The sequence below is a fragment of the Mirounga leonina genome, unplaced genomic scaffold (genome assembly GCF_011800145.1).
Source record: "Mirounga leonina isolate KUSES-001 unplaced genomic scaffold, KU_Mleo_1.0 Mir_101664, whole genome shotgun sequence".
Lineage (NCBI taxonomy): Eukaryota > Metazoa > Chordata > Mammalia > Carnivora > Phocidae > Mirounga > Mirounga leonina.
Window position 1 is genome coordinate 2835586 of NW_023270175.1, and position 144179 is coordinate 2979764.

The 144179-nt window shown below is 41.4% G+C and overlaps 2 protein-coding genes across 4 annotated transcripts; both read right to left on the minus strand.

The window, feature by feature from the left end:
* Window positions 1-2255: 2255 nt before the first annotated feature.
* Window positions 2256-2761, minus strand: KCNE5 (potassium voltage-gated channel subfamily E regulatory subunit 5). Its single transcript, XM_035006001.1, has one exon. The coding sequence runs from the start codon at window positions 2667-2669 to the stop codon at window positions 2256-2258; it is 414 nt and encodes a 137-aa protein (XP_034861892.1). The 5' UTR covers window positions 2670-2761.
* Window positions 2762-20730: 17969 nt separating this feature from the next.
* On the minus strand, window positions 20731-103375 carry ACSL4 (acyl-CoA synthetase long chain family member 4). 3 transcript variants are annotated; one of them, XM_035007088.1, is made up of 16 exons: window positions 103212-103375; window positions 71589-71639; window positions 58715-58954; window positions 58290-58467; window positions 56808-56917; window positions 56554-56692; window positions 51527-51677; window positions 51249-51372; window positions 48416-48487; window positions 43179-43318; window positions 42096-42268; window positions 39999-40073; window positions 37175-37366; window positions 35839-35953; window positions 31816-31973; window positions 20731-23324 (listed from the first exon to the last, which is right to left on the minus strand). In XM_035007088.1, the coding sequence occupies exons 3-16, from the start codon at window positions 58940-58942 to the stop codon at window positions 23167-23169; spliced, it is 2013 nt and encodes a 670-aa protein (XP_034862979.1). In that variant the 5' UTR covers window positions 58943-58954; window positions 71589-71639; window positions 103212-103375; the 3' UTR covers window positions 20731-23166. The 3 variants fall into 3 exon arrangements, with proteins under 3 accessions (XP_034862979.1, XP_034862969.1, XP_034862989.1); XM_035007078.1 differs by having other exon boundaries at window positions 58715-59246; window positions 103212-103343; XM_035007098.1 differs by having other exon boundaries at window positions 58715-58951; window positions 103212-103341.
* Between the last annotated feature and the right edge of the window lie 40804 nt (window positions 103376-144179).

Sequence of the window (144179 nt, forward strand, 5' to 3'; positions counted from 1 at the left end):
TTGTTGTACTTGACATACAGGGCTGGGGACTGTTCCCGCCCACATGCCCCTGGCATGGCTGGGTATCTGTGCCCTCCCCCCGCATCCCATTCAGGCCTCCCCACCTGGCCCTGAGGCACCCCCTCTCTTCCTGTCATTGTCTTGGACCGCTGCCCAATCCCTGACCCCCACCTGCACGGCCTTAAGGCTGAAACTAAGACTGGAGATCAGCCAATGGGGCAAGGCCAGTCGAACTTCAAGGAGTGGGTCCTGGGAATGAAAGTAAGTTCATTTAACTTATTAACAGCTCCAGTAAAATAACAGATGGGCTACAAGGTCAAAACGAACACCTTGGATGAGGTTTACGTGTTATCAGCTCATGGAAGTGCCCCATAATGTTTGCCTTGCTGTCACAGAAGTCAGCTGTATTTAAGCAAGTTGGCTTAATGCTAAGAGGTGATTTTTCTGTGTGTTTGATGAAACCCAAACAGCCCCCATCAGATCTAAGCTTTTGAGCCCGAAGCAAGCAAGTTCTGATGACCTTCTTGAGACAAGGGAGAATAAATGAAAAACCATGCACCTGTAGCTTTACCCATCACTGGTTAAGATTGCTCAGTTAAAGCATCGTCCCTCCAACTTGTGATTTACGCTATTTGATGGCTTTTCTCTTTTAGTAAATCTAAAGACTTTTACAAAGGTGGGTTTGAGACTTACAAAGGTGGCTTCTAAAAATTAACTTTGATAATAGCTGACAGTGATGGGTATGAGAGGTTTTTGTTTTGTTTTGTTCTGGTTTTTTACTATATAAATGCTGGCTGGCATTTATTCTTGTTTTATTATTATTATGTTATGTTAATCACCATACATCACATCATTAGTTTTTGATGTAGTGTTCCATGATTCATTGTTTGCATATAACACCCAGTGCTCCATGCAGTACGCGTGCCCTCTTTAATACCCATCACCGGGCTAACCCATCCCCCCATCCCCCTTCATGAGGTATGAGAGGTTTTTTTAAGGTGTATCCGGAAAAACTGCTTCAGTGGGAAATCCTCACTCAGCATCGTGATATTTCAAGGTGCTTCAGAATTAAAGGGGGAAAAAAAAGTAATAAAGTCGTTCCAACTTTTGAAACCCTTGGGAAAACGACCCATTTAGCCATATCACCCTTTTCTTCCCCCACAATCACCTCTACTGTGTTGGAATTGAACATACCGATATAAATACCGCAACAACCCAACCCTCAAGTCTAAACATCATTTCCCAGAGCAACAAGGATTCCTTTTCTACATAGTACTGGGTCTCAAGGCTGGCATCTCTGAGAGAAGAGTCTTAGGCTATTGCTTAAACAACCTTTATTACCTGCCTCTGACATTCCCCCAGGTTACAGAGGAGGGCAACATCTGAGCCTCGTGTTCCCTACACCTTACATGAAGCAGACAGCGCTGTAAGAACTGAATCCACACGCAGGGAGGGGCGACGTTTGGAGGTACTGAGATTACACCCAGCAATGGTTACCCACACCAGAAGACGGCAAAGCTGCTGAAAATCGGGCAAGTTACCTTTGGGATGACAACTGGATGCAAGAAAGCCATACAGTTGGGGTCATGGGTCTTCCCCTGCCCTTGGAGCTTCCCTCCCCCTTCGGCCCCCGGTTCAGTCCGTTCTAGCCCACAGACGGGTCCCAGTGTCCTGCTAGCTCCTTGCTGCAAGGGGGAGGGAGGGAGGGGGGGAGGGGAAAGATGTCGGAGGTCTCTTGATTTTCTTTGTCTCGGCCCCTAAGGCAACAGGAAGCTGGAGCTGCGGCGGCCGCCTGGCAGTGACAGCAAGCCCGCGGGCTCTGCACAGCGAGCAGTCCCTGGCCCGTTAGACGGCCCAGAGTTCGGATAGACTTCGCTGCTTCACTTCAGTGCCAAGTGCTGGACGTGGTGGATTCAGTTCCCAGGGGGCTGGAGGGTGGTGTCAGGGCTGTTTGAAGACAAGAGAGCAGAGGCAGTTTAGTGCCGTTGGGTGTGCGGGGTGGGGGACGGAGGCGCGGGGTGGGGGTCGGGGGGAGTGGAGAGGAGTGGAGAGGAGTGGAGAGGAGGGAGAAGCCGGCCAGGGGTGGGTAGGGTGGTGCTTCCTCCAGGGCCTGCCAGACAAGGTCGGCGGGCCCCTCCTTGTCTGGGCCTCAGGCGAGGCGGCGCCTGGAAGGGAAGGAAAGGAGCAGGCGGGCGCCGCGCCCAGGGACGCGGGAGCTGCGGAGGGCGCGCGCGGGGGCCAGCGGGGCGGCGGGTCTAGACCCCCTCGGTGCCCTGGGCAGGGGCGGGCGGCGGCCCGGGGGCGGGCTGGCGGCGGCCGTGGGCCGGCGAGCCGGCGGCAGTCTCGGCGTCGGCGGCGGCCCACTCGTGCGCCGCGCAGGCCTGGGCCGGCTCGTCCTTGGCCTCGACGAGCTTGCGGGAGCGGGTGTAGGCCAGGATGAGGCCTCCGGCCAGGCAGGCGTAGAAGATCATGATGAGCAGGATGTAGAGGTAGGCGTCGTCGCCCTTGGCGCTGGTCGCCTCGCGGCCCACGAACGGGTCGGGCACGGCCCCCACGCCCATGCTCGGGCCGGGGCCGGCGCCCAGGCCGCTGGCGTTGCCCCGGTGGTGCAGCTCGAGCAGCAGGCGGCTGAGGAGGGTGCGCAGCCGCTGGCTCTCGCTGCAGTTCATGGCTGTCGGGGAGTGGCACGGCGGCTCCAGGACGCTGCTGACCTTTCCCCCGGGCCGAGGGGAAGCGGGCGAGCGGCGGCGGCGGCGGCGGCGGCGGCACCCGGCTCCCGGGCGGGCAGTGGCTGGGGGCGCGGGCCGCGCGGGCCTCCTTATCCCCGCACCCCCGCCCTCCTCCCCTTCCCCACCACGCCCCCTCGGGCCCGAGGCCGCCTCTTGCCAGGCTCCGGCGGCTGTCTCGGCGCTCTGGGGAAAGGGGACAGCTGGTGGGGGGAGGAGAAGGGGACAAGGGAGGGGGGCGAGGCCCGCGGAGGGGCGGGGGCGCGGAATGCGCGAGGCCCCAGGCAGCGGAGGCTGGCAGGGCAGCTCGCTGGGGCCAAGCCTGGACCCGGGGCTGCGGAAGAGAATTCCTTCCAAGTTCTGGCCACCTGCCCTGCAGGCCCGGCTTTGGCCCCGACACAGCATCTGGGCCCCCAAGGCAAGCCCTGCCCCCCGGGATTCCGTCAGCGCTGCCTGACCATAACGGGGGCAGCCGAGGCCGCTCGTCCACGTCCGATGGCAACTGCTCGCATAGCCAGGGACCCTGGCCTATCTTTGCAGCCCTTTTGCCTTCCCCCGCGCCGAGGAGGAGAGCATCGCATTCAGGAGATGCTCAGGACAAATTGGGTGCCTGAAGCAGAGTACGACTCCCTGGTCTCCCAGAAGGGTGGCTGACAATACCCCGGCCTCCTTGCAAGTACGCCTGCCCTGTCCGCCTATCCCATTTTTTAGAGAGGCCTACACATCTTAGCACGTGACTATACCTTCCACGATGTGACCCTGTTTCCCGCCGGCAAGCCATCTTCCCAGAAATGAAGCCAAGCTCTTCCATTAAAAGGAACACGGACACTTAAAAAGGCCCTTGGACGACAGTCTCTAGATGTCTCAGGATCTGAAAAGTGCGTCTTCTAGAGAATACGCGCACCTGCCACCTCCACATCCGGTTAGGCCCTCCGGCACAGAGCCCCGAGCCCCTCCAGGGCTTGGTAACAGGTCTAGGCCCTGCCGGCTTGTTGGGGGGCAGCCATTTTTTCCCCCAGAGGGTATCTTCTTTTAAGGGAAAACAAGGCACTGAGACAAAGATCAAACCACAGCATGTTAAACCACAAACAACCTGGGCCTCACCAAGGAAACGCGCTCAAAGGATTGATTTGTAGACAGTGAGTAGAAAAAAGAAACAGGAGGTCGTGCTGATCAGGTGTGGTTGCCGAGTGAGAATAGAAGGAATGAAAAAAAGGCTATGCCTTTATGGCCGCCTTGAGAATCAAGCTGCCTGTTCGAGACCCTTTGTTCCAGAGGCCATTCAGGCTGCAGGTGCCATGGGTTAATAAAGGAGGGGTTTTGGGTGCCTCTGCCCCAGGCGCCCTTCAGGGAATGCAGCCTTCTGCGTGTTGGGGTGAGGTTGGCACCCCAGGGCTCTATATCCAGGGTCCCAAAGAGAGCCTTAACAGCTTCTACACAGATCTCAGAGGCATTCCACCTGGCCCTGACCACTGACTCCTCCCCAACCACCTTACCTCAACGTCCTCACCTCAGAGGGGCTCAGAAAGAACTGTTAAAGTGACTTGGCATGAATGCCAGGGGACACAGCTAGAAAATTCTCAAAACAGTATCAACCTAGGGACAGGACTGAAAGGCTAAAACACTTCTGTTATCTGTTACATCATGCCCAGAAATCTCTAGGGTTTGGGGGTGTGGGGGCGAGGAAGAAGCCCCTTCGCTGTCGCATAAAAGTCATCATTTAAACTTCTGTTGTGCTTTCGACAGCTTTATGAACTAAAAGGATTATTCCCATTTTCAGAAGAGGAAACAAGTTCAAGTAGTTAAGTAGCGGGACTAGAATGATAAAGTTTGAGCTTGTTCTTCTCAGTCCTAACACATTACTCTTGTCACATGGACGGTATCCACGAGCTGCCTCCATTTCTCCACCTCTCCCTTCCCTGGAACCTTCTAGAATCCAGCACATTTTGCCAAACTGCTCTCTTAAGTTCACCAGCGACCTCCCGACCAAATTCAAGGGTCTCTGCTCAGTTTGCATCTCCGACCTCGGGGATGAATTTGATACCATCAACCACCCACTCCTTCCTGTAACTGTCCTACCCTTGGCCCTCATGGCATTGCATTCTCAAGTTTCTCTTCTTATCTCTCTGACCCATCATCCTCTGTCTCCTTTGCTGGCTCCTCTTCTTTCCTCCTCCCGTTAACTGTTGGAATCCCTGAAGACTCAGTCCTCAGCTTTTCTCTCTTAACATCCATTTCCTTGGAAAGTGTCTCCTTACATGGTTTCATGGACCACCTGGTGTACATTTAGCCAAATTTGATTCTCTAGCTCTGGTTCTTTCTCAGATCCACCCGCTCCTTCTTTTCTGGTGTTGCTGCCACAAGCTTAATCCAAGCTCTCATTAGCTCAGGTCAAATATGCAAACTGCAGAGTCTCCTGGCAGATCGCCCTGCCTATAACCCAATCCACCCTGCTCTGGCTAGAATACAGATCTTCCTTGACTTAACAATGGGGTTATGTCCCGATAAACCCATCGTAAGTTGAAAATATATTAAATCGAAAATGGACTTACTACACCTAACCTGCAACCCAGCTTAGCCTAGCCTATTTTAGACGTGCTCAAAACTCCTCCGTTAGCCTCCAGTTGGGCAGAATCATGTAAGACAAAGCCTATTTGATAATGAAGTGTCGAATGTCCCATGTAACTTATTGAATACTGTACTGAAAACCGAATGGCTGTGAGTGTACCAGTTATTTATGAGAGCAAATCAGAGCACATACAGCCAGCCCGGGAAAAGATCCAAATTCAAAACAATTTGAAGTACAGTTTCTAAGAATGTGCATCGCTTTTGCACTATCACCATGTCAAAGAATTGCTAGTCAAGCCACCCTAAGTCGGAGACTTAGTCTGTCACTCTCTTCCAACACCACTTCCGCCAATTCACCCCTATGTTCAGAAACCCAGAGTCACTGCCTGTTGCTTCTTTAATGAAGACCCGTTTTCTTGGGTGGACCCGAGGTCCTCACCATCAGTGGACACCATCTCCTCCCCTTGAATTTGAAAAACAACTTTTTCCTGGAGTTCTTCTCCAATATACTGTGCCTTTCACCTTCCTCAAAATGCGCTGATTGGAGGAAGCCTTGCTTGATAGCCCTGTTTGTGCTCTCAGAGTCTTTACAATGCAACCGTCCTGGTGGTGCCTTACCTCTGACTCCAGCACTCAATACAGAAAATTGGGGAAATGGGGAAATGCCAAGAAAAAACATTGCCAATAGCATGCACGCCCGCTGCATGCAGGCGCTCGTACTCACCCCCTCCCCCCACATCATTGTTTTGCAACCTATCTCTTCACTTGACATCTTGTGAATTTTTCCTATGTCAATTACATTTTAATAACATCATTTTATGGGGCGCCTGGGTGGCTCAGTGGGTTAAGCATCTGCCTTCGGCTCGGGTCATGATCCCAGGGTCTGAGATCGAGCCCCACGACGGGTCTTGGTCAAATAAATAAATAAAATCTTCAAAAAAAATCATTTTATTGTCTGCACAGTATTTTAGACTATAGATCTACCATTATATATTTAAGTTAGCTCTTGTAAGATTTCTGGTTATTTGCAGGGTTTTGCTATTCAAAATAATATTTCAATGAATACATACAAAGCTAATTCTAATTCCATTAAATGAAATAATTGCCACAGAGAGAGCACATCACTCCTTTACAGAAGACCGGCATGGGGGGCGGGAGATGTGGAGAAGGGGGTGGAATCAGGAATGGAGACTAGTCATAAAATTTAAAAAGGCCCAACCCTCAGCAAAAAACAACAGGTGTGTGTGGGGGGATTCTGGCTTTCTTTTCACTCAAGGGGCTGCTGGGCATCCCTTCAAATCCCAGTCCCAGGCCAGCCCTGAATGGCTGAGATGCCAACCCCGTTTCCCCACCACACTTAATGAAACTGCAAATCCATCAGACAAGGATCGGGTCTCATTCCTCCCCACCCTTCCACCACCCCTCCAAACCTGCCCCCATACCTGCCAAATAATCATCTGTTTATCCATCGTCATCTAGAACTCACTTATTTCCCGGATGGTAATCAAGTGTGTCAACAAAGGGAAGTAATTTATAAGCATGTATTTGGACTTTCAAAAGGTCTTGGAAAAGGTTCTGTTCCATGCCAAGTTTGTTTTAAAAGTACAATTAAGGCGCCATGGGCTCTAGGAAATGGAAGTTGGTTGAATTGAACCGGAGTTGGTTTTAGCTCATGGCCAAAGGACGGGCACAGATGGTAAGCACTGTTGGAGTCCAGAAGGCTGGCAGACCCACAATGGGCTCCGAGGAAGGGGAAGAAAGAAGGCTTCGTGAAGCACCAAGTACAGACTGAGAAAGAATCATTCATTCGTTCAGCCATTCGATAAATATTTATCGCATGTTCCGCTGGGCAGGGCGCTGTGCTAGGTCCTACAGACACGTGGGTGAACGAGTCACATTGGTGAACTGTCTGTGGCTTCATGACTCTCACAGCCACTTGGGGAGCTGCAAAAAAGCAGGGAGCGGAAGGATCTGGGGTGAAATGCGTAGTGGCCGTGAAGTCCTGCCAGAGCTCTGTTTTGGAGAGACTGCGGACCCTGGACCCACGCTTTAAAGCACTAGAGTCCAAAGCCTTGTTTGAAGAAGGAAGATCGCCGGTGGTCTGAACTCACTCTTGTGGCAACCCGCCCTACCCCCACCTGCTCCCCCAGGGCAGGTCCATTCTCAAAAGGGGGAAGAGAACAGATGAGAAATTTCCTGGGTCCAACTGGGGCTTCTCAGTTGTTCCATAGGAATATGTGTGGTCTTTGGTGGTGGCGGTGGGCGGGGGGTTGATAAAGGTCACAGTGTTTGTGGGTTGGAATGGGGCCTACTTTAGAGACTTTGGGGCATCTTGGTGGGCTTGTGCTGAGGTCACCCTCTATCCAAGCCCCAAACCGGAGCATCAGATGCGGTTCTCTGAGCCTCATGGATTGAATGCTTAACATGTGCTGGGCGGATTCCATACATTATATTCATTAACCTTACAGCAACCCTCTGAGGCCGGTAGGGGTGATGTCACAAATATTTAACAGCAATAGGGTTCGGACACTGACCACTCAGAATAGACTACCAATCAGAACAGACCAGTTTAGCCTCACAGAGCCACAATCTCATGGAACAAAGAAGTAAGAGAAGGGCACAGACTAAGCAGCTTCCTCTTTCCCAGAAGATGGGAAGGAGGAGGATCTCATCGCCTGGCGCCCTGGGTCATTCTGCACCTCCCTCCTCCCCATGGGCGCTTCCATCTGTTCCCTCTGCTCATTACAGGTACACGAAAAGCTCCTTTGCCTGCCAACCCCTCTAAAGCGATGATATCTGCTGCAGCTGCCCCCTTTCTCCCAGCGATTTTCCAAGGATGTCACTCATTGGCTTAAAATTCTTGAATGGGCCCCCATTGGATCGCCAAATTATCACCTTCAAGACTCTCTGCTCTGGTTTGAAAATGCCTTCCAATCATATTTGCAGCAGTAAGTACGCACATGTCTTCAATACCAGGCACTTTTCCTTGTGTAATTATTATTTTTTTACTGCCACACAATTGACTTACAACATTATGTCAGCTTCAGGTATACAATGCGTGGGTTTGATACATTTATATGTAGCAATATGATTCCTGCTATAGCGTGAGCTAGCACCTCAACCACATGACATACTTACCACTTCTTTCTTGTGGTGAGAACAATTAAGACATTTCCCCACCAGATGAAATTTCACTCTCCTTAGCATCCCCACAGGGTAGGATAACAGGGACATGTGGGCTTGTCAGATGGTCCCTGCAGTCCTTTTGAAGGCAGGCGCTACGTTCTTCCTCCTGGTATCCCTCGACTAGCGTGGCGCAATGCCTGGCATATCGTAGGTGCTCAGGAAATATTTACCTAGGTTTGAGATCTGCCTTCCTCCAATGAAGCCTTTTTACGTTCGAAAAAAAAAAAAAAAGTCGAGTGCCTGGGTGGCTCAGTCGGTTAAGCGTCTGTCTTCGGCTCGGGTTATGATCCTGGGGTCCTGGGATCGAGCCCCGCATCGGGCTCCCGCTCAGCGGGGAGCCTGCTTCTCCCTCTCCCTCTGCCTGCCGCTTCCCCTGCTTGTGCTCTCTCATTCTCTCTCAGTCAGGTAAATAAATGTTCACTCCATGCAGGATGCCAAACTTGGTGGTTATGTTTTTGTCCACCAAGAAAAACTTCACCGTGCAAAATTTCAAACGCACAACAAAGCTGGAAGAATTTTACGGTGGGAACCTTGTCACTTCCTAGCTAGATTCCACCACTAATGTTTTCCCACATGAGCTTTATCCATCTGTCACCTAGCCAGCTCTCCTTCTGTCTGTTTAGCCATTGTCTTTTTTCTTTTCGAAGTTGCATTCATCAGCGCACTTCACTCCTAAGCCCTTTCCACATGCCTAGCCTTATCTTGGATTCAGTATTTGCTTATGACTGTTTTCTTTTTGAGGTAAAATACGCATAAGATGACCTGCACAAACATTAACTGGACATTTGCTGAGTTTTGACAAATGTAACCACGTAACTTAGCCACCCGCTAAGATATAGAACCTTCTCACCACTCAAGAAAGCTTCCTCTTGTCCCTTCCCAGACGTTCCCTTCCCTTCACCCCCAGAGGCAGCCACTCTTCTGATTTTTCCCCCCATCATTGGTTAGTTTTGCCTGTTACAGAACTTCATATAAATGCAAACATATATATGAATTCTTTTGAATAAGACTTCTTCTACTCGGCCTGATGTTTTTGAGAATCATCCATGTCATTGCATACATCGGTGGCTTGCTCTTTCTGATTGCTGAGGAGTACTCCATTGTATGTGATCACAGTGCAGTTTATCCATTCAGTCAATAGAGCATGAGACTCTTGATCTTGGGGTTGTGAGTTCGAGCACCCATACTGGGTGTGGAGATTGCTTAGGAATGAAATCTTAAAAAAAAAAAAAATAAAAGGACAGCTGCTATGAATGTTTTCATACAAATCCTTTCGTGGATATATGTTTTCCTTTTTCTTGGGTAAATACCTAGGTAAATACTGCTGGGTCACAGGGAAGATAGTTTTAGAAGACACAGCCCAGCTGTTTCCCAAAGTGGTTGTATCTTTTCATACTCCCACCAACCATGTATGAGGATTCCAACGGTTTGTGGTTACTTTAGCCTTGCCTTGTACCCGTGAAATGCATTTACCCTTATACTTCTGAAAGGGTCTGGCCTATTTGTGGTTTATTACTTAAAGGCTTCCCACTGTTTTGCTGAGTACTAAATGTACAGCCAAGCTGTAGATAAAGTTGCTAAAATGTGAGACTCAGTTGTGCGTGAGGACAGCTTTCGCTGAAAGCTTATTGTGTACCAAGCACTGGGATAAGAACTTTACAGGCATTATCTCACTCAGTCCTTACAAGAACCCTGTGAGGTAGGTACAGTTCCATTCCCGTTCGACAGACAAAGAAACTGAGGCCCAGAGAGGTTACGTAACTTGCCCAAAGCCACATAGCATGCAGGTGGCCAGGCTGAAATTTGCACCCGGGTCGGTAATCTTCATTACGGTCATGCTCTAATGCGGCTGTATAACGTCCTTCGTACAGAGGCGAAGGGGAAAAACACCTTCTGTGTTGGAAGACTCATCCCACCCCCTTATTTTGCAGCGGAGGACACGGAGGTCCAGGCAGAGGGGACTTGCCTGAAGTCCCCCACCGGTTCATACAGAGCCATCGGAATCCAGCCCAGAGTCCTTTCCACTCCACTGCGCAGCCCCCTTCAATGCTTTGCGCAAGTCAGATTTTATTTCTAGCTTTTTAATGGCGACAAGAGTCTGCAAACCACTTTGAGGTCTTTCAAAGCAGTGCATGAATCTAAAAGGGTGGCGGAAGAGCAACCCCCCTTTGGGGGCCAAAACACAAGGTCATAAAGTCAATTGTCAAATTTGTGTCAATACATGCCTCGACATTATCTCAAAAATGTTTCTCCCACCCACTCAGTTTTCTCTGGAAAGGGAAAGAAAACAACGTGGATACTTGGGGTATTCTGCGGGAAAGGAAGTCTCCCCGGGGCACTTTTCTCTTGGACTCCCACAGCGCCATCTGGTGGAAGCCTGGGGTTTTCTTTGCGCTTGGTTTCAGAATGTTTTTCACCCGGAGCGTTTGATGCCGGTTTCTGGGCCTGGTGCTGCGTTAGCAGGTTAGGCGCGGGGGATCCAGAGGAGACCCTCCTTCTACGCCAGAGCTCACTTTCCAGGGGTCAAGGGCTACCTAGACCATTGCAACGCGGTGTGGTAAAGACCTTATAGAAGGTAAAGAATAGAGTATGGTAGTCGAGAGCAGCCGCTCCAACCTCAGACAAATCTGCATTTTAATTCTGGCTTGGCCACCTACTGGCTGTGTTACCAGGAGCCATCACTCAACCTCTCTGTGCTCGTTCGTTGCCTCTGCTGTAAAATGGAAATACTAATAAAAGTGCTCCCGGCAAACGTCCCTGAGGATATGACACTTGGGATGTTTTGAGTAGGAAATAGCCACTCGGACCCTTTCTACGTGTGCAAAGCCATGCCCGCAACATACGGGTAAGCGAAGCAACAGGGTTCACCTCCCCTCGCCCCTGCGTCATGAGGGATGGCAGAGCAGCCTTTGCTTCGGGGCTGGAGGTGGGGGGCGGGTGGTGTGTGCCAGGGATTTCAGGGAGGGCCTCAGAGCTGGAAGATGATCTGGGAACATTTAGTTTAGGAATCACTGGACTCGAGACCCAGACCAAATGAGAAATTGGTTCCCACAGTGAGTAGGCATAGCTTGACATAAAATTAGATGCTAATAGAAAAATCAAGACCAGTTGTGTCAACTACCATGTGTTTGTTTTAATTTTTGGCTTTGTTTTGGGGCCATAATGCTCGAGTGGCTCTTTATTCATCCAGCATTATGCTGAATAGCCGTGATGGGCTTGCTAACTTCCCACTGCCTCCTAACACCAACAGTCGCGACCCCTCAGCTGATTTTTCCAAATTGCGCCTGGCACACACCGTGACCGTATAGGACTCTATTTGCATTTTTCTTCCCTGCAAACTTTTAACCCTTCCGTGTTATCCAAATGTTACTCATCCTCCAAGGTCTAGACTCTCTCGTTCATTTATCTATTCATGAAATCTTTTTTTTTTAATTGAGACATAATTGACATATTAGTTTCAGGTATACAACGTAATGATTCAGTATTTGTATATATTGTGAAATGATCACACTAGGTCTAGTGAACACACATCACCATACGCAGTTACAGATTTTTTTTTCCTTGGGACGAGAACTCTTGAGATCTACACCCTTAGCAACTTTCGAATATGCATTGCAGTACTATTAACTATAGCCACCATGCTGGACGTGACATCCCCATGACTTATTTAGTTTATAGCTGGAAGTTTGTATGCTTCGACCGCCTTTACCCATTTCAGCCACCACCCAGCCCTCTCCAGGAACCACCAATCTGTTCTTTGAATCTATGAGCTTTTTTTTTTTTTTAGATTCTACATATAGGTGAAATCATACGATATTTGTCTTTCTCTCTCTGGACATTTCCCTTAACACAGTGCCCTCAAGATTCATCCATATTTTCACAGATGGCAACATTTCCTTCTTTTTATAGCTGAATAATATTCCTCTCTGTGTGTGTACTTCCTGTATTTTCTTTATTCATTCATCCATTGATGGATGCTTAGGTTGTTTCTATATCTTGGCTATCGTAAATAATGCTGCAATGAACACGGGGGTGCAGATCTCTTTTTGAGTTAGTGTCTTATTTCCTTCAGATAAATACCCAGAAGGGGAATTGCTGGATCATATGGTAGCTCTATTTTTTACCTTTTTGAGGAAACTCCATACTGTTTGCCACGGTGGCTGTACCCATTTATAGCGGTGTACAAGAGTCCCCTTCTCTCCATATCCTCGCCAACACTTTTGATACTAGCCATTCAGACAGGTGTGATGGCGATATCTCATCGTGGAGCTGACTTGCTTGAAAAATTTTTTCTGAGAACGCACTGCATGCCAGGACAGAGACAGGCCCTGGGGATAGAGCAGTGAATGAGACAGACACTGTCTACCTTCCCAGACCCGACAGTCTGCCTGGGACTATAAGCTCAGTGACGACAAAGCATCGTGGCCACGTGTTACCAATGCTTTCCAAGATGGGGGATATGTCTAGAAGCGTATTTCCAATAGTTTTCACCACATCACGCACACAGATAACATCTGTGATGCCTTGGGATGAATGAGTAAGAGAGCAACCTGCCAGGGAGCCCTGGCCTCCCCAAGGGCAGAGGGTATTAATATCTCAGCACACGTGGAATCTTGGGGTGATCTCTGGTCTAGGATCTCAAGGTATGAGATCGCTGTCGCTCTCACCCCACTTTGTCCTTGCAGGCCGATGGGCACAGAAGGGATTCTGCTACAGATGAATACAAACTCTTCGTTATTAACTAGAAGCTGGTAGGAGTCACTCGTGCCTCTTCAGCATTAGGCTCAGACTGGGGGCTCCGAGGAAGACTTCCCAGACGACTGAAGCCTAAAGGGATCTCTGCCTTCTCCAAATTCCTACGTACTTAGAGTCTTCGGCTCACAGTTCAGCTTCTAATGCAGCCCCATAGTCTGATATTGAGTGCTGACAACGTAAGACCTTTTGTTTCCCCTAGAGCACCTAGTCATACAAACAGGAGAGAGCTCAGGAGTACTTCCCAGATTTTTTTTTAAGATTTCATTTATTTATTTGAGAGAGAACGAGAGAGTGAGAGAGAGAAAACACGAGCGCGGTGAGGGGCAGAGGGAGAAGCAGGCCCCCCGCTGAGCAGGGAGCCCGATGCGGGGCTCGATCCCAGGACCCCGGGATCATGACCTGAGCCGAAGGCAGATGCTTAATGCCTGAGCCACCCAGGCGCCCCTCTGGAGTACTTCTTAAGTGTCATGTTTTAAGACAAATTTCACTGGCACTGAAGAGGGCCTGAAAACAGAAATGGCTTTACTCTCTAAGAAGAGTCCAGCGCCCAACCCACCTTTAAAAACTTTACAGAGACAAAGTTACAAAGTTGTCAGAGGATAAAGTCCTATAGCCTTCCTCCTGGAGACAGGATGCTGAATCCCCACAGCTCCAGGCCAGTTTGGAGTTTTTCTTCTCTGAGCAAAACCAAAGGCCAACCAAGATATCCCACAACCCTGGGAGATAGGGTCGAGAGAGCTCTTGTTTATATCATAAGCACAGGGGAAGAATTCACAAGCAAAGAGAGCCCAAGGGACCTCTTGCAGAGAAAGCAAAGGCTCTTGCTGAAATGAAACAGGAGACCCCATGTCCTTTCTCCTTCACTCGGACCCCCTGAGGGAGGTTAATGCTCTCGCCATCAGGATTCCTGATGGCTAATGAAATGCAGATCTGGATTAGAAACGATGTGACCCGAGGAAGGCTGAGGATCAAACTGAACAGAGCTTTGACTCATCTCAAGTCGTTCACACTTCCAACAGTCACTGGGCAGAAAGACTTCCCTGGACCTCCTTCTCTGGCCCTGTCCCTCACCCACTCTTGGGGAGCTAAGTTACTACTCGTTACTACTCTCCTGTGAGGATATGTGCAGTTCACCATCCCAAATTGAATGTGGGCGTTGGAGTGCCCTAAGGAATGTGGAAGTTACAACTAAGGTAGGGCTGTTGGCCATGAAGAGGAAAATATATTTGGACATGTCCGTAATAGGAATGTGTGTATATGTACATGTATATGTATATGTGTGTATATCCGATCCTGAGCTTCCTATAACTCCGTGGGCTGGCCAAGAGCCAGGCACAAGAAGAAATATCTGACTTTGAAAGACTTGTTTTCAGATTTCTGCTGCAAAAGTCACTCTGGGGAGATACAAGATACGGGAGTCTCTTGACCTTTTTTGCTTGACTGATTTCTTACAGCCCCAAGGCAAAAATATAAATTAGGTAAAGTTGATGTTTAGCACTTCCAAGTGGCCCCACCACTAGAGCCTATTTCTGATTCTTGATACCCTTAGAAATGCCTCCCGAGAAACATCCTGGTTTTAGACATCATTCTCTCAGAACCTCTCAGGCTTTCAAGCGTCAAAGGAAATAGTCGGCCAAAGCAAAAGAAAAATCAACCTCGTACAAATAAGAGAGGGTTATGGGAGCCAATAGGTAACCAGGAGTCTCCTTCCTTGGTAACCTAGGAAGACCATCCTCTCCTCTGTGAATTACTTTGAGGTTTAGTCCTAAAAAGAGGTGCTTTTGTAGGGCCTGGGTGGCTCGGTCAGTTAAGCATCTGCCTTCTGCTCAGGTCATGATCCCATAGTCCCAGGATCGAACCTCACATCGGGCTCCCTGCTGGACAGGGAGCCTGCTTCTCCCTCTGCCCCTCACCCTGCTCATGCTCACTTTCAATCTCTCTCTCCCTCAAATAAATAAATAAAATCTTTTTAAAAATTAAAAATAAAAATAAATAAAAAGAGGTGCTTTTTGTTTGTTTGGGTTTTTGTTGTCATTAGTGTTCATCTTCCCACGTGATTCTTGAAGTGCAGCCAGGGTGAAGAGCCACTTGAAGGGATGAGCTTGCCATACTAGGGAACATGGAAGTGAAAGAGAAGGGAAGAGTCCTGCTGGAGAAATAAGGTAAGACAGGTAAAGAGAGATCTTTTGGATCCAGGGACTTGAATACCAAGCTGACATTTGTGATTTGAGGAAGAATAGCATCAGCAAGGTGGTATTTTAGCAAGGTAAGTTTGGCGGGGTTTTTTTTTTTTTTTTTTTTTTTTTTTTAGATTTTATTTATTTATCAGGGAGAGAGCACAAGCAGGGAGAACAGCAGAGGAAGAGGGAGAAGCAGACACCCCGCTGAGCAGGGAGCCCGATGCGGAGCTCGATCCCAGGACCCTGGGATCACGACCTGAGCCAAAGGTAGACGCTTAACCGACTGAGCCACCCAGGCATCCCAGTTTGGCAGGTTTATATATGAGAAGGAGTAGACCGGCAGTGATGGAAGGAGCAGACTTGCCAAGAAACTGGTTAGGAGGTCGCGGTGTGTAGTTCTAGGGGAAAAGGACTGAGGGTCTGATCTAGGGTGGTAATAGCGGGAAGTGAATAAGAGATGAACTGTAGGTACGTGAAGATGCCATGTCTCTCACAAACTAAGCCCAGCTGAAACTAGGGGGGGCCAACATTGAAATACACTCATCTGCGTTTGAGTGTTTTAAGTTCACTGGAGTGGTCTTGTCCCCTTGCTTCACAGCCACCCAGGCCTGCTCGTTTCCAGTCGGGCCCACAAAGATGCTCCCCATTACCTGAGTCTCGGGCTCTCCTGCACCCTTACCTAAACATACTTGTTCCAAAGACTGATCCTTCTGAGGATTATAGCACATTCTGGACAGAATATGATGAACCTAATTGGTTCATCTTTTTCACCCCCAACGTACCCAAATATACCCATCCTTCAACCTCTTCACTATACTACCCATCTTACCTGCCCATGCCAGGCATGCTTGACCCTACTCAGGATGCTCCTAAGAAAAAGATATAGGACAGGGGCACCTGGGTGGCTCAGTTGGTTAAGCGTCTGCCTTCGGCTCAGGTCATGATCCCAGAGTCCTGGGATCGAGTCCTGCATCGGGCTCTCTTAGTGGAGAGTCTGCTCCTCCCTCTGCCTCTTCCCCCACTTGTTCTCTCTCTCTGTCAAATAAATAAATAAAATCTTTAAAAAAAAACAACAACAAACTTCTCTCTCCCGCTGCCCCTCCCCCACCTAAAATAAATAAATCTTTTAATAAAAAAGGGGAGGTAAAGAGGCTGGAGCCCAAATCAGGACTGGTTGAAAGCTGTTGTTATGGACTAACCGTCTGTGTCCTCCTTGCGAATTTTTTTTTAAAGATTGTATTTATTTATTTATATGAGAGAGAGAGTGAGAGAGAACATGAGCCGGGGTGGGGGGGAGGGGCAGAAGGAGAGGGAGAAGCTGACTCTCCCCGCTGAGCAGGGAGCCTGATGCGGGGCTCGATCCCAGGACCCCGGGATCATGACCTGAGCCGAAGGCAGACGCTTCACTGACTGAGCCTCCCAGGTGCCCCTGAGGCAGTTTTTAGGAACCCCCCCACCACCACTATGGATCCATTAACCACTTGGCTCACCCATACCTGCTGGGGTGATGACTGCCCCTCATGTCACCACAGCAGAACACTGAAGCAGAAAGAACAGGGGACACTGGGCACAGCACAGGGGTACTGTGTAGAAAACAGGGTAATGAAGCAACTGTATGCGTGATGAATGTAGAAACGACCACCCCCACCCCCACCCTCTTGTACGTGTTCCCCCAGAACACTCCATACAAGAAATTGGCAGAGACTTCTCGGAGTAAGACTGGCCCTAGAAGGAAACTCCACAGACACGGCTGTGGGGTTTGCCAAATGGCCCAGCCAAAATCACCTTATTGCAAAACTCTTTAAGTAAGCTCCGACCACACTCTTGGACCTTCCACTCAGCTTTCTAGTACTTTCTTCTTAAATGAGCAGGCAAGGATTACCAAACCTTTAAAGAATGGAGACAAAAGCAAGCAGGGGGAAAAAAAAAAAAAAAAAAAAAGCAAATTGAGGAAATTGGCTTTGCAGAGGAAAGAAAGCTTAAAAAGAAAAACTTACAAACTACTGCTCAACAACAGAAAGCTTCAAAAAAGGAACATATAGAAAACAAACAAACAAACAAAAAAACCCAGCTCTTCGAAATTGTAAACATGATGGCAGAAATAAAAAATTCAGGAGTTGAAATAGCCAGTAGAGGAAATCTCCCAGAAGATAGAATTTTTTAAAAGATGAAAAATGGGAACAAAAAGAATATTAAAGGATCAGCCCAAGTGATTCATCATTTGGATAATGGAAGTGAGAGAGAGAGAGAACAAAGAAGACAGAAAGAAATCAATTAAATAATTCAAGAAAATTTCCCAGAACAGATGAACATGGGTTTCTGGGTCAAAATGGCCTAGCACAATGGATGAAAACATACCCACCCCAAAGCATATCGTCGTGAGATTTCAGAGAAAAGAGAGATCCTTATGAGCTTCGGAGAGGAAAATCAAGTCTTATAGAAGGGACGGGAGAAATCAGAATGGCTTTGAACTGCCCAAGCTAACACTGGAAGCTTAATCATGTCAGTGGAATAATGCTTTCAGCATGGAGGGGAAATTTTCCATCTAGAATTCTACACCCAAGCAAATGATCAATTAAAGGTCTCACATGTGCCTCCCATATATCCCTTCTCAGTAAGCTGTGGTAGGATGCATTCCATCAGTAAGAGGGAATGATCCAAGTAGGAAAGAGACATGGGATACAGGAAACAGGAAGTGCAACACAGGATAAAGGGGAAAGGGATTCTCAGGATGAGAGTGAAGTTAGAGTCTAACATAATGGAGGGATAATCCTATGGTTAAGGAAGGTGAATGATCTAGCTTGAGATTGATCAGAAGGCTCTAGGAGATATTTCTTGCAGAGATGAAGAATTGTTTGAATTCTTACTATCTGCAAATCTTGAAAGGAGGTATGGAGTACTGGTGGAGGGTCTGGGGTTAAATACATACATAGAAAACTAAGCGGGGCACCTGGGTAGCTCAATTGGTTAAGCATCTGCCTTCGGCTCAGGTCACGATCTCAGGGTCCTGGGATCGAGCCCCACGTTGGGCTCTCTACTTAGTGGGCAGTCTGCTTCTCCTTCTCCCTCTGCCCCTCTCCTGCTCGTGCTCTCTCTCTCAGATAAATGAATAAACGCTTTAAAAGAACAACCTGTTTTTTCCAAACTGTGGCTTGCAAATTCCCTGGAGGCGTGCTAACAGGAGGATGAAATTAAAGATTCAGTTTTTCAGTCACACTAACCATCCTTCAAATTCTCAACAGCCACATGTTGGCTAGTGGCTACTGGAAGGGTAAGGAGACATCCAGGACATTTCCAAATTCACAGAAAGCTCTGTTGGATGGCACTCATTTGCGGGGCCGTGAAATCAATTGGGAGGGTCACAACCAGCATTTCAATAAATGAACTAGATATAGAAAGCCGGTGAGCATCTCAGAGTGGGTTTTTTTTCACATAAACAGGGTCACAGAATACTGTGTCCCATCCACGTCAGTGTATGGGCACAGCATCCTGAGTCACAGTAAAAAAAAAAAAAAAAAAAAAATTGAAAGCACTTCTTTAAATTATGTGGGCAAAACCCTGATTTTTTTTAAAGAGAGAGAACAAGAGAGTGGCAGACTCCTTATAGCCAGGAGAATCGTCACTTCTTGTGATGGCATCATCCACAGCCTCATATCCTTCTAGGAAACTTCGGGACCTAGGGCGGCATTAACAAACCACCTTCGGACGGTGCAGTCACAATGGAAAGCTAGATGTGCTCAACCCTGCAGGCAACATTACAGCGCACTCCCTATTCTGTTGTTCGCCTTGCCCTTTTTCAAAGGGTATCTTCTTTGAAGTTCAGTCTTTTTCTTTCTTTCTTTAATATAGGAAGAAGAAACTGAGGCTAGGAGGGTATCATGAGATTTGTCCAGGGTTACAAAGCTAGTGATAGAGTGAGCCAGGCCTCCTCACCTCTATACCCAGAACCCTCCACAGTCTTCAGGGACCAGCAAGCCTTAAAGCCTCAAAGCCCTCAGTATGCTAAGCAATACCTGAAACCACTTCGCTGATGACGATCGTCTGGCTCCACTAATGATGTCGTCGGCTAACACAGGCTTACCCTGACCCAAACACTTTACATGGACTAATGCGTTTTAATCCTCGTGACCATCCGGTGGGGTCGATCCTAAGATCAATCAACCCCATTCGTTCAGATGGAAAAATGCAGTGGACGGGTGTTCATGAACTTGCTCACAGTCGTACAGCGAGTGAGGGGCAGAGCCAGAAAATAGACTGAGGCAGTCCGGTTTTTAATATACACCTATTAATTACTATTTAATATACACCTATTAATTACTATTTAATATACACCCATACAGAACTCAGATAAATGGACTTCTCCCTGAATTTTCGGTAGCCTAAAGGTGACAGTTTCCATTTAGTAGCACCTCCTAATGATCCACACAACAGGACTGTGTTTTATTCCACAGTATAAGTGTCGCAAAGGAGTTCTACTCTATTAACTGTTATCAACTTAACAGCTTCGGGCTCAAATGCTCCAAACTAACGGATGGGATGTATATAGGCCAGGTTAACTGCTTAGTGCAATCCCATTAAACCTACAGATGAGTACTTTTAAAATATGTGTTTAAAAGTCTGGCTAAGGGGCGCCTGGGTGGCTCAGTCAAACATCTGCCTTTGGACTCAGGTCATGTGCCCAGGGTCCTGGGATTGAGCCCAGCATCCCTGCTCAGCGGGGAGTCTGCTTCTCCCTCTTCCCCTCCTGCTCCCCCTGGCTCGTGCTCTCACACGCGCTCTCTCAAATAAATAAAATCTTCAATAAATAAATAAATAAAATTCTGGCTACTTAGGGGTGACTGGCTGGCTCCATTGGAGGAGCGTGCAACTCTTGATCACAGGTTGTGAGTTTGAGCCCCATTTGTTGGGTGTAGCGCTTACTTAAATAACTAAACTTTAAAAATCACCTAATTTAAAATGAATAAAGAAATAAAGTCTGGCTAATAGTCTTCAAACCTGCAGGTTTTATGTTGGCGCATCAATTAGGCAAAAATTCAGCTTGATAACATGGGTGGATTTATTTCTTAAGATTTGAGTGCAAACTTAAAAACAAGAACAAACCAAGCTTTTCATTAGGAATAAACACAAAAATTGAAGTAACAATCCCACGATCATGCATTTTAACAGATAGTACAAAATATGAATACATTCTAATTTGTAACTACATTTGAAAATTAAAATATTCCTCTGGAGTTCCAAATAACACAAAATCATTAACCTGTTCTCATCTTGTCACCTCAGAGACATTTGTCATGTGCTATCAGGAAAACATAGGCAAGGATTATTATTAATCAGTCTTTATGCCCAAAAGAAACATTACACTCCGTAACTTCTGACTCTTTGAATCATTCACCTGTATCTCAGCTCTGAAAAGCTATACAATTATACCTCTGCTCTAGGGGGAAAAAAAAAAAAAAGCAATGCAAGTATCAAGGAGGCAAGATACTTTCATGTCAGTAAAGCAAAAGTCACAAGTGTTTGACTTAGAAATGTACAGAATTGTAGTAAATTTTTTAAGCACAACTTCATTTGATGGCTGACATGTCATAACAACAGTGAACAATTTAAACAGGTATAAAAATGTAGGATTAAAATCTTTAGGCTCAAATACTTAAAAAGTCACTATGAATATGGAAAGATCGGTTTACATAACCGTGTACTTTTTTTTTTCCAATGAAAAATCAGGGGGTAGTGGCATCTCCCTGGTCCCTTAACAATATTTGGATTTTCGCAAAGAATTAGCAGCACCCAACTTTGTTAATTCCATGTTTCTAAAGGACTTATACAACAGATTAGTTGGCAGTGTTCTAGCTTTCAGGAGATGGGAACGGGTGGGCATGCAAACATTGGAGTATGCATGCATTCACATATTTAAAATCACCATTCCAAATGGGAAAACAATTCACATATTGAAAAAAATCTAAGGAAATCGTCCTTGAAGGATCAACAGTGGGCCAGAACAGTAGAAGCTGAATAGTAGTCTACTCGATGACAGTGGTTTTTCACTCTTCAAAGGCAAGTTGGGAAGAATGAGAATACTCACATACACATAACTTCAGAGAGAACCTGCCTCGAATTTGACATTGCAGAACACTGAACAGAAATCTTTACAAAAACCTTCATTCTTGCTTATAACAACACCGGATTATTTTTTTCCTTTTTACCACCATATACATAACATTTAAATATTTTCATTATAAATATCTTAGAGCAAAAAGAATGTATTTTGTTGCAGTGGTGGCCCACATCTGTACAAAGCAATGTAAGCAACATATATATATGTGTATATATATATATAAAATGATTAAGAAAAAAGTGCAAAGAATAACAGTATTAAGAATTTTTGCTTTTTACAGTAACTATGGTTCAAGTGTGAAAACCTGTCAGATATAGAATCCCAGATTTTAATGAAAGATTCAAAAAGAAGCCCACATGCCAAATTACTGCACAAGTATATCAGTCCCTTACTGTCTTCCCTTCACCCAAATCGAGCATTTCCAGTTTCTAAACTCTTCCCACAATTAGGAAAATAGTGTTAACAGTGTGTTCTTTCCCCTTCAATTCCCCAAACTCATCCAAGTTTGGTCATCACTCAGATTCAAACGAGATATTGGGGAAGTCAGTCATAACCCGCTTTGCTCAAATTAAAGCTAAATGAAAGGCTTTCTGAAATAAACTACAGATCAAGAATCAAATCAGCAACAGCAAACAGACCTTCAGTTCCAAGTGTAATTTAATACGAGGACATTTTAAAATCAATCCCTGTTATCAAAGGTAAATTCAGAATTGAAATCCTTTCCCAGGCTCGGTGCTATGCAAGGGTCAGAATTCTAAACACTTAGGATGCTGTCCACCTTTTCAAACAGAGAAAATACTTCCTGTTAAAATTGGATTCACTTTCTATCGTCTTACTCTTGGTCTCAGCCTTTTCTTTTGAACAGACAGACAATTTTTGGCAGTCTTTAAAATGTACTTTACCCTTAATCATTCAAATAATTAGTTACTGATTTTAAGACTTCCAAGTTTCGGTGCTTGCAGTTCAATTTCCCTTTAAAAATATATTACTAAATATTTTTGGTGTGTTTAATGTTGTTGTATTCAGACTTCGGGCACTGTAATTATTCACAGTATTACAGTGATTCTATGTCTATCCTATGCCGACAATTATGAATCCTAAAATGGTTTCCAAGGTACTGCTATTTGGCTCTATTACATTACGATTGAATTTTGCCTTCCAGATAAATGGTTGGAAGAGAATTTTAAAGCCCTGCATAACTTCTGCTTTGAGTGATGTTAATACATATCTTTTTTGTCATGCTTGATATTTTAAGCTTCTTCTGAACTAGGAAGACAATAGACATTAGAAGATGCAAACTGTCGCAAACTACATTCTACTCCAACTCCAATTTATTTTCTTCCACATTAAATATTTTCCTTTAAGAAAACAAGCGTATCCTAGGCTACTTTTTAAAAATGGAATTTTTGCTCTAAAATGAATAACACAGCTAAAGGGAAACAACTTTTCAATTTCAGCGGCACGAGAACTAGGCAAAACTAAGTTAAAGTAGACTCGACGACGATTTTAATCACTTTTGGTTTTTTGTTTTTTTTTTAATTGCCGTGTCTTTAGAATGATAGATCCCTTACATTCTAACAGCTCAACAAGGCTTAAAACTCTAGAACTGAAAACCCCCCAGGCTGCCTCCTGCATCCTATTTGCCCCCATACATTCGCTCAATGTCTTTGAGGTAATGGTTCTTCAGCTCCTTCCTCTTCAGTTTGAAAGCATCAGTGACCAAACCGGTTTCAGGAGTCCATGGCTCTGGACTTAAGCGAACCTTGATTGGAATTTCAAATCGCTCCAATTTCACTGAAACGAGAAGGGGGGGAGGAAGGAGAGAGGGAGGGACAGGGGAGAGGGGAGCGGCTGATTAATTAAGGGTACCAGAACCTTACAATATCAATTTTGTTGTAGAGTTCTTGAAGTGTACATAAATCGTTTCAGCTGCACGTAACTTTAGCCCACACAGTTCTTTTTTGTTTTTGTTTTATTCTACCGTATGCGCAGACACCCTCCTCTTTCGAGTCCTCCTATTGGTCGTTTCTTCTGTCTGGGCTGGTCTTCCTTGTGGTAGCCTCATGGCTCACGTCCTTAGTCCATCCAGGTGTCTGCTCAAATGCCTCTCCTCGGAGAAGGCCTTCCAGACCCTTCGGAACAGGTCCCTGTGTCCTCTTTGCCTCTCTATCCTCCGGCATCACACTTTCTTCAAAATGCTTCTCACCACCCAGCAGGTCACATATCCCTCCATGCAAGCAGGGGTCTTTTTTTTTTTTTTTTTTTTTTTAAGATTTTGTTTGTTTATTTGTCAGAGAGAGAGAGAGCAAGAGAGAACACAAGCAGGGGAATGACAGAGGCAGAGGGAGAAGCAAGCTTCCCGCCGAGCAGGGAGCCCAATGCGGGGCTCGATCCCAGGACCCTGGGATCATGACCTGAGCCGAAGGCAGACGCTTAACCGACTGAGCCACCCAGGTGCCCCAAGCAGGGGTCTTTTGTTCTCTGCCATCAAGAGCCCTCAATAAATGCGTACATATATATTCATTCATTCCGCAGAAAACTACATCTCTAGACAACTATTCTTCAGGAGCTTTATTTGACACTCAAAGAAGAATCAAAAGGGGGATGGTGAATTTCACACCTCAACGGGATAAGGATCAGAGACAGCATGTACTGCATCTGAGTTTAACAACTCAGCATGTGCAGAGAGGTAAGAAAATAAGGCCACGGAATCAATCAATAGAGCACTCCGTAATTTTAAATTCAATTATATTCCCTCAAGCTACTTACTATTAATGCAAGCTCATCCTTAAAATCCTGAAGGACCCTTAACAGCAATGTCAGTCTACAGATGAGCTTTATTTTACATGCAATGAGGTGAAGGAGCACGCACCTGCGTGTGTGCAATCTACCGCTGAGCAGCCCAGGTGACTTTACAAACAACTGGGTTTCTGGGACAGGCACCAAAACCTCAAATTCATGGAAGTTTCTGACCTAATACTGGTCTGGAGGTTTAGGAAAGCTTGCTTCGATTACTGAATTTCTCATTAAAATGAGAGAAAAATAGAAAGCTAAGTGTGGAAAAATAATCTCTCAAATTATGTAGAATCAAATTCCTAAAAGTAGTCCCTGACCAGGCAGTAAAAAAACATGAAACTTGCTCAAATTCACCACGTCTACTCTGTTGACACATCACAGCTCAGTTATGGGGTCCGAGGGGTCCGAAATAAGGCCATCTGCTCCCCAAGGTCACATTTGGTTCTCGAGGAAACACTTATATTCTCAAGTATAGATTTGGCTCCAGAACCTTTTATTTCATATTACTTTCCTTATTTACATAGGCCCTATTCATAAAAGTCACTATATTTCATTTTTATTAACTAAATTCCTATTCAAAGGGGGGGAAACGGCTACACGAGAGGTTTCATTTTGGGAACTCCTAAATATTATCGAGTACCACAAGCTTGAGAGAACAACGGGCAATCGCCCCGTTTCTTACAAACAGCATACACTGCCAGCAAGTGAGAAGGAGCGGGGGCGGGGGGGGGGGGAGGAAGAAATAACAGTGTTTCACACACGGCATTTTATTGGAATTACGTACATTATGAAATATAGCCTGCAGGTGGCAGCAAATGTCAACATTTCAAGCCATTGGTACTTACCAAATCAACACAAAACTACTAATTTGTATTCTTCTCTTTTAAATGAGACTTTATTATTGTTTGAGAGAGAAAGAGAGACAGAGACAGCGTGCAACAACGAGTGGGCGGGGGGAGGGGAGGGGCAGAGAGAGAGATTGAAAGAGGGAGGGAGAGGGAGGGAGAGAATCTCAAGCAGGCTCCAGGCCTAGCATAGAGCCCAACCTGGGGCTGGATCCCACGACCCTGAGATCATGACCTGAGCCAAATTAAGAGTCTGACGCTTACCTGACTGAGCTACCCAGGCACCCCTATTACTTTGTGTTCTTATGATAGATACTACCTATACCTGAAACCATGCCCATAAGGGTTAATGAGGTTGAAACTAACAGGAAATTTCAAGCTTGTTTTTCAGAGACATGTTTCTCCCTAATCAGCTACTATTTCTTTCCAGACCCCACTAACAAATGCACTAGCCAACTCTGCAGAGGCATAAACTGAAGGTCACGGGTATGGTTCCAGCCTATGAGCAAGCAAGGCTCTGCATTCCTTCCCGGAGATGAGCCCAAGACCCCATCCAGTTTATACTGGTTCACGGAGCTTGCACCCAGCCCCTCACCTTGTCCTAAGATGACCTCCTGAAGGCAGGAGCCAAATTTGTCTCATTTTAATGTTAAGTCTCTATCCCAACAACACAGGATGCAGGTTACAAATGTTTGCTCAAAGTGCATGTTCGATTTAACAATCGTAAGTTTCCAGTGCCTGGGTGGCATAGTCCGTTAAGCTTCCGACTGTTGGTTTCTTTTCAGGTCATGATCTCAGGGTTGTGAAATCCAGCCCCACCTCCAGCTCCCTGCTCAGCATGGAGTCTGCTTAAGACTCCTCTCCCTCTATCCCTCCCGCCCACACACTTGCTCTCAAATAAATAATTTTTAAAAAAGAGAGAGTCGTAAGTTTCCCTGCCCTTTTCATCAATATGTATGTAATCCCAACCCCTATAAATGTAAAAAAAACAAAAACAAAAACAAAACAAAAAAACCTTGTCCTCTCCTGAACGAGTAGTAAAGGAACATGAAACTTGCTCAAATTAACCACTTCTACCTGCTGAAACATTACAGCTCCGTTATGGGGAGGCTTCTGGAACTATGAAATCACTATATTGTACCCTAGAAACTAACATAATGCTGTATGTTAACTATACCGGCATTAAAATAAAATTGAAAAAATAAAAATAAAAAACAACCTTTGTGAATGTTAGATGCTACTTCTAATTAACTGGTTTGTTTGTTTGTTTGAGTGTTGTTTCCCTATAAAACTCGGCTGGGTACTGAATTCTCCTGCTCTCCCCGGGTATCTGGCTATGAATCTTCGAACCAAGGCTTCCAACTTTCTCCCAGTCCCTGGACTTGAAATCATTTAAAATGAAAACCGCCCTTTTCCTAAAGCCCTACAAACTGACGCCAGGCTACTTGAAGTGAACTTCAGCAAAACTGCCACAGCAGCTGACCTTTAGACACTCCTCTTGCCTGTTGCTGTGTGGGCCGCTCAGATAGATCCCCAGAGAGATCGGAACCACAAGCCAGGAAAATCTGTCTGGGGACCACCACCTGCCCTCCCTCCAGCTAGAGGTGCTTCACGCCTGACATCTAGAATCTCACTGGCAGCACTCAAGACTTTGGGTTTATAATTTGCCCCAACCACTAACGGGGGGTTTTCTTTTGTTTCCATAGAAATGTCACTCGTTAATTCCTTGATTGCTTGCACAATATAGGCCTAAGCCTGAGACCCCCCTGCGCCACCGCCTCCGGAAACGGGACAGCGGTTTAACTGAACTTTCTCTCAAGACTAAGACTGGCGCCTGAGACACAGAGCACACTTCTTCCCTAAGGTCCAGAACAGAACAGCTGAACTCCAGCTACAAGGGAACAGTGCTGACCTGTGGGATGTTTTTCTAAGAAAAATCTTGGTCAAAAGTGAGATCTTCCCACTACTTCTAACCAGCCCTGGGGGAGCCATGTCTTGGCAGTTGGAAGATAAATCTACTGATTTAAAAATTTGGTCCCCCTTTCTCTAGTCACAATCCCAAGGAATCCACTCATTGCACTAACCCCCTTAAACCTTTTTATCAAACAAAAAGGGAATCAACACCAGATGGGAGTTAACATGCCTGTTTAGCAGGAGGATAGAATTTGATGTTTGTTGAGGAGAACATTTTTACCCTGGTGGGGAATCGGGGCTCATGAACACACGATGAAGAATCTTTCTATCACCTTACGCGTGTTCACCAACAAAGTTGCCCAACAAAAAGAAAACAGATTCATTAGCCAAGGTAGTATTTGATCATCACATTGCTCTGGACTATAATATCCTTGTAAAACAGGCTAGGATATGTGCCATTTCTAACCAACTTGCAGTGTTGATATAATCCTTCTAAGTAAAACTCATTTAGATAAAATCAGAGAGCATGCCACTTGGCTGCAGTGAATTTCCCCAGAGGTGTTTGGACAAATTGACTGGTTTATTGGACACTTCCTGGATCCCTGAAGGTATGAGGTCAATGCTACAGGGACTACTAAGATTTGGGTTATCTCTACATTATTTAGATATGTAATAATCAAATAGGCTTTCCAATACTGTTCTGAAACAATCAAAAAAGGAGCTAATATTTTGGTCGTGCCAAATGTCCATTAAAAGCCAAGTACCAGGGAATTTTCTAACAAAATACGAATTTGCTTCATTCCTCAAATCCAGACAGGGTGCCCTTTTCCAGCAGGAAGTAGCCAGAGTGGTCACTGTCCCAATTCCTTCAAGATCGAGGAATGACTATAAAGCAAGGGAAAGCGAAACCATGCCCATAAGGTCAATGAGGTTGAAACTAACAGGAAATTTCAAGCTTGTTTTTCAGAGACCTATTTCTCCCGAATCAGCTACTGTTTCTTTCCAGACCCCACTAACGAATCCACTAAGCCCCCTCTGCAGAGGCATAAACTGAAGGTCACAGGTATGGTTCCAGCCTATGAACAAGCAAGGCTCTACACTCCTTCCCTGAGATAAGGAGCCCAAGACCCCATCCAGTTTATACTGGTTCACGGAGCTGGCTCCTAGCCCCTCACCTTGTCCTAAGATGACCTCCTGAAGGCAGGAGCCAAATTTGTCTCATTTTAATGTTAAGTCTCTACCCCCAAGTGAAATGGGATTTGCTCAATGTGCAAGCTCCATCTGTCCTCATTAAGAGTCATACATTTCCCTGCCCTTTTCCTCAATATGTATGTATTCCTAACCACTATGATTATTTGAAAAAGCAAAAAACAAAGAAAAAACCCCGTCCTCTCCCCCTTTGGGGAGGTGGATTTGAGGCTTGCCCTCCTGTCTCCTTGTTTGGCTGCCTCCAAAATAAACCCTCTCTTTGCTGCATACTCCAGGTCTCAGGGATTGACTTTGTTGTGTGATAGCACCCGAAGTTGGGTCTGGTTACGTACCTCACACTTCTGTTTAAAATATGAAGAGGCCATCTATAAAAGATACATGATTTCAGGAAGATTTAGCTGAACACAATCAAGACTATTTTATACTTTTTGCATTCAGTCTCTGAAATTGTCATTAGAAGCAAAAGTTTGGCCAGATAAATATTTTGTGGCACAGGAAAACTAGGATTTATACATTGAAGCTCATGATTATTGTATATTATTGAAATCATTAATTGTTTGATTTCATGCCTCAGTCTCAGAAAGTTATGAGGTCCCAGTAGGTCCTAGAATTTTATTCCATTTTTCGCCTGATTGTGATCTAGGTTGACTTTCCACATTATTGCTTTTACATAGTGAAATGTACGATGACAAATTATTTAAGTTGCATTTTCCCCCATTAGTACATTCAGAGAGTGATGAAGAATAACAGCCTATTAGCTAAAATACTTTTTGAAATACTACATTAAAAAATTAGGATCTGTATCAAAGAAAATTCTGGTAGCCCAATGACAGTAATATAGAAAGTATGGTATATCAGTAATAGTATAACTGACAAAGCCATCTTAAAGAAAAAAACATTAAGCCCCTATTTTTATGGTAACAAAGTAACTTAATTTTGAATCTGATTATGTTAATAGGCCATCTGTTATTTAAAACTTTATAGTGTCCAGAGTTAACTCTAAGAATGTTCTTCTTGGGGGCACCTGGGTGGCTCGGTTGGTTAAGCATCTGCCTTCAGCTCAGGTCATGATCTCAGGGTTCCTGGTATGGAGCCCGGCATCAGGCTCCCTGCTCAGCAGGGAGTCTGCTTCTCCTTCTCCCTCTGCCCCTCCCCCTGCTTGTGCGTGCTCTCTCTCTCTCTTCCTCTCTCTTTCTCTCAAATAAATAACTAAAATCTTAAAAAAAGAACGTTCTTCTTGGGGAAAAATAGTTTTGTAACTTCAACCTGGTAGCTAATATTACAAACTAGTAAGTGGAACCTAAATAGTTAATTTAAAAGAATAAATTATAGTAGCCTAGTTAGGGAAACAGGGGTGCTTGTATATCTCTGATAAAAGCATAAACTAGTCTACAGTTTTTCTGGGGGACGAGGAAGTTATATGTATAAAATATACATTTTCTTTGACTCAGAAATTCCATTTCCAGGGATTCATATTAAAAAAATAATTAAGTAAATAATTGAGTATACATGATACGTGTTATATTTGTTTACAGTGTGTGTGGGGGGGAGAGGAACTCACCTTAAAAGTCCAACAAAGACTTAAGTGGATGCTCATATACTGGAATACTATTTACTGATTAAAAATGACAATGCAATTCTGTATCTACTGATTTAGATACATGTCACAGACGCTGACAGGTTAGGTATGTATACCAGAAACAATGTAACATCACCACCCAAAGATAACTACGAGAAAGTGATTTTTTTACTTCCTCCTTTATCATTTTCTGCACTAATATTTTACAATAAATATACATAACCTGATCAGGAAAATGATGCTTTCATTTTTTTAGGAGGGGAAGCAACAAGGTTAAAACTGGGTAAATAGCTTCCTATTAAACAGGAAGAGTTCACAGTTTCTCTCTGTTCCCTTGGAAAATAATTTAAAGTTTTAAATAATTTTTAAAATTAAAAACCACAAGGAAACAGCTGAAATGAGAGAAAGAGGACACTGGGTGAGAGTTCAACAAAATTTTGGAAGACCCAAAGCAAACAGACTAGTGGTAACTGATGGAGAGTTGAGGGAGCTAAAAGCTAACTGCCAAAAAAATATAAAAATAAAAAAATAATTAAAAAAATAAAGACATAACAGCTAACTGCCAACAGAGGACACCAGTGAGAGACAAATGGACCTCCTGAGCCAATGCCTCTGAAGACAGAGATGAGGGATACACTGAAAAAAGAGTGCTGGCCCTCAGCCTGTTTTCAGAGGACAGTTCTTCTCCCTCATCTTGCCTTCCCCAAGCAGGCCCGCAACAGGTTTGCTTTTTGGAAAGGCTGAACTAGAGAGACTCTGGACTCCAAGGACACTAGGTACGACGGAAGGAGGGAGTAGAGCTGAAAACAAAAGGATGCTGTGAGGGTAAGAGCCACCCACCCCACCCCTAACCCCTTTCCAATTTCCTCTTTTTGGGTCCCCAAATAGGCAGTCAGGCTACTATCCTCCAGGCAAGAGACTCAAGAAGTCTTTTTCGCAGAAATGGGATGATTTAAGATGCTAACTTTGAATAACCAGTCAGTGAAGCCCAGTAAGCTTTCCAAACAGTATTTTAGTGCCTCGTTCTCAAATATGAATGGACAGACAGGGATCCACAGGTACAGGACAGGATATGACCAAAGCAAGCAGGAAGTGGAACTTGGAGGAAATGAACAATAACACGAGAAGAATACGTCAGAAAAGGAATCCCTTGAACATCCTCGGGGAGTGACAACACACTGAGTGCATTCATGAAAGAGCAACAGGATGTTATTAAAAGAGCATGGAGAAAAGAGGAAAGAGCTCTTGAAAATTAAAATTCTGATATTGGAAGCTGGAAATTCAATAGACAAAGAGATGATAAAGTGGAGGGACCCTGCCAGAATGTAAAACAAAAAGGATGAGATAGAAAACAGAAGGGGAAAAAAAAGATACTAAAACTAGAGGATGAAAGCAGGAGGTCCAACAGCCATATAAAAGTCGTCCCAGATAAAGACACACAGAACTTGGGGGAGAAAAAAAAAGAGTGAGCAAGCAAACAAAAAAAGATAAATGGATATTTCCCATAACTGAAGGGCAGAGATCTATAGATTGAAAGGGCCCACACCAAGTTACTATATGCAATGAAAAACGGTAAGAGATGCACACCAGGGCACCTCATCATGAACTATCAGAACAAAGATGGACCATTCCAAACAGAGGCTGACCAGTTAGCTGGGACATTGTAACATGCAATAAAGAACTAGGTAAGTTATTCTACTATATGACATTTAAGAATCTTTCCAACATACAAATACGTATGTATATATTAAAATATATAATGTATATATATAACATGCATAATTTATATATATATATAATTTTTTTCAAGATGTAGGTTTTAAAAACCCTGTATTTTATTATGAAAACAAAATAATTAGATAGACATCTCAAAGGGCCTAATGCACAAGACATCATTAAATGACTTCTAGGGACTTCAACAGACAAGCAATTTCTTACTTACTGGCATTGGCAGCTTCTCTAATTTCTTTCAGTATTTCAGCTTCCATGGCAGGGTTATTGCAGATATCAACCCAAGATCCTTCCACTCCTTTCTGTTGTGCCAAAAGTGTCAACCTTTTCTGATTAGGAACCACAAAACTAATCACATAGGACTGATCACTAAAAAATTAGAAAATAACACAAAATGGAAATTAAAACATTGAGAACAATTGTTAAGTTATTGACTGGAACAGTACACATAATTCCAAATACATATTTCTCTTAAGTGTTACAGTTTCATTAAGACGTAATAAAACCCAGGGCTCCTAGGTGGCTCAGTCAGTTAAGCATCTGCCTTCAGCTCAGGTCATGATCCCAGGGTCCTAGGATCTGATGAGCCCCACGTTGGGCTCTCTGCTCAGCAAGAGCCTGCTTCTCCCTCTACCTGCCACTCCCCCTGCTTATACTCTCTCTCTGTCAAATAAATAAAATCTTTTAAAAAAAGAAGTAATAAAACCCATAGTACTGGCATAAAGACAGACATTTAACCAATGGACTAGAACAGAAAGCCCAGAAATAAACCCCTGCACATATGGTCAATTGATCTTCAATAAGGGTGCCATCATCACTCAATGGGGAAAGGACAGTCTCTTCAACAAATGGGTGTTCAGAGAATTGGATATCCATTTGCAAAGGAATGAAGTTGGACCCTTAGCCCATACTACACACAAAAAGTAACTCAAAATAGATCAAGGACCTAAATACGTAAGAGGTAAAATACGTCTACAAGAAAATACAGGGGAAAGGATTCATGACACTGGATTTGACAATGCTTTCTCAGATATGACACCAAAAGCAGAGGCAGCAAAAGAAAAAACTGATAAATGGGAGTACAACAAAAATTTAAAATTTCAGGATACCAAAGGACATAGTCAACAGTGTGAAAAGTCAATCTATGGAGCTGTAGAAAATATTGGTTAGATATCTGATAAGAAGTTAATATCCAGAATATATAAAGAACTCCTATAACTCAATAGCAAAAAATAAAACCCAATTAAAAAATGGCCAAAGACCTAAAACTTGTAAAACTCCTAAAAGAGTATGGGGTAAGCTCCTTGACATCAGTCTTGAAAATGTGTATTGTTGGATTTTGTACCAAAAACAAAGGCAACGAAAGCAAAAATAAATAAGTGGCACTATATCAAACTAAAAAGCTCTGCACAACAAAGGAAACCATTAACAAAATGAAAAGGCAACCTACAGGGGTGACTGGGTGGCTCAGTCAGTTGAGCATCTGACTCCTGATTTTGGCTCAGGTCATGATCTCAGGGTCACGGGATCGAGCCCCACATCGAGCCCCACACTGGGTTCCATGCTCAGTGGGGAGTCTGCTTGAGATTCTCTCTTTCCCTCCCCCCTCCCAAATCAATCAATCAATCTTAAAAAAAAAAAAAAGGAAAGGCAACCTACAGAATGGGAGAAAATATTTGAAAATCATTTATCTGGTAAGGGATTAATATTAAAAACTCATGAAGAAGTCCTACAACTCAAGAGACAAAAAATCCAATTAAAAAATGGGCAGAGAAAGAGAAAAAACATTTTTCCAAAGAAGACATACAAATGGCCAGCAGGCACATGAAAAGGTGCTCAACATCACTCATCATCAGAGAAATAAATGCAAATCAAAACCACAATAAGATATATCATCTCACACCTGTTAGAATGGTTATCATCAGACAAGAGATAACAAGTGTTGGCGAGGATGTGGAGAGAAGGAACATGGCACACTGTTGGCAGGAATGTAAATTGGTGCAACTGCTATAGAAAACAGTGTGGCTGTTCCTCAAAAAATTAAAAACAGAATTACTGTATGATCTAGCAATTCAATTGCTTGGACAAAGAAATATAAATCCAAAGGATATGAAAAGATATTGAAGGGATATCTGCCTTCCCATGTTCATTGCAGCATTAGTCACAAAAGCCAAGATAAAGAAACAACCTGTGCTCATCAATGGATGAATAAAGAACATGTGGTATGGAAATATCATTCAGCTATGAGAAAGAAACTTCTGCCATTTGTGACAACATGGATGAACCCTGAGGGCATTATACTAAGTGAAATAAACCAGACAGAGAAAGACAAATACTGCATGGTATCACTTACATGTGGAATCTTAAAAAAAAAGAAAAGTCAAACTCATAGAAACAGAATAGAAAAGTGGTTGCCAGGGGCTGGGGGAAATAGGAACAGGTTGGTAAAAGGGTACAAACTTTCAGCTAGAAGATAAATAGGGTTTGAGGGTCTAATGTAAAACATGATAACTACAGTGGGTAACACTATATTGTATAACTGAAAAGAGGAGAGAACAAATTTTTAATGAGCAAAGGACCTGACATTTCTCTAGGAGTCATACACAAATAGCCAACAAGCATATGAAAAAATGCTCCATATCACTAATCATTAGCGGGGAGATATCCCTTCGTACCCATTATGATGACTCCTATCAAAAAAATAGAAACAAATGTTGGTGAGAATGTGGAGAAATGTGAACGCTTGTGCAGCATTGGTAGGAATGTAAAAATGGTGGTGTTGCTGCCGTGGTAAACAGTATGGCAGTTCCTCAAAATATAAATATAGAACTACCATAAGACCTGGCAATCCCACGTCTGGATATATATCCAAAAGAACTGAAAGTAGGATCTTGAAGAGATATTTGTTTTTTTATTTTTTTTTTTATTATTTTAAATTTTTTTTTAAAGATTTTATTTATTTATTTGAGAGAGAGAGAATGAGAGACAGAGAGCATGAGAGGGAGGAGGGTCAGAGGGAGAAGCAGACTCCCCGCTGAGCAGGGAGCCTGATGCGGGACTTGATCACGGGACTCCAGGATCATGACCTGAGCCGAAGGCAGTCGCTTAACCAACTGAGCCACCCAGGCGCCCCTATTGAAGAGATATTTGTATAACCATGTTCATAGCAGTAGTATTCACAATAGTCAAGACATAGAAGCCACCAAAGTTGTCAATTGATGGATGAATAGATACACAAAATATGGTCTATATACCCAATGGAACATTTTTTTAAAGTCTTTATTCATTTGAGAAAGATGAAAGAGGGAAAGAAAGAGAGTGAGAGAGCATGAGCCGAGGGAGGGGCAGAGGAAGAGGGAGAAGCAGACTCCCTCCTGAGCAGGGAGCCCAACATGGGGCTCAATCCCAGGACCCTGAGATCATGACCTGAGCCAAAGGCAGACTCGTAACCGACTGAGCCACCCGGATGCCCCCATCCAGTGGAACATTACTCCGCCTGAAAAAGGAAGGGAAATTCTGACACCTGCTAGAAATATAGATGAACCCTGAGGACATTATGCTGAGTGAAGGAAGCCAGTCACAAAAAGACAAATACTGTATGATTCTACTTATATGAGGTATCTAGACTAGTCAAATTCACAGAAGCAGGAAGGAGAATGGTGGGGGCCAGGGAAAATGGGGAGTTGTTTAATAGCTAGAGAGTCTCGATTTTGCAAGAGAAAAAGTTCCGGAGACTGACTGCACAATGATGTGAATATACATAACACTAGTCAACTATACACTTAGAAATGGTTAAGATGCTAACTTTTATGTTCTGTGGGGTTTTTTTATAATTACATTTTTAAAGGGTGTGATAAAGCCCCTAAAAATAAACCCTATTAACACATAAAGGAAATGGTCCAATCTCTAAGGTTTTTGATTTAGAAAACTTGTACTAGCTGTGTGAACTTCTTAGGAAAATTAATTAACAACTTAGTTGTTAAGGATGTTAAATGAAGTAAGTTTTGTGGCACAGCTAAGTATTAAGCAAGGCGTAGTAGGTGTCGAAGAATTACTTAAAATGTCTCAATCATCTCGAATGATCTTCAAGCTGGTTAACTTTCAGAAACGTGTAACACTCCCCAGTGCTGATGAAATGTTGGTGTTTCCCTTATGATTACAGATGATCAAAATGATTTCCAGTTGTCCTTTTACTGTAAGTACAAGGAAGCACAAATGCAACTTTTAAAATTACCTTTTGGCAAACGCACAGATGTTGTCTATAAGTGGACAGTTCTTGAGTGCTGCTTCTACTTTCCCCAGAGATACATATTCTCCTGCTTGTAATTTCACCAGATCTTTCTTACGATCTATAAGATGAAGAATGAGGAATGTTAAGTCACCCACAGTCCACTTTCCTAGGGTATGCACAATTCTGATTTTCTTTCACTCTCACTGCCTTCATCTTGATTGACCAAGAGACTTCTTTGAAAATCTTCTTATATATAACGCTTGCCCATACACGTCAGTTAAAAAGAAGACACCATGCTGAAGAGGTACTGGCTAAAATGCTAGACCCCATACAGAATGCTTCGGTATCTTATTATAATCTTAACCACCATAATAAAGTGAATAGAAGGAACAGGATCTCAGAGCATTCGATTTGAGTGGCAGCTCTGCCCATTACAAGCCACGTGAGCCTGGGCATGTCGGCTGACCTCTCCAACCCTCAATTTCATCAGAGATACTGATACAAGCATGTAGCACAACGTCTGGCATAGGCAACGTGGTTAATAAATGTGAATTCCCCATTTTCCATATTTGACTTCATCTTGTTAAAATGACAGTGCTCCTGGCACTGGACGGCCTGGCTTGAGTAATCACCGGTTGCCTTACAACGTTCGTATGCATGCCGGCTTGCCTGCCTCTAGCCTGGGAACCCACTCTACATGCCCACAGAAACTACCTTTGATTCCAGTGCAAATAAGGATCAAGAAAAAAAGGCAGGGGAGGGAGGGGGTTGGTTCTAGACTGAGCCATGCTCACTGGGGGTTTCCCCAGCAGAGCTAACTTCTAGATGAAGAACCCCTTTTCCCAGGAAATCTCTAACTATATTCAGGGACAGATTTAATGGACCACAAGAGATATGGCTGAGGAAATTTTATGGCTTGAAAAGGACCTGACTGGGACCCTACAGACTGGTCCTTCCCAGCTAGTTAGGCAAATTTTCATTTTAGGTTCTGCCTGCTTAAAGTGAATAGCATAAGGGCTCTCTTGGAGTTAAAAGTCTCTTGCAGTAGGCTCACTGAGGGCAGTGTCAAACCAACTGACATTCTCAGAAGAATGGATTGCTGTTGAGCATTTATAATTTTCTATGGTTCGAGGATAGCTGGAGCCACTAGGGAAAGTAATGTGTCCGCACTGCTTCCTGAGTGGGGAGGTAGATGGTGAGGGATTCTATTCTGTGGTGCCCTATGATATTCTAGGCAGGGTATGTTACAGTAGATGGTCATATAGTACCATGTATAGCTGACCAAAAAAATACCTCTTTGAGCAATCTTTGTTTTCTCCCAAAAAGAGAATACACTGACCTATAATCTGTAAACATCCATCAGGATGAAATTCTCCAATGTCACCAGTGCAAAACCACCTTTGGCCATTTTCATCCACAGAATAATCCTCTGCCGTTTTCTCTTCATTTTTAAAATATCCCATGGAGATATTCTGTCCACCAATTACAATTTCGCCTCTGGGGTTTGGCTTGTCATGAATTGTATAACCACCTGGAAGTCATTAAATGAAATTAGTTACTGTTCTAACACAGAATGTACTTGTATTCATTCGTAAAACTCCTATACTAATATGTTTCTGTGGATCAAATGTTATGTCACTTTATGGGAGAATATTAGTTTACATTTATTCACATTGATGTGAGGATCATGAGTCACTGTAATTTCAGAAGTACCAAGGAAGGCTCAATGATAATCACCAACCACCAACTATGCCAAACTTTCCCAATGACCAAAAAATTCCACACTTAGAAATGGGCTTCATAGAGTTCTGTTAAGACTAAAGTACCCGCAAGAAGGGTAACATTTGAAGGTGTTATAAGTAAATTACTAATATGATGATATCCATGCATTTCAGATTTTTTTCTAAAGAGGTTTTATTTTTTATTTTTAAATTTCATTTAGATTTTTAATTATTATGTTAATCACCATACATTACATCATTAGTATTTGAAGTAGTGTTCCAGGATTCATTGTTTGCGTACAACACCCAGTGCTCCATGCAGAACGTGCCCTCTTTAATACCCATCACCAGGCTAACCCATCCTCCCACCCCCCTCCCCTCTAGAACCTTCAGTTTGTTTTTCAGAGTCCATCGTCTCTAAATTTTTGTTAGTAACATACAGTGCAGTATTGGTTTCAGGAGCAGAATTTTGTGATTCATCACTTACATACAACACCCAGTGCTCATCACAACAAGTGCCCTCTTTAATACCCATCACCCAACTAGCCCATCCCCCACCCACTTCCCTCCATCAACCCTGTTTGTTCTCTATCGTTAAGAGTCTCTTTTGGTTTGTTTCTCTCTCTCCTTTTTTTTTTAAAGATTTTATTTCTTTATTTTAGATGAAGAGAGAGCGAGAGAGACAGAGAGAGAGAGCACAAGTGTGGTGGGGGAGGAGGGAGAAGCAGGCTCCCCACTGAGCAGGGAGCCCTGCGTGGGGCTTGATCCCAGGACCCTGGGGTCATGACCTGAGCTGGAGGCAGACGCTTAACTGACTGAGCCACCCAGGCACCTCTCTCTCTCTTAAGGTTTTAATACAAGAGAGCAGGTAGGAAGTGCCTACCAAAGGCAACACCACTAAGTGAGAGGGAAAGGGAGGTTAGGAGAAACAGGAAGGAAACTTTATTTTCTTAACTTGGCCTATGACCAGTCATGACTTCAAAAGTTAGAACATGAAATAACTGACAATAACTCTGAAATATCTTACCACTACTCATTATCTATTTATTGTTGAAAAAATCTTACTTTAAGGGAAATAGACAAAAATCTGAATTCATAACCTGAGATGTTGATTGGATTTTATGTCCTAAAAGAATTAAAGCTGCTCTTAAAATTTTTAACCTAGTCAGTATTTGAATTGGACGAAACCCACTGTATGTAAAACATTAAGATCATTCCTATTTCAGAAAGCAAAGGTTCCTTCACAGCAAGGAAAACTCCAAATACGTTTGCAAAAATGGACCTACTCCCCCAAATGGACATTAAGGCACAAGACCAGAAAATCAGAGAAAAAAAATTAGAGGCAAAATTCGCCTTACCAAGTTGTAGTGATACACCTTGTTTCTCTGATTTCATTGCCTCATAAATAACCCATCTAATAAAAAAATAGTGATGCTGAGACTCAATACAGCCAGACCCATATTCCCTATATTCTCATCAGATTTCCATCCTAGAATTGGAACGGCATGATCATGGGAGGACTTATTCCCAAGATGCAAAACTCTTGGGAATGCAAATGGATTTTAAATGTGGTTTTTAAAAAGAAGTGGCCATTTGCTCACGGAGCACCGACAATAATGCACATCATAAGAAAGTCACAGGAGAGAAACAATTTTAGGGACTTCAAGTTTATGTGAGATAAAGCCCATTCATTTTCTTGGGTTTGAACAACCTAGGGGAATTGTCCTAGAAGGTAACTAACTGGTCCTTTAAATTTCCAGTCTATGGCTCCATCCCAAAGTGAATACTCCCTTTTAAAATTGTAAGCCTTTTAATTACTTTTGCTCTATCTGGCAAGGCGAAGCTGTTAATTATTTTGCAGTTAATGCACATATTTAGTATTTTTCACAATTTCATCAGGAAGACTGGTTTACTTTTGCCTTCAGCTGATTTATAAAAAGGATTATTGCCAATATCTGTAAAGTGCAAGCTTCCTTTTGTAGTCACATATAAAAATAAAATTACACAAATATGGAGAATTGAGTCTCAACTGTGAAAACATTTGCTGGAGTGTGTGTGTGTGTGTGTGATGACTCACTCTATCCCCTAAAAACCTGGGGTTTCATTTCCCAGCCCCAACCCTCCTCACTAGCAAAGTGGAGCTTCAGAAGATAGGATATGGCTCCTTCTCCAAACCCAGGGAATGGCCCACTAAGAATGTTTTTCCTCTTCACCATCAAGTATTCTCAAGTTCAGAATCACCATGCCTCGATTCTAGAGATTTTCTTTTCCTCTTTGGAACCTAAAGATGTTACTGAGGAGAAAGAAAGCACAGGGAACGAGCAACAGCAAAGATTCACTTGCTACCACAGACAACCTAACACTTCAAAGACTGGGTATCTTGAGGCTCAAGGTGGTTTTCAGCACATCTAGAACCAGTAGAGCTTGTCATCAAATTCTTACCTTCCTGCCAGTCTTTTAGCTTAATTTCACAGCAAATGAGAGGGGCGCCAACTCTGCCAGTAGTATAGTCAGTAACTACGAGGGAAAAAGCAACAAAGATATTAGCATACCACATTTCAGACCCACGTGAGACCAGGAATACTGGAGTCCGAGCCGGAGTCTCACAGATGACAAGAGAGAGGCCATGATGAGTGCAGTGCAAAGCGTGGTCAGGGTTTCGATATTTCAACTTCATTTCGACAGTGCAATCAATTCCAGTGTTGTCACATCATTTTTGCTTCTCACAGGCTATGTTTCAGATAATTAAGTACAAACACCTCTGGTAAAAGAGGAGAGCTGGCTCCGCCTTTATCTACCTTGGATTCCAGTAAGACAGATTTGGAGCGGAATTCTTTCTCTACCACTCACTGTGGCTGTGTGACTCGGACAAATTACTTAGCCCCGTGAAGCCTCCATTTCCTCATCTATTACATGGGGATAGTAAGAAAACCTCCTTCTTAACCGGAATATGTTGTCAGGATTAAATGAGATGATGCGTGGAAGGGGCTTAACACTTCCGGGCACAAACTAAGCTTTTGATAAACGTTAGCTGCCGTTACCAACCATGATGATGATGATGACGATGACGATATTCTCCTTTTGTAATAGGGAAGTACTGCTATGGAGAGCAGTACTTCCCGTAATCAAGTATTTATAGATAGCCAATAATGTACCTAGCGTTATATTAAACACTGAAAAGAGAAAACACATAAAGGATAAGGAGACTGTGCCCTCAGTGAGCTTACTAACAAACTACCTGGGCCAAACTGCATATGAAACAATTTAGAGCACATTTAAATACTCAGCTGCATGGTACCAGACGCGAGCACAACAGTACCTCAGAGACTAGAAAGATCAATATAAAATTGGGAAAGACTTAATTGAAGAGTTGGGCATGAAAAGGCAGCTGTGACCAGTTAGCCAAAAGGGCATTCCAAGAGAAGGGAACAGAAAATACAGAGAGGTGAGAGCAAGAAAGGCCATATGAGAAAGAGTGAGAAGACCGGCTTGTCTGGAGAGCAGAGCCAGGCACGTGGAGATGTGGGAAATCATGGAAAACAACGATGGGTACAATGGCACGAGATCGAAGATGTCTGGGGAGTTTGGTTCGCTGAGAATGAGGCGGTGCTTGAGGCAGAGGTGTCTACCACAAGTGCACAGGATCAACCCAAAGTGCTATCCTAGAGGCAGGCACAGCGGTGGAAAGGCTGTTCACCTCGGAGCAGTGTGAAGGAATAAAAGGCTGGATGTCAAAGGTGGCATGCAGGGGAGGGAGCAATCCAACGAGGAAGTGGGAAGACCCAATCAAAGTTCAAGATATTTACTTAGATGACTTCAAAGCAAATGCCCTGAATGACTTTAAGGATGGTAATACCACTGTCGCAAACAATTTGTGAGGTGCAGAGATGGTCTGGGATGCTGGCACCGATTTTGGACACAGTAAGTTAAAGTGAAAGTGGGATGATCCAAAAAAATCTTACTATACCCAGCGTTTCCCACCCCAGGATGATTCTGCCCCTCGGGGGATATTTGGTAATGTTTCCAGTCGTTCCACTGCCACAACTGGGAGGAGTGAATTACTCCTGGTATCCATCCATCCAGCTGCTAAACATCTTATAATGCACAGGAGAGCCCGAACAATAAAGAACTATCTGGTTCAAAATTTCAGTGGTGCCAAAGTTGATAAACACTGCCATAGGATGATGAAAATTAACAGAAGAGAAAACAAACAAGAAGTCAGAGCAGGAAGATACATTCAAGAGGGAGCATAAAAATGATACTTTATTCCAAGAGGGCAGTTCTCCGAGGAAGTAATCATTTAGGGAGAGGAGATTAAAGGCCCACGGTGACAGAATCCTGAGGACTGACAAAATGGCATAAATATTTACAAGGCTTAAAAATAAAGGGCACACAAGATAGTTCAATTAGAAGTTACTAAAACTATTCAGGTTTGCCCTGAATCTGATACTACTCACGAGGTATAAAAGTACCATGGTTCCTAAAGCTAATGCAAATGCAAACTAACATTGAATTATTTGCCACGTTACCAACACTTACCTTCTGTAACTGTCCCAGCACCGCATGATTCTGTGAGTCCATAACCCTGACCCACTGGGCAGCAGAAGCAGACATTCATGAATCGGTGTGTCTGCGGGGACAGTGGTGCTCCACCAGACAACATCATGCGGACACTGCCTCCCAGCAAAGCCTTCACCTTCTTAAACAATAACCTTGAAAAAATGGAAAGGGGGGGGATCATTTTAATACATGCATACATTATTCTTGGTGACATCCTACTTTATAAGCTCTGAGCAAGATCGCTCAACTTCGGCTGGACACCTAAGTTTGAGAACCATGGTGGTAATTAAAGAGAGGTTAACAAAGTGACGACTAATAGTGCTTTGAAAAAAATGCCAGATGGTAGCTACACTTGTGGTGAGCGCAGCATAACGTACAGAGGGGTCGAATCACTATGTGATACGCCTGAAACTAAGGGAACGTTATGTGTCCACTGTACTTTAATTTTTAAAAATGCCAGAAAAACTCTTAAAAATGCAAAAAGAAGAGTGCAGTGTCCGGAAATTGCTTTGACATACAGTAAATGAAAGAAAATGATGTCGTCAAAGGAAAATAAATTACAGCTCTCTTTAGAACATTTAGTTATTGACTTATCTCTCTCTTAATGAAAAATGCTTTCCCATCTCCACCTCCCCCAGCACCACATTTTAAATAGCTGTTATATTCATATGCTTATTATACTGTTTTATGAAGACAATAAATTAGAAACCTTCATGCAGAATAAAATCTTGAGTATCACTTTCAGTTGGACATGGCCCTTTTTAGACTCAAATGTCTTGATTTGAAAGTCTAGTTTTTCTTCACAAGACCAAATTTTATAATTGAATCTTAAATATTTACTCGATTATTAAAATTTGTTAAATTGCCACGATCGGAGCTCGGGGTCCTCTGTGTTGGCTGTGTAAGCAATGAGGGTTAGAAGTGAGTAAAAGAGAAACGCAACCTTATGATGATGGCAGCGATGCTCACACTAAATTAACTTGCCAGTTACTTATTCAGCTTCCAGATGTAAACACACAAGATCTAAAGGCTCACACTATAGAGTCTATGACATGTACTTACAGATTGCAAAGTGGTGCATCATATCCCTTTTTGATCTGTTCCAATTTGTAATCATACCCTATCTTGAACAGCGTTTTCTGAATATAATTCATCTCTTGGACTTTGCTCATAACATTCTTATAAATTCTATCCATGATTTCCTAAAAGGTAAGCAAAATAGTCAATAATCTGAAAAGAATTACACCAACACTGAGACAGTCTTTAGTTGAAGATACCTTGTTTACAACATCTTAGGTAAAAGTCTTCAGTATAATGGATATTTTTATTATAGAATTAATTTCACTGAATTTACTTGTTCGCGATTTCAAAAAGACTAGGGACAAGTATAGGGGTTTTTCAGTTCTATACACTAAGTTTACTTAAAATTTTTTTAACAATGCTAACTAGAGTGTAAATAATTCATTCACCTCCCACATAAAAACCTTTTTTAATTCTTTTCTTTCAAATATATTCACTTATTTTCAAATAGCACCAGAACACCCAACTATGTTGAAGCTAATCCTGGTGTTTTTGTCACTACTACCTTGTGACTCTTAGAGCATGGCAGAGAGATTTACAGAGCTTATTAAAAGAGTTTACTTACACAGTTTTCTAGAGTTTTATGTCCCTATAATTTAGGTATTTTGATTCCCTGTCAATAGAACCTAAGATAACAAAAAAGAATAGGATTCTTGCTCACAGCTCCTTGGAAAATTAAAAGTAGGACTAGCTTTGGGATACAGTGACTCCCAAAATAACATAAAAAACAAAACAGGGGCGCCTGGGTGGCTCAATCGTTAAGCGTCTGCCTTCGGCTCAGGTCATGATCCCAGGGTCCTGGGATCAAGCCTCGCATCGGGCTCCCTGCTCGGCGGGAAGCCTGCTTCTCCCTCCCCCACTCCCCCTGCTTGTGTTCCCTCTCTCGCTGTGTCTCTGTCAAATAAATAAAATCTTTAAAAAAAAAAACCAAAAAACAAAAAAACAGACAAGCAAAAAAGCCCAGACTATCACTAAATGTTTTCTTGAAATGACTTAGCACAAATTAATAAGAATTGTTGCATAAAGCACACCTATTTATAAATACCTGGTTTAAAATATTTAAAGTAGCAATTAGTATAAATTCAGTTGTGCTACAATGAATGACTTTAGGAATGGCTCTTTTGATATCAGAATAGAGCCATTCACAAATGAAGACAACAAAACCATCTCTTACATTATGCTACATGAAATAAGGCAGACGGCAAAAGACAAATACCATATGATCTCACTTATATGTGGAATCTAAAAGAGCCAAACTCAGCAACAGAGAGTAGACTGGTGGTTGCCAGAAGCTAGGGGTGGGGGAAATAGAGAGATGTTGGTCCAAGGGTACAACGTTATAGGCAGAAGATGAGTTAAAAGTCTTGGGGATGTAATGTATGGCACAGCATGGTGACTATAGCTAACAAGACTCTACTGTATATTCGAAAGTCGTTAAAAGAGTAGGTCTTCAATGTTCTCATCACACACACACACATATACACACACGGTAACTATGTGAGGTGATGGGTGTGTTAAGTAACATTATTACAGTAATCATTTCACAATATATACGTATATCAAATCATCACATTATACACCCTGAACTGACACAATGTTCCGTCAATTGTATCTCAACAAAGCTGGCGAGGGTGGGGGGTGCAGAGCACAGCACAGTATTCAAGCATGGTATAGCATTGTTCTGTCCATTTCCCCAGATGGAATCATTATTATAGAACTGAAATATCTGTGTAGATCTGTGATTGAGAAATTCCAAAAGTTCCCTTAAAGGACTTTAACATCCTGTAATCATCCCTCTTAAAAAAAGTGAATGGGATGTTGGGTGGGAAAAAAAAACATATGGGAGTGAGACAGATGTGTGAGAACTGCCTCCATTGCTCCTTCCAGGAGATACGAGTCATAGGCACAGAAAGACCTCAGTGAGGAAGGAACACAAACAATACAGTTGCAACAAGTTGGCAGGATTTACTATTAGCACATTAAGCCACCCTTTAGTTCAACCTAATAATTACATGATGTTCAACTGAGTCACTGCTTACAAGAAGAATTTATTCTAAATTCTCTCTGTGAATATGATTCTTTTTTTTAAAAAAAAGATTTTATTTATTTATTTGACAGAGAGAGACACAGCGAGAGAGAGAACACAAGCAGGGGAAGAGGGAGAGGGAGAAGCAGGCTTCCCGCGGAGCAGGGAGCCCGATGCGGGGCTCCATCTCAGGACCCCAGGATCATGACCTGAGCCGAAGGCAGACGCCCAACGACTGAGCCACCCAGGCGCCCCTGAATATACGACTCTAAATGGATCTTTTATTCTGACCCAGGAAAGAAACTAACTCAGATAACAGAATCTACCAATTCTCAGTAAAAAAGATTTTTCTTTTGCTATTTTTTCTCATTTAATAAGCACTTAAGTAAAAATCTAAAAATGTATTTAAAACACATAAAACAAAATCATATCCAATTATTAAGGACAGCTGCTATTTTCATCTGCTTGTAGTTTTTCAACCCTGATATAAATAATTTGTTTTAGCCATTATATCTGATGTACTAAAGTCTGATTAATATGGGATAATTGAGTAGGTTGTTAATTATAGAATCTAACTGAATCGGAATCCATTATAAACTATAATATCTATTATTAAATGATAATTAGTGCTACAAATATTAACATTGGCATAATAAATATAATTTGAGAAAATGTTAAGGAATTTTTAATTTTGAAATGTATTACTTTGCATCTTCTCTTATTGGATCTTCTAATAATAGATGAAATGAATTTTTAAAAGGAACTGATAGGGTTAAACAGAGAAAAACTGTAACTACATAGGGAAAATATATGTCATATCATGAAACTAACATTTATTTTACATCAATAATTTTTATTGAGTACCTACTACATATAAGTAATGTATTATCTGAACAAGAAATTTAACATCTATTGTATATATATATTATATAATTTAATAACTAACAGTAATGTTTAAAAATACACATGTACTATAATAATAGCATGTAATAATATACAAATGCCAAATATAAATATATAATATATGTATGTTTTCATAGGTGCATATATATTTTTTTTTAACTTTAAGGCCTATTTATAGAGGAGTAGGAAGAGCTAAGGGAACCAACAAAGTTGGGTAAAGCATCAAGGGACCAGCAACATGGGAGATTGTTTATTATCCCTAGACCTGAAGAAGTCACTGGAGAGAAGTAGGACTGGAACCCGGTAAGGACTATAGCCATGGGCAAGACCTGGTTACAGCCAGTGGGAAAGAAGAGACTGTCTAATGGGCGCCTGACAACTTCCCCAAACCACAGCCCAGCAGGGAAGGAGCAAAGTACGCAGACACCCTTCCCCATCCCCCCCACCCCTGCCTCCCTGCCCCGTGATCTCTCCTGAGTGCCAATAATTGGCTGAACCCAACCACAAATCGGAAGGCGAGCAAGCCCTGGTAATTCATCCACAGAAGCTAGCCTTCCAAGACACAAAGTAAAGAAGAATGGACAACGGCCTTTAGGCCTAAATTCAGACATTACTTCCTAGAGTCCTTGGCCCTTTTCCTTCCCTATGTTCTCTGATATGGTTTACTGGGGATTCCTGTACTTTGGGTAATAAAGCCAAAATACTGTTTCCCAAAATGAAACAATCTTAATTAGATAAGCATAGGAGTTAAGACTGACTCAGTTCACACTTAAACTTTAGCAAGTATGGGCTCTGTGACCTCAGGCAAGTTTTTTCCTTTATAAAACCTGAAAAACAGGACCCACCTAGCAGAGTCTTAGGGAGGATTAAGCGAGATAATCCATTTAAAGCACTTAGCACAGTGCCTGGAAACTATCATTAGCATCACTTTCTTACACTTTAATGAGAAGCTTCTTTCTGTTTGTAAACGTGAATTCTACAGCACCTCTAAATAAAAAGGCAAAGTCCACTCTGACCTATCCTAATTCTTTAGTTATTTGGTAATTTTGTAATTAGAAGCTTAAAAAACAAAGTAACTTCCATCTGTAATTCTTAGAAAATTTGGGCTGAACACTTCACGATCTAATCTCTGACTTTCCGTGTGCGAAAATAGTTCTGAGAAAGATATTGGGATAAGACTTAAAATCTGATCATAATACAAGCAAGTCATGATACACAGTCCCACTGGAGTTTCCGACCCTAAAAGTGCTAGAATATATTTGATTATGCAAGTTTGAAACATTGTATTAAATATTTCAGAATTTATTATTAAAAGGCCAAAAAGTGGGGCACTTGGGTGGCTCAGTCGGTTAAGCATCTGCCTTTGGCTCAGGTCATGATCCCAGGGTCCGGCATCAGGCTCCCTGCTCAGCGGGGGGGGGTCTGCTTCTCCCTCTCCCTCTGCTCTCCCCCCTTCGCGCCCCCCCCCCCCGTGCTTGTGCTCTCTCTCTCCTAATAAATAAAATCTTTAAAAAAAAAAAAAAAGGCCAAAAAACTGTAACGTCTTCCTTTTCGTAAAAGGCACTATTTTACATAGGATTTTAAATACCTAAAAGTCATCTTTTCTCTTTGGAAGCTCTCTCCAGTGCCAGTTTTCCTGGTCACCCACCATAAGGGTCGGGAGGCTCGGATTTGAGACTCAGTTCCATACCTTGGATATGCTGCTTCAGCTCTCTGGGATGGCCTACGTTCCCTCAGTTTTTGTTTTTGTTTTTGTTTTTTAATTTGTGATGAAACAAAAACGATCTGTAGGATAACCTTCTACCTTTGAAACATTATGACCGATTCTCACACAAGGTGATCTGAACTCAGGTCATTTTCAGCCCCTCATTTTCAAGTATCGGCAACACTAGCAGGGATACATTGCAGAAGCTTGCCATCCCATCCTTCCCAATACTTATCGAAACTTCTAATGAACACATCTGCCATAATTTCAACACAGTAAAATTAAAATTTAAAACAGTACACAAATCCCTAAGGGTATTACCGTTTAAAAAGTCAAGTGCGAGGGCGCCTGGGTGGCTCAATCGGTTAGGCATCTGCCTTCGGCTCAGGTCATGATCCTGGAGTCCCAGGATCGAGTCCCACATCGGGCTCCCTACTCAGCGGGGAGCCTGCTTCTCCCTCTGACCCTCCCCCGCTCATGCTCTCTCTCATTCTCGCTCTCAAATAAATAAAATCTTTAAAAAATAAAAATAAAAATAAAAAGTCCAAGTGCAAGCAGCAAAGGACATTTACATTCTGTACTCACCGGAACAGCTGCCATGAGTGTAGGCTTCAGTACAGTGCAGTCTCCTTTGCTTCCTTTTTTAATTTTGCTGGACTACAGCAAAGACAAAGTGAATAGGATCAGGAAAACCAACCTTAGCAAAAACTGCTGTAATTCAAATATCAAGGATGACAGACAGAAATTTACACATGGAATTTGATCTTCTACTGCTCTGGGAGTTATCGGTTAGAACCATCATAACCTACAAAAGTCTAAGGCGTAAATGTTTTAGTGCTTTAGTCCATGGATTAGTTCTTTGAGCACATTTCAGCCTTCTTTAGAGGAGAAATGCTGATTCAGAATGAAGGATAATGGGATATTTTGGTAAACGGAGCACTTACTTATGACATATCGACCACAGCACGAACCATCCATTAGGGGAAAAAAAGGAAAAACAGAAGCCCTCAACTAAGGTAGGTGGAGCACTAAAACAAAGTGTTATGTTAATAACTTTTAACTTTCTTTGATGAGCCAAATGGTAAAGCCACCTCTCAAAGTCACTGCTGTCAATTAACATCATACAAAAATATTCATTTGATAACATTTTCGTTGACAGGATACTGAAGACACTACCACTGACTATGTGGGGATATGCACATACATATGTCAATGTGTACGTACTACTTTCTTTCGTTTTCTTTTCTTTTACTTCTCACACACATAAATAACTGTTTGGGATTTCAAATGTCAAATCAGCATGCAGAAACAATGATAAAGGAGCCCACTGAAAAAGGGAAATGAAAATAAGAATCTTCTGGGGTGCCTGAGTGGCTCCGCTGGTTAAGCGTCCGACTCTTGATTTCAGTTCAGGTCATGATCTTAGGATTGTGAGATCGAGCCCCACGTCAGGCTCATGTGCTGGGTGTGGAGACTGCTTAAGATTCTGTCTTCTTCCCCCTCTGCTCCCCCCCTCTAAAAAAAATAGAACAAATTTAAAAATAAAAAGTGAAAATAAGAATCTGCTATAATGCAGTTCATTAGTCTGTAAGTTTAGATGTAGGCTGTGTTAGTTGTGTTGACACGGGTGGGAAGAAAACCAGCTCTTAAGGAAGAGTGTGATCTGCCAGGTAGCACAGCCTCGTCATACAGAAGGTTCTGCTGGTATAACTCAATTGCTTTTATCCTCCTTTTCTTTAAGATGGATAAAGGAAATAAAATAACTATTTGTTTTATGTATGTGCAAGTGTGTGCACATTTGCAAGTGGAAACCTACCCCCGCACATGCACACCACACACGGGAGGGCTGCTCTGTAGAGAGAAAGATGGGCTCTTACGTCCTTCGAGAAAGAGCTGCCCTCCATATGGTACTGACCACTTGTTCTAGAGAGCTGTTCCAGGGTAGCAGTAGCCACAAGGAGCCCTTCCTCACTTTCTTTATTACTCTCAGTAATGGTATCATTTCTCTTGTCTTATTACAAGAACCCTTGTTAGGACAACATCACAATTATCTGCTGGCTTCACATGCAGTGCCCCTAATCTTCCCCCTTTTTCGGGTTTCCAATGTGAGGGAGATTCCTGGGTTTTAGATTCCTGGTAAGATTTAGGCTCTTTCTGATAAAGTTCATTAAAAAGGTAGGTGGGGCATTCACTCCATCTGCCCCCTTCCCTACACAGAGGCAACTGTTTTCAGAAAGGCAGTGAAAACAAGGGTTGCTAGTCCTTGACTTCTGAACTTCTCAGGGGGGGATTACACTCAAAGCCTATTGAAATGTTTTTCACATTTTGAAAATATTTCTAAACATAAGAAAAACCCACTACAGTGCACTGAAATGTAATCATCACAGATTTTTTTTTCTTTTCTTTTTTTTTTTAAGTTTTTTTTTTAAATTTATTTGAGAGAGAGAGAATGAGAGAGAGAGAGAGCATGAGGGGGGGAGGGTCAGAGGGAGAAGCAGACTCCTCGCTGAGCAAGGAGCCTGATGCGGGACTCGATCCCGGGACTCCAGGATCATGACCCGAGCCGAAGGCAGTCGCTTAACCAACTGAGCCACCCAGGCGCCCTTTTTTTTTTTTTTAAACCATTACAAAGTTTTCTAAAAATTTTGTTTTACAATCCAAGCCCAGTCTTATTCACAGGCCTGTTTTAACTTGACTAGATCAAGTCTCATTTATTAGTAGGTACTGGATGTGTAATTTCAAATGGGCTTTAAGTACATGAGTTAGCTCTAACCATTGTTGGCCTTCCTACAGCAGGGAGAAGGGAGAACCCGGACTCAGGGCACAAAGCTGAGGCCTGCCTTTGGATAGGCAATAGAACTTGCCACGATGATGGAAATGTTTGGTACCTGTGCTGTCCCAACGGGGTAGCCACCAGTGACATGCAGCTACTGAGACCTTGAAATGTGGCTACAGCAACTGAGAAATGAAATTTTTCTCATCTAATTTTAATTATCTCTACTTCAGTATGTGGCTAGGGACTACTGCAGTCGACAGCACAGTGCTAGAGAAAACTCAGCGTAAAACCGGGCTCCAATCCTACCACCACATCTCCTCCCCCAAACCTACCGCTGTTGATGGATAATGCGTCCAAAAGGCTCAGAGCCTTTATATTCTCTATCCTAGCTATCCAGAATCAAAATCGAATAAAGACAAGATGAACTGTTAGTTTCGAAATTGTTTAAAAAGATGCAGATAAAGCAATGCTAAAAAATCCACAATATTCTTTTCCACAACTACATATTTGCTCAAGGAAACTCTTTTTGAAGTCAAGGAGAAAGCTTTCACAGAATTAAAATATCTCGAGTTTCAGCAAAATGTTGTCAGCCAAACAATGCAACTTAATATGATCACGCCAATATAGTGAAAAGCTTGTCACCTGGTCAGAGAGTGTCAGTGGAGAAGAATATCCAATCCTACAGCCATAGGTAAAGCAAGATATCTCTGCTGTCAATTCTAGTACGTGAGCCAAAGGCAAGTAGCCAATGTATGTGTCCTTTGGTCTAAAACAAAATGAGAGAAACACTTTAGCCATTCTTAAAAAGGTGCGGTAATTAGGAACATCAATAGCCTTGTCATTTTAATATAGATTGAGTTTAGAGAAGGCCAAACATGGGCTCTGATTTCTAAGGAGAAAGTGGAATAACTCTCTCTTACCCCAGTCCAGGAATTCTCTCACACTGGCCTGCCATCCCGGCTATCAAATTGCTATGGTGCATCATCACTCCCTTGGGTCGGCCAGTAGAACCACTGGTATACATGACAATAGCCATGTCCGAAGGGGTCGGTCTATTTGGAGGGATGCTCACTAAATGAACGAGAAAAGCACGGCGTTTTCTTCAGTTTAAAAGTTAAATTGCTAAACAAAGATGAAGATTTCTAGATTTTTGCATCGTGATAAACTGCGTAAAACAAATACTCTCTGATGATAATCAACACAAAAATGGTGATCAAATTCTGGTTACCTGCAGTGAGAATTTCAAACTCGATTTGGCCCATTTTCTGGATGCTCACCCTAATCCCTGTCTACGCCTGCCTTTCCAGTGTTGCGGAAAGCTATCCAGGGCTGTGGAGAATCAAAAGGATATAGAGTATTGGATGCAAACTCCTCAGGCCTCAGTCTTCTCATCGTTTTAAAATGAGACCGTTGGACCTGACTGTGGTTCTTAACAGCTGGTGGGCATGAGAATCACCTGTGAAACTTAAACAAAATACCATCTCTATCTCTGGTCCCTAGCTCGGAACATTCTGTGCCTGGGATGGAGCAAAGGCTCCACAGGTGTGTATGAACGTGATTGGAAACCGCTGGACTTGATCTTTTTAACTTTTTATAAAAATAATTTTATTTTACCATAACTGAACCATGGAAACTGAATTAGATAACCATTATACATTTAACAGGCTATTTTAAGATTAGATTCCAAGCAGCAAGTAAAATCCAAAGAACACCACCAAAATTACCCTTTCCACTGTTTTTATCATTGCTTCTTGAAATCTGTACAGGAAATCATTTTTTTCAAAGTACTGAATGTGCAGTTAGATAAAAATAATGGCGTAAGAGGTCCCTTCTCTCTGACTCACTTGCTCACTCACTCCTGTGGTCAGAACACTTGTCATGTGTCTGGCTTCGGGACCCTTTTGGGTCTTCCAGATTTAGTGCTTATTGCCCTATCTGGATTGGATCATACTTTGATTCTGTGGAATCAAAATTAGACAGGAATTTCCAGATACTGAGAGAGAGAGACCATGTGGAGGGGTTTATAAGCTCTCCATTCCCTATCAAAGGTAATATCTAGATAGTATCTAAACTTCACTTCTTCTAGCCCTCTGTCTGAAGGGGGTTAGGGTGTTTAATCATCTTAAAGTTCCTGAGCTCCAGAGCTATCTTTGCTTACTGAATGACTGGGAGAGGAAAATAGAGAGGTCTTCCTGACAGATTAGATTCAGCCATCTTGAGCAGGGGTCAGCAGACTCTTTTTGCAAAGGATCAGACAGTAAATATTTTAGGCTTTGAGGGCCATACAGTCACTGCCAAAACTACCCAGCCAAAGGCGTTTGTTAAACAATTGTGATGGTGTTCCAGTCCAACTGTATTTACAGAAACAGACAGCAGGCTGTAATTTACCAACCTCTGCGCTAGAGTCGTGCTTTTCAAACTATGTGTGGTGAGGACATTTTTTCCCCACCTAATAATTTATGGATGGACACTTTTGGAAAATACAATAAAAATGCATTCATGGAAAAATGAAATAAAAAAGACATAACACACAAGCTTAAAAAGTTTAGATTAAATAGACAACACATTACATTTCAATAAATACAATTAGAACAGTGGCACTCAAACTCATGACCCTGAGATCAAGAGTCACATGCTCTTCCAACTGAGCCAGCCAGGCACCCTGACAGTAGGTATCTTTAAGGAGCATTAGCATGACCCAATTTAAGTATAACTTTATCTTTGGTTATTTCAGTGGTAAATCACACTGCTTAAATTTTTTATTTTAACTGGTATGTTACAGGTTAAAGGAAGCAAATTAGAAAAACTGTAAATATTCTTACTTGGAAAGTATCTTCTAGCCTACCAATAAAGAGAATTGCTACTAACAACATTACTTTTTTGTCACTCCACAATACTAACAGTTGAGTGAAATCGAAACTCCCCATTTATTAAGTGCCTAGATGCACACTCTAAGCAAACGCTGTGTATATCAATATTTTAAAACTTTAATGTGGCATAAATTTGTTTCTTTCTGTTAATTTATCTACTCTGGACTAACAAGTGTTACATAGAAGAGATAATGTTTATCTAAACTGTTCCTATTTTTTTAAAAAAATAAAAAAAAAATAGGGGCGCCTGAGTGGCTCAGTCGTTAAGCATCTGCCTTCAGCTCAGGTCATGATCCCAGGGTCCTGGGATCGAGCCCCCCATCGGGCTCCCTGCTCCGCGGGAAGCCTGCTTCTCCCTTTCCCACTCTCCCCGCTTGTGTTCCCGCTCTCGCTAACTCTCTGTCAAATAAATAAATAAAATCTTTAAAAAAAATAAAATAAAATAGCTTTACCGAGGTATAATTGATACACAAAGAACTGCACATATTTAATATATACAATTCGGTAATTTGAACATATGCATACACCTGTGATACCATTGCCACAATCAGGATAACAGACCTCTCTCCATCATCTCCCTCAGTTTCCTTGTGTTCCGTTGCTGCTGCTGTTGTTGTTGACCTGATCTGTCAGTGACTTCTTCAACTCTACAATTCTAACATGCTAATTTTAAATAGCATACTGAGGCTTCTACTTTCAAGGTGGGGTACTGTGGTGACCTAGTAACCTCCTTCCCATTCCAGAATACACAGATATATTAACAGAATTAAATAAATGTTTCATAAGATGGGTGGATTATTAAAAATCAGTTTATATCCTTTATATATATACTGTATATAGTATATATACTATACTATATATAGTATCCTTTAGGTACTATATATCCTTTATGGTACTATAATGGTGCCACTACGATGGGGAGGTACTATAATGGTGATGTGACGATTATACATGTGTCCAAACCCACAGAATATACACCACCAAGAGTCAACCCTAATGTAAACTATGGGCTTTGGGTGATAATGAGATGTCAGAGTAGATTCATCAATTGAAACAAATGTACCACTCTGGTGGGGGATGTTAGTAAATGGAGAAGCCTATGCATTGTAGAGGCAGGGAGTGTATGGGAAACCTCCGTACCTTCCCCCCAATTTTGCTATGAACCTAAAACTGCTCTACAAAATAAACTTTATTTTTTTAAAAATCAGTTTACAAAAATGAATTGTATTTTTACATACCAGTTAAAATAAAAAATTTAAGCAGTGTGATTTACCACTGAAATAACCAAAGATAAAGTTATACTTAAATTGGGTCATGCTAATGCTCCTTAAAGATATCTACTGTCGGGGTGCCTGGCTGGCTCAGTTGGAAGAGCACGTGACTCTTGATCTCAGGGTCATGAGTTCGAGTCCCACACTGGGTGTAGAAGTGACCTAAATAAATACAACTTAAAAAAAGATATCTACTGCCAGTTTATAGAATGAAGCAAGTAAGAACTGCATTCTTTCTCTGATGATTAATGGAAGCAGCCAGCAGTAGATACGTTAAGCTCTTCTCAGTCCAAGGACAAAATGGGACGCTTCACTTCTTGTTATCGTAACTATCAACTAAGGTAAAGTATCACCAAAAAATACATGTGTCTCATTACTGTAAAGATAAATGGAACTAGGCGGGCTATGTGGTCTATCCGGTTATTGCTTACACAAAATTATGAGGACTAATACCCCCATAGTTTTATACCAAAATCCTTTGGTGAATCAACAGAATTGGCAACAGATCACTACTGATAAGGACTTCCCAGGTGACCTCAATCTTGCAGTGTCTGTCTGGTGTTGAGAGACAATTCTCCATGGGTCTCTTGAGTTTCTTTCTGCACATCTTGTGAACAGAGGCAGTGACCGGGTTCCAAACCATCTTTTCAAGGGTGTCTGCACAATAAACAACCTTGGAGGGTGGAGACAGCATCTACCTCCAGAGCGAAAGAGTAGATGTGCTTCCTGTCCAGTAGTACAATAAAAATAATCTGTCTCTCTCTCCAGGGCAAAGGGCAGTCATACTACCCTCTCTATGAGCTTTGGGCTCCCTCATCTCACGGCCGCTCTCCTGTAACACGACTCGCTGCAGGTACAGGTATCATCCCAACCCTCTTCCCACTGCCCTGTGGAAACCGGAGTGTGGGGAAGCAACACAGATGCGGACAGCCTGGCTACTGCTTTCGCCATGAATAAAAAAAAAAAACTGTCCTTCACCTCTGACCCAGGAGTCTCAGACCTCCAAGAAGTTGTGGCTGGCTCACTTGTTACGTAGAAGAGATAATGTTTATCTAAACTGTTCCTATGTTTTTTTGCAAGTGGCATGAAAGCTCAGCCTCTGTGCCATTCTCCACACTGGGTAAAGCGCTGTACAGTCAATCTCGCTCATTGCAAATGTGTTCAGTCCCTAATGGGCAAATACTCAGAAGCTGAACAGGGGTTCAAGCAACGTTTTCTCCTACCAAAATGAATCCTTTCCTCATCTAGTAGACTATCGTGATCTTCACATTAGACAGGAAGAAAGAAACTATTGAAACGGAGTCTTTAATTTCCTCAACCTTCTTTCCTGACATTTTGCCACAAGGCGCATCTACTGGTTTCAAATGAAATACCAAATACCACCTCAGTGGTAGAATAAATCCGAGCATGAGCTTGGCCAACAGCTTTTTGCATCCTCTGGGACATCGTTAAAATCACTAGCATTAAGCATTAAAAAAGGTTACTGAATGGAAGGCCTGGAGATCTTCTCTTCACCTGAGGTCCAGGTAGGAAAGTTACAACGGGTTACTTGAAAAAAAGTTCAGACTGCCGTAAGTCTGAACCATTGAATACATTAACTATTTAGTAAATTTTAAAACACTGGTTACCTTTGAGGAGAAAAGGAGAGAAAACTTCAATCATATATGGTCTTGATAGTTTAAACAATAAAAAAATTTTTTTTACATCAAAGAATTTTACGGTTTTCATTTGCATTACTTCTTTCCCTAACCTAGTGAAATAAACCTTAAATAGATGAATAAATTTTGTTTCCACTGCTTTACTTACTGTTTTCTGGCTTGGATCCCAATTCTTCTACTGATTGCATGCTGTGAATCTCAAATCCTTCGGGGTATTCTGCTTTATTGACAGTCTTATTGTCCACATAAATGATATGTTTAACACAATTGATATCTGACAATGCAGTCTGTTGAGCAGAAAAAATATCCAGCTCTTACATGTGGGCCTGTAATGAACTCTATTATTGGACATTTTCCTGTCAGAGGACACTACCATGAATTCAAAGAAAAATTCTTATTTACCTTAAGTTTACTTTCCAGAAGTTCAACACTAGTAATCAGGTAGGTAGCCTCAGATTCATTTAACCCATGAACTACAGCTTCTTTGCCAAGTGTGGCATATAAAGTCACAACTACATAATAAAAAATAAACACATATGTTAAATGATAAACATTTATGAGATATATTATTTAAGTCAGCCTTTTGTGATGGGTACACTCATGGATGCAAAGGCATTTTATAATGTCGTTTGATTTCATAGTCTCTGCTATTACCTTTAAATGTTGCCTGAAACTTCCCGGTAGTCCCAGATGTTCCTTACAAAGTCTCAGGATTCTAACATCCTATACCTGAAGAAACCCAGGAATACTGGAAGGGCACAACTGTTCAAAAATTGGTCAATCGAGATTCTCAAGGCCAATAAGCTTCTGGCTGAACTCCTAATTTAAGTCAGAGCTAGCCCACCTAGAACTACCCTGTGATACACTCTTTCATTGGTCATAGCACCAAGAATGAATAAGTCCTTGAGAATCTTCAGATTGAGGATCTCAAGATGGAATCATGTCCTCACTCCTTCTAGGGAGTTTTTGAGTGGGTCCAATGTCCAAGCTGATTGGTGACCTCCAAGCCTTAAATGGGTGGGCCAAGGAGATCTACTCTTTAGGAGCTACCAGACAAAGGAAACATAAGCTGAAACCAAGATCAGTTAGAATCAAGGGGCATTTGCTAAACTTCAATCAGATTGGAAATTCAGCTCTAGGTTGGTAACCAAACAGCAACATGGTTAAGAAGAGCAACTTTTCACAAGCTGTTGATTGTTGAAGCTGGGTGATGGGTACATAGGGGATCATTTCATATTCATTTGGTTTGTTTGAGATACAAATTCTTGATTACTATACTACACTTGTAGTGTTCTTAATTCAGTAAATAACTGAGTGCCTAGTATGTGGTAGGCATTGTTCTGGACTTTAAATTTTTAAAAACAATTTCATGCACAACGGCAAAAACAAATGCTTATGAATCAGGAATATACCCTATACCTTACTTTCTGGCCAACATATCTAATGTCAGTTCAAGTTGTTATGTGCTCATTTCGCATGTAAAATGGAAGAGGTCAAAGAAAAGGCCTCGAAGTGAAGCAATGAACTAGAATGATCCTAAGCAATGATCATTTTTTTTGTTTGTTTTAATCATTATTTTGTATGTCATGCCCTAAAAAACACCCCCAAGCCCCAAACCTTTTCATGTATAATTCACTTCCAACTGAAAAGTAAAACTCTAAATTCTATCCATTAAGCTGCCAATTCCCATACTGGCGCTTAGAAATTACTTTCTTTAACAAGAATGATCAGAGATCTTTTAACTACAGTATGTACTGTTTTACAGATAGAACTCATGCAGAAAAATGGCTAAGAACATCTACCATGAAAACAACAGCATCACAGGACAACTTCACATGTTACTAAAATCCCTTCTCTCCCCCTCCAAAAACGCAAGGCACTTACGAGGGAAATTGTACTTAAAGCAGGTCTGGGCCGCAATCATCCATTCGGCCCTGGTCTCGCAGAAAATGGCAACAGTATTCTTTGGTTTCAGTCCCAGTGCGGTGAGTCCACTACCAAAATTATTCACTCTGTGGTTCACTTCGAGATAGCTCATCCATTTATAATTCCCAAGAATTAACTGTTAAAGGGAGACATTCTCTAATATTAGTATCTTTATTCAAATAAGCAGTTAAAATACTATTCCAAGTATAGAACTCTAAAACTGCCTTTAAGTGAATATACAGAAGCTGTGAGCACCTTCTGAGAATTGGTTACACAGAATATTTAAGTGGAATGGCAATGTATTTAAAACGCATTTGATCTATGATCAAGTGATGCGTACCTTCCCCTTAAAAGAAAAATTAAAAGGCGCAAGAATGCTGTACCTTCTTAAAAACCTTTCCATTTGGCTGCATTTCGTTTTCTTCACTTAGGATTTCTCTGGTCCCAAGGCTGTCTTTCTTCCCAAACTTGGACACGGCATGATCAAATAACTTATCCAGAGTGTTGGCTCCAGGGATGTCTATGACAGCTAGCGAGTCGAAGTGCGTGACAGAGCGATATGGACTTCCGGGTTTGTCTGAAGTGGGCTTAGCTTTTATTCTCTTTGCCATGGCGTTTTTCTTCTTGGCGTTGGTAAGAAAATACCATGGAATAAATATAAGGGCACTGTATACTGTTATTAACAAGTGGACAGGCAGCAAAATAATGGTGAGCACGTTTAGCCTAAGTTTCATAGTGGCAAGGCTCCTACAGTGGTATGTATTTCTTGTTATTCTTTGGCTGTAGAAAGCCTTGTTTTGCTGAAGAAGGCAACAATGGAAGCAGCGGTTAAGAGTAGCAGTATAGCCAAGGCAGTTCAATTTTAATGATACAGATAGAAGTTAGTAATCTTTGGAAGCCGACAATAAAGTACACCTGGAGGTGAAGACAATGAGCCAGGCAGAGAGCAGGAAAAAAAAAAAAAAAAAAGAAAAAAAAAACAAGAGTATTAACAAGTTGATAGCAACACTGATTTAAATACTCAGGTCTTCAGTAGTTTATATAATTGATCTGATACAGAAAGTTGAAATAACTGGTCTGAAAGACTGGCATTTTCCATTTTTAAGCATTGCCATAAACTTCTGAATTTAATTTTGTCTAGGTGTTTAGGTATACTCTCCTCTGAACATCACTCCGCAAGTCAGTTGAGTGACACTACTTTAATGCTTACACGAATGTACGGATGTGATATTGAAGTTCGGTTGAACTTTGGGAATGCCAATAGTGAGGTTTCTCCTAAATATGTACATGTAAAACAGGTAGTTTTAAATAGGATTAGGTTTTATATCCAAAATGGGAGAAATCCACAAATGTAGGTTTATTTCTCAATGATCAACCCAGAAATACTATTTCTGAGGTAACACTGTTCATGATCTCCTATCCCGAAAACTGTTGAGCAATACAATTGTAAAGTCATTTCCTAAGTGTTCATTTTGCGCTCAAAATTGCACCCGGTGCCTGGGAATAGTAGTAGCAGGTCTCAACTAGTGTCATTCCTGTCCTGGCCCTTGCCCATTACCAGTTAACACTTATGAGGCAGTCAGCACACGAGTCAGATCCACTGTCTTTCAAACTTTTTTGGGGGCGGGGGCAGAGGGGCAGCTAAACCGCTTCTTCAAATAAAAACTCATGCAGACTTCCCACATATGCAACTGAAGTGGAACTGCTCTGGCTGAATCAGGGAGACTGGGGGTATCCAGAGCACCCCCCCAGATTTCCCGGAACCCCATTCCCAAAGTGCCCACCACCGAAGCGTTTCCAGGGAAAAGCCTCATGGAAAGAGCCAAGAGCTGTGGCGTGCAGTACAAGAAATAAATGCAACAGGCGTCCAGAGGGAATGTGAAATGGCCACCAGTAGGTAAGGGAGGCTCTGTGGACATGGGACTTAAACTGGACCCCGCAAAGGAGGAAAAGAATGGAGAGCATTCCGGGCAGAGACGCCACATGGAGAGACACAGAGATAGGGGTGAAAGGGCTTTGGGGGAGTAGGGAGTGCCCATAATAAGGACACTAGCCTGACTGGGGCACAGTGATTGCATGCTGGCTAAAGAAGCTACGGGAGTACAGGGTCTGACAGATCAAAGTGATTTTGAATTGATTAGGCACAAAACCGGGGGCCATGGCAGGTCAGGAAAATAGTGCTAATTGGAGAGGAACTGCAGCTACAGCCTCAGGGATAACACTAACTCAGGGAGCTGGCCTTCCCTCAGCTGATAAAGCTATTTTGGAGAGTGGCGGCATATTTCAACTATAAAAATTAAAATAATAGTGCACTTTGAGGAGACAGATTGAAGCCCATCCCTCTGCAACTTTTGTAGAAATAGACTATCGAACAGAGGACCATTGTCTGTTTTTACACCAATTACCATAAAGTGGTACCTTAATCCAGCCTTGGTTTTTGTTCATGTCCTTCAACTGAGTGGGGTAAAGTGAGCAAGAAACTACAAGTGGAAAGACCTGGGTTTCAGTCCCCATCTCGGTCACTAACTGGCTGGGTAAGCTTGAGCCAGACAACCGATGTGAGCTTAAGATCAGACTAGATCAGTAGCCCTTAACTTCTTGGAGGTGGTGAACCCCATTTAGAGGTTCCAAGGAGAACTATAAATCCAAGCTACACAAAATGGTATCTACAATTTTAGGGGGTTTGTGGGTTCCCGGAAATCCATCCACGAACCTCTAAGGGTGACACCAACCCCGAAGTAAGAACTGCTGGCCTAGATGATTTCCTGACATCCTTCCAACTTTAAATTTTGTGATTTACCCTACCGAGAAATTGCTTCCTCGGTCTCTCTGACAAGTCTGGACATTCATTTCTTCGAGATAAGGTATGTCAAGTGTCTATCATGGTGTCTGGTCCTCAGTATGCAAGAACCCCTCTAACAATCCTCTCTCCCATCATCCATTTCATGACAACCCAAATCCACAATAATCCTTCCTTTTTCTAACCTCCTACATCACTTGAAATGTCTACCACTCATTTTATCCTTGATTAAATTAACCAGTATTAGCAAACATCTAAGCACCTAAGTATATAGCAGAGACCAGTAGTTCTCAACCCTATCAAACCCAACACCTCTTTCTTAGAACAAATATCCTGTAATATTCTTTTATCAATCTCAAAGGGTAGTCACAGATGATAACCTACTTATGTGTATAATTAAAAAAAATAGTAATTCCCTACTGGTAATAGAAAGGAATACCAAAAGGAAATTAACTCAAGACAAAATTATATTTATTTCAATATATAAATTCTCAGAGACAATACCTGAAGGTCAAAAAAAAGTCTTGGCTTCAATTGAGAAACTGTCAGACTTGGGGCTGAAGATATATAAAGAAGACCGCTTTGGAAGGGTTTATAATCTAATTGGATTAACTGTACTATACATTTTTAGTCATTCATGTTATATACACTTAATCTTTTACACATATTTGCCTTAAGCCTTGGAGGTAGGGAAATGTCTTCTACCTAATCCTCATAATATAGACACACACACACACACACACACACACACTCCACACACAGTAGGCAAGCCTAGAAGAACATTCAGGTGAGGAGAGATCAGAGACATCATTTACTCCAGGCATTTTGAAATTCTTCCTGGTGGTGGCGAGGGGGGCATGGGACAACCATTTGAATAAAATCTTACACGAACATGGAAAACACAAATATATATATAGATAAAAGCCAAAAGCAGAGCTGCTTTGGTGGGAGAGGCTTGACAGCCCCTGACCAGACTTCTTGGAACCCCCAGTTCAGCTGAATGTTTGATCCACTGATGTCGGTGAATGAGTAGCCAAGCGCACCTTATAACCGACACCCGTCCCCAAGTCTGGTGCTCTTTCAAGCCCACTGGCCAGCTTCTGCCCAGGTTTGCCTGACATCTTAAAATCTTTCCTTGCCAAAGGTTTTCCAGGGTTACACTCACACCTATTGATAAATTTATTTCAAAAAAAAGATGAGAACACCTACCACGTGTAAGTTTTGAGCACTTGATACAAAGAGGAGTCAAGCACGCCCTCAGTCTTTTAAATGCATGTACATATGTGTTCATATGTAAGGTAGAGGGCAGGGAGATCAGTTCACAAATATGTAGAATAGATCCCATAAGAGGGGTGCCTGCTTGGCTCAGATGGAAGAGCATGTGACTCTTGGTCTCGGGGTCCTGAGTTCGAGCCCCATGTTGGGTGTAGAGATTACTAAAAAATAAATATATCCCATAAGAACAAAATGCTAAACATATTCAAAGGAGGGGGAAATTTGCATCCAGTTTGGGGAGAAAAAAAGAGATGGAGGAAGGAGGACGTAGAACCATGCAGAAAGGTTTCACAAAAAACACAGCAGTTGAGGTAGGCGTGAAGGATGGTATGTTTTCAAAAGACAAAACAACTGGAAAATGAGGACAGTGCTAACAGAGAGAACAAATGGATGAGCGAACAGATGGAGGCAGAACAGGGCAGGATGGATGTGAGAAACAGCAAGTAGCGTAGCAGATGCTTTAATGTTTTCCATGTGAAGTGTTGCTCCACTTTTGGGATCTAAGTCAATGGGAAAATTCAATTTTTTCAGAGCCAAATTTCCGAGCATGCAGCTCTACTCTAAGAGACGCATGTGTACGATGATTAAGCAACTCAAGATTCAACACCTGCCTGTTGTGTTAAGGGGGAAATGAACTGTTCTCTACGGAAGAGAAAGTCTGATTTCCTGGGTGGTAAACGGGTTAAACTACGGTAGGAGATCCAGGTCTAACCTCACATGTGCGGTTAAGCAGGACTCTGACCAAGTCCAGTGACCTCCCACTTAAGAGCTCTGGGTCAGCAGCATCGTGTACAGAACAGGAATGCTGCTTGCATTATCTACTTCGTGGCACTGTTGGCAGAATCGTTCCTCACAGCCAGCTTGCAATCCACGGACAATAATCATCAGTCCCTGGAATAAACTGTCTCACCCCGTTTCACTTTGCTGTACTTATTCGGCGAAACTACAACCTGGTTAAATCCAATTCTCCACTGAAGTGGACACCTGTACCCAGGCGGCTGAACTTGGCTGGAGAAAAGCTGGACTGTGCTGAACCCCCCCTCCCCCCGATACCCACGCCGGCTCGCTCCAGCAGGCCCTCAATGCTGCGCAGAAACCACACAGCGCCGGACGGCTCCGCTCACTGGCTTGCCCTCCTGGGTTTCCTGCCTGCTCCTCGCTCTTCCGGCCAGCCCACCGATGCCTGCCCCTCCTCTGGCCTCCTTCTCGGCTGCTGGGCTGGCTTACCGTTCCGCTGAGACAACTGTAACAGTCTGGAGAGAACTTGCGCACACTCCCACCACGGCACCTACCCGCCTTCGTGCGTCTGCGGCCACGTGCTCTTTTCTTTCCCGTGACTCCGCCCTCGGACCAGTGCCGCGCGCGGCCAGGGCTGAGCCCTGCACCGGGGCTCCGAGGCCCTGTCTCCGCCTGGGCCCGGTCTCTCCCTGGCGGGGCCGCTCTACTGACTCTTCCCCCTCACGCCCCATTAACGTGCCCTGCTCCACTGAATCGTGCCCATTAGCATCATAACAGGCTAGTCTTTCTCTCACCTTAAAAACCATTGCCTCTCGAATGTTCTCTGGCCACAGCCCCATTTCTTGGCATCGGGACTTGAGGGTCGCCTATGCACTTTCTCTCCCAGTTCTCTCCCCCTATTTTCCTCTTGAACCTACTACTCAGGCTTTTACCCCCTACCACTCCACAAATTGCTCTGGTCGAGGGCCCCAACGACCTCCATGACCTCACACCCCCAGGTCAGTTAATGCTCCCTCATCTCCCTTGACTCATCAGCAGCCTTTGACCTGGATGACCCCTCTGCTCCTGATTGAAACTTCTTCACTTGGCTTCCAGGAGACCACATTTCTCCCGGTTTTCTTTGGACTTCCCGAGCTGTTCCTTCTGTCTTCTTTGCTGCTGCTTCTTTATCTCCCTGACCTCTAACTGCGACAGTCCTCAGTCACCGAACCTCCCCTGGGCTTTCTCTACACTCACTCCCATGGTGACCTCAGTTAGTCCCACAGCTTTAGATGGCATATATACGCTGATGACTCCCAGATTTCTACCCCCTGCCTGGAGGTCCTCCTTAAACACCAGATTTGTAGACCCAACTTTTTCCTCAACAGGTCCATTTCGGTCAAGTACCTCAGACTTAATATGGTCAAAGCTGAGCCACTGATCATCCTCCCACAGACCTATCCCATCCAGTCTTGCCCGGCTCGGTAATTCCAGCTGCTCTGACCAAAAACCTTAGAGATTCCCTCTTTCACTCCTCTCTCTCTCTCTCTCTCTCTCTCTCTCACACACACACACACACACACACACTCCACACCCAACTCAGCAGCAGCAAATCCTACCGGCTCTACTTACCAAAACACATACCAAATTCAACTACTGCCTACCACCTCCACTGCTACCATCCTGGTTTCAACCACTATCATCTCTCACCGAAATAAATGAAATTGCCAGTCTGATCTCCCTGCTCCCACTTTTATAACAAAGTCTAAACTCGGCAGCCGGTGCACTCCAGCTAAAATGTAAGGTAGATTAGGTCAGTCGTCTGCCCAAAACCGTTCAAAGAATCCCCATACGGGGGGCGCCTGGGTGGCTCAGTCGTTAAGTGTCTGCCTTCGGCTTAGGTCATGATCCCAGGGTCCTGGGATCGAGCCCCGCATCGGGCTCCCTGCTCGGCGGGAAGCCTGCTTCTCCCTCTCCCACTCCCTCTGCTTGTGTTCCCTCTCTCGCTGTGTCTCTCTGTCAAATAAATAAAATCTTAAAAAAAAAAAAAAAAAAAAAAGAATCCCCATACGGCCCACTCAGAAGTTAGCCCTCACTCTGCCCTATGAGACTACGAGGCTCTCTCCCCTCTCTCTTGAATTTCTGACTTCATCTCCCATGCTTTCCTCTGGCTCATACTGCTTTACTTCAACCTGTTCCTTGTGGTCTCTGGAACACACCAGGCATGATCCTACTTCAGGCCCTTTGTACATGTTTTCCTCTCTGCCTGGAATATTCTTCTAAGACCCCTGCAGAGCTTATTCTCCCAGATCCTTTTTGTCTTTACTCAAGTATCACTTTCTCCAGCCATCCTAAAAAGGCCCCCCCACACCACCAGTCCCTTTTCTTGCTCTGTTTTTGTCCTTAGCACCTATCACCAATACAACACATGCTTTCCTTTTCATATTTGTTATCGATGTCCCCATTAGAACATAAGCTCCATGAGGCAGTTTACAGTCTGCTGCTGAACACTCAGTGACGACAACAGTCCCTCTGTGCATTAGCAGTGCCGTAAATCTGGTGACTGAAATAAGAACGGATGTAGCACTGCTCTGGAATAAAGTAAAAATATACACCAAGTGCAACAGCCTGAAACCCACCAACCTTAGTCATCTCAAAAAAAAAAAAAAATCACTCATCCGTGTTGACATTCTAGGACAGGGTATCCTCTTAAAATCCCTACAATAAACTTGAACCTCTTTTTAGCTGCTTAATAGAAAATATGAAACTAGAAAAACTGCCCGTGCACAGAAGTAAAAGACTGCTCTTGTAAAAGCATGAAGGCTACACAGTTGGGACTATGTGCTTATTCACCCGTGCCTCTCACAAAGGTATGCTGTCTGTCCGCGTATGAAGAGTGAGACCTGCTGCCCTACCCATTAGGAGGACATGAACTCGAAGCTGTGCTTCCTTGAAATCAAGAAATTCATTTGTATGGCCTCCAGGAAAGGGCAGGCCATCACCTTCGGTCATGAAACAGTTCACTGTTCCTGTTGATGGTTACTGTTTCATATAGAGATCAGATGAATAACCACTCATTGAGCATTGACTCTGGGCTAGGCACTGTGCCCAGTCCTCTAGATACATTATCTCATTGAATCCTTCAGGAAACCCCTTTGAGGTGGTACCCTCATTTTACTGATGATAGAACCAGTCTCTGAGAGATCATTTGCCCAAGGTGACACAGCGAAGTAGGGATTTTGATCCAGGTCTAATAGATTTCAAATAGATTATAGATTTAAATAGATTTTAAAGCTATGCTTTCAGCTCTATTGTCTGTGATCCTGATCATACTGGTATAATCTAAGTAGGTGACAGTGATAAACTTTGTGTATGTAGAAAGCCTGGCAGCAATTTTGAGCACTGATCCATCCTATATCCCGAGACATTTTTATAGGTGGAAGAATGTCCTTTAGGTATCGAGTGAGTCCTAGAAGTCTTAGGGGAAAATGAGATAAAATTTTACTTTTTGTCTTGAGGTCAAGTTTAATGTTAAATATTTCATTCCAGTTACTTCAAACGTTCTGAGATAGTTAGCTTAAACACAAAAAAGCATTAGTGATACATTTAAGCTCTAGTACACAAAGTAAACAAACACTACATATTGATTAAAGTCTGAATTTAAAAGAAATCATCTCCCCCAGAAGCACATGACACAACATCAATTTAAAAACGAAAAAGAAAAACTAATAAACTGAAGTCCATTAATACTGAGACTTTTTTTTCCCCAAAAGTTTGAGAAAACAGACTATACCAAGCAAGGATCCATGCATTTGCCAAGTTGAAACACACAATAAAGACAGATTAATGTCATCTGTCCTTCACAAACAACCTTATGAAAATATAAAAGGCATCAATTTGAAAATCAATGATTAACTATGTAAGTGCTACTTTAAGAAATTGCATCTTCAAGTCACACAGCATTAAAAGGGGTAATTTAAATACCAAATAAAGAGACAATTTGCCTTCTGTATCCACTCAACATTAAATCAGAAAACAATTATAAAAGTTCCAAGCGGGGCCCTGGTGGCTCACTCGGTTGAGTGGCTGCCTTCCGCTCAGGTCATGATCTCAGGGTCCTGGGTTCCAGTCCCGTGTGGAGCTCTCTGCTCAGCAGGGAGTCTGCTTCTCCCTCTCCCTCTCTCTCTGTGCTGTCTCTCTCAAATAAATAAATACAATCTTTAAAAAATAATAAAATAAAATAAAGTTCCAAGAGATTAAACAGATAACATATCTGTGGCACTTTAAAAGATCATATTTCTACATAGATACTGCATCAAGACTTTTATAAAGGGGTGGAATGCTTTTTTTAAAAATATCTTTTCTCTCACACACTATTAAAAAGTTCCAAATGATTTTCAAACATAGAGGAGAAAGCTCAAATACGATGTTAAAAGAATGGCTGCATTAGGTTAATGAAATCAAACTTCACAGGAGCTATATTACAATATAATAAACTTCACATTTTAATATGAAAACTTTAAAAATGTTACTATTTTAAGAATATAAAAGGCATTAAGGTTAGCTAGTAGGATCTTTTGCTGTTAGTTTGCAAGACTGAATAACTATGTGAAATATATATTCATCCGCCCTTTGTCTCATCAGATTCAAATTGATAGACCAACCTAATCAATATGGGAGTCTGTACAATCAAACTTTAGATCTGATACACAGTAATTATAATAAATACATCTGAAAACTGAAAAAGCAAAACAAAAACAAAAACCTAGGGCAAACATATACACACCCTGTTCCAACACACTGCACTTGTGCCTAGCTAGCTATTTGGACTACAAACCTCTCACCACTACGACTGATCTTTGGGTGCGTCTCTAACAAGATTAACCGAGCCCGTCTACTTCATCACCTGGAAAGTTATTAACCCCTGAAGTCGCCATGCTGCCAGTCTCTTCCCAGCTTTTCCCAGCAAAGAAAACACCTCAGCTACCATGTTGAAGATGCTCTTTCACACTGTAGCAAAAGTTCCCTCCCATAATGTTTTAAGAACATCCCCAGCATGCATCAGATTATGTTTTTTCTAGGTCATAGGTTCTTACAATTGGGATCCTACCTATATGTGTTGAAATGAGGAGATCTAGGAGACAATGTTGCTGCCTACACACTTCACATACACCGTGTATGATTATGCACCTATTCCTAATTTTAAGTGATCATAACATGCTTCATTTTTAAATATGAAGCTTTCAAAAGTCAGGAGCTGGCTGTACAGATTTAATCCAAAGTTTACATTTAAGGACTTCTGAGGATAGACCAAGCTAGAAGTGGCAGCTACTAACAAAGCATGATGTTATGATCCAACTTGATTAGACATCAGGAGAAAGGGAGGAAAACTAAGTTCTGGGAGGTATGTATTTGGAGAGAAATAAAGAGGGTTCAGTGCCAATTTCAATGTCCTAGGCTACTGCTTAAGATGAACTGTTACAGACCCCTGTGGACAGAACCTTGCTGCTAAATTAGAGGGCACATCGTGCCATGGGGCAGACTTGAATTTTGTCTGTAAAGACTATTTCCCAGGTATTTTTTCTCTAGGGGAACACAGTCATGGTTTTAATATAAGCTAATCAAAAATAATTCAAAATAACTTTAAAATTAACTCACAGTTATAATAAATGTATTGTGTCCAAGTGAGAGACGGTCTCTCTCCTGTCATGTTATATATTTATTAATAATAAAGTAATACAAACTGCAGACTGCCAACCATGATTATAAAAAAAAAAAAAATCTGTGACCAGCATAATACTTCACCTAGTAACAACTTTGTGTAACAGGGAGAATTTTGCAACCATACCTTTTTTTTTTTTTTTTTTTGCCACATGACCCACCCTCCACATTTGCTAGAGGAGGAGCCAGTCCAACAGGTTAGTTCTTTGCTAATGTGGTTTCCCAGTACTTTATACTGTTAAAAATTATGCAACAATGTAGTCTTAAACCATTTCTTACAAAATGGCCAAATAAGTCACTACAATTCAGCCACATGGCCACCATGTGAAACTGCATTTTTTTTTTAAAAGCTCACTCTGCTCTTCAGTATTAAATATACCTTTGTAAGTGAGACTAATAAAAGAACTCGAAGACTGATAAATCTGTTGGAAGATTGAAATCCTGTAGCCATTCAGTCAACTCTCAAATATTAGCACTAGTAAAAAGAAGAGCACAGATATTCCAAAGACTGGAGAGAATTCAAAATGTTTTTTTTGTGGGTGCCTGGGTGGCTCAGTTGGTTGGGCGGCTGCCTTCGGCTCAGGTCATGATCCTGGAGTCCCAGGATCGAGTCCTGCATCGGGCTCCCTGCTCAGCAGGGAGTCTGCTTCTCCCTCTGACCCTCCCCCCTCTCATGTGCTCTCTCTCTCTCAAATAAAAAAAAAAAATGTTTTTTTTTGTATTCTTAGCATTTCATTATGGCTGTACCTGACATTTTAGAAATTAAAGAATTCTTCACTAAAGAAGGAAGCCATGTGACACTCAATACAAGAAGCCATGGAAAAGTTAATGTCTCCATACTAGGGATGAGGAATACATTCCATTCTGTTCTCTTCACATTCATTTGTTTCCCTGGCCCATGCATGATTCACTAAGGTGAGTAAGGGAGGGGGATCAGGGAATTAGGTATTTCTGCTTTGAAGTGTATTTTGGGACAGCCAAGGCCCAGCTAGGCCAATCGAAGAGGAGTCTCTGAAGTGTCAAAGACACTCCAAAGAATCTTGTAAACTCGTGAACAAAACTGGACATATGTTTCTGCCAATGTGTTTGGCAACTCCTACTCTTTGCCTTGGTACTTTTCTCTTACATATCTAGAAGGGCTGTAAACCGAGTGCCATAAATGTTTATCTACATTTATAGGGTGTGTGTGTGTGTATGTGTGTGTGCGCGCACGCGCAAGTGTATCCATGCGTGTGGGAGGAGGAGGGGGGAGAGAGAGAGGAAACGGACTCTCTGTGGACAAATAAATCAACTATAGAAGCGTGAATACTACTGCCCTCACGATGGCACCACAGTCTATTCCCCCAAAGACACACTAACCTCACTGATACCTTACCTCTTTTATCAACCATGGGGTAGCGTGCTAAGTAGCTGAATTCAGAGACGGCTAATTCAGGCTTGCTGATGAAAATCTCTGGCCATGTTTAAGATTTTTCTAATGTAGGTTAATAACTAGACTTTAGCACCAAGCTACACAAGAACATTAAGTCTTGAATTTCTTTACACTTGGAATTCAAAAATAGTTATTAGCACATAAGAACTACTAGATCTTCTGTTTCAAGTTTCTAACCTATTATAATTAAAGCGATTCTCAGAAGACCAGAAATACAAGAGAGGCAACATTGTATCCAGGGTTTTGGTCTTGGTTCAGCAGCTTGCTGAACTGTAAGATCTGGAACAAATTAAATAACTTCTTGTCTGTTTCCTCATCTGTAAAATGAGAAAACTGGATTCTTATTTTAAGATAGCACAGGCCTGTAAAAGTTTTAAAAGCAAAGGATGGTGAGGGGAATGACACAGCTGCCTTGGGGGCTGGGGGGCAGGTATGGACATTTAAAAAAAAAAAAACCCTATCATTTGCCATCACCATCATTTCCTAAAATACAGAATGTATCTAATGCCCCCAAATTAGATGGACAGATCTTATAATAACAAGCAATCATTTAAATGGGAAGAGTTTAATCTTAAAAAATGCATGGTCTGTTGTCCTTACTTTCCTCACCTCACCCTGGACGGACCACTAAAAACTCCTCACTGACCAGCACTGGTCTAAAAATCAATGTTTGGGAAACACTGGACTGGGTAATTTTCAAGGTCCAAGACTCAAACTCTAGGACTCTAATTTTATGTGTGCTGTTGTGTTTCTTTTATTCCATGCTATGGTCTAGAGTAGATGCTTCGGTGAGAGACAGGGCTAATACCTAAAATTCTGCAAATCAGAAATATATTTAAATCAGTTTTGCGAACTAGTAACTAGAACAAGCTTCAATTTATTAGGGAGAGTATCCACTACTACAGACTTCATGCCATCAAGAATAACCTCCTTACAGATTAGAAAATTGAAGCAAAAGGAAGCAAAATAGCTTGCCAAAGACTCGAAGCCTGTAAGCCTCAACAGTCAGAACTGGAACTCCAATCTGTTCCTCCATTTTTTGGTAATTGCTTAAGGAAAAATATTTTACTTAGATTTCAACTATTTCTTCCCCTTTTAGAAATGAGTGGTGATGGTTTAAATTTTAGAAGCTGTTCAGGGTAAAAAGTTTTCCCATTTTACTTTTCCAAATAATGCCCTTTAACACAAACATGGAGATTGGCAGGTTTTTTCCACTACAAAAAGAGTCAAGATGCCTGTTAGTATGTTTAAAACTTAATTTCCTCCAAAAGCTGATAAAATTACAAATTTAGAATTTTCAAAGAATACTTACAGATTTCCTTTTTCTCTTAAGAAGAACACGTATATCTTTTGTAATTTCAATCTGTAATAAAAGACAACATTTATGGGTACAGTAACATAAGAAAAGAACCCCTTTTAAAAACACTCAAGTGTTGTTTCACATCACCTGTGCACCTTAGTTCATGATGAGCCAGGTATCAAAGGGAAAACAAGAAATGATTAGAGATGATCGTCTGGCTAATGTAGGATTGCAGAAAAGTAACTGAGCCTGACTAAGAAACAGTAGTCTAAACTGTGGGAAAATGGCAAGTTGAAAAAATGGGCAGAGGAACTAAATAGTCATTTCTCCAAAGAGGACATCCAGATGGCCAATAGGCACATGAAAAGGTACTGAACATCACTCATCATCAGGGAAATGCAAATCAAAACCACAATGAGATATCACCTCACACTTGTTAGGATGGCTATCATCAAAAAGACCAGGGATAACAAGCGTAGGCGAGTTTGTGGAGAAAAGGGAAGGTCTGTGCAATGTTGGTGGGAATGTAATTGGTGCAGCCACTCTGGAAAACAGTATGGAGGTTGGGTAAAAAATTAAAAATATAATGATCACATGATCCAGCAATCTCACTTCTGGATATACAGCCAAAGGAAATGAAAACAGGGTATCAAAAAGAGATCTGCACTCCCATGTTTACTGCAGCATTATTCACAATAGCCAAGATAAGGAAACAACTTAAGTGTCCACCAATGGATGAATGGATGAAGCAAATATGGTATGTACATACAATGGAATATACTCATAGTCATGAGAAAGAAGGAAAGCCTGCCATTTGCAACAACATGGATGGACCTTGAGGATATGCTTTGTGAGATGAGCCAGGCAGAGAAAGACAAATGTTGCATGATGTCACTCATTTGTACAATCTAAAAATGCCAAACTCAAAGGAACAGAGTAGAATGGTGGTTATCAGGGCCTGGAGGGGAGACCAGGGGAGACACTGTTAAAGGGTACAAACTTAAAACTAGAAGATGAGTAAGTTCTGGAGATCTGATGCACAGCACAGTGATCACAGTCAACAATGCTGTGTCATATACTTCAGAACTGCTAAGAAACTAGAACTTAAATGTTCTCACCACAAAAAAAGAAATGATAATTATGTGATGCCAACAGAGGTGTTAGCTAAAGCTAAGGTGGTAATTGTAACAATATATAAATGTATCAAATCAACATGTTGTACACCTTGCACAATATTATACATCAATTATATCTCAATAAAAAATTTTAAAGTAAAATGAAAAGAAAATGGCAAGAAGCAAGAGTCATGCTGTTAAAACTCTTATTTGTACCTCTTGTCCTCCCCCCACCCCCAATCAGGACAGGAGTCAAGTTCAGGGATAAAGTCTGACCACAGAAAACTAGTCAATCTACCCAGATATCCCCACCACAAGTGCCTGCAGGTGCCTACCGATTTTCTCATCAAAACCCAAAATGAATAATTTCCTTTAAACAGTGCAAGATTCTTTCCAAATCAAAATACTGCACTGCTCTAGTAAAAAACCTAGAGATATTTTCATCTTCCTTCAATGAATATACAGATCAGTTTTATGATGCTCTTGAAGATATATATATATATGCTATGAAGGTTTACGGTCAGTTTACAGCTGAGGAATAACCTATTTTGTACAGTGCAGGAGAAAATGACTTATCATCTGAATACTCAGAATAGTAAAATAAGGCCCTTCCGTAATTTGACATCACTTACTTACATTCCAGCACTGCAGGGGTGTCCTGGGCACGATTAAGATTTTGAAGAAGAAATGAAGTCTTAGCTCCATGCAGTAGTACTCAGTACTACTTGCATGGGACTATGAGAAAAACCCTTCGAACACTATTTTTAAAAAAAAATCTAGACATTCCAATGGAAGCCGCAAACATCCATATGACTAATGACCACACTAACTACTTGGTAAATGAAACAGTTCATTTTCTCTTTTGCTACCAACAGAACAATGAAGGAAAGAATGATTTATACCCAGGCCTATCACTAACAGAGCATGCCTTTTGTTTTGTTTCATGGAACTACTTCTCCACTTCAAGTGAATATCCACAATCTACTTTTGGGGAGGGTGTGCTGGGGACAGTATCAGTACATGGTAAACACATGGTTAAGACTACTTATAAACAGAAGGCATGCTACTTAACATTTTCTTATTTTTCTCCCACAGGGCTAACATTTGATATTAACATAAGGAAAGTAAATCTCTGCATATACATACTCAAATAAAGTCCAAAGAGCTCAAAAAGAGAATGTTGGGGAAGAAAAACTCCATATTTCTAAGTACAAATGGATAGATTTCCCCCAACAGATTAACTCAGGTAACTAACTGATAAACAACAAAGACCAACTTTCTACAAAATCATTTAAAGACCTATGGGTGGCAGGGTGGGGGAATACAAAACTATCCACTAGCTTGCTTAATTTGGAAAATAATTTTATCCGTAAATATTTGTAAAGGACAGTTTACACTTGGTCGTTGGTACTATAGAGGGAGAAGATGGAGAGGAGAATCAAGTGTCAGAGAATTCTCTCAGCTGAATGAGAGCCCCAGCTTCAACCTTCTACTCATTTCCAGTCTCACAGTCCTCCATCAATCAGGCAAGACAAAGCAACTCTAGGAGGTTCTTAAATACAAGAGACAGACATGATTTTTTTTCAGCACCTGTACCTTTAATGGACATTTATTTCATCGTTTAAAAAACAAAACAAAAAAAGCAACTGATGCCCAGCAGATAGAGGAGAACTAAATCACATTTCCTAATCTAATTTTTTTCTACACAATGGAAAAACCGACCTTTAACTTAACTTCTCCCCTACCCTCCCCCCTAAAAAAATAGCACCCTGCTCTTAAAGTTATTCTATTAAAATAAATTGAAGAAATAATTTCATATAAAAGAACTAAGCAGATGATCACCGCACAGCTTCCATTTACAAATGACTGGGACTAGGGATGATCTGGCTGAAATGAGAATGCAAATTTGGGACACACTTTTCACTTTCACATGCATATGCCATTTTTTGTTAGCACAAGGAAGTTGGAAATCCTTTGCAAGGCAAATTTTTAACAGACTGAAGCATATAATATAGTTTGTTTCTACTTAATGATCACCTGGTGGCATGAAAAAAAGAGAATACAGCATCCAGAGTTTATCGTCTTTCAATTAGGAAATGAGGCAGCCCTGAGAAAGCCTTACTCATCGAATACCATGAAGCAAAACGGTGTCCAGGCAGCTAACAGGACGGCGATTAAGGAAAAAGCAACCACAAATACGAAGCAGGGCTGTTCAACTTCAGACAACCCTCATATTTTCAGACAGACTTCAAAACAAACCATTAATGTGTTTAGTTTTTGCCCTCTTGCAAATAAGTTAGTCTGCTAACCAATATTTTGAAAACATTCTTCCAAAGTAAAGTCAATACTCAACTTGTGATAACATCTGTTGGAAATGTTTAAAGCACGATCAATCTTCCTCCTGTAATTAATGTCTCAAGGACCAAGCTTAGTACGTTTAAAAGAGAATGTTTCAAAAAGAGTGGGAAATATTCACAAAGTCCTGAGCATTTAGTGTGCAAATCTAAAAGTAAATTCTGGCAAGTCCCTCATAGAACAATCTCCTCAGCAATGGTCTTTTATAGGTCTTGCTTCAGATAGATGCATGTAGGTCATGTATTCGCTAATGGATAAAAACTGCCGTAACTATAACACAGTTCAAAGGTTAGAAATGTTCAAATCAAGAAACAACACAGGTGGGCGCCTGGGTGGCTCAGTTGTTAAGTGTCTGCCTTCAGCTCAGGTCATGATCCCAGGATCCTGGGATCGAGTCCCACATCGGGCTCCCTGCTCAGTGGGAAGCCTGCTTCTCCCTCCCCCACTCCCCCTGCTTGTGTTCCCTCTCTCGCTGTGTCTCTCTCTGTCAAATAAATAGAATCTTAAAAAAAAAAAAAGAAAGAAACAACACAGGTACAAAACAGTATGTATGACTCCATCATATACACATATATTTGAGTGGGTACATTTATAGAAAAATTAGCAAGATATGTACCAAATATTAATGCTAGCTATTGCTGTGTGGTAGGATTACAGGTGAATTTTACATTTTAATATTTTTGTTTTGTTTAAATGTTTTATATACTTTTGTATTCTTTCTGCTGATTTCAATAGCTTCCAAAATTTCCATAAATATGATTTTAAAATGATTTTTAAAAAGTCATAAAGAAGAAGAAAATTACATTTAAAACAGGCCTACGTGACTATCATAAGCCAATCAAACTACTAGAGGGTACTGCTCAGAATCTAAGCTATAGTAGAATCTTTTCCCCTTAAGAATATATAAAGTAGGAGTGGTTCAAGAGTCTTAAATGCTTCATAGGCTTGTAGGTCACTTGATTCAGAAACATTAAAATGTATTAAACAAATATTATAACCTAAATAATAAAACTAACTAAAATCACTGGTGAGTGAAAGGGTCCATGGATATGATGTACTATTCTTGCAACTTTTTTGTAATAGTGTAAAAAGTATGGAGATGATTTTAGGCTGTCATAGACTAGAATGTTGATTCATGGAAAAGTTAGGTAACTTAAAACAAAATGTGTTTTAAAAATATTCATGATATCTCAATAAAGTGTTTAAAAAAAACACAAACATTACAAAATATAAAATACAAAGTGAAAGTATCTTTTTTATTCAATCCTCCAGAAATAACAGCTTTTAATAGTATGGTAGGTGCCCTTGGAGATGTTTTTGTAAGCAGAGTCTAATACACATGTGCACACGTGCACACACACACACACACAATTTTTAATAAAAACTGAATCATACTATCTATACAGGTTTGCAACTTTTAAAAAAAAATATGACTCTCTTACATGTCTTTCCATGCCAGAATACAGAGCTCTACCTAATACTCTTAAACAGTTAGGGGCGCCTGGGTGGCTCAGTGGATTAAGCGGTTAAGCACCTGCCTTCGGCTCAGGTCATGATCCAGGGGTCCTGGGACTGAGCCTGGCATTGGGATCTCTGCTCAGTGGGGAGTCAGTTTCTCCCTCTGTCCTTCCCCTCTGCCCCTTCTCTCTGGGGGTGCTCTCTCTCTGGCTCTCTCTCTCTAATAAATAAATAAAATCTTTAAAAAAATACTCTTAAACAGTTATATGGTATTCCAGCAATGAATATCCTTAACAATATATTTATGCCAGTGTGTCTATAGGATATATTTCTAATAGAAGTGCTGGGTCAAAAGGGTGTGTGACCATTTTAGGTTTTAGTCTATTAAAATTGACCTCCAGGTCTAGAAGCAGAGATACTCAGTAGCAGTCAGTGATCATCATATCCAGCACCCAGATCTTGGGTTTCCAATTACCATTCTCTAGTAAAAGGAGCCAGGGCCCTTTAGAGAAGTAGTTGATTCCAGAGCCAGCGCAGGAAAAATGCCAGCTGAGCCTGGTATCTTCTGGTACCAGAAAGTAAGGAAGTGTTTTAAAAAAAAAAAAAAAAGATGGGGATATGCCAAAGGGACACAGGGGCCAACCCAAAAGAGCTCCCAATGGTCAAAGCTGGAACAATTTGAACAACAATGTAAGTGATAGTATTAGATTATATCCAAAAGAATAAAAGAAATGTCCATGAGTCCATACTAATACAAATAAATGATTGACCAAATAAATAAGTACAGGAGGGAGAAGAGACAAAAATTCCTTATACAAAACTTCTAATTAATAAATGTGGAAGGAATAAAGGAAATAGAAAATCTCCATTAGAACACTACAGTAAGGGCACCTGGGTGGCTCAGTTGGTTAAGCGTCTGCCTTCAGCTCAGGTCATGATCCAGGGTCCTGGGACAGAGCCCCACACCGGGCTCCCTGCTCAGCGGGGAGTCTGCTTCTCCTCCCCCCTGCTCATTCTCTGTCTCTTTCTCAAATAAATAAATAAAATCTTAAAAATAAAAAAAGAACACTACAGTAATAATTGGCTACAGGCAAAATCCACTGGTGGATGCTGACACTGGTGAGTGAAAGTTTAAAGTTGAAATTGGATATATGCATGGTCTCAAAGTACCACCTCCAAAAATGTATTAATACAATATAATAAAGTATTTTTAATACCTATTAACTCCAAGAGAAAAATGACTACTGTCGAGAAACACAGTTGAGATCACCTTCACCAACGACAGGGCACATCAACATCACATACCCCCAACAGGACACACTGACAAGAGCACAACATAGCTTCTGTGGTGTTCTTGCCCAAATTACATCATCTCAAGCTACGAAGAAGGACCATTAGGCAAACCCAAATTAGGGGCATTCTATAAAGTACCGAGTATTCTTCAAAGTTGTTAAGGTCGTGAAAGACAAAGACTGAGGAATTGTCATGGAAGAGACTAAGGAGAGGTAGAGAGTCTTGTGCTACACGAAATCAGTCAGTCAGACAAAGACGAATGGTGTATGATTTCACTTATATGTGGAATTTCAGAAACAAAACAAACAAGCAAAGGGAGAGAAACAGAGAGACCAACCAAGAAACAGACTTTTAACTCTAGAGAACAAACTGATGGTTACCAGAGGGGAAGCGGGTGGGGCGTTGGGTGAAATAGGTGATGGGGATTAAGGAGGGCACTTGTGATGAGCACCAGGTGATGAATGGAAGTGTTATATTACTATATTGTACACCTGAAACTAATATAACACTGTATGTTAACTGGAATTAAAATAAAAAAGTAAAGTGTAAAAAAAAAAGAGACTAAAGAGACATGATAGCTAAATGTAATGTGAGAGCCTCGATTAGATCCTGGAACAGAAAAAAGATGTTAGTAGAAACAATGATTAAATTTGAATAAAGTCTGTAGTTTAGTTAATAGTATTATGCCAATATTAATTTCTTAGTTTTAATTAATTGTACTATAATTATGTAAAATGTTAACACTAGGGGGCGGTAGGTGAAGGGTCCATGGATATGATGTACTATTCTTGCAACTCTTTTGTAAAAGTCTAAAATTTATTCCCATCCTCCCCAAATTTTAATGCCCTCTAAAAGAGAATATACCATTTCACATTCCCACCAAAATTAATATGCCCATTTCAGGGTGCCTGGGTGGCTCAGTCAGTTGAGTGAGTGATTTCAGCTCAGGGCATGATCTCAGGGTCCTGGGGAGTCAGCTTGAAGATTATCTCACTTCCTCTTCCTCTCCCTCCTCCCTCCCCATGCACTTATGTGTGCTCTCTCTCAAATAAACAAATCTTTAAAAAAAATATGCCCATATCTCCACATCCCCTCCAACACTGAATTGAATTCTGTTCAACAGGTACCAAAAACACTTTTTTGGTAATTTTCAATGAATATATTAAAATGTTTCACTATATCTAAATTTCTTATATGAATGAAGATGAATCCAGTCCTTTGCCCATTTTTTCACTTCATTAATCATATTTTCTTGGTGATTCATAAAAGTCCTTTTTTTTTTTTTTTAAAGATTTTATTTATTTATTTGAGACGGAGAGAATGAGAGAAAGAGAGAGAGCACATGAGAGGGGGGAGGGTCAGAGGGAGCAGCAGATTCCCTGCTGAGCAGGGAGCCTGATGTGGGACTCGACCCCGGGACTCCAGGATCATGACCTGAGCCGAAGGCAGTCGCTTAACCAACTGAGCCACCCAGGCGCCCAAAAGTCCTTTTTATATTAAGGAAATAAACCCTTTGTCTGACATACTACAAATATTGTTCCCAGTATAGCTCTTCTCGTTTTGGGTGCTTTGGACCAAATATTGGTTTTTATGTTTTAAGTAATAACATGTATCAGTAGTCTCCTTTGTGGCTTCTGGGTCATTTTCCCTCCTCAAGATTATAAAAACTTCTCCCTCATATTTCCTGGAAGTGTGATTATCAAGTCAAAGATAGACTGGGGCATGGTGGGAAGGGTGGGAAAGGAAACTCTTGATACATACCTATAAAATAACTTTCCGGAAAGGCTGGACCTATTTACACTCCCATCAGCAGCATTAAATATTTTACTATAAAATAAATTTTTAATTTAATGAGAAAAACATCTACCATACCTATATTCTACCCAAAAGAAACCATTTAACACCTTGAAAAAAAAACTATGTCACACTGACGTCCTCTGAAATTATCCTGTGTCAAAGACTTTATTCATGCCCTTCTTTCTATCCAGAATTCTGCTCAAAAGCCACCTTTTCTGGGATATCTTCACTGATACCCTGAGCTAACATTTCTTGTCTTCTTTTGAACTTTTATAGCTCTTCACTAACAGCTTGAAACCTGTATTACATTACCCAAATGGGTATCATCTCTTTGCCTCCCACTCAGGTGACAAGAAGGATTTGGAAGGGAGGGCATTTCAGAAGTTAACTGTATTATTTATGAATTTATCTTAATCACTTATCTAAACAGTAAGTTCATTCAGGAAAAGGACTGCATCCTATTATCTCTGTATCCCACTTCGGCTTAGAAATAGCATCAAATATTTGTTGGAATGGATAAAAGAAATAATCTAACACTTGTCAGAGAATACAGCTGGTTAAAGTCATTATTTTTTCCTTCACAATATCAGCTTTCACTTTATCTGTGACTGTTTATTTATTGATTGATAAATAAATTGAACTATAGTTGACAAAGTGTTATATGAGTTTCAGGTGTGCAACATAGTAGTTCGACAATTCTATACTATTTTTAAGCTAGAATTTGTTTACATAATCGTCTTCAGCAGATATTTGAGGGAAATACTTATAACAAAAAATTACCATTATATTTTAGAATGATGATAATCAATGTTAGCCAAACAGAAAGTCCTTTGTTCTACTCATAACTCAAAAATTATTCTTTTTTTTAAGATTTTATTTATTTATTTGACAGAGAGAGACACAGCGAGAGAGGGAACACAAGCAGGGCGAGTGGGGGAGGGAGAAGCAGGCCTCCCACCGAGCAGGGAGTTTGACGCAGGGCTCGATCCCAGGACCCTGGGATCATGACCTGAGCCGAAGGCAGACGCTTAACGACTGAGCCACCCAGGCGCCCCTCAAAAATTATTCTTGTCAGTAGTGGAAGAACATATCACTTGCATATCCATGACAACAATGGATATTTCTTCACATAGTTAAATCTGCAGTATTCTGGGGTAATTTCTTTGTTTTGCTTTCTCAGTTTTGAAGCAATGCTTACGTATTATATGCTACACCCATTGTCTTTACCCAAGCTCGAAGACAGAGTCTAGTTCCAATGCCAAGAGAAATACTCCCAACTCTAGAATTACGTTACCACCCATTTTGTTATACAAACTCTCCCCCTATAATTAGTATCTTTACACACACACACACACACACACACACACAGTTTTACCATTAGTATGGTAAATTACATATGTATACATATTATACACACACATATATGTAAATTGTGTATATAAAAATAACAAGTACCTAACCTACAATGTAAGTACTAGGCTTCACTTGGGACAGGAAAATAAACTAGATGTACATAAATTCCACTCCTTACTTATAAAGTTGTACACTTTCATTTTTTTTTTAAAGATTTTGTTTATTTGACAGAGAGAGACACAGCGAAAGAGGGAACACAAGCAGGGGGAGTGGGAGTGGGAGCGGGAGAAGCAGGCTTCACGCTGAGCGGGGAGCCTGATGTGGGGCTTGATCCCAGGACCCTGAGCCGAAGGCAGACGCTTAACGACTGAGCCACCCAGGCGCCCCTAAAGTTGTACACTTACACTTTCAGAGCCAAAATAGGCTTTAGGATGGGAGCAGTGAACTAGTCTCTAAAAAGAAATTCTTCTTTCTCTCTCCCCTCCCAATGACCATAGGAGCTAAAATAGGGTCTACTTTCTAGAACACTAGGAAAACATCTGCTTCCCTATACAGAATTAAAAAGTCTTTGTAATCAGTATTGATTAGTTTTACTCTTAAGATGAATATGAGAATATCAGAAAACGGGTGCCTGGCTGGCTTAGTCAGAAGAGCCTGCAACTCTTGATCTCAGGGTTGTGAGTTCAAGCTCCACACTTGGTGTAGAGATTACTAAAAAGAACTAATCTTTAAAACAAAGAATATTGGAAAACAGCAAAAAAAAGTGCACTGTTCTATCCTTTCTCATACCTAGGATTAAATTAACAACAGCATCAAGAGGGAAAATTCTCTTTAAAAGTTCTTGATATGTCAATCACATTTAAATAAGAATTTTTTTAAGTCACAAACATCAATAAATCCCACTTGTAAGGCCTGCCTAAGGTATAGCTTTGCCATTATGAAACACCCACTGGGAGGAAGAAAGTTTTAATAGATGAAAATTGCTGTCACACTGGTAATTCTTGACTTGGGACCAACAATCTTACAACACCAATTCTTTAACATTTTGGCCAAATAGGCTGCATCATATCAAACACTGGACTTACCAAATGTCTTCCTTCCAAGTTTACTCAAGAAATGTATTGATACATGGATGATTCTGAATTTATAAGGCTTTCATTCAAATACCAAGGACCTGAAGAATACTTGAACAGAGTGCTTGTTACCTTAAGAAAGTACGGGGGTGCCTGGGTGGCTCAGTCGTTGAGTGTCTTCCTTTGGCTCGGGTCATGATCCTGGTGTCCTGGGATCGAGCCCCGCCATCGGGCTCCCTACTTGGCGGGAGGCCTGCTTCTCCCTCTCCCACTCCCCCTGCTTGTGTTCTTGTTATCACTATCTCTCTCTCTCTGTCAAATAAATAAATAAAATCTTAAAAAAAAAAAAGTACACCTGTGTGACAACCAAAACTTTCCAAAATCCGCATGTTTTTTGCCAGAGGTCACATTTTGTTTTTAAAGACAACAAAAGCATAAGTCTTAATAAATGCACAGAAAAGCCTAAGTTAGAGACAATAAGCACTCATGGAGCAATAATTTTAGGAGGAAAAAACTAGCACTTACCCCTCAAGTTGAGATTGATAAACTGCTTGAGAAAGAAAAAATATATTTTTAGAAACACAGACTCTTGGAGCTAAAACATGGCCTGTTTCGATAGTTCTCGGAGTATCCAGGGCCACCAGTTCCTTGCAATACTGCGGTTAATATTACATTCCCACCTTCATTTACCAGGAATAATTTTTATTTTACTAGAACAGCAATGCGTGGAAGTTCCACCAAAAGGAGTGCCAATTAAGAATCAAGAAATTACTCAGTGCTGCCAAATGTACACAAAAAGGCACTTTAGAAACTGTTGACAGAAGTGTAAATTGGTACAAGCCTCATAGGAAGCAATTTGGCAATATGCATCAAGACTTCTTATGTCATACCTCCCCACCTAATAATTTCATTTTCTACTTCTAGGAATATCCTAAGGAACTAATCAGAGATGAACACACACACAAAAATATAGATAAGAGTCATCACTGTTATAAAGAGAACAGAAAACCTGGAACAAATTTCAAATGCCCAAATGGAGATTGATGAAATAATGATGCATCCATATGATCAAATGCTACACAGTCATCAAATGCAGCACTGCCAAAGAATATTCAAGGATATGAGAAAATGTTCAAGATATGCAGAGCTTAATTGGCTTGAGAGGCAACTTAAAGAACAATAGCAACTTCCTCAGATATATGCAGGCTACGGGCTGAAATGTTAACCCCTAGGCTGGAGAATTATCAGTGATTTTTAGTTTTATCCCTATATTTTTCCTATACTTCCTGAAACTGCTGCAGTGACCATATTAGTTTCATCGTTTAATAAATGAGTAGGAAAAATAGCATCAGTTTTTCAGTTGATACTAGTGTGTCTGTGTTTGTGGGTGTGGATAAGTGACAATGAATATGGCCCCTAAGGTATTTGACGCTACTCAAGTGACAAAGGGACACTGTAAAAGGAGCCAAAAGTTGATTTCAACTGTACTACACAAAGATTAGACACTTCTGTTTCTAAACTAGTCTCAAAGTAAAAGAAACTTCTTTTGCTCATGCAATATAATCTAGCGGGGCGCCTGGGTGGCTTAGTCAGGGAAGCATCTGCCTTCGGCTCAGGTCATGATCCCGGGGTCCTGGGATTGAGCCCCACATCGGGCTACCTGCTCAGCTGGGAGCCTGCTTCTCCCTCTCCCTCTGCCTCTGCTGCTTCCCCTGCTTGTGCTCTCTCTCTTTGACAAATAAATAAAATCTTTAAAAATAATCCATTAAGCAAAATAAAGTTTCTTTTTTCTTGCTATAAATACAATGTTAAAAGTTTCCTAAAGCTAACTGTCCCTGTGTCCCCTATGCCAAAATGTGACTAAGAAAAATTGACTACTTTTGGCAAGTGAATAGAGGATATCAAAAAGCCAGACAATCGTGAGGGGTTCCACACGGACTGAAATACAAATAATTTCTTTAAAGCCCAGAATTCCGCTCACTTAACCCTATTATAACAAACAGGAACTCAAGTGTCAGATGATATCTGCATAAGATTTAACAGGCACCTCAGACTCACCAACTCTTCTGCCCCACAAGGAAAAGGTTTTTCATCTGACCAGAATCAGCACCCTAGGGGGAATCAAGGCCTTCCCTCAGAGAAAGTATCACAAGCAAAAGGCACCTAATGGGTATCATCTCTTTGCCTTCCACTCAGGTGATAAGAAGGATTTTGAAGGGAGGGCATTTCAGAGGTTAATTCTCCATCAATATCCACTTGTTTACAACCTCAACTCTGGGACCAACTACTCTGAACTTCAGAGTATATCACCTTACCTAAGACTATCTTGCTTCAGACATTCCAGTCAACGGTGATATCACATTACAAATGTGTACTAGCTTCAAAAAGGAGTAGGCAGGAAAGGTTAAATCATTTCTTTCCCTCAAAGTCTTCATTTCAAAATGTTTTGGGATGTGAGGGCGATCCGGCTGCGACATCTGTCACCCCATTGATCGCCAGGGTTGATTCGGCTGATCTGGCTGGCTAGGCGGGTGTCCCCTTCCTCCCTCACCGCTCCACGTGTGTCCCTCCCAAAGCTGCGCACTCGGTTGAAGAGGACGACCTTCCCCGATAGAGGAGGACCGTTCTTCGCTCAAGGGTATACGAGTAGCTGCGCTCCCCTGCTAGAACCTCCGAACAAGCTCTCAAAATGTTTTGGATAACAGTAAAGTATCATTTTTTTTTTAAGATTTTATGTATTTATTCATGAGAGACAGAGAGAGAGAGAGAGAGAGAGAGAGGCAGAGGGAGAAGCAGGCTCCCAAGGAGCAGGGAGCCCGATGCGGGACTTGATCCCAGGACCCTGGGATCATGACCTGAGCCGAAGGCAGACGCTTAACCAACTGAGCCACCCAGGCGCCCAACAATAAAGTATCATTAAGTAATCTTACTTCCTGTAAGGCCCCAGACAGCTATGAGCGTGTCCTGTAATAACCTCGAAAGGGCCTAGCAGCACAGAGTTCACAATACTAAAAATTATCCAAAGAATACAGCTGATTGATATACAGACAATTCTTGAAAATTAATGTTTTTACTCCAAAGTCAAGGGAAATTGATCTGTGGCTGCTGGTTAATTCAACTGGGTTGAGCCAGTGCCTCTGAAGCTAAGCTCACAAATTTGTGTGAACTGGTTAAAATGATGACGATCACACTTGCCAGTTTGCCAAAGTCTGTCCCCTGGTTTACCTGTTGGCCCAGTGTAATTATTGTCAGAGTCCCCACCCCACCCCCTTTTTTTTGGCAAAACATCCCTAGTGATGACTCTAGTGATAACCCTAACTCTGTCCCACAAAAGAAAAAGGCAAGAATGTATGTCTACATCAGCAAAGCTAACCTTCACTCCTGGAGAAAAATACTAACTCTCGACTGAATCCACTGTCACATGCAAATGGGTAAGTAAATGAAAGTACCAGCTTTGTGCTATTAAACATACAAACACACACACACACACACAATTCTTTATTCCAAGTGTTTCAACAATGCAAAATTATGACAACCTTAGTTTACGTACAACTGAATCTTTATACTCCAACTTCCAAAATCTAGACTAAAACCTTAATTGAGGGGCATCTGGATGGCTCAGTAGTTTAAGCGTCAGACTCTTGGTTTCAGCTCAGGTCATGATCCTATGGGTCCTGACATGGAGCCCAGCAGGGAGTCTGCTTAAAGATTCTTTCCTTCTACCCCTTCCCCTACTTGAGCAACTCTCTCTCTAAAATAAATAAATAAAACCTTTTAAAAAAACCTTAATTGATAAATTCAAACTGAAGTCAATTCCTCAACTTACAAAACACATACATGTATTTTAAGTGCATAAAAGGATAAATCAGATCCACCGTAAGAAAATATCTCCATTTACAGGTCCTCAATTTATCAACTTTTAAAGACTGTCATCCTATTTAAGAAGTTGTGTTTAGGGCACCTGGGTGGCTCAGTTGGTTGAGCGACTGCCTTCGGCTCAGGTCATGATCCTGGAGTCCCTGGATCGAGTCCCACATCGGGCTCCCTGCTCGGCAGGGAGTCTGCTTCTCCCTCTGACCCTCTTCCCTCTCATGCTCTCTGCATCTCATTCTCTCTGTCTCAAATAAATAAATAAAATCTTTAAAAAAAAAAAAAAGAAGAAGAAGTTGTGTTTACCCGGGGCGCCTAGGTGGCTCAGTTGGTTAAGTGACCGACTCTTGATTTCATCTCAGGTCATGATCTCAGGGTCATGAGATTGAGCCCAGCATCAGGCTCCATGCTCAGTGTGGAGTCGGCCTGAGATTCTCTTCTCCCTCTTCCTCTGCCCCTCCCCCCACTTGCATGCACATGCACTCTCTAAATAAATAAATAAAATTTTTAAAGAAGTTGTATTTACCCTTTAACTAACTTAAAGGTCAGAGAGAAAGATATTGCCAAATTAACTTTAGCAATCAGGCAAAAATTCTAGCCTTGCAGGGAATACATATTACTCATTTTTTTTACAAAAAAAAAAAAAATACAACTAACTGTAACTTCCCATCTATGATTTTCTGGAAAATACGGGTTAGCAACCTTAGAGTTGCATATCAAATGAAGTATTTGATTTCCAGTCAATGATAAAAGACCAAAGCAAACTGGAGAGTTTCTGGGCTACCCCAGATGCTGTAAGCTTAAGGAATTTTTCACATATTTATAAGCTCTAGCTCTTGGAATAGTCTGTGTCTAGTACAGCCTAACATTCAGTTTACTAAGAAAAACTGTATTTAACTTGGCCAATTCGAAGAAAAGACCACAGATTAACAGGATAAGGTCCTATGCTTCATCGAAGGCTAAAGAAACAGACAATGAAGCTCCAATATAATACAGTGCCCTGCTGAGAGGCAGTCTACCATGGTAGTTAGGAGCCAAAATGCTGGAGCCAGATGGCCTGGGTCCAGCTCTTGGCTGTGCCCCTTACTAGCGTTGGGTGACCTCAGGCAAGTTATTTAACCTCTTTACCTCATTTGCCACAACTCTAAAATGGAGGGAATACTATATTACTCCCTGTTGAGAGGACTTTTGTGAGGCTTAAATCAAGCTGATCTCAGGGCTCTAGTCATTATAAACCTCTTTTAGTTTCTCAAAAGCACCAAGCTTAATCTCTCACCTCTGAGTCTAGCCCAGGCTTTTCCTTCTGCCAAGAACATTCTCTTCTCCCTTTCCCTGGCTTCCTTTACGTCTTAGTTAAAATGGCACTTCTAAAGAGTCTTCCTTGACCTCCCCACGTTATGTCAGGTGCCTCTGCTTTTTGCTCTGTGGGCACCCATATAGCACGGCACTTAAACTCGTTCAAGTTGCTGTTCCCTTGCTGGGCTGGTAAGCTCCTTACAGGCAGAGGCCATGTCTGTCTTGATTCCCAGTATAATCCCCAGAACAGAGCACAGTACAGGGACATTGAAGGTGCTTACCAAACAGTTTCTGAACAAACATGGAATGAATTAACCAGTCATACTAAGCATAAAGGAAACCAAAAAGTGATTTCCAAGTTAAATCTTTCCCTCTGAGTTAGACGTGTATGCCTCTTCCGATCTGAGCTATATAAAAGTGCTTCCCTCTCCTATAACTGAGAAACTTGAAATTAAACGTGACAAATGCCATGTTCTGACAGAATACAAACTCGATGCCCTTTTGGGGTAGGAATCATGACTTCATAAGCAGAGCAAATAACAGTCTGTTCAGTGTGTTACTTATCATTTCATGTCTCATGTTCTAAAGCCTTTATTTAAATAAGGATTATCACAGCAAAATTACATTTTGCTAGTGTATCTCCCTGAATATTATCAGCTGGGCTAAATGAAAGCCATAAGTGCCCTGGCATAGGTGGAGGGAAGACAAGGAAGGGGAGATAATGAACACGGAAGTGCATGAAAGAAAGGGGGGAAAAATGAGAGTATTTGATATGCTGGAGACGGGGAGAGCTACATCAGCCGCTCCTCTATAAGGGACCACTGGGTGGCGCCAGTAGCCCTGGCTATCCGATACAGGTATCCATACGGGTATGGAACCAGGAGAGCAAGCCATCGGGCTATCTTGCATACAGCCTGGGTTGAATGTTCAGAAGTCTATTTTCCTTATACAGATGGGCAGATACAATTCACTGGAGTGCAAGTTCTCTGCATATGTCACCAACACAGGCATACGTCCTAAGGATCCTGTTTATCAGCGACACCTAGAAGGGGAGTCTGTCAACATTTTTGCCTGACAAAATGTTGGTGTCAGCTCACCATTCCAAATGGAGAGATACTCAGTAGAGTGAGAGGCCAGGGATTCTCAGTGGAATAAGAATGGCGGGGTAAGAGATCAGAATAATCGAGACAGCTTTTTCAAACTAGTAGGATGACCCATACAAAATTGCCAATATAGTCAAAAACCTGCTACATGCCAGCAAACAGCAATTTCAAATGGTTCAACCTAATACACAGGTATTTGGAATCACTGGCTTAATGATCCATCGTTACTGAGAAGAGTGTGTCATACTTCTCAGGTTTATGGCGGGGGCAGGGTGAGAACACATGCATAGTTTGGCCTTAGGTCATGAAGAATTAACTAAGCTCAAGAATGGAAACAATAAAATGTCTTAAAGGAAGGGAACAGATTAAACTATGTTAAAAACATCAGCCGAGGTAAGATGTACACACAAAAAAATGCTATATTAAGTGTAAAAAAAACCAAATTATAAAACAGTATATAAAACACATTTTTGTGACCTGTCTTTTAGGAAAATCCAAATAGTTTTTTTTTTTTTTTTTTTTTGAGGTGGGGAACAGATTTCTATTCCCTATAGAAAAAATATGGAAGGATGTGTACTAAAAATATCAGTAGCTGGCTCTGAGTAGGGGGGATTACCCATACTTTGTCTTTTCATCTACATGTTTTCTAAAATAAACATGTATAAAAATTTTGGATCCTGGAACAGAAAAAAAAAAAAAAGTAGAAAAAATCAAGAAATCCAAATAAATTTTATTTTTAGTTAACAGTACTATGCTAATGTTACATAAACGTTAACATTAAGGGGGAGCTGGGTAAAGATGTACAGGACCTCTGAACTATCTTTACAAATTTGCTGTAAATCTAAAATTATTCCAAAATGAAGCATTTGTTTTTCAAAATAAGCCATTTACTAAGATCACATTTGAGAAATCTAGAAGAAGGAATCCATTTGGTTAAGAGATCCCTACATATAATTGAGAATACATTGAAATAAAACTTCTTCGACAGGAAGTTCCTTATGCCCTGTAGCATGACAATAGAAAGGTGTAAAGACTGTCATACAATATGGCCTCTCCTAAATATGAAAGTGGTGTCACCCTATTGGGCACTGTCTCACTGAAGCAGGAAACAAATGCTTAAGTCTCTCTTTTCTTTGGTTTTATAATCATCATTACTGAAGACTCACCACCATACTAACATTTCTATTTGAGGAAAGGAATTAAAAGTAAGTAGCCAGTAACGACCCATTTCCTTTGTAATATTTTTCAAAACCTAGTTTCCCAAATCCTGGGCAGTTACAGGTGCGTGCCCATGTGTCCGTTCAAAAAAATATTCAGTGAGCACACACTATGCCCTGTCCTTGTGGAGCTTACTATTCAGTAGATAATACTGTAAGTGGACTAACAGAGAGAGCAGACATATAGGTAGAATGGGAAAGGAGGGTCACCCATGAGGCAACCCTTGACCCTATAATAATAGCCCAACCAGGCAAGTATATACTTTTTAAAAAGCTAGTAATAATAATAGCTACCCTCTGGGATTATCCGGTTATACCTGTTACTGCTCAGGTCACAGTTGGCTTGCCCAAAATGTTCTTTTAAAAACTTCCTTCAAAGGGCGCCTGGGTGGCTCAGTTGGTTAAGCGACTGCCTTCGGCTCAGGTCATGATCCAGGGTCCTGGGATCGAGTCCCGCATCGGGCTCCCTGCTCTGCGGGGAGCCTGCTTCTCCCTCTCCCACTCCCCCTGCTTGTGTTCCCTCTCTCGCTGTGTCTCTCTCTGTCAAATAAATAAATAAAATCTTTAAAAAAAAAAAAAAAAAAAAAAACTTCCTTCAAATACTGGGGCAAGGAAAAGTTTGCAAAGCCAAAGAACGAAAGTGAGTTTTTCAGAAACTCAGAAAAACATAAAGGAAAGAAAGATCCAGAGCTGGAAAACACAAACCCAGAACTAAAATGTCGTGATCAATTTCACCTGCAAACCACTAGCCAGCTATTACAAACAGCACTGCCCTCGGGTTACACCACTACTCCGGCAAGCAGCATAAAATTTAGAATAGGCTAGTTCCACTGTGGAACATATACAACAGAGGTTTTATTACTTGGAGGTTTCATTACTTAAGTATTTAAAATGCCTCAATATAAGGCAATTTTGCACAGGATGAGACCCACAAAAAGAATTTCAAAAACAGATTTAAAGAGAAGCACCAAGGCACTAGAAACTCCCAAGAAGAGCAGGAGTCTTTGTCCCATCTCCATGAAACACTGCTGTTTAAGGGAGGGGGAGTATGTACCATACAAAGGTCAGCCAAGAAACCTGCTACAAAGTCAACAGTGTTGCTATTTCCTACTAGCAGATCTCACCCATGTATCCCTGAAGCACTGAATTTCTGCGGAGTCTGCCATGTCATTTGCCTAGAAGACATCCCTTTGCAATCATTTCTGTGAACATTTAATCTAAAATATATCGTCTTTAAACTAGGTTACAATTCAGCCCTCTTTGAAGCATCTGCAACCAATGTGAGCAGCAATAAAAGATAAGAAGGTGCTTTGCTTTTATAGGAATATGGGCCAATCTGCTGCCTACTCTTCCTCAAAAGCAAAACCGAGGTCAATCCAGAGGAAGGTTTGAAAGCCAAAGTTCTCTGTTACTATATATCTTCAGGTCTCATGATTATGTGACAGTGGCTTGCCAGCCAGATTTTTAAAGAATAAGAAAAGGTATTATCAAAACAGTTCCAACATCTCCATCTTAGGGTTCCCAGGGCTGCTGTGCCAGTGAGTAGAAGAGGAAGGCCCCGAGGTTCCACGCCTGGTGCGAAGCCCAGGCAACATCCTGATCTTTCAGCAGCAATGGGGCAGTGCCGGGAAAAGCCAGAGGAAAAAAAATTTTTTTAAAGGTCTAGCAATAGCAGGATGTGGCCAAAGACCTGGCCAAGTACCAAACTCAACACAAATTCCCAATGTTTAGAAGATCATCCCACAGAACAATTTATGCAACCCAAATAACTATGCCACTTTGAAACATCACTGATTTTCTTACACAGGGGAGGTAAATCTAAGAAGTGATTTTGCATCCTAAACAAATTCTGAGTCACTCTACCCAATGCAAAAAGCAACTTTTTCTCATGATCTCATGACAAATGTTGTAATATCTAGAGAAGGGACGAAGGAAGTTACCACAGTGCTACATTAGCTAGGAAGGGTGCAAAATTAGAGAGATCAACTCTAGGTTGAAAAACAGTTCTTGCAACCCAAATTAGCTGCTTCAGAAAGAACTGCCTGCATATGGTGACAGATGGTAACTAGACACTGTGGTGATCATTGTATCCAAATGTCGAATCACTGTTGTACACCTGAAACTAATAGAATACTGTGTGTCAACTATACTTCAGTAGAAAAATAAAAATAACAAATAAAGGATAGATCTTTGATTACCTATTTAATAAAAATGAGTTGCTTGCATCTCACTGAGGTCATTAAAGTAACATGTGTTATCTAGCAATGATCCCACCTTTGAAAAAGATAGAGTTTTGATTCAATTTTGCAGATTTCCACTGGAGACTGTGGTATCATCAAATTAAACATGGCAGGGCTTCTCAATATATATACTCTTAGCTTAAGGAACCCCATAGGCTACAACTGGTTTTGAAATATGTCTTCATAGCACAAACTGGAGTTGCGATTCCTGGTTTTCAAACCTTAAGATACAATCTGGGTATAGATCATATATTCACTGCCACTTCCTACTCCTTTGGTAATGCCCTGTGGCATAGCACCCACTTCCTGTTTCCTGCCTGCTATGCCTTAAAGCAACACATCCCTTCAGTCAAAGACGGGCAGGGAGATGGTCCAGCTTCCTCAGTTGAGGACAACGAGAAACAAGATTGTATGCAAGCCCTTTCTCCCTATGAGGTTTTAAAACAAAACAAAACAAAAAACCTGCCATCTTTAGGGCCAGGGGCTTTTTGAGAACAAGATCAGCCGTCTGAAAGTTGTGTTAGGGACAGCTCTCCCATTTCACCAAATGTTATCACCGCAACCAAAGGCCAATCACTCCACACAATCATTTCACATAAGCAAAGAACAAGGACATAGATGCAGGCTACCGCGGAGATGAGACAGGGATTGGGGAGCCATCTGGGCACCGACATGTCTGACACTTCTTCCTCCCAAGGGCCAGGGTGCCACCTTGTACAATACCTATGCTTACAGCAGCTCCAGGGGGGCCCCACTGAGCTAGGTGTCATTTTAAACCCACTGAATATTTTGTATGCCTGGGGTCAAGAATCATCCCTCATTCACTTCTACCCACGTAATCCCCAAAGAAATGCTGTGAAAGTTAGGTGGGGGGATTCCAATTCAAAACAAGAATAAAAAGGCAGCAGGGGGTTCATGAAGGTTTCCATTTTGCAGCTATCTCCTCTAAAACTACTTTAAGGGATACCACCTGTAAAGAATAAACTCTCTGGGGGATAGTTCCTAAAGAAAACTACCAACCTACAAACATTTTAATACTCAACAATGTCTTGGTGGTCAAGACAATATTCAAATTAATGTAAATATGTAATAAATTAAAAATCTGCTTCCACATGAAAATCCTGGCCTTTATACTTGACACTAAAAACAAAATCTAGAAATCCAAAAATTTCTGGGGGAAAATTTGAGTTGTACAACATCCCAATGAGTTCAATCATTTTGCTTAAAAATGTGTAATGTAACTGTATTTGAATGAATATGCTAATGCTTACATTTCTTTCTATTTGGGGAAATAAACATCACATAGCTTCCCATCTGTGGGTTGCTATAATTCACCAAAAATGAGCCTGAGCCCTGCATCTTTTCTAGTGTCCTGGTTATGGAAACTATTTACTTCACAGAAATTCTAACCTACTCCTATAAAGAACTGCCTGGGCACCGAGGGAATCCCAAATATTTTACCAAACACTTCAAACCATCCTAGACCAACCTTGCAATTGACCAAATCCTGAAGGTTTCTGTGGTTCCAGGTAGAAGAATGCCATTTTCCTCAGCCTGCTTTTCTCTTTTCTGCTCTGTTTGCCTAAAACACATTCATCTGACAATTGTTTATAGCTAGTTCTGTCCAGTTCGATCCCTCGGTCAAGTTAGGATTTTTCAACTATTCTTTTAAGCAACTTCTCCGTATCTGCAGTGGTCATGTGGAACATAGCATCTTTTATTTGGATTCATCCCATGAGATATTAGTGCTAACTCTCTCTTCTCTTCAGTTTTCAAAGCCACAGCTGAATTTTAAGCTCATTCACCAAGTTCCTGTTTCCTGACTGAGGAAAATGTTGAGCTTTCAGTTCATCTGAGAAGCAGAAACGACTAACATATTCTGAGCATAGTGAATGATCCCCATCTCAACGGCAGCAGCTCTGCTCATTTCTCCAGATTTTCTTTGATGACTCCTCACTTGCGTACCTCCAGGGGAAGAGTCCTTTGAAACCCTATCACTGCTTTTTTTTATCGTATTTAAATCCTTTAACCATATATTCAAGGCAGTACACAGAATACCTAAGAGAAACCAGGTATTTCACCAGGCCTTCCACTGCATTCACCTTACAACCACTAGAATCTACCAGTAATGTTTTCAACACCTCATGCCCCTCTCATTAATCAAGTGGGAAATACAGAACCTCTATCCTGGCTCCTCCACAAAATCCGCTCCCTTGACAGCACCTATGAGAGAAAAACCCTCGTATTGCGAAATCAGTTCCCAAAAAACCCGAGATGCACAGCGTTGGAGAACAGGGACACTGTTTCAATTGCCATAGCAAAAACACAAGCAGCTACCATGTGCCTTCACATTCATACCACTGTCTGCAAGGTAGACTCTTTTGGTACTCTATTGAATTCATTAAAAATAGTTAAAGTATCGGGGCACCTGGGTGGCTCAGTCGTTAAGCGTCTGCCTTCAGCTCAGGTCATGGTCCCGAGGGTCCTGGGATCGAGCCACGCCATCGGGCTTTCTGCTCAGCAGGAAGCCTGCTTCTCCCTCTCCCAGTCCCCCTGCTTGTGTTCCCTCTCTCGCTGTGTCTCTCTCTGTCAAACAAATAAAATCTTTAAAAAAAAAAAAAAAGTTAAAGTATCAAAAAGTATTCAGTGTAATGTAAAGTAAGGTAAAATTTTCACCTCTAAGTTCACAGCATAAACCCGGAAGAGGTTATAATGAACCTTCAATGGATGTACTTAATAAATTCTTCTAGACAGACTTGTGGCTGGTTCAGTTGGAAGAGCCTGCGACTCTTGATCTTGGGGTTGTGGGTTCAAGCCCCACGCTGGGTGCAGAGATTATTTAAATAAACTTTTTAAAAAAAATGCCTCTAGATGACATGAGAGCAGAATGCATATGTACTTGCCCAAATCAAACTTGACCCTCCAACACAGTTCTAATATTCAGTTTTATATACTACAGATGGAGATATCATAGACAAAGATTCATGTTGCTACAGAAAACCTAGATTTTCTTCACTTTTATAACTTGTAAGAGAATACAAATATGCCTACACCTCTACCAAAAATTAGAACTGTTGTTTTTTCTCTGAATCAAAGTAACTGTTCAAGTTGTTTTAAAGTCCTTGTCAAAATCAAACTCCTTGGGGTGCCTGGGTAGCCCAGTTGGTTAAGCATCTGACTCTTGATTTCGGCTCGGGTCATGATCTCAGGGTTGGGAGACGGAGCCCCGAGTTGGGCTCCATGCTGGGTGTGGAGCCTGCTTAAGAGTCTCTCTCTCCATCTCCCTCTGTCCCTCAACCCTCTTTCCCCCTCTAAACAAAACAAAACAAAACAAAACCTCAATCCAAAACAGATTGCTAATGACATTGTGATATATTGCACTTACCCATCATTACTAGTAACTACAATTTAAAGAACATGCTCATAGTTAAATTCAAAACAGAACTGAACTGATTCAACATTGAGAATTTTTAAATTCCTCAGTTATTCACTTTTGGTGACCATGACTTTTTTTTTGTAAGATTATAGTTTGTCCTAGAAACCAGTTATTTTAACTAGAACACTGTATTTACATAGCAGTGTTTTTCCTTTCCCACCAAGAGGTTTTTTTCACTTATTCATAGTTACCAATCCTGAAAGATGCTCACAATATAATGCCAAGTTGAAGGAAGCCAAGTTACAAATCGGTATATAGAGTAAGAACCCATTTTTGTAGAAAGATACATGTTTGCACATGTGCATATGCGTGCGTATGTGTGCATGCAAGTGCCCCTACATGTGTGTACGCAGATATGTGTGCACAAACATATATACCCAAAAGTTGGCAATAGATCTCTCTGGGTATGGAATTACAGTGCCTTTATACTTCTTTATACTTATATTTTTAGTGTAGAAAATCTAAAAGATACAACTAGTACTTTAACTAAGGGAGAAATTACCAAAAAAGTCCCGGAGTGCTCACTAAACACAAGGCACTGCATTTCTAGCAGAGTGTCATCGTATAATGCACAATATCAGGATCGGAGTGACGCATCCTCCAGGGTGTAAATATGTCAGACTATTCATCTGTATAATCACTGTCAAAATAGTAATCACAAATTTAGAAACTCACCATGGAATTGTACAGGGTAAAAAATTAAAGTATGCCTTCTACTGCCTTCCTTTAACAACACTCCCTTTTCCCCCAGAGATGGTATGTATCAATCAGACCTTTTTGTATTATCCATGCACATAGTAAGGGTCCGCTGTTGTTTTTAGGTGAGTGGAATCGTGGTATGTGGACAGGGCTGACTCCCTCCTTCCGAACCTCCCTCCTTTAACAGTGAACTTTGGAACACCTTTGTCAGTTTATATAGGTCTATCTGAGGGTGTCTTTTAATAGCCCTATGGTATTCCATAAAACAGCATATTATTATTTAAATAATTCCCCTATTGATGGACATTCAGGATGCTCTGAAGGTTTCACTGTTATGACCAGTTTCACTATAGTGAAACCTTATATGTATCTTCATACACATGTGCAGGTATTTCCCTAGTTTCCTAACAGTATTGCTGGGTCAAAACATACATACATTTTAAAATGAGAGGATGTGGGTATTTTTTTATCAAGAAGCTGTACAATCTGCACTCTCAGTAACAATGTATGATAGTACCCATTTCTTTGCTAAAAGGGGATGTTATATTTAGTTTTGCCAATGTATTTGGTGAAAAATGGTTTTCATTTCCCTAATTACTAGACGGGACTTAAGCATCTTTCTTCTTACTCATCATTTTTCTTTCTTTTTCTGGGAAATGCCAATTCATAACCCTCTGCTACTTTCTCTAATGTGTGCCTTTTTCTTATTGATTTGTAGGAGCTCTTTATATATATCATGGATATTATATAGAAGTCTTTTTTAGTAAAAGGTGAAAGATTTATGCGATCTGAAGAGAAACCAGAGTATATAGTAGAAGCCTTTTTACCTAATGTTATTTGGAACAGTTGATAAGTTCATTGAAAAGGTCAATTAAGGTAAACAATCATAAGAAATATGCACATGACAAACATTTCATTTTAACTTCATTTCATCAGTAGTAAATGTACACACATTCCTCAAACTTTTGATAGAGGGCCAAGAGGACAAGAAGACCTTTTTCTTTAACTCCAGGCCCACTGACTATGAAGAAATTTAAACTGAATTCTTAGAAAATGTATAACTTCAAATAACTTAAAAGACACAAAGCACTGTGAGTGAAGAAAACTTTAGATTTTTCCCTTATTTTATACAAATCTAGGGGTGCCTGGGTGGCTCAGTCGTTAAGCATCTGCCTTTGGCTCAGGCATGATCCCAGGGTCCTGGGATCGAGCCCCGCATCGGTCTCCCTGCTCCGCGGGAAGCCTGTTTCTCCCTCTCCCTCTCCCTCTCCCCCTGCTTGTGATCCTGCTCTCACTGTGTCGCTCTCTGTCAAATAAATAAATAAAATCTTTAAAAAAACAAACAAACAAACAAATCTTTTGTCGTCTTACCCACACCTAACTGGACAGTAGTCACTTGTTTTCATCAACTCTCCAAAACACTCGATTTGTTTTGTTATAATGACTTGACTCCAGCTTCAACAATTATTCACACGTGAATTTTTTTTTTTTTACATCTCTATGCACTCCTCACCTCCACCCCATTCCCCATAAAATTTGAAGCAAATCCCAGACATCTTATCATTTCATCTGTAAATTTTTATAGGTTAAGTAACAAAAGCATCTGTTCCAATGGTGTGTCCTCAAGCATACTGGAGACCAGCCTACTAATAGCAAGTGTTCAGTGCGGTGCATTTTACAAAGGAAACAAAGGGCATCATGTCATGTGGTGAGTCAGTTAGGTAGAAGTCAATTAAAGCTTCTATTGCATATGTAAATGGCATTTCCCCCTAGTCCTGTCACTTGCATTTTAACTCTGCTCTGGTTGTCTTATGCTTTCCAGAAGTTTTTTTAAAATATATACCTAAATTTTTTTAAATACATCCTTAATTTCTTTTTGTATATGATGGGAGGCAGGGATCCATTTCTTTCCCAATGTAGAGCCAACTGTCCTCACTCAATTTCCATTTTCAACATCACCCATAGAGCATTTAAGAAAACTAAAGGGTCAACTTCGAACTGACAAAAGAAAGCTACGCAAACAAAACAGTAAACCAACAGTCTGAGTTCGGCTTGCTAGGCCTAGACTACTATGTATTTAAAGGTTTGGGAGCAGTGCTGGGAGCAGGGGACAACAGCACTGCTGTAGCTGGCTCTATCACTCGCGCCCTGGCTTACAATTAGGATTTCCGAAGGACATCACAAATGCATAGACCTCTTGCTGAATCTCATCAGTTGCCGTATCTGAAAATCTGCATCACGCTGAAATAGCCCACACTTAACAAGAAAAACAAAATCCACTTTCCCAACCCTCCGTCCATTCCTTACTGCTGCTTCTAGACCACAGCGCCTTATAGACTTAGTAAAGAAAATGAATACACTCTTCTGAACCACAGCTTCCCATGGAAATGTAACTAAAAAGTACAATAAAATAAAATAAAATAAAATAAAATAAAATAAAATAAAAGGTACTAAAAGTCAAAGTAAAGTTTGCTAAATTTCCTTTAGAACACAGGGACTCAATAATTTATAAGGTTGCTTTATCTCTGGGTAAACTTTGTCTGGAAAGGTCCAGAGAGTAAATAGGCTTTGGGGGCCATACATTCTCTGTTTTGACTCTGATACTGTATTTTGAATGCAGCCAGACAATGTATAAATGAATGGATGTGACTGCGTTCCAAGAGAAGTTTATTTACAAAAACAGGCGGTGGGCAGGATTTGAACACCAGCAGTATTTTGCCAGCCCTTGCCTTACACCAGTGATTGATCTTTATTCAATAGGAACCCGCTACCCTAGCCGTACACTTATTTGAGCAAATATGGTGACACTGAAGGGACAAGTAATAATTTCAGTACCATCTTATAGAAATGAATACTCTCAAAATTATTCACTAACCTCTTCCTGTAAGTTCTTCTCATAAAAGAAACACATCCATTGTTCAAAAAATAATTTTTAAAGAAAATGAAGATGAACACTAAGTAACTCCTCTAAAACAAAAATACAGCCTAGATGTACAAATTCAACAGTCTTTTATTCCTTATTCTGGTAATCAACACTGAGTTGATTACTACTACTAAATACACCGTCAATAGTCATGACCTCACTACTCGAAACACAGAAGGAAACTTCAAATGAGAACACAGATTTGTTCTTTGGATCACTTACCAAAAAGCTTGATTAAAAAACAAAAAAACTATACAGTTTTGCCAAAACAGTTTTGATTTAGAAAGTGAAACCAAAAATCTCCTTGGCACATCGTATCTACTTAATTTTAAAATATTAATTTTAACACTTCACAGCCCGGTAAGGCAGAAATTATATTTGCAAGGCACAAAAGATGGCAGCCATTTTAATATAGCAAGAGCACGTGTGAGTATGTATTCACACTCTAAGCCATCAAGACCACTTGTTCACGGAACACATTTGAGCTCTAGGATCACTGAAATGAAAAAATGTTCCACTGCTTACAGAAATACTGAATGTTATACAGAACAGCAAGGAATAAAATAACAAAGGCACAGAAGACCCCTTGACACCAAAGGCACCATCCATAAAAGGAAAAATTGATAAACTGGACCTCATCAAAATTAAAGACTTTTGTTCTTTGAAACTCCCTCTGAAGAGGATGAAAAGACAAGCTACAGACTGGGAGAATATATTTGCAAACCACGTACCTAACAAAGGACTAGTATTTAGAATATATAAGGAACTCTCAGAACTCGACAGTACCAAAAAAAAAAAAATCTAACAAGAAAATGGACAAAATACATGAACATACATTTCACCAAAGAGGATACAGAGATGGCAAATCAGCACATGAAAAGATGTTCAACATCATTAGCCACTGAGGAAATGCAAATTAAAACTGTGACAAGATATCACTAGACACCAATCAGAAAGGCTAAAACAGAAGATAATAAGAACGGCAAATGTTGCAAAGATGAAGAGCCTTCATACACTGCTGGCGAGAACGCAAAATGGTACAGCCACTCTGGAGAACAGTTTGGCAGTTGCTTTTAAAATGAAACATGCAACTACCTTACCACCAGCAACGGCACTCTTGGGCCTCTACCCCAGAGAAATGGAAATTTGTGTTCACAAAAAAAACAGTACACAATCGTTCATAGAAGCTTTATTTATAATTGGTTCAGAACAAAAACCAGGAAACAACCAGATGTCCTTCAATCGGTGAACGGTGACACAAACTGGGGCATATCCACACCATGGAATACGACACAGCAAAGGGGCATGTCTACACCACCAAATATGACTCAGCAATGAAAAGGAACTAACTGGATACAAGATAGACTCCCTACAAGAATCTCCAGGGAACCACCCTGAATGGAGGGGGGAAAAAAAGCCCATCTCCAAAAGTTACATACTGTATGATTCCATTTATATAGCATTCTTGAAATGATGAAATTATAGGCATGGAAAACAGATTAGTGGCTGCCAGGGATCAGCGAGGGAGGGAGATAGCTGTGGCTATAAAAGGGCAACACCAGGGATCCTGGTGGTGATGCAACTGTATCTTTACCCTGGAGGTGGTTACATGCATTTACCCATGTGATAACACTGCACAGAACTAAATACACACAGGCAAATGAATGCATGGATAACTGGTGATCTCTGAATCAGGTGAATGAATTGTATCTATCTCAATTTCTTTGTTGTGGTATTATACTACAGCTAGGCAGATATTACCACTGGGGAAAATTAGATAAAGGGTATTGTTTCTTAGAACTGTATGAGAATCTACAGCTACCTCAAAATGAACGGTTAATAGACAAAGAATGAAAAAGAGTATAGAACACCAGCCAGTGATAGGAGTGGAAAAATAAAGCTTTTATTTTTGCTACCGTCTCAGGAATTGAAAGTCAAGGAAGGGAGAGAAAAGGAATGCCAGGAAGAGAAGCTACAGGCTACAATTAATACAATCATCTCCTCCTCCCCTATGGAGCTGTGAGGTCCGCAGGATTTTGTTTATGTCCCTGATCTGAATGCTGTTGTTGCTGTTAATAAAAATAAACTGTATATACATCTATCTCTTCACAACCCTCCCATAACCATCCCAAACTATAAAGTCATAAAGATGGTCTTCTTAACCATCATATCCTGGTGGCCTGGCACAAAATAAGTGACAGCTGAAAGAACGAGATAAGCTCAATGAGTGATAAATGAATGAATGAGATGCCAGCATAGTCTTTAAAGTTCCTAGTCAGTTACAGTTACAGGGCAGTAGGAAGTATGTACACACTCACTTTCAAACTTCTAAAACCCACGAACATTTTTTTAAAGAGTGTGGTATGCACACATTTCACTTGCAAGCAGAAGTTAACAATACCCAACTTTTGTAAAATGCTTCCCAATTTATAGACTTCCACATATAGTCTCCACTCATTTGATAAGGATGAGTTAAGAATTATGCACACATACACTGGAACAAGCATATGCAGATCTTTGAAAAAGAACATTCTAGACAACTGGTATAACTAAGAACCTACAGCACAGCGTTAATGCAACTTACGTCATATAATCACATATACAGATTCATTATATATATTTTTTTTTTCAGTAGAAGAACAAAGAATTCAAATTAGGGGGCTTATGGCTCACTCTGCCAATCATCACAGCACTTTTACAGATGCAAAAATGAAGAGAGGCTAAGTGAGTTGTTCAGGGTTATACAATTAGCTAGAGCTGGATCCAGAGCCTCTCCAGAGCCCCAATTCATTTCTCCTCTTACTGAATTGAGCAAGACTCTCCTTTCTCCTCCACCCACCCCACCCCTACCTGAAACACAAACAAAAATGTTCATCTGAATCACTTATTTTTTTAATAGGGTTTTCAGGGGAAAAGCTTTTAATTGTTGCATTACACCTTCCCACAGATTTCTTAAGTGTCACATTACTTCCCATATCAGAACAAAATGGTACTTTATCCTATGGTGCATATACACTAACGGTCTACTGTTTCGTCCTCCACCTAAATGGTGGCGAGGCTGTTAATTCTAACAGGAGTCTTACATGTCTTACACTTTATGGCTCCAAGTGAAAAAGAGAGCTACTTTACAATTCAAGGAAGAGGCCTTATGCCATAAAAAGCTTGACTGACATGCTCGTTGACGGTACTGTAATTGAATCGCCACTTGCACACAGCCTTATGTATCAAGAACAGTTACAACTATTACAGGCAAAATCCAAGAAAAACTGAAGGGACAAGCAACTACCGGGAAATGGGGCTTTAATTAGGTTAAATCTCCATCACGCAGCACTATGGAACTAAGCATGAATTTAGAAGTCCTAGAATCAAAACACTAGAGGAACCTTATTTGTGCTCTAGTCCAACATCCTCATTTTTGTACATGAACTGAGGCGTCAATTGAGCCATTAACCAATAAAGCAGACTGCTTATTACTCTGTCAAAGGGATTCATTTTTCAAATGCTATTTTGCCCTTATTCTGCATCTCACCGTCATTTCTTGGAGCAATGACAGATTATTTTGAAGGTGAGACACTAGAGCAAAATTCATTTCAAGAGGGTGGAAAAATGCCTTTGAAGGAGGAGATGCTGGAGTGCAGAGGAGAAATGACGTCCTATTTAAAATATGTAACCCCTTGATGGGGGTTAGGCAATGAATCATATTCTCCTCGATTTTTCTACGTGCTATAGACATCGGCCCCAATTATTTCTGTAGGGTACGCAACTGAGAGGAAGAGGAAGTGAATAAAGCTAATGCTAAATATACAGCATTCGTGAGGACAGGGATGTAGATAGAAAGAAGAGGAAAAAATACGAGCATGCTTCTGCTAGAATTCAGTCGTTTTCTAACATACCTAAAGATACGGAAGCTAAAAGGATAGCGGAAGCCAGGGCATCCCTCAAATCCAAAGGGCGGTTGCTGCCAGGGCCAGAGAGATCCCCTAGCCCTCGGAGCCAGACCGACCCGGAGGGGACAAGATGGTGTTGAGGTCTAGGGGCGCCCTAAAGGTCGTCTGGAGGTCTGGCGAGCACTTGAGGTGCTTCTTCGGAAAGGGTCACGGCAAAGCACAGGAGCCCGGTCGGGAGGATGCTTCTGGCCCTCGCGGGGTGGGGGGCGGTGGGCCGCAGGAAGAGAGGCAAGCCCGGCTTCAGCGGAGAAGATGCAGAGACCCCGGGAACCTTCCCGGCCCCCCGGCGGGGCGGGGGGGGCAGGCGGGCGGGTAGCTGGGCCGGGCTCCAGGAGAAAGGGAGCCCATTCCGGGAACTGGGACGTCCCCTCCACCTCCGCGGGGCTCAGGTGTAGGACGGCGGGGCCGCCCGGAACTCGGGCGCCGACTCCGGCAGGGGTCAGCAGCTGGGGCTACTCACCGGAGACGCGGCCCACGGTGTCTTCGCAGCCTGCCGGCGCCTGGCAGTCGGGAAGCCCGCGGAAGAGCCGCGTGCCCGCTAGCACTGGGGCGAGGAGGGGCGCGCCGCGGAGGCCGGAGAAAAAGCCGCAGCGACGCGCGCGCACCCGGACGGCCGGCGGAGGCGGGACGAGGCGCGGCGCGGCGCGGCGCGAGCCCGGAATAGACGCACCCGGAGGGGCGGGCGGAGCGGGGGCGCGCGGTGGTGTGGCTGAGCCGGCCGAATCGCGGGCGGCCGACGTCTCGGCCCACCCACGCTCACGCCTCCGCTCGCCCCGGACGTCAGCCGCGGAGGCGGGGCCCAGCGGGCTTCGCCGGGCGAAGGAGGGGCGCGGCGGGCGAGCCAAGTCGCCTAACGGCTCCTCGCGGCCTCGCCGCAGCCTCTCGCTCCGGCTTCTGAGCCGCTGGGTGGGCGGGCCGGCCGGTCACCTTATCGAGTGTGTTTTCGGAAGGGCCTACCGCCTATCTGATTTCAGAGAGGTTTGGAGCGCTCCCACGCCCGCACCTGTGCTCGCTTCCTAGGACTCGGGCCCGAGAGGAAAGTTCCCCTCGGGTCATCTTCCAGCTGCCCTTTAGAGATACTCATCTTTGGACTTCTACTCTTTCATCAGACGGAGATCCTATTCTTTGATTAAAGGCATCCTGCTCCTCCAAGCCTGAGCTACTGCCCCCGGTTCCTCTTACCTCGCATCTCACTGCGTTAAGACCCCCGGCTCCCTCCCGTTCGTGAAATATCACAAGGATGCAGGGGGGGGGGGCGGGGTTCACTTGATGCCTTTCCTTTCCACCGTGGGGTCGTGGCCAGAGAGCCCACAACTGATGAGGAGTCCTTGCAGCATTGTGACGTTTCACTGGCAACAATCGTAGCTTAGGAACCAGCCCTACAAAGACCAGTCCCAAGAGATTCAAGAAATTGCTGTTTAAAGTAAGATTCTGGTGAACTGTCTCAGCACTGCAAAAGGGACAGACCATAATTGTAAATGAGCCACGACAAGCTGCCGAGAATGTATCACCAGAAGAAGTAAAGCACCAATATTCTTCCAACTTCCCTGATGAGTAATGGAGGACTAGCTTCCTCTTCCTGCTAGTAGTGGACATTTCATTTCTCTTGATGTTTTCCATCTTCCCATAGAATTACACGTGTGTGTGTGTCACCCCTTCAGATTACAGAGTAGAGTCGTTCTTAAGCTTTAGTATGCATCCAAATCATCTCGGGTGCTTGTTAAAATATGACTACATCAAAAACTAATGATGTAATGAATGGTGACTAACATAATAAAATAAAATTAAAAAAAATATATGGGTGCCTGGAGCTACAACCTCCAGATACTGTGGTTAGGATCTGAGTGGGTCTTAGAAATTTGATTTTTTAATAAGTATCCCAGGTGACACTATGCGTGGTCGGAGGCCCACAGTTGGAGAGCATAGACCTACAGCTCTTGCGTGTTACTACTGGCGAGGTGGGATTACTCAGCCAATTTCCAAAAGGCCCACCCCCCTACCTATAATATGCCTACAAATATTACTATGGCAGTCAAGAACTTCCTTTTTTGAGATTGACCTAGAAAGTTCAGGACTTCAAACAACGAGTTTTTCGTGTTTATTTTATGAGATCTTGTTGTAATACCAGAAATAAGTAATCATGTGTCAACTATATAATTCACTAGGTACCTGCAGTATACAGAGCACTGTCATCCATAACAGGGTTAACACAAATGAAATAGAAGGAATGATCATCCCTGCCCTCAACAAATTTAGTGTCTAGTCATGGAATTAAAACACAGACACAGGACAGACCCAGTGTACCACGTAAGTCAATCCATTGGACCGGGAAGAAAAAGAACTTGTAATTAAAGAGTACTTTTGTTGGGGTGCCTGCATGGCTCAGTCGGTTAAGCCTCTGACTCTTTTTTTTTTTTAAGATTTTATTTATTTATTTGACAGAGAGAGACAGCAAGAGCAGGAACACAAGAGGGGGAGTGGGAGAGGGAGAAGCAGGCTTCCTGCCGAGCAGGGAGCCTGATGTGGGACTCGATCCCAGGACCCTGGGATCATGACCTGAGCCGAAGGCAGACGCTTAACGACTAAGCCACCCAGGCGCCCAAGCCTCTGACTCTTGATTTCCAATCAGGCCATGATCTCAGGGTCCTGATATCGAGCCCCGTGACGCCCCTGCACTGGGCGTGGAATCTGCTTGAGGATTCTCTCTCGGCCCCTCTGTCCCTCTCTAAAAAAATAAATAAAATAAAGAGTACTTTTGTCCATTCCCTTCACTATCTGTCATTTAGCCCAGACCTCTTCAACTAGGTAATCTCTGAATACTGAGCCCTTAACTTACTGAAGTTGCTCCAACTTTAAAAGGTACCAAGGAAAGAGCCCGAAGCTATCAGTTTTTGTTGGTATGTATGACTTAGCATACATACATACCTATGCATGTACCTATGTGTATAATGTAGATATAGATCTATTTATCAGATCTAGAAACTTTCAATTTTTCAGGATCTTTATCACTTAAGCTATTAACGCAGACAGTTCTGGCTACCTTTTATCATAGACCATATCTCCCCTTTGCTCTACAGTGAACTATACCCAGGACGAAGACGGAAGAAATGCTACATCTTCAAAAAGGAAACCAAGTGGCTCCATACAATTTCTAGCTTTCCTTTCTCACTTTTTCAAGGTCAAAACAAACCTTGTTTAACTTCTTGTCATCAGAAACCCTCCAGCACTCCTCCTACCCAGGAACAAAACATTTCCCCAGCCAGCTGCCTGACATTTTAGAGAACATTTGCACAATTGTTTACCAGTTAGGAAGACAGGGGACTATTATCACTATTTTACAGGTGGAGAAATAGATCCAGGTTAAAGGACTTGTCCAGTCCCCCAACTAACTAGTAACAGAGCCTGGATTTCCTACCACGGTTCTCATGACTCCTGGAGGACGGCGTTGGCCAGGACATCAGGCTTCCTCCGAATGAAGTCCTACCCGGGGCTGCCAACCCAGTTAGAAACCGAAGAGATAAACATGGAAATGGAAAACAGGAAAACACACGGTGCGGTCGACAGATTCAAACTACAACATAAAAAGCAAGAAAAGCCTGAAAAAATGAAGCTGTTTGAAACCAAGTGGAATTAAACGCGACAACTCCGTTAGCCAGTACTGATACTCAGGCCTTGCTCACGTTACTCTCCTGCCCCAAGAAGCTGAAACTGATAGCCAGGCTGTTCCTGGACATTAGTAATTCATGGGAGGGCAGAAAACTACTGTTCTTCATTGACCGTGTAACAAGCCTTTGCGTGTTAAACATACTTCACAGGTTTGTAAAATAATAACTTTCTCCTGTGGTCCAACTACAAGCAGCAGGACTTTACCATAATGTTTGCATAGACAAGTTATGTTTTGTAATTAGCAAGGCCTTCTTTATTTCAGGCCCAATCACCGGGCCAAAGACTGTCTTCGATGGCATGTGTGAAACAACTAGTGAAATCAGAAACCTAGACAGGAGATGATCTTACTGTGAACATAAATAATAACCCAAGCTCCTCTATTCAAAACTGGTCAGAGGTGTAGTACTTAGATCTAGATGTTGTTGTTTGAGAAATGATCCTTTTATCTTTCCAAAGAACTATTTCTTTTCATTCCTGCACATTTGGCAGGTTTTTATATTCATGGAAAGACCAAAGCAAAGGGAAAAACACTCCATGCATCTGAATGGAAAGGGATAGGATTATAAGGACTCAATTCTTCCCAAATTAATCGATAAAGTCAGTGCAGTCCAAATCAAAATCCCAGCAGGGTTTTAATGGAACTTGACTTCAGTGTCTCTTACTAATTTCTTCTTCATCCTTTTAAAAGTGAACTCCTATCCCCTCTAAATAAAATCCTCCACAGTGTCCTTGTAAACTGCTTTAGTAACCTTCCCAAAAGAGACAGAAAGAACAAAATATTCAGATTATCCCTAAGGCAGGAGGCAAATGAAATGGGCGGTGGGTGTCATCGGAACGGCATGGAAATTACCTTCAGTATATTTTTGTCCACTTTCTGTAGTCATTCTAGCCTAATGTTAGGGGAAAAGAAATGTCATCGGTATCATAACTCATATTCAATCTCTCTTCCTTTTCCTTTCCCTTTCACATACAAGAACGTTCGATTTCATCTTCCATTCTTTAAAAGACAAGGCAAATAATGACCACTTTCAAATGTCCCTTACTCAGAATCATTGACTACTAGAGCTGGGAGGCCACTCAGAGGCAGACTAGCAGCATGGAAACCATGTGGGCTTTGGACGTGGACCACCCTGGACCCAGTTACATAATGTCTTTAGAGCCTCAGCCTCCTCGTCTCTAAATTGGGGCTAATAATGGTCCCTCCTTCATAGGGCTCTTCTGAGGGAGGATTAAATGAAACCATGCTCATAAAAAGCCTGGTTTATGACAAGTGTGGAGAAAACAGTGGCTATTAATTACCAAGTTTGACCTCCTCATTCTACAGATGAGAAAAAAAGGAAGCTGGTACCAAAAATCCCATCCTTCCGTTTACACCACACCAGCCTTTCTCCAGATTCTCCTGTTTATTGAATGACTTTCTTTAAAGACAAGGGCTAAATTCCTTAAGTGGTCTACAACCACCACCTTCACTTTCATTTACTAAATCACTCTATAACCTGCACGCTAACCTCCATTCCAATCAATCCTCTAAATATGCCCTTTGCTAATGCCTTCTGTGAAAATGGACAAACCCCTTCATTATACCTACATATTCATTCTGCTTAAGCCTTGAACATTTATTCAAAGCAATCCTTCTCCAAACTAAAATGTTATAATAAAACTGTCTCCTTCACCTGGGTCCTATGTGGCACCCAGTCCAGGCTAAGTTATTGTTATTCAAATGGAAAATCTTTAGCAACATGTTTAAATAACAATGGCCACCAGGTATTAAATACTTACTCTGTGCCAGACACTGCCCCAAAGATTTTACATGCATTATTTCACTTTACCCGCACAGTAAGCTTACAAGATAGATACTATTATTATTTCAGAGGAAAATGTGCATATGGCTGGATAAGTAATATTTCACATACCCATCTCATTATCACATAAACCCATCTAAAAGAGAAGGAAATTCTCATTTTGAAACATCCTACTTCTATATTAGACACAGGCGGAAGCCCTCCTACAAAAGGACATTGAAAGCAAATATCCAGAATGTAAACTCATAGATTTGGGGTCACTTTTAGCTAGGTTATGTATCTAATCCACACCATCTAAACAGGAAGCTTTCAGATTCAGGGTCTAACCTCAACTTTCGATGAGCTCATTTCAACAGTATTTAGGAAAGAGTTTAACAAATCTGATTTTGTTGCCACTGGGCAATCCAAATCAGCTTATGAATCAGTTTTCTCTCTTAATTGAGCCATGATGCAAATGAATCCTTATGTAAAATTGTCCAAACTCTTTGTAGCTACGCATCACTGTCCACGGACGAATACGTTCCTGGAAGACTACTTTTAATCCAAATCAGCTTATGAATCAGTTTTCTCTCTTAATTGAGCCATGATGCAAATGAGTCCTTATGTAAAATTGTCCAAACTCTTTGTAGCTACGCATCACTGTCCACGGACGAATACGTTCCTGGAAGACTACTTTTAAGCAAATTTTCATATTGTAAGCCCCACTTTTCTACTGCTTGTCTCTATTATTCTTTTTCTTATAAAAGGAGTGCATGTTCACTTCTTTCGTTCAAATAGAAGTATATAAAGTAAAAGGGGTCTTTAGTCCTGCTCTATAGAGATGATGACAGCTGTAGACAAGCTGATACACATCTTCCCAAATGTTTGCCATGCACATACACGGTAACACATACTTATTTTTCAAAATGAGAACATATTATACATATTGCTTTACAAATTAATCTTACCCATTTAATAATGTATCACAAACATCATTCCATGGTATTATGTTTGTATGTAGATATCTAAGTAAGCCTTTTTTTTTTTTTTTTTTACTGCTACCCAGTATTCCGTAGTATGGATGTACCATGATGTATTCGTCATATCCCTATTAACGAACATTCAGGATTTTCCCCTAATTCTTCACAATACTCCAATTAATATCCCTGTGCAAGTATCTCTGCATATCTGTTCAAGCATCTCTATATAGGTTAGCCCTGTAAGTGGAAATGGTGTTGGGTCAAAGGCTATGTACATTTGAAATTTTAAAGGAAGCTGTCAAGTTGTCTTTTAAAAGGACCAAACCAACTTACACTCCTACTTAGAGCATGCAAGAGTGCCATTTTCCTCATATCCTTGAAAACATCGAATATTATCAATCTTTAAAAATCTTGCTGTTCGGGACTCCTGGGTGGCTCAGGCGGTTAAGCATCTGCCTTCGGCTCAAGTCATGATCCCGGGGTCCTGGGATCAAGTCCCGCATCAGGCTCCCTGATTGGCGGGGAGCCTGCTTCTCCCTATGCCTGGTGCTCTCTCTCCCTCTCTTTCTCTCTCTGATAGATAGATAAATAAATAAATAAATAAATAAATAAATAAATAAATAAATAAATAAAATCTTGAAAAAAAAATCTTGCCAATCCAATAGGGAAACAATGCTATCTCATTATTGTTTAATTTCCTTTCATTAAAGTGTTTGAAAATTTTATTTATTTTTCTAAAAGTAATAACTTCATTATAGAAAACAGAAAGCACCAAAAATACATAAAGAATGCTCTCTACTTTTTTTTTTTTAATTTTAAGTAGGCTCCATACCCCATATGAGGCTTGAACTCATGACCAAGAGATTAAGAGTCACATGTTCCACCAACTGATCCAGCCAGGCACCCCTAAAGATTTGCTCTTTAAATCCACAATTTTGCTGCCTTGAGTGAGCCACTATGAATATTCTGGTGTATTTTTTAACCAGTTTCTTCTTACGTACATTTTTTTCCAAAATTGGAACCATTTCATATGTCTGGTTGACCCTTGAACAGCGTGGGGGGTAGGAGTGCTGATCCCCCATGCAGTTGAAAATCCACATATAACTTTTGACTCCCCAGAAACTTAACTACTAATAGCCTGCTGCTGACCAGAAGCCTGACAGATAACACAGTCGATTAGCACATATTTTTTATGTTACATATATTATATACTGTATTCTTACAATAAAGTAAGCCAAAGAAAAGAAAGTGCTATTAAGAAAATCATAAGGAAAAGAAAATACATTTATAGTACTCTACTGTATTTATCGAAAAAACTCCACATATAAGTGGATCCATAGAGTTCAAGCCCATGTTGTTCAAGTGTCAACAGTATAGTATTGTGTGCTTTTCTTCACTTGACACTTAAAGTGAGCTCTCCCCTATGTTATTAAAAATTACTTTAAAACCAGGTTTAGGGCTGCATAATATTCCAGCATATGGCTGTTACATAATTTATTTAACCAGTCCCCTATTGTGTGGGGGGCATTTAGGTTTCTAAATTTTTCTAGTACTATAAGTGATGCTGTTATGAACATCCTTGGATATCAATTTGCATGTCTCTCTAATTAGTGTCTTTAAATAACTCTTAGATGTCGACTTGCTGAATCAAATGATACATTTCATGGTAATTGACTCATATCACCAAAACATCTTTCCTCTGATTTTCAATAGAAATTGAAAATAGTAATTTGTAATGATAGTCCCATTGATGAATAGACCCCAGTAAGAAAGCAAATGCATGCACTGATCTGCTGTAAAATCATAAAGGTAATTTTAAATCAAATTAAATATAATGATTCTTGAAATAGGTCACCAACACAAAATAGCACTTGATTCAGGGTGGAGAGGTTATTTCTTTTGTTTAGGATTTGAGGTTGGGGAATTTTTTTGGCAGAAGTACAATATTTTAACATTCTCCCAGAGAAAAAAGTCAGGGAGAGGTAGTTTCATTGAACAGATCCCACTAACCTTAAGAGTCCCTTCAGCTTCAATTACGCCTCCCTCCCCCAGACCTCATACTCTATCCTGTTGCTAGCTTTTTGCAGAAGCAGCTGTCTTTTTGGGAAATAAACAAGCTGATCTCGGGCTGAAAGAAAGACACTAAATACAGAAGAAACCCAGGGAAAGAACAAAAGCGAAGTATGCCTGCAAATTAACAGAAAAGAAATAACCAAGAAGTAATACAAATACCAAAAGCAGGGCTTCAGATAATGCAGATCAGATCAGTTCCCTGATCAAGTTCTGTGATCATAAGTTTTGATAGAACGTTTATCTTACCTACTGCTGTTTTTAACCTGAGAAAACCTCTACAGTTGGAAAGAAATACTAATGCAAAGATCATACCTTCATCGCTTCCACTGGCTCTGTATTTTATTTATTCTTTTATTCTTTTATTTTATTTTTTTTACTTAAAAAAAAGGTTTTTTATTTAAATTCCAGTTAACAGACGGTGTAATCTTAGTTTCAGGTGTACAATATGGCGATTCAACACTTCCATACATCACCCAGTGCTCATCACAGCAAGTGCCCTGCCACAGCCCAGGCTGCTATGTCGTACCCACATGTAACCTAACCCTTCCCAGATAGATCTTAAATCCTTGACCCCTCATCAGGGACTGAAGTTGCTAATTGTTCTCTCCTGACAACAAGATGACCCAGAGCTCCCTGGAACCTGTGTCAGACGGTCTGGAGAGAGGCCCCTATGGTGGCAGGGCAGAATCACCTTACCATTTATTACAACTTTTCCTACACGTGAAGAGGGGCAAAAGTTTCAAAACCCAGTATCCTCCTGCAGAAAATAAAATGCATCATCGGATTAAGTGAAAGTCAAGGTACCCTCATTTGAAGTTACAGAAGTTAGAGAACAAAAGACTACAAAAGTTCAGATGAGAAATTCTTGAGTCACTGACTAGGAAATAGTGCAATGTCCTGTCTGAGTCAGTTACAATGATAAACAAACATCTATGAAACACATTGCAAAACAGAGAGAGATTAAGAAACCTCAGGGCAGAGAGCAGATTATTACACATATATGTGTACTGAGGCACTCAGCAAATACACAAAGAGGAGCCTGGTTTCAGAACTTAGAAGTCTGGGTCCCTGGGCCCCTTTTTTTTTTTTTTTCCTTTGTTCCTTTTTAAACTTATTCTGTTGATACAGGTTTGAACTGAGGTAACAGTTTTAATTTCTCTATGCACAAACAAAGGAAGAGTACGCATCTACCTTTGAAATTTAAAGCACATAACACATGAACTTCTCAAATAGAAGTTCAGAACTGTAAAGGACTTTAAAGATAATCAAGAGTCCAATCATTCATTTATTTACAAATGAGGACGCGGGGGTTCCAAAAGGTTAAGTAATTTGTTCAAGGTTACAAAACTAGTCATTTCAGAACTGAGGGTTGGGACACAGACCTCCTGACTATCAGCTCAGAGCTCATCCTACTTTGCCACATTGTCTACCTCATATTGATTTCCCAGAGGTTTGACAATCTAACCTTAAGCACAGTTACCAAAACCATACCTATTAATGTGCTCCGAATTGCTTGGATTAAAAAAAAATCAAGAATATCTAAGGAAAACAGAAAAATACGATCTGTTTAATTTATGTGGAACATATCTGAGAAAGCAAACAGAAGTTTTGATGGGAAAGATTTTTTTTTTTCTCCTTTACCTATTTTGTTAAGGAAAAAAAAAGCCCCACAAACTTTTCCAATGCACTTGTTAATTATCTGCGTGTGTGCAGTCCACTCTACAAAGGTCCCTTCTGGGTTGCAATGTCCTCCTTACCCATTGGACATAAGAACTTGATAGTCAACTTGTCCTGTCTACCATTGCTTTCCTTATTTCCTGTCAGCCACTTTTATGACATTCCTGCTATTTCATTTAACTGTATCAGCAAATATTCAAGGTCTGTAAGACTTACTATCAGAAAGGAACTTTCCATTGTTGTGGAAAATGTGACATTCTCAGGGGTGGGGGCCAGGAAGGCATTTGGGGCATCTGCCAAATAGACTCTTGTGACGCTAGCCCTCTCATTCCTGTCTGCTTCTGATCTTTCTATCTTCCGCACTATCTAAACGAAACTATAAAAGTTCAGAAATTGTCCAACGTCAGAAATAGTCTACACTGAACATGACCAATAAATACATGAAAAGACGTTCAGCGTCATTAGTCTTTACGGTAACATAAATCCAAACCACAATGGAGTACAACTTCCCATCCACTAGAAAGGCTATTTTAAAAAAAAGGAAAATCTCAAGTATTGCACGAGGATATGGGAAAAAATGAAAACCTCCCATCTTGCTAGGAGGGATGCAAAATGGTACAGCTGCTGTGGAAATAGATCAGCCATTCCTCAAAAAGTGAACCATGGAGTTACTGTGTAATCCAGCAATTCCACTCCTAAGGTGTATATCTAAAGTAACTGACGGTAGGTACTCAAACAAACATATGTACACCCATGTTCATAGGAACATTATTTATAATAGCTAAAAAAATGACTATGAACTTTCTGTTTTCAAAAGTTCATGAAATGAAGCATCAGAGAAGACACTGCTGATGGTAATATCTCAGAAAATAAAACTGAGTAGACAAAGTTCCCTGGGAGTAAAATGTACGTTTGGTGAGTGGCGGGGTGTTATTCTTGCTCACTTCTCTTGGCTCCTTTCCTAAGACAATGTTTTCTATATCTGCGTGAAACCCTAAGTCCTAAAACCTAATGGCTTCAGCAGTGGTGTTTTCCTCTGTCCTCATTGGTTTTTCTGCTTCTCTTATATGGGAAAAAAATCTAGGAAGAAAATTTTAATTAGGTTTCAATGCAATACCAAATTCAGAATTACTTGAATAAAGTCTTCATTGACATACAGTAGAACAAGTTGTAACTATTTTGTGATTTAATGAAATTAATAAACTATGTAGTGTGTTCCTAATTGAGGAGGCATTCAAACTACAAATGGTTCTTCTATTTTTTTTTCATTTTTTAAAATTTAAATTCAATTAATTAATATATAATGTGTCATTGGTTTCAGGGGTAGAGTTCAGCGACTCATCATTTTACATAATACCCAGTGCTCATCACATCACATGCCTTCTTTAATGCCCATGACCCAGTTACCCCATTCCCCCACCCACTTCCCCTCGAGCTACCCTTAGTTTGTTTCCTACGATTAAGAGTCTCTTGGGGGCGCCTGGGTGGCTCAGTTGGTTAAGCGACTGCCTTCGGCTCAGGTCATGATCCTGGAGTCCCGGGATCGAGTCCCGCATCGGGCTCCCTGCTCGGCGGGGAGTCTGCTTCTCCCTCTGACCCTCCTCCCTCTCATGCTCTCTGTCTCTCATTCTCTCTCTCTCAAATAAATAAATAAATAAATCTTAAAAAAAAAAAAAGAGTCTCTTGGGGCGCCTGGGTGGCTCAGTTGGTTGAGCGACTGCCTTCGGCTCAGGTCATGATCCTGGAGTCCCTGGATCGAGTCCCACATCGGGCTCCCTGCTCGGCAGGGAGTCTGCTTCTCCCTCTGACCCTGTCCCCTCTCATGTGCTTGCTCTCTCTCATTCTCTCTCTCTCAAATAAATAAATAAAATCTTAAAAAAAAAAAAAGAGTCTCTTATGGTTTGTCTCCCTCTCTGATTTTGTTTTGTTTTATTTTTTCCTCTCTTCTCCTATGATCAAATAGTTCTTTTAAAACATTCTGTATTTTGAGATTTTACTCCCCAATTTCCATTTTTTTCTTAAGAGATTAATGAAGCACAAAACATTCCCTATGAATTCAGAATTTCAAGAAATTTTAAGTATTTACTCCCAACCCCTGCCTTTGTCCATTCAGTCATTCAACAAATATTTATTTAACTTGGACTCTGTGCCAGACTGGGTGTGAGCACACAGATCCAAGCTGAGCTAAAAAGACAAAGTCCCTGCCCCTAGGAAGCTTATATGGTAATGTAGCAGACAAACAAGACAATTTCAGAAAGTGGTAAGTGCTATGGGCAAAATAAAATGAAATCAAAAATAGGTGTGTGTAGGGGAAGGGACTGTAGATTTAGGTGATTAGCTTTGCTGAGAAGACAATGTTTGAGCTGAGATAAGAATGATAAAAAAGAGCCAGGCTTGCCCACCCAGGTCTAGAGGAAGAGCAGTCCAGATAGAGGGGTCATCAAGTGCTAAGGTCATAAAGCCAGTCTGGCCTTGGGCCTTGGGCAGCTGGATGGGTCAAGAGAACCAAGGGCAGAGGGCCATGGAAACGAGACATAAAGGTGGGGAAGGCCCGGTTTTTCAGAGCTTTATAAGCTAGGGTAAAAAGTTTGATTTTACTCGGGTATACCTATGCTCTGAAATGTCCTTCAACACCAGTAGTAACCTGGCCAAAGCTGGAGCTAAAAGGGGTTGTGGAAACACACACACACACATGCACACACAAATTAAAAGGGGATATATCAAGACAACTATGCCTCTCTCTGATTGTGAGAAATTAATGTGATCAACCTGGAAGACTGTTTTCTTCCTGTCTAGTCCAGGGTTTTGCAACCCTGGCACTATTAGCATTTGGGGCTGGAGAATTCTTTATTTGGGGAGCCGTCCTGTGTATTGTAGCATGTTTAACAGCATCCCTGGTCTTTACCCATTAGGTGTTAGTAGGACCCCTCCCCTAAGGTTGTGACCCCTCCTAAACATCTTCAGATGTTGACAAGTGTCTTGGGGGGGGAGGAGTGAAATATTGACGTGGGTTGAAAAGGTGCCACGTAGAGAGAAGGCAGACTTTGAAGAAAATGGCATTTTCTTTTTGATTTCACCTTCCCTATCTCCAGACTCATTCCAAAGCCTCTCTTTGATTCCCCAAACTAATACACTGGGGCTAAGTAAATATTCAGTGAATTCATTCAATGCAGACTACCAATATGTACACATCGAGCCAAAATTTTTCTTCGATGGCAGGGTGGCGGGGGCAGGATACCACTGCATTTGAATAGTCTTGGTTGCTGCCTCAACTTTTCAGCTCATTTTGGTTATACAGAGCCTTAGAGGGACTAAATCTCTTGCTTTATGTTCTTATGACACCAAAAGAATTACTCATTTTAGGCATTGCAACAAAGTTCTCTGAAAACACAACTTTTATTCACTGACTTCAATTATAAAATTGGAGTTGTATTTCCATATGCAACATCTAACAGAGGAGAACATCAGAAGCTCTAGAGCAGGGTTTCTCAACCTTGGTGCCATTGACATTTGGGGTCAGACAACTCTTTGTTGTGGGGATCTATCCTGCACATTATAGGTATCCCTGGTCTCTGCCCACTAGATGCCATAATCACCCTCCCCAGACCCCACTATAAAGATTAAAATGCCTGGGGTGGGGGCTGCCCGGCTGGCTCAGTCAGTGGAGCATGCGACTCTTGATCTCGGGGTTGTGAGTTCGAGCTTCAGGCTGGGTGTAGAGATCACTTAAAAAACATAATCTTACAAAAAATTAAAAGGTTTGCAATAAATATCCAGGCATCCATACTAGTGTGAATGAATGATGAATAAATCAATATAGGAGAAGAGACAAATCTCCCACATAGAATTCTAGATAATTTATGTAGATATTTCCCCCTCAATGAGATGGAGCATAATTGCTCATCCTGCAAGTAAAGGCTGCACATAGTGACTTGCTTCCAAAGAAGAGAGTATGGAATGGGGGAAAAGTAACTTTAGAGCAGAGAAAGCTCATAAACACTATCTTGGACAGGTGGTCAAGACTAACACCATCAGTGATAAGTCACATTGATAGCCCTAGATTGGATAAGATGAGAACCACTCTTGACCTCTATTGTCTGTCCCCTTAAGAAACCCATAACCACATTCGAATCACAAGAATAACATCAGGCAAATCCCAATTCAGGGACATTCTACAAAGGTTCTGACCTATATTCCTGCAAACTGTCAAGGTCATCAAAAGTAAGGAAAAGTCTGAGAAAACTGTCAAGGCCAAGAGAAGCCTAAGGAGTCATGACAGCTAAATACAATGTGGTTTCTTTGATGGGACCCTGAAACAGAAAAAGATAATAGGTAACAACTAAGGAAATTTGAATAAGGCATAAACTTCAGTTAGTAATAAAGTGTCAATGTTGTTTCTTTCACTGTTAACAATATATCGTACTGATGTGAGATGTTAACGGTAGGGGGAATTGAGTTCAGGTATTAGGAAGTCTCTGTACTGAGTTTGCAACTTTTTATAGTCCTAAAACTACTAAAATCAAAAAGTTTATTGCTTAAAAATGCTTTCAGACATTGCCTTGTGTCCCCTAGGGGGCAAAATCTCCCTCAGTTGGGAGCCACCTGCTCTAGGTCCATGAAACCATTTGCGTTTTCATTATAGCACTTTTCAGCCTCTATATTTTACCAACTCCAGGTTCTTCTCCGTGCTTTCAGCAACTCTTGAGGGTCAAGGATTTTTCTTATGACTTCTAGATCTCCTGAGTCATCACCCAGTTTCCAAAAATTTCCTCCTCTCTAATTTTGTCCAGCAATTCACGACAACGCCAGTTGAAGTGGGGTTCATTGTCATTTCCCTCATGGGTAACAGTATCTAATAAATCAGGTCTGTAAATGCTTCTACTTCAATAGTTGGCCTATTCTTTTCCTTTTTTATGGTTTTCACGGTTTGAAAATCCTAATAGTGAAATGACTAATTAAAAAGGGCTATTTGCACTTCTTCACCATTGCCATAACTGTAGTTTGAAAGTGACATTGTGTTCCTATTAAGGCTGCTTCGCCTGGAGAAATTCCACTGATTTATGGAACAGAAGGCTTCAGCTTTGGATATGAAATAGAAGTAATTTAAGGAAAAGGGGTCTGCCAAATTCAAGGTCATCAATCACTTTCCATAGCATTTTGCGATGAAAAAACCCACCTTAGTTAGTGGTTATTCAGCCATGAATAGTAATTAATTGCTGTCCTCTTCTGGATCTAAAGATGAAGGAACAAAAGACTTGGACTCAATATTGAAATTAAGCCTGAGAAAATGAAAAAGAGCAGTAAGAAAGAATGACAAAGGGAGTCAGTGACTCTTTCAAGGTTTAATTCTCTTTCTGAGATGGTGGTTCCTTTTATATCACTGTTTCCTTCTTCAGATATGCTCTTCCCCTTCCTACTCAGGCCCTGATAGAAACACAGTCTATGTTTTTATTATATGCATAACAGAATCTTGACTGGGCTCAAGTTGGTGCTAGAACTTCATCTGAAAGAGACCAGGTGATTGTTTTCCCTCTCCCTTTACCTATTGGCATAAGTCCATATGCATGGAGACTTTGGAATTTGGGCTGAAGGAAGAGTAATAAGTTGGTTTTTTTTTTTCCGTTCCTTTTTCTTTTTTTTGCTGGGGCACACAGAAAAGAGAAAGATATGGAAAGAATAGAGGGAAAGTAGAGTGTTGATGCTTTGGCTAGCCCTTTGGGTTTGAGGCCCAGTGGGGAAGGGAGAGGCAAAACCTGAAGGCACTGTTTTCACGAAGACCCTTCTGTGATTCTGGGCTCAAATTATGCTGTTTCGAGCCAAAGTCACAAAATTTATATAAAGTTGGGTGAGGGACCCAGATCTCGATACCTCGAAGACTGGAAGCTCTGGGCTGTTTGCACAAAGGGCATCAGCAATGGAAGCAATGAGGAGGTGCCTTGATTAGTAGTCCCGACTATAAGAATGTGAGTGAGATTTTTACACGCATATGTGGTAACCCCCCCCCACTCCCCCCACCCCCCTGAGAATGATCAGAAATAACTGGAGTGTATTTGGAATGGGGTTAGATTCCTCTGTGAGCAGGTGGGGCCTTGCAGCTGATGAAATTTGGATAGTAGAGTTCATGTGATCTCATTTCACCAGCTGGAAAAGTCTGGAATATTAGTGTTACATAATTCTTGTTTTCTAGGGCTTGCTTCTAATAAGAACTAGGACTTCTTAAACCTACCTCCATTATAGAAGAATACTGCTCCAAGCCTAAGCCATCAGTCCTCTCCCAGACCTAAAGGAATCCTACTGCAGTTTCTACTGAGCCCTTTGAGCTATCTTATCTAACATCATAGTAACTGGCTATAGCTCTCATCCTCTGTAAATTCCCTAGAGTTAGTCTTCCTGAGATAGTCTCTTAAGTCAGCATGGACACTCCTCCTTCAGAAGAATCAGTTAGCTTTATCCATCTTGGTAAGCTCTAAATATCCTTTTAGAAACACTTCCCACAGGGAGCCCCTTGCTTCTTTCAATGACCAGTGATTCTTCCTATGAAAGTGTATCTCATCAAAGCATTACTGTACTGATAATCTAGACTCTTGTAACTCTTGGATGAGTATAACATTATTTTGCTCTTTGTCTCATTTTTTAACTGTTTAGTCAACATGGAAAAGAAACATTCATGCTCTTCGCATTGTGGCAGATACAGAAAAAATTTAAGTGAACATCAAGATTTCTAGACTGTGTTATCAACGACAAAAGACTTAGCACAAATTTTCTGGACCCTAGCCACATATCTTGTTGCTGATTCATATAAGATCCACTTAAGGTTTCATAATACTATGATCTTATATTGTAGATGTTGGAATCCTGACCATTCCCCTCTATCACTAAGGATATGAAAGAAGGTTGTGTAGCAGGTTCATTTTTATTTTTTGCAACCAGGACTAACAACTCAATAAGGAATTTGGAAACTGGTCTTTGGAGTAAGTTTCTAATCTACTTCTCAATTAACATGTAATTCATCCAAGATCCAAGTGTTCCTGTCGTCTGTGGGTGTAAAATGGAAAATATTCACAAGATGACAAGCAAAGGATCAAGAAAATAGATAGGAACAGTACTGAGGTCATATACTGGACTTTATCACAGACAAGATACAAAACATCCTGAGCTATTTGTGGCGATAGACAAGCAAAAACTAATGACAAATCTTGCTATCTAGAGAAAGCAGAAAACCAAAATTATAAAATTGATGTCTCGGAAGATTAAGTAAGCAGAAATAGTGGTAAAGCAACATCAGTCTTTAGATCAATCCAGAGGTCTTCAGAGTTGGGTCTAGCGTTTCTTTAATAATTATAGCATCATCATCTTTAAGTCAGATGAAACACCAGGATCACCAAAAAAGGGAGGTCTTAGAATAAAGCTAAGTGGAATTATACTAAACCCAATGCACATTTCAACAGTTTCCTTATAGCAAGCACAATTTGGGTAACTATAAACAGGCAGGCCCCTCTCCCCAAGAAAATGCCTTAAAGTTAAAGTAAAGCAAAGCTCTGAGGATCTTCCCATTACTACAGAATTTCAGACATCCATAGCAGTAGGCACGGCAATGTGGAAAACAACAATCAAGCAAGTCATCAATGAGCAGAAGCCGCTATGTGCCTTCCACAGTACCAGGTGCTGAGGAGGGTGTGAAAGAGACATAATAGCTGATCTATTACTGTGGAGACAAGACTTGAATACATAAATCAGAGGAAGCTATAAAACAAAACAGGGCTAAATGCAGTGGTGCTGACTAGAAGGGTCAGAACAAGTCCAAAAAGGCCAGAGTAGTGGAGAGTTTCAAGGAGGTCTGGATTTGAGCTGGGCAGACACTGAAGGAGGACAGAGAGGATAGCAGAATGCCTCCTTGGAAGAGTCAATACGAGTGAGGGTAGAAACTGAAAATGAACATGGCACGTCAAGGAGTCTGGAGACTGGCCTGATGGGAGCAGAAGACTCACGTTGGGGAAGAGTTGGAAGGAAGTTTGGGAGAGACAGACTGCAAAGTGGGATAGAACTTTAGAGCTATAAACTGAATGGCCACAGAAATGGCACCTAGATTTCCTAACACACAGGAGTTTAGAGAGGACTGCCTCACTTAAAAGACTCTTTGGTCACCCTTCCACACATGGAGGACTCTGCCAACTGTGTTATCTTTTAAAAGTATGTGACGAGGTGATGATGATGCAGATATGGAGCAAAGTAAACATAAAAAAAGAATGGCTTGGGTGTCATCCCTGTCTTCTGAAAGTGAACCATTATTGCTCCACCCATTACAGTTAAAGTCATTTTCGTACAGAAAACTTAACCTTTGCCTGGGGAGAATAATAGCTATTTGTACAATTATATCAATTGTACAGTTAATACCAATGAAGTGCCTATCTCTCTAGCCTGCCAATATTTCAGTAAGCAATTCACTCTAATGCAAATCATATTACTTCCATTTGTTTTTAAAATTTTTATCTCAATGTGGCAGAGATAATATCTACATTGAAAGGTGGAATTAAAAACACAGCAGGCAATTCTGGTTTCCGGTCCAGCATGTAAAGAACTTAAAAGTCACCGCTCCATCCTAACAAAAAGTAAAAAGCCAAACAAACTGAAAAACCTACAAGTCTTCTTAGATCCACAAAAGGCAAGATCTCGAGGCAAAATGTTGACAGGCAGATCCAGAGAATCACAACTTACCTAAGAAGATCTGCAAAGCAGAAATCTCCACAGTAACGAGTACTGGGGTAGAAAGACCCAAATTGTAATTAATGAATTACTGGAGGCTTAGTGTGTGGACAAGTTTGAGAGTTAAAAAATCCAGAGGGGGGGGCACCTGGGTTGCTCAGGCATTGGGCGTCTGCCTTTGGCTCAGGTCATGATCCCGGAGTCCTGGGATGGAGCCCCGCATCGGGCTCCCTGCTCAGCGGGAAGCCTGCTTCTCCCTCTCCCCCTCCCCCTGCTTGTGTTCCCTCTCTCACTGTCTCTCTCTCTGTCAAATAAATAAAATCTTAAAAAAAAATTTTTTTTAATAAAAAATAAAAAAATCCAGAGGGGACCCTTCACTTTTGTGAGTTTTACCTCCTGGAGCTCTGCCAGGTCCTTAAAGTGAAGAAAAGAGGGAAAGCCCCTTAGGTTTCCAGAAGGGGAAGGGAAAAGTAACTATTTCTAAATAGGCCAGAGCATTCTGTTCTTCTTAACAAGGCCTGCCCTCTAGAGAATCTATTTTACCAGAGCCTAACCTATTGGGGTTCTATCAGAGCTTGAGTGACTTGGGAGAAAGGAAATACTCCATTTCAGTTTGCTCTAGCCTTCCATGTAGGGAGAAGGGGAGTACCCAGCTCCAGCACCCCACCCCAGCCCAGCCATCCTGTCATAACTAAGATGAGGGAGGAGGACTGGGAAACACTGGTAAAGGTTTTTTTTTTTTTTTTTTAAAGATTTATTTATTTATTAGAGAGCAAGAATGAGAGAGAGTACATGAGAGGGGGAGGGTTAGAGGGAGAAGCAGGCTCCTTGCTGAGCTGGGAGCCCGATGCGGGGCTCGATCCCAGGACCCTGGGATCATGACCTGAGCTGAAGGCAGACGCTTAACGACTGAGCCACCCAGGCGCCCCTGAGAGATGGAGATTCTAAAAAAAGAATAAAAAAGAAATTCTAGATATCAAAAACACTGTAACAGAAATGAAGAATGCCTTCGATAGGCTCATTAGTAGACTGGACATGGCTGAGGAAGGAATCTTTGAGCTTGGCGACTTGGCAATAGAAACCTACAAAACTAAAATGCAAAATAAACCCAAAGCAAGCATAAGGAAGAAAACAATAAATATCAGAGCAGATAGCGGTGAAATTAAAAACAGGAAATCAATGAAGAAAATCAACAAAACGAAAAGTTAGTTCTTTGAAAAGATCCATAAAATCAGTGAGCCTCTTGCAAGGCTAACTAGGAAAAAAGAGAGATGACACACATCATTAATATTCAAAATGAAATAAGGGAATCATCACAGATCCTATGGACATTAAAAAGGATAATAAAAGAATAGTATGAACAACACTATACCCATAAATTTCATAACCTAGATGAAATGGACCAATTCCTTGAAAGATAAAATCTACTAGAACTGACACAAGAAAAATGGACAATCTGAATAGGCCCGTATCTATTTAAAAAATTAAACCTTCTAAAACAGAAAGCATCAGAGCCAGATAGATTCACTGATGAATTCTATCAAACATCTAAGGAAAAAATTACATTAATTCTCTACAATCTCAGACGATAGGAACAGAGAGAATATTCCCTAACTCATTCTACGAGGCCAGCATTACTGTAATACCATAGCCATGCAGAGATACTATTAGAAAAGAAAACTACAGATCAATATCTCTCAGGAACACATAAGCAAAAATCCTTAACAAAACACTGGCATATTGAATCCAACAATGTATAAAAAGAATTCTACACAATGACCAAATTGTGTTTATCCCAGGTATGCAAGGCTGGTTCAACACTTGAAAGTAAATTAATATAATCTATCACATCAAAAGACTAAAGAAGAAAAATAACATGCTCATATCAACAGATACCCAGAAAAGCATATGATAAAATCCAATATTGATTCATGGTAAAAACAAAAAACAAAAAACAAAACAAAACAAAACCTCTCAGCCAACTAGGAATAGAGATGAACTTCCTCAACTTGATAAAGAACATCTGCAAAAACTCTACATGTAATCATACTTAATGGTGAGAAACTAAAGCTTTCCCACTAAGATCAGGAGTAAAACAAGGATGTCCACTCTCACCACTCCTTTTCAGCATCATATTGGAAGTCCTAACTAATGTGGTAAGACAAGAAAGTAAGTAAAATGTATAGAGATTGGGAAAAAAGAAATAAAATTTTGTTTGAAGATGACATGATTGTCTATGTAGAAAATGTGAGTTGACAAAAAGAAAACCCTCCTGGAACTCATAAACAATTATCCTGCAACTAGTAAGATTGCAGGATACTAGGTTAATATACAAAAGTCAATCACTTTCCTATATACCAACAATGAACAAGTGGAAAGTAAAATTAAAAAACATAATACCCTTTACATTAGCACCTAAAAAATGAAATACTTAAGTTTAAATCTAATCAAATATGTACAAAATCTCTTTGAGGAAAATTATACAACTGATAAAAGAAATCAAGGAAGAATAAATAAATGGAGCTATTCCATATTCATGGATAGGAAGACTCAGTATTGTCAAAATGTCAATTCTTCCCAAATTGATCTGTAGATTCAACACAATACCAATCAAAATCCCAGCGAGCTGTTTTGTGGCTATCAACAAACTGATTCTAAAGTTTCTAAGGAAAGGCAAAAGACCAGGAATAGCCAATACAATATTAAGGAAGAACAAAACTGCAGAACTGACAGTATCAAACTTCAGGACTTACTTTAAAGCTACAGGCATCTACACAGTGTAGTATTGGTGAAAGAAGAGACAAATCGATCAATGAAACAGAATAGAGAACCCAGCAATAGACCCACAGAAATATGGTCAATTGATCTTTGACAAAGAAGGTAGGGCAATAAAATAGAGCAAAGATAATCTTTTCAACAAATGATGCTGGGTCTACTGGACATCCATATACAAAAAAAAAAAAAAACAAAAACCCAAACAAAACAAAACAAAACAAAACAAAAAGTCAACTTACATTCTCCACAAAAATTAACTGAAAATGGATCACAGACCTAAATGTAAAATGCAAAATTGTAAAACTCCTAGAAGGTAACATAGGAGAAAACCTAGAGGACATTGTGTATAGTGATGATTTTTTAAGCTATAACACCAAAGTCAAGACCAGAAAAGAAATAATTGATAAGTTGGACTTCATTAAAATGAAAAGCTTCAGTCTGTGAATGACAATGTCAAGAGAATGAGAAGACAAGCTACAGGTCGGGAGAAAATATTTGCAAAAAAAAAGAGGACCCTATCTGATAAAGAGCTGTTCAAAACATACAAAGAACTCTTACAATTCAACAATATGAAAATGAACAACTCAATTGGAAGAGAATGAAACTCTTGATCTCCAGGTCATGAGTTTGAGCCCCACATTGGGTGCAGAGATTACTAAAAAAAGAAAGAAAGAAAGAAAATTTTTTAAAATGTGCTCCACATCATGTATTATTAAGGAAATGAAAGTTAAAACAACGGGATACCACACACACCTATTAGAATGACTAAAATTCAGAACCCTGATAACACCAAATGCTGGTAAGTATGTGAAGCAATAGGAATTCTCATTTATTGCTGGTGGAAATGCAAAATGATACAGCCACTTTGCAAGACAGTTTGGCAGTTTCTTGCAAAACTAAACTTATTCTTAACATATGATGGAGCATTTGCACTCCTTGGTATATATCCAGATGAGTTGAAAACTTGCGTCCACACAAAAACTACACATGGATGTTTATAGCAGCTGTATTCACGACTGCCAAAACCTGGAAATAATTGAGATGTCCTTCAGTAGGTGAATGGTTACATAAACTGTGGTACATCCAGGTCATGGAATAGTAATCAATGCTAAAAACAAAGGAGCTATCAAGCCATAAAAAGATATGGAGGAGGGGCTCCTGGGTGGCTCAGTTGTTAAGCGTCTGCCTTCGGCTCAGGTCATGATCCCAGGGTCCTGGGATCGAGCCCCACATCGGGCTACCTGCTCCGCAGGAAGTCTGCTTCTCCCTCTCCCACTCCTCCTGCTTGTGTTCCCTCTCTCGCTGTCTCTCTCTCTGTCAGATAAATAAATAAATAAAATCTTTAAAAAAAAAGATATGGAGGAAACTTGTGCATATTACTAAGTGCGGGAAGCCCATCTGAAAAGACTACATATTGTATGATTTCAACTCTATGATATTCTGGAAAAGACAAAACTGTAGACAGTAAAAATGCCAGTGATTGCCAGGGGTAGCAGAGGAGGGAGGGATGGATAGGCAGAACACAGAGGCTTTTCAGAGCAGTGAAAATACTCTGCATGGTACCACAATGGCAGACGCTTGTCACTATACATTTGTCAAAACCCAAAGAGTGTACAATGCCAAGAGTGAACCCTAATGTAAACTATGGGCTTTGGATGATGATAGTGTGACGGTGTAGGTTCATCAATTGTAACCAAGGTATCACTCTGGTTCAGGATGATGATTGTGGGGGAGGCAGTGCATGCGTGCGGGCGGGGAGTATATGGTAACTCAGTTTTGCTATGAACCTAAAGTTGCCCTAAAAAATAGTCTATTTAGGGATGGCTGGGTGGCTCAGTCAGTTAAGTGGCTGCCTTTGGCTCAGGTCATGATCCCAGGGTCCTGGGATCGAGTCCCGCATCAGATTCCCTGCTCAGCGGGGAGCCTGCTTCTTCCTCTGCCTGGTGCTCCCCCTGCTTGTGATCTCTCTCTCTCTGACAAATAAATAAATAAAATCTTTTAAAAAAATAAAAAGCAAAAATAAAAAATAGTCTATTTAAAAGGGGATAAAACCACAATGGACAAAATGTTAAAATTAAATTATTCTCGTAGCACTAATAAGGTGGCATTCTTTTCAATGTTAACATCAGAAGATCTAGTTGCAAAACTCCATCCCTTTCATCTCACTGGTGTATTCGTGAGGGCCATAACCAGGTTTATTCTTCGCCACCCTTGAATGTACTGTTAACAAAACATAAGTGACTATTTGAACCTGGGCATGGCTATGGAATCTAGTCAGTAGCTCAAAGAATGTAAAAAACTAAAATGGTCCAGTATGTTTTCTCCAGGGAAAAGAAGTACTGACGCAATGTACTTAAACATACTTAGTCATTCATTCAACATGTATTTATTAAGTGTCTGCTATGTGCCAGGCACAGTGTATGCTAGGTACTAAGAATACCATGGTAAGCTCTTGCTCTCAAGGAACTAACAATCCAGTGAGGAGACAGACAATCATCAAGTAACCACGCTAACAAATGTCAAAAGGAACCATGAGAACTGTGACAAAGGCTAGTACAGAGTGCCGTGCCACCTTGTAACAGCTGGAGTTGACCTAGTCAGGGCAATTGAAGAAGGCTACCCCCAGGGACTTACTTCAAATGAAATCTGAAAGATGAATAAGAGGTGAGAAAGGAAGGAACAGCAAAGAAATCAAATGAACAAATCTAAATATGCAGAGGCCCCACCACAGGAAGGAGCAGGGTGACATGGAGAAGGGAGACAACTGTGGCTGTAGTGTAGAGAGTGAGGGGATTCAAGATGAGCCTGGAGAAATAAGTTATGTGCCAGATCATGCAGGGCCTTGTAGACTACATTAAGAAGTTTTGTGTTTATCCTAAGAGCGATAGGAACCCATAAGAACTTTTAAGCGTGAGGATGATATGGCATTCCTTATGCCAAGACCATTCTCTGCAATCAAAAGAACAAATTAGGGGGCACCTGGGTGGTGCAGTCAGTTAAGTGTCCAACTCTTGGTTTCAGCTCAGGTCGTGATCTCAGGGTCATGAGATCAAACCCCACGTCGGGCTCCGCAGTCAGCACAGAGTCTGCTTGTGACTTTTTCTCCTTCTCTCTCTGCCCCTCCCCCTCTCTAAAATAAATAAATAGATCTTAAAAAAAGAACACATTAGAAGGGACCCAGAGTAAATATGGGTAGATTAGGAGCTATTGCTGTAGTCTAGGAAAGAGGAGATAGAGGGAAGGATGGTGCTAATGGAGATGGAAAGAAGTGGATGGATTCTAGAGATTTTTAGGGAGTAAAATGAGCAAAATCTGACATAAACAAACCAGGTTTCAGAGTTGAGAAGGAACAGGGATGTATCAAAATATCCCTAAATACAACTGGACAGAATGATAGGGCAATCCACAGAGATAGGGAAGGTTAGAAGAAGACCAGGTTTGGGGAGCAAGTTGCATTTGAGGGGCCTTTGGGACTCCCTAGAGGAGAGGTCTAGTAAACATTTGGGTACATTGGCCTGAAGGTCAGATGAAAGGTCTGAGCTGGACATTGACATTGGGGAGCTCATGGAAGCCGTGGATGTGGGTGAGCTTGCCTAGGGAGAGAATAGAGTGAGATGGGAGGGAGCTGAGGACTGAGCCTCAGGAAAAGTCAACATTTGTAATGAAAAAGCAGCTGTGACAATATATGAATTATCTCTCTACTTCCGAAATGCAGAAATCCCAATTTCTTTCTTCTGCTTTGCCACTTCATTACTTGATAACATCCAAAAAATAACTCCCCCCTCTTTAAATCAACATTCCATTTGTTGAAGGGGATTAGGCCATTTTCTGTGAGGGAACACTTTTACTTTTTGACACATATCATTAGGAAGATGCTAGTAAATATATTGTTCAATTGAGAATATGATGGCAGAAGTTTAACTTGTTAGAGTATTGAGCCTTATTCGTAGACACGTGGGACTCAAAGAGGGCTGCTGTACTCTTCCAGAGTGGCTTCTGTGAGAGAGGGAAAGGGACAGCCACTGTACTATTGTGATCTTCAAGGTGGTCAGATCCTACATGCCCAGCCATTTTCTGAGAGTAGAGCTAGGCTTTCAAAGTACATAGGCTTCTTGTCAATGACTCTGCTCTGAGAGAGAGAGAGAGAGAGAGAGAGAGAGAGAGAGAGAGAGATTGAAAGAGAGAGATTGAAAGAGAGAGAAAGCAAGGCCTACCCCTCAGACCTTACTCAGTTCTGTAGGACATGTTTTATGCCCCTGGGAGCTGGAAGGGAGGAATAAGCTAATAACTCGGTTGATTTAACATTCTGACCTCTGAGTCAAGAGTTACTCAATAATACTTACCCCGACCCAAATAAATAAAAGATCCTTACAGTGAGCGATGAGGGGGTGGTGTATTCAGGTCAGGAGTCCGTGGATCTGATATTGACTCATATGCTGGATGATCAAGGGGTAAACCATGATAATTCCTTCCGTTTCCGGATCAGTAATAACACCTGTTTCTCCTATCTCTTGGGGTTGTTATTAGAGGCTGATGAAATCACACATCTGAAAGCATTTTGAAAACTCAGACATTATCATGCCAAAAAGTAAGCCATCAACCCCGAGAGCTAGTCCTTGAGTAAGATACAACTTTTTTATACCATCCATTGTATCAGTATCTGTTCTGTCTTATGTCCAAATCCTGTTTCCTTTGAAAAGGAGGCCTCTGAGGTATGAGCTGTTGAGATATATGCTAGCTGCTTCTACCACCACAACTAAATATCAAAATATCTAAATGAGACATTGTTATATTAAGCAAAATTCCAGTTTACACATGGAAACTCTAGAACAAAAAAAATGGAAAACGAAGGTTAGTTTTTATCATCATGTGAGTTCAAAGGCCTTGACTTAGCCTACTAGACCTTACCTTATCTCCTTCCTACCTATCTCTGTGACTTCATCTTGTACCACTTCCCCCTGCCCTCACTCTGTTTTAGCCCTTTAGCAAAGGCCTCCTTGCCATTCCTTAAATAACCCAAGCACTATCTTGCCCCAAGGCATTTGCATTGCTGTTACTCAGAATGCCATTCCCTTTGACATCCCGCATTTCATTCAGGTGTCAGTGGATGGGGAGGCCTTCCCAGCAACCCTATTTAATTGGCCAAAGCACCCTACCTACAGTAGTACATAACCCTATCACATATCAGCCATGTCTTTCTTTCTCCTTATTCTCAACTTGCTTTATTATGCTTCATGGCACTTGTAACCACCAGATGTCCTCTATTTGCTTTTCTGTTTTCCTCCCAACAAAAATGGAAGCTCAATAAGAGTAGGGGATTCTTGTCTGGTTTGTTCCACTGCTATATCCTTAGTGCTCAGAACATAGCCTGAAACTTAGTAGGCACACAATAGATAGTTGTTGAATGAAAGAATGAGAAAACCATATTCCTACTGCTCCCCTGGCTGGCAAAATCCTTTGCAATGCAGCACCTCACGATCATGAACTCAAGGAATTAGAATGAGATGTTAAGCAGCAAGATATTTCTGTGAGCACTATCATTTAGCTGATTTTGCAAAAATATAGGGAGGAACATCAATATCATACATGTTATGTTATTTGGACCTAACAGAAGCCCTTAAGGTCACCAACAGAACAATCGGACTACTGACATTGAAACAGTCTTAATTCACTGTGACATAAACCAGAGAAGAAATGTACCGCTGCCAATGCTGACCCCAAATGGTGCAGTTATCTCAGAAGGCAGAAGCAAACTTTGTGCACAAACTAAAGCATGATATGGCCTATCTCCTGGTGGGGTGAATCTCAATGTTGTTGGAACTTGGGCATCTGTTCTTTAAAGGATGCCATGTCTGGGATCATAGGACCACTTTACAAGAGGAGGGGATGGTCTGTCAGCTAATAACTCGGTTGATTTAACATTCTGACCTCTGAGTCAAGAGTAACTCAATAATACCTACCCCTCCCAAATAAATAAAAAAATCCTTACAGTGAGCGATGAGGGGGTGGTGTATTCAGGGTCAGGAGTCTGTGCACAAGACTCTACATTACAGAACTAACCAGCACTCATAAAAACAATGAACAAGATATAGAAAGAAAAAAAAAATGAGAGCTATGCATTGTGGAGGTAGTCATGGCAGAACCGTTTTGAGGAAATCTGTTAAATCATATAGGAAACCGAACGAAATAGGTTAGAATTTGCAGTCACATTTCATCTAGTGAAATGTGTTCTGTTTTTTTAAATTGAGGTGTAATTGACATATAACATTATATTAGTTTCAGGTCCACAACAGAATGATTCAATGTTTGTATATATTGCAAAATGTTCACCATAATAAGTCTAGTTAACATCTGTTATCATACATAGCTGCAAAAATTTTTCCTTCTGATGAGAACTTGTAAGGTTCACTCTCTCAGCAACTTTCAAATATGCAATAGAGTGTTATTTACTATGGTCATCATGCTATATATTACATCTCCATGACTTATTTATGACTGAACATTTTAACTTTTGACCCTGTTCACCCATTTCTCTTACCACCCCCCAATCCCTCTGGGAACCATCAATTTATTCTCTGTATCTATGTTCTCTTTATTTTTAAATTTTATAGAGTTGACTTATTGATTCAGTACTGTGATTACTGTTTGCTTCTGTTTTCTATTTTGTTTAAAATAAAGGGCTAATATTTCTATTTCCTCTCACATGCTCAGAGGTAGCCAGATCCCTTAGCAGTGACTTCAGTACCTGAAACTATATCCTCATTCATTGACAATGACCTAGGATGGGGTGAAACTCCTGGTAGAAAATTCTTTGTCTTCATCCTCTTCCTCGTCAATGTCATCTCATGCCCAACAAAAATAAGACATTTATCAATTGAATTGTATGTGTCTGGTACTCTGCCAAGCACTGGTATTTTATTTTATATTTTTAAAGATTTTTTATTTATTCATTTGAGACACAGAGAGAGAGCATGAGCAGGGGGAGAGGCAGAGGGAGAGGGAGAAGCAGGAGCCTGATGTGGGGCTCGATCCCAGGACCCTGGGTTAAGCAGATGCTTAACCATCTGAGCCACCTAGGCGCCCCAGCACTGGGATTTTAAAAGCCTTTCCATGTCTTGCCTTCAAAACTCAAAATTATAAGTGGTCCCACTTGGAAACAACAGCACATAAACTGTCTTCAAATTTACAAATCAGAAACAGTGTGGCTTTTTGGGAGTGAAGGACCCAGACAGGCAGGATGGCAGAGTAGTTAAAAGCACAGGTCCTGTCTGGAGTCAGAGTCCTCCAAATCCAAATCTAGCTCAGGTACTTCCATAAGCTGTGTGACATAGACATGCTGTGTAACCTCTCTGGGCCTGACTGTCCTCATCTGTAAAGCAGGAATAATAATAATAATCTGTGCAGCATAGAGTTGTTGAGAGGAATAAACAAGATAATCCCATGTAAGGTGCTTAGAACTGAGTCTGGTTCATTGAAAGCACTCAATAAATGTTATTTTGCAAGCTGTTATTATGCAAAAAACTCAAAATTTGGAGACTCTCTAAGGGGCACCTCTGGCTACAAATCAAAGAATATCTTCTTTTGTGAAGACTGGTAAAACTATCGGTTGCCTGATATCCTTTTGTGTCAAGCCCTCATACACGGTGGTCATTATAAATGTGTAACTAGGAAATCCAGCAATATATGAGAAGTTAAATTCAGATACAGGGCTTAAAAAAAAAAAAAGCCCATACATTGCTATAAAAATTTCTCTGTAAAGGGGCAGATGGGAGATATTTTCAGCTTCACACGACAGACAGTTTCTGTTGCAACTACTCAACTCTGCTGCTGTGAGACATTTACATATTTACAGGCAATATGTAAATGAATGGGCATAGCTGTGTCCCAATAAAACCTTATTTACAAAAACAACCTGTGAGGGGCGCCTGGGTGGCGCAGCAGTTTGTTGGGCATCTGACTCTTGGTTTCCCCTTAGGTTGTGATCTCAGGGTCAAATGTGGGATCAAACCCCACATTGGGTTCCATGCTGGGTGTGGAGACTGCTTAAGATGCTCTCTCTCCATCTACCTCCCCTGCCCTCGCCCCCAGCTCAGCGCTGAGTCTGCTTGGGACTCTCTCTCCCTCTCCTACTGCCTCTCTGCTCTCTCTCTCTCATGTAAATAAATAGATCTTAAAAAAAAAAAACCAACAACTTGTGGGTCAGATTTGGCTCATGGGTCATAGATAAGCCCACCCCTACTCTGAAAAATTATCCTAGCTTATCAGTGTTCTAATGGCCACTTCAGCTGAGTAGCCACAGAAATCAAATAAACTGGGAGGAGAAAAAAGGAAGTGAGAAGAATTGAAGAAATAGGAGGATAAACAATGGCTTCTCCAAAGTCCTTCCTGCATCCTAAATGGTAGTAGACACCTTACATGACCAGGGAACAGTATGCCCCGTTTATTCTTTCCTTCATTTAACACCTAATGGTGAAGCACTGTGTTGTGATGTATAATGCTGAGTGAAAACAGACCTAATCTCTGCCTTCATATAACTTCAAATCTAGCCAGGTAGGGATAGGGAGCAACATCAAATGAACACACAGAAAAATGGAAACCCACATCTCAGCTAGGTCGTGCCGAAGCTTATAAGAGAAGGATTGCTCTAGTTGTGGAGCTCAAGGTAGGCTTTCCTGAGGAGCCTAAACCTAAAACTCAGGCTGATGTCTGACAAATGGGTAGCAATTAGGGAATAGGGTGGAAGACCATTCCAAGCAAAGGGACCAACATGGGCTCTATGACGGTAGAAAGTACGGGGCATTCAAGGGATGAAAAGAAGGCCACTATGATTTGAGTCCAGAGAGCCAGATGGAGCATGGTGGGACATGGGGCTGGGAAGGCAAGTAGAGGTGAGACTATACAGGCTCATGTAGTAACAATCAATTATTAATTTATTCAGCACATATTTACTTAATACTACTCTATGTCAGACTCTGTGGATACTGTGGCAAATGAGAAAGGCAGATGTTAAAAGAACATTCAGATAAATCTATAATTACAGAGCTCTGCCTCTGGAAGCTCTATGCTCTGAAACCCTGTTTAGTGACCTGATATGTTTTTAAAAATTACCTGGTCTGTTTCCTAGGATGCAGTCCCAATTTAACCAAGTGTCCTGCTTAGAGTTACATGCAAATATATTACTCTACGTATTTCTTTTTGGAATCACAGGTGAGTTTGATATATCATCCCCAGGGCTCAGCCCGTGAAACCCCATGCTTCACCTGACTTTCAGGTTAATAAGGAGCCATGAATGACCTCTTTTTTTGGTGGTGAGTTTCCAGACAGATGTGGCCCCCTTGTGATGTTCATATGGACAAGTCTTTATGACTTGCCATTGAGGATGGTATCATGGGCAAGACTGTGACAATAGACCCCACCTGAGTATTGGACCTATGAATTCGATTGTTTCAATCTGAGATGTTTTTTGTTTAATTTGTTGCCCGCTTCTCTTACATATTTATTCCTGTGGACAACCCTGTCAATGTATTCTAGGTTACATTTTAAACCCTTAGAAGAAACAGGGATCTGTTCTAGGGAACTACAAGCTTAACAAATGCTTTTTGATGTTGATGACTCCGAAAAACTAACAAGACTTTTAAACAGTTTCAAAGATATTTCATTACAACGATACTGTTGCTCTCTTAACTCCTTGGCCTATTTTTCTATCCAAAGGAGGAAATTAAAATGTCATGGAATGACTTGCTTTGTATAAAGCTGGGCTGATTGCTATCCAGTACTTGATGCTAGTCCAGATGGGTAAAAGGATTATTTCATTATCTCCTCTACTGCAACAGTTTGGTTCTCAAAGTACAGACCGCAGATGCTTAGGGTTCCCATGACCCTTTGGGGCGGGGATCGGAGAGGTCAATATTACTTTCATAATAATACTAAAATATTTGCTTTTGCCAAAGTGTTGCCATTTGTGCTGATATTCAAAAAACAGTGGACCAAGGCAGAGGCATGAAACTCTACTATTCATCATTGTTTTCTTTACTTCTGTGCACTCACAAAGAAAGAAATGCCATTTGTTTAAGAATGACCTTAATAAAGCAGAAGATCTAATTATTTTTCATTAAAATACTATTTTTGTTAACGTGCAATGCATTATTATTTTTATTTTTACATGAAGTAATAAAAAATAAACTGAGAAATTATTTTAAGTTTCTTGGTTTTAATATCTAATTTAATAAATACAGGTAGCTGTACCTCACATCAACAAAAGATATTCGGGGCCCTCCATGATTCTTAAGAGTGTAAGGGGCTCTTTAGACCAAAATATTTGAGAACTGCTGCTCTCTTAACCTTCCAAACATCACTCTGATCAGGACAAGTCTCCTCTTTTTAATTATAGGTCACACGCAGACTTTTCCTATCTCCAGATCTATCTCTTCTTCATGACTTCTCAAAAAGAAAGACTAAGGGCTCTAAAATAACCTTCTAGAATTCCTTAAGCAGTCTCCTGTGCGTTCAACCAGTCTGTTTCCTCTCACTCTCTTCTAATGTGGTGTTTTTGAGAGAGTGACCTGAGTTTTCCAGAATTTTGGTATACTGGGCCGCAGCGGTTGTGATTTTAGTTTACCTCACACACTTTCCCCTTCTTCTTTGTCTATTAATAACATAATCCCCTTCCTGTTAGAGAATTGCCTCCCTATCCTGTGTCTTCCTGACAAAGCTGTCAATCACAGTGCTCCACCCTCACCCCAAACCTGCAGACGACAAGAGTGAGCACATGATCCAGGTTTGGCCCAACCAGAGCACGGCTCCTTCTGGCAAACCATGATTGGTCTGAGGGAGAGGGCACGTGGCCTAAGTTAAGTGAATTGGAAGCCTTACCCAAAATTGTCTGAAGTAAAGGTAATCTTCACTTTTTTTTAAAGATTTTATTTATTTATTTGAGACACACACACACATACATGAGCAGGGGGAGGGGCAGAGGGACAAGCAGACTCCCTGCTGAGTGGGGTGCCCGACCCAAGGCTCTATCCCAGGACTCTGAGATCATGACTGGAGCCAAAATCAGATGCTGAACCAACTGAACCACCCAGGTGTCCCGTAATCCTCACTTTGATCTTGAGTTGTAAGGGTATATGATCGAGGCTACTACCCACCATCTTTCCCACTATATAAAAAGAGCCTGTCTACAGAGTAAATCCAAGCAGAGACAATAAAATAAAGATGAGTGGAGAGAAAATTCCATCCATGTTGAGTACTTACTGCAATCTCTGAGGCCCTGGTTCCTGGCAGCTTTTTCTCCCTTTATCTTCTAGGTTATGCGAACAAATAAATCCCTTTTTGTGCTAAAGTAACTCTTCTAGCTGAAAGAATTTGGAATAGTGCATTCGAGGAAGTTACCTAACCTTCTGACTTTAGTTTCCTTGTGGGAATATCTACTCTTTCACTTCACAGATTGAAGGATTTAATGAGATGTTTAAAACACACTGAAAACTATAAAGTATTATACAAGCGTTTAGTATAAAAATGTTTTCTATCTACACCCCAGTAGCAAGGTGACTAACCTTGCTGCCCCCAAACTATTTTTAGACCACTAAGTATACTCATATCAAATCCTTGGGCCCAAGAATGGCTTAAGAGTGCTTTGAATTTCCTCTGGAAGTCAAATAAGGCTTAGAAACCGTTCTACTACAGTTAATCTATCAAGAGGGTTTACCCTGCACTTAAGCCACTTCAAGAATCATGAGGACACCAGGAAAGAAGTGACTGTTCAAGGATATGGCTGGAGGTGTAGGGGTCAAGGGGAGCTCCAAGATGGGCTACTTGGGCACAAACATTGTTTTGAATTAAAAGCAATTAAAAAAAAAGCTTCTGCACAGTGAAGGAAACCATCAACGAAACTAAAAGGCAACCCACGGAATGGGAGAAGATATTTGCAAATGACATATCTGATTAAGGGTTAGTATCTAAAATATATAAAGAACTTATAAAGCTCAACACCCAAAAAACAATCCAGTTAAGAAATGGGCAGAAGACATGAATAGACATTTTTCCAGAGAAGACGTACAGATGACCAACAGACGCATGAAAAGATGCTCAATATCACTCATCATCAGGAAAATACAAATCAAAACCACAATGAGATAATCACCTCACACCTATCAGAATGGCTAAAATTAACCACTCAGTAAACAACAGATGTTGGTGAGGAAAGGGAGAAGGGGGAAGCCTCCTACACTGTTGGTGGGAATGCAAACTGGTGCACCTACTCTGCAAAACAGTATGGAGGTTCCTCAGAAAGTTAAAAATAGAGCTACCCTATGACCCACAATTGCACTACTAGGTATTTACCCAAAGGATACAGAAATACTGATTCAAAGGGATACATGCACCCTGATGTTTATAGCAGCATTATCCACAATAACCAAATTATGGAAAGAGCCCAAGTGTCCATTGACTGATGAATGGATTTTTATATATAATGGAATATTACTCAGTCATAAAAAGAACGAAATCTTTCCATTTGCAATGATGTGGATGGAGCTGGAGAGTATAATGCTAAGCAAAATCAGTCAGTCAGAGAAAGATAAATACCATATGTTTTCACTCATATGTGGAATTTAACAAACAAATGAACATAGCAGGGAATAAAAAGGGAGGCAAACCAAGAAGCAGACTTTGAACTCCACGGAACAAACTGAGGGTTACTGGAGGGGAGGTGGGGGGGGGAATGGGTTAAACAGGTGATGGGTATTAAGGAGGACACTTGTGATGAGCACCGGGTGTTGTATGTAAGTGATGAATCACTAAATTCTATCCCCGAAACTAATACTTCACTGTATGTTAACTAGCTGGAATTTAAATAAAAACTTGGAGAAAATAAAAAGTTAAATATTGGAGAAAAATTAAAAAATAAAAATAAGAGAAAGCAATTAAAACCCAACAGATTCAGGAGGAGCTCTTTACCTCCCCCTCAACTGTCTGCTTGTATCAGAAAGAGGGCTATTCACAGAGATTCCTCTTTACCTAAGAAATCTATCTACATAATAGGGCAACCTTTGTTTTCCACACATCTCCTTTCACCCTCCAGCTAAAGGCCTTTCTCCACCTTGCATCCTCAGACCCTTACTCCTCTCCTTAGCTCACATAAGCATCGTGTTGCCTCACTGTCTTTGAAATTTCCATGTCTGTGTGGATTCCCAGTATGTACGCTATTCAATTTGTCTTCTTCCTGTTAATCTGTCTCACATCAATTTGACTCTTAGTCCAACCAGAAGGATCTTGAAGGGTGCAGGAAATTCTCCCTCCCTCACAGAGGTATGGATCAGTTCTCAGAACAGTTCAGTAGGTCTAGACCAAAAAGAGGCATAGGAGAGAGAAATACTAAAACCATTGACTCTTCCTTGCTGAAAAGGTTCACTCAGCCAAAAATAAACAGAGATGAGAAAGTCTTCAGAGGACTGTCACATGTTAACCAAAGAGGACTCCCACACAACTAAATGCCACTTAATAGGAAGCATAAATGAATGAACCAAAATAAAAAAAAAAAATAACTCAAATGGTGGGAAGAACAGAGTCAGGTGAATCATCCATGGCATATGGAATTTGGGATGTAGGCAGGGGCTAAATGCCATGGGAACATTCACAGCTTCTACAGCGTGCTTGGCATCTCTAGGTTGCAAGGATATTTCAGCCATGTATTCTTGCCCTGTGCCCCAAGCTATCCAAAGGCTCTGTTGGATCAGAACCAAGGTGTTCTCATTCACAAGTGGTTGCTCCATACTGTGTCCTTTTAGAAAATGACATGAGGAACAGAACCATGAGGCCTCGTAAGGGACAGTCTTTGGTTCTGTCTTATCAAAAGACTGACTTCCCCATAAATGGCTCTTCTAATATTTCTCATTGCCTCCTTAACGGCATTTGATTTCCCAGGTGAAGCTTCCCACCAGGAAGTGAACTATTTCCATGCTAACGCATGACAAACCACCCAGCAAGAGGGTGAGAACAGCAGGAGAGTGATTTTAAATTGTGAAAATAACAATCCTCCCCATTCATCTTTTTAAAAAAAAGAAAAATCAAGGACAGTAAGACAGGCGTTTGCAGTTTCTATTGCAGGTAAAATATGCACCATTTTTACTTACTAGATGAGAAGCAAGAATGGCTTTGAATTTTGAACGAGGATTTGATCATGAACATTCTTTCATTTTTGATTCTGCCAAGGACCTGCCAGATGGCCTTGTTTCTGAGTGGGGAATGTCTTACTCATCACTGAGCTTTCTTTTTAATATAACAGTGTAACAAATCTCCTTCTGTTCTGGTAGTCCTTGGGCCCTCTTCCCTGTCATCAGTGAGAAACCATGGGGCTTCATAACTGGGCAAATTCAGAGATGCACATAACATACCACCTGTTGAAGTCTGAATTTACACCACCACCACCCCAGCCTGCAATGCCATGGGCCTTTTTACTCTGTTAAAAAAACAAATTTAATCTTTGAGCATTTTGGTTCACCTGTCTTGGTCGGCTAGTATTCACTTTATAACCCCCCAGGAATCCGCTCTGCCATGCCTTCAAGTAAATTTGGCACATCACACTTGTAGCTTTACCAGACCAAACTGGAAAAAAATAAAGGTGGTTCAGTTCACCACAGGGCAGGAAGCTTGGGGGCCCAGTGTAGCCAGGAGGCGTGCTGGAAACAGCCCCCGTGACCTGAACTACCTCAGCTGTGGCCCTACAGACTGCATAGCCGGGCGCGGGGAGAGCAGATCAGACCTACGTTAGCCCTGCCTTTCTGAAAAACATGTTTGTTTGTTCGATGTGGGGGAAACAATCCATTCAGGTTCTCTGCCATTCAGGTGTAGCTCTATTGTTGCTTTTTCATAATGGACTGGCTTTAGCCACTACCGGAACACTGCAGAGTAGCAAATGCCAAGGCCAAGGGGAGGTTGGAATAGTTGGCCGCTTCTCTGACAAGTAGAAATCTCTGTGTGGGGGCGCCTGGGTGGCCCAGTTGGTTGGGCGACTGCCTTCGGCTCAGGTCATGATCCTGGAGTCCTGGGATCGAGTCCCGCATTGGGCTCCCTGCTGGCAGGGAGCCCGCTTCTCCCTCTGACCTTCCCCCCTCTCATGCTTTCTCTCTCTCATTCTCTCTCTCAAATAAATAAATAACATCTTAAAAAAAAAAAAAAGAAAAAAGAAATCTCTGTGTGACCCTGTTACAAAGCCATTTGGCACACTTCGCTTCCTGACCCAGCTCAGTTAGGTACATTAGAGGCTCTAGGGCACCCCCTACTCACCCCTCCTGACTCCAAGTTGTTCTAGTCCTTTGGATGCCTTCCAGGCCTGCTTTTCGTATAGGAAATGACCCAGTATTTTAGGAGACAATACTAGGCAACACTAGCAAGCATTGGAAATATTCCCAGAGACATACTCGGTGATCCACTGAGGCTAGACCTTTGACTATGACTAATTTATGGCTGTTTATGACTATGATTTTGACTAGATTCTTTATCTAGAACTTAGCCATGAGAGTCATGTTAAGAATGCAGCCCTGAGAGCCCGTCTTCATGCCCCTTGACTCACTCGCATAGATTCTGTCAGCCGCTGGGCAAAAGAAAACGTGAAGACCCAACTACCCCAGTTATTAGAAGATAATAGAATCGGACTCATTCCTTCAAAGAATGAGCTGTGGGGATATTTATTTATACCCATTTAGGCCTCTTCCAAAACATTAAGCAGACATCTACCACCCAACATGGACATTGGTCCAGAATAATAATATCATCTATTGAACACTTATAAGACGCTCGACATAGTCAAGTGCTTTAAGCACATTTGCATTTAATCCTCATAACAACCATAGGAAGGAGGTGTTGATGGTGACTCTACCACTCATTCATTGGGAATTGGAACTTTGTTACCGGACCCTGAACTCTTCACCATTGTACTATTCTGTGTCCCATTTTTATAGGAGGATAAGGGGGATTCTGTGAAACAAAGTAGACCATATCAATGCTACTGATGAGTGTGAGCTGCAGGCCAGTGTTAGTCTGTGGACCGTTTCTTACTGGTCTGCAGTGAGAGAGGCCGAAAACTGAGAGTTAGCTTTTACAAACATTTATAGCAGTGTAACAGAGTATGCTTTTACGTCTGCCTCACCTAATTATTAAAAAATTGGGCCTTGTCTTTTGTGTGTCTTTGGTTTTTACTTAGTTTCATTTTATAGTAATTCATTTTTATTATGTATTTTTTTAAAAGGATCAGCCCAGGGGCGCCAGAGTGGCTCAGTCAGTTAAGTGTCTGACTCTTGATTTCCTCTCAGGCCATGATCTCAGGGTTGTGAAATCAAGCCCCGCGTTGGGCTCCACACTCAGCATGGAGCGTGCTTAACATTCTCTCTCTCCCTTTCCCTCTGCTCGCACCTCTCTCCCTGTCTAAAATAGTAATAATAAAAAATTAAAAAATAAAACCATCAGCCCATGATGGATTGCTATCTAAAAAGCAGAAAGAGGGCGCCTGGGTGGCTCAGTTGGTTAAGCAACTGCCTTCGGCTCAGGTCATGATCCTGGAGTCCCTGGATCGGGTCCCGCATCGGGCTCCCTGCTCGGCAGGGAGTCTGCTTCTCCCTCTGACCCTCCCGACCCTCCCCCCTCTCATGTGCTCTCTCTCTCAGTCTCTCTCTCTCAAATAAATAAATAAAATCTTTTAAAAAAATAAATAAAAAGCAGAAAGAAAGAAAAACTAGTCTTTCACTGGACCAATAGCATATGTTCATGATGACCACTGTAGAAAGAAAAATGGAAGATAGTGAAATTTGAGCTTCTTTACGAGGTTTGTGGGAGTTTTCTGTCTTTCTTATCAGCCCTCCCCACTTCTCCCTGATAAATTTACCCATTGCTCTTCTGGGTTTTAGGAGAACAATCTATAACACCGCTTTTCTTCTTCCTAGTTTGAAAGCAACTGAGCCACGGACACGAGAGTCAGATAGAAGATCAGGTTACCAAAAGAGACTGGAGGACATAGCTGAAATGCGAGACCTCAACTGTCTTTCTAATCCCTCCCCACCCCTGAATTGGGGAGCCTCACCCACCTAGCCACTGGCTCAGGGGGCAAGCACAGGCCTTCTCCCACAAGCTAAGAGCAGATCACAATAAAACCCTTAGACGGAAGACCTGGAAATGGCAGAGCAAAGCATTCTCAGTTTCTTCTCAAAAACTCATTACTCAGGTACGTTTTTCTTCCCTTGGTAGGGCACCAGAGAGGGTCCAGGGGAGAGATCCCGGGTGTCCCTGGAGTGTATATTCCCTCAAGGAAATGTGAGGTTAAGTGTAGGGAGGTTCCCCTAACATGTGTGATGACTCCATTCATTTAATTCCTATCTCCGAATATCCTACTAAAATGCACCCAATCCCATTCTATGAACTTTATTGTCCCCATCACTGCATTAGCTCTTGAAAGTTTATCTCCACCAGACAAATCAGGGGAAAGTGGTAGTAATTCCTTATCCCAAGCTCCTGATAAATGCACTTCCCTTCTTATTTGCCCTCGGTGGAAATGTGTAATTGATCAAATTATTGTAAATTATTAATTTTTCAAGTTCTGACGTTGTTGCCTACGAGGGCAGGGGATCATGCATGTGCTTACTCATTTGTTACAGCTCAGTGTAACAATAGGCATTTAAGGACTGCTTTGATCTCAAGGATGGTGAGGATGCAGACGATGGTAAAGATGTCTCTCTGGGCTGTTTGCATTTAAGTCCTTAATCTAGGATGAGAAACCAGTTTCCCCACTTCTCCTCTTGTTTTCTAGTCATACCTGATCTGCAACTTTTCTCCCAGAATATCTGTTCTCAGCCAAATACTTTTCAACAACATACTCACATTAGGAAACATTAGATCCCTCTCATAGCATATGTGACTTGACTTTTTGAAATTACATTCTTCTATGGAGCAGTTTGTTTTGTTTTGTTTTTACAGAGTAATTCTTAACACAGTATTATGGGATACTGTTACGTGGCCATCACAACTCTGTGGTGTGGTCAGTTTTGTCTTTCTTCCCATCTTCCTTTCCTGTCCTCCTTCCTGCCTTCCTTTCCTGACCTGTCACTGAGCCTCCTTCGAGGTGCCGAGAGCACCCCTGTAGCACTGTCCAGGGCTGCTCTCCTGACATCCTTCTCAGGCCTGCCCTCTCTGCCTGCATTCTGGACCTTTCCATCCCACTTTTTTGCTAACAAAAAAGTCCTCTTTACAAGATCCTATTGCATTTGAACATGTGCCTTCAGGAGCTCTTTCTCCAAAGAAATAACATTAATGGTGGGAATGTTGTAAATGAAGGCAGATCACTAGGGGTACATCAGGAAGCAGAGAGGCTTTTAATTACCCTTCTGATCACAGCCTGTAGATGGCTGTCTACATGTAAGGCCAGGTCTATATATTAATATTTGTATCACCTTGTGTAAGTACATAATTACATTTTAAGAGATGAGCTATATACTCACATATAGAAATATGAATGCAAGTTTCACTAAGTGCATGTTTGTGCAAACCCCTCATTAGGACATCAATAAAATATCTTGCTCTCCTGGTGCCTGTAGTTTCTGGCAGTATGGCAACTGTATCTATTTGATCTCATAAAATTAATTGCTACTTTCTTTAAAAAAAACAACAACTAAGCTAGATATAAACTTAAGGAAATGATGAACTGAATCTCTGAATCTGGGTGCCATACAATTGACCAGCCTAGAGCACACTCACTACCATCTACCACTTAGTAGCTTGGAAGTCCCACCTTCAAGCCTCCCTTCAACTCAAAACTGGTTAGTTTTAGAGCAGACCTCTCTAAATGACTCCTCAACACAAAATGGCTTCCTTCATCCTTGATGAGGTTCCTGGTCCTAAGACCAGCTTGGAATCCCAAGCTATGGGGTCGGGTGTCCCCAACCCGTATTTCCAACCCTGTGGCCTTGTAACATTTGCCATTACTTCATTTGTATTCTGTTTATGTCTATAACTCATAGGGAATAAGGAAACTTGTAATAAGCAAAAAAGAGACTCCTGGGTGTCTCCGATGGAAACTAGACATCGTTTGGAGCAGATTCTTCGAGTTATCTACATTCAGCCTTTCATTTTCTTTGAGCTATTTAAAAACTCTGCAAGTTGTAGATAACTGGTCCCAATGAAAAAGAATTCTTGTCCATAGACATGCAAATAAATTCTGTCTGGTGGCAGTTCAATTGACTTCCTTTTTCCTCCCTCCATGGAAAAAGCCCCTTCTCATCTATTTTTAAAATTCCACATTTCCTTAATCCATAGAAATGTGTGTGTTTTTGACTACTCCTTTGGACTGGTGGTTAGCATCTGACCAGTTCTCTTGTTGATAAGGAGTTAAATAAAATCTTTAACACATGCTCATTTTATATCTATACGAGAGTCACGATTAACAGGTGTAAGCTCTTTGCAGGCAGAGGCTCTGCTGGAGCTGGAGTAGCAAGTGGTTAAGTGCGTTCCATTTTCCAGCTCTAGACCTTGGGCAAGTTACTTACCACTCTGTGCATCAGGATATGCCCATGTGCTGGAATAAGAATGCCTTTTCTGTCTACCCTAGGGGCTTGCCACCAGGACAAAATGAATCTATACATGGAAAAGAATTGTAGAAATTAGAAAATGTTGGATGTAGAGCCTTCACCTTTTTCTCTTTCTGCCAAAGTAAATGTTGCCCACACTTTAAGACTCAGCATGATTCTGGGGCACCTGGGTGGCTCAGTCGGTGAAGCATCTGCCTTCAGC

Excerpts from the sequence above, each read along its gene's own strand:
- KCNE5 (XM_035006001.1), bottom strand. The coding sequence starts at position 2,669 with ATGAACTGCAGCGAGAGCCAGCGGCTGCGCACCCTCCTCAGCCGCCTG.
- ACSL4 (XM_035007078.1), bottom strand. The coding sequence starts at position 59,065 with ATGAAACTTAGGCTAAACGTGCTCACCATTATTTTGCTGCCTGTCCAC. Across the intron at positions 40,074-42,095 it reads TGCTGGGACAGTTACAGAAG|TTACTGACTATACTACTGGC; the intron begins GTAAGTGTTGGT and ends TTTCCCTCGTAG. Across the intron at positions 23,325-31,815 it reads TAGAGAAGCTGCCAATGCCA|TGAAATTGGAGCGATTTGAA; the intron begins GTAAGTAAGAAA and ends TTCTCGTTTCAG.